Source organism: Arachis stenosperma, chromosome 8, assembly GCF_014773155.1.
Source record: "Arachis stenosperma cultivar V10309 chromosome 8, arast.V10309.gnm1.PFL2, whole genome shotgun sequence".
Taxonomy (NCBI): Eukaryota; Viridiplantae; Streptophyta; class Magnoliopsida; order Fabales; family Fabaceae; genus Arachis; species Arachis stenosperma.
In genome coordinates this window covers 27,561,794-27,697,753 of record NC_080384.1, presented here as the reverse complement: position 1 = coordinate 27,697,753, position 135,960 = coordinate 27,561,794, and the positions used below count along the sequence as shown (strand labels likewise).

At 36.8% G+C, this 135,960-nt stretch overlaps 8 protein-coding genes and 2 non-coding genes across 14 annotated transcripts; 5 read left to right on the top strand and 5 right to left on the bottom strand.

Moving 5' to 3' along the window:
* Positions 1-14,262: 14,262 nt before the first annotated feature.
* Positions 14,263-14,370, top strand: LOC130947110 (small nucleolar RNA R71). The gene has a single exon (XR_009072520.1). It is a non-coding gene; the product is annotated as a small nucleolar RNA R71 (small nucleolar RNA).
* A 7,239-nt stretch (positions 14,371-21,609) lies between these two features.
* LOC130947109 (small nucleolar RNA R71) lies at positions 21,610-21,717 on the top strand. The gene has a single exon (XR_009072519.1). It is a non-coding gene; the product is annotated as a small nucleolar RNA R71 (small nucleolar RNA).
* A 7,376-nt stretch (positions 21,718-29,093) lies between these two features.
* On the bottom strand, positions 29,094-30,503 carry LOC130945705 (uncharacterized). The gene has a single exon (XM_057874413.1). The coding sequence runs from the start codon at positions 30,501-30,503 to the stop codon at positions 29,094-29,096; it is 1,410 nt and encodes a 469-aa protein (XP_057730396.1).
* A 6,002-nt stretch (positions 30,504-36,505) lies between these two features.
* On the top strand, positions 36,506-39,934 carry LOC130946897 (uncharacterized protein YKR070W). Its single transcript, XM_057875791.1, has 12 exons — positions 36,506-36,743; positions 36,841-36,944; positions 37,062-37,097; positions 37,244-37,317; positions 37,530-37,570; positions 37,706-37,777; positions 37,899-38,085; positions 38,682-38,777; positions 38,888-38,955; positions 39,088-39,289; positions 39,378-39,461; positions 39,678-39,934. The coding sequence occupies exons 1-12, from the start codon at positions 36,625-36,627 to the stop codon at positions 39,738-39,740; spliced, it is 1,146 nt and encodes a 381-aa protein (XP_057731774.1). The 5' UTR covers positions 36,506-36,624; the 3' UTR covers positions 39,741-39,934.
* A 226-nt stretch (positions 39,935-40,160) lies between these two features.
* On the bottom strand, positions 40,161-42,789 carry LOC130946898 (enoyl-[acyl-carrier-protein] reductase, mitochondrial). The gene is made up of 8 exons (XM_057875792.1): positions 42,300-42,789; positions 41,787-41,930; positions 41,575-41,677; positions 41,296-41,395; positions 41,027-41,103; positions 40,865-40,943; positions 40,552-40,670; positions 40,161-40,456 (listed from the first exon to the last, which is right to left on the bottom strand). The coding sequence occupies exons 1-8, from the start codon at positions 42,724-42,726 to the stop codon at positions 40,363-40,365; spliced, it is 1,143 nt and encodes a 380-aa protein (XP_057731775.1). The 5' UTR covers positions 42,727-42,789; the 3' UTR covers positions 40,161-40,362.
* Positions 42,790-45,542: 2,753 nt separating this feature from the next.
* LOC130945704 (uncharacterized) lies at positions 45,543-46,392 on the bottom strand. Its single transcript, XM_057874412.1, has 2 exons — positions 46,045-46,392; positions 45,543-45,593 (listed from the first exon to the last, which is right to left on the bottom strand). Exons 1-2 carry the CDS (start codon positions 46,390-46,392, stop codon positions 45,543-45,545), a joined length of 399 nt encoding a protein of 132 aa, XP_057730395.1.
* An 18,746-nt stretch (positions 46,393-65,138) lies between these two features.
* LOC130946696 (probable serine/threonine-protein kinase PBL7) lies at positions 65,139-69,111 on the top strand. Of its 3 annotated transcripts, XR_009072339.1 has the most exons (6): positions 65,139-65,407; positions 65,869-66,134; positions 66,252-66,441; positions 66,524-66,915; positions 67,451-67,956; positions 68,725-69,111. XR_009072339.1 is itself a non-coding variant. In XM_057875534.1 (5 exons), the coding sequence occupies exons 1-5, from the start codon at positions 65,299-65,301 to the stop codon at positions 67,781-67,783; spliced, it is 1,290 nt and encodes a 429-aa protein (XP_057731517.1). In that variant the 5' UTR covers positions 65,139-65,298; the 3' UTR covers positions 67,784-68,443. The 3 variants fall into 3 exon arrangements, 2 of the variants coding, with proteins under 2 accessions (XP_057731517.1, XP_057731518.1); XM_057875534.1 differs by lacking the exon at positions 68,725-69,111 and having other exon boundaries at positions 67,451-68,443; XM_057875535.1 differs by lacking the exons at positions 65,139-65,407; positions 68,725-69,111 and adding an exon at positions 65,443-65,613 and having other exon boundaries at positions 67,451-68,451.
* Positions 69,112-70,208: 1,097 nt separating this feature from the next.
* LOC130945703 (uncharacterized) lies at positions 70,209-74,829 on the bottom strand. Its single transcript, XM_057874411.1, has 6 exons — positions 74,772-74,829; positions 74,643-74,675; positions 72,581-72,625; positions 71,053-72,032; positions 70,434-70,979; positions 70,209-70,313 (listed from the first exon to the last, which is right to left on the bottom strand). The coding sequence occupies exons 1-6, from the start codon at positions 74,827-74,829 to the stop codon at positions 70,209-70,211; spliced, it is 1,767 nt and encodes a 588-aa protein (XP_057730394.1).
* Positions 74,830-78,092: 3,263 nt separating this feature from the next.
* On the bottom strand, positions 78,093-81,082 carry LOC130945702 (protein FAR1-RELATED SEQUENCE 5-like). The gene is made up of 4 exons (XM_057874410.1): positions 78,821-81,082; positions 78,550-78,729; positions 78,375-78,481; positions 78,093-78,291 (listed from the first exon to the last, which is right to left on the bottom strand). The coding sequence occupies exons 1-4, from the start codon at positions 81,080-81,082 to the stop codon at positions 78,093-78,095; spliced, it is 2,748 nt and encodes a 915-aa protein (XP_057730393.1).
* Positions 81,083-95,015: 13,933 nt separating this feature from the next.
* Positions 95,016-104,316, top strand: LOC130944554 (phototropin-1). Of its 3 annotated transcripts, XM_057872914.1 has the most exons (26): positions 95,016-95,342; positions 95,436-95,524; positions 95,674-95,771; positions 96,598-97,274; positions 97,373-97,555; positions 98,248-98,339; positions 98,745-99,054; positions 99,138-99,360; positions 99,493-99,563; positions 100,030-100,136; positions 100,297-100,346; positions 100,455-100,559; positions 100,785-100,844; positions 100,931-101,020; positions 101,109-101,185; positions 101,405-101,489; positions 101,618-101,698; positions 101,799-101,902; positions 101,979-102,028; positions 102,272-102,378; positions 102,486-102,620; positions 102,706-102,757; positions 103,069-103,181; positions 103,304-103,444; positions 103,724-103,817; positions 103,907-104,316. In XM_057872914.1, the coding sequence occupies exons 4-25, from the start codon at positions 96,628-96,630 to the stop codon at positions 103,811-103,813; spliced, it is 2,973 nt and encodes a 990-aa protein (XP_057728897.1). In that variant the 5' UTR covers positions 95,016-95,342; positions 95,436-95,524; positions 95,674-95,771; positions 96,598-96,627; the 3' UTR covers positions 103,814-103,817; positions 103,907-104,316. The 3 variants fall into 3 exon arrangements, with proteins under 3 accessions (XP_057728897.1, XP_057728899.1, XP_057728898.1); XM_057872916.1 differs by having other exon boundaries at positions 95,016-95,524; positions 95,682-95,771; XM_057872915.1 differs by lacking the exons at positions 95,016-95,342; positions 95,436-95,524; positions 95,674-95,771 and having other exon boundaries at positions 96,416-97,274.
* Positions 104,317-135,960: the final 31,644 nt, after the last annotated feature.

Sequence of the window (135,960 nt, the reverse complement as noted above, 5' to 3'; positions counted from 1 at the left end):
CTCTTTTTTATTTCTGTTCACCGTCTTTTAAGATGTATTTTTTTATTAGACATTCCGTTTAATTATAACTTTTTTTGTTATTTTAAATAATTTAAAAAGAAGTATATGATTTGAAGTAAAATTAAACCTATAATCTTTTATACTAGTAAACTTAGAAGAGTTAGTGCTGACATGTCATTTTCTTAGCATTTTGAATTTTTTTAAAATGAATTTTACTTTAAAAATTTAAAAGGTAAGTAATTTGGTGAGAATAGTCAAAAGGAGTTGGTAAAAACTTGCTCTCTACTTTACTCCTTTTTATATTTCTGTTACTTTCTTACCCTTTTTTTCTTCTTTTATTTTTATTGAAAAACTCAAATATCCTTCTTCGGATTTTGAGTTTCTGCAAGAGGAATCAATCCATTCAAATGATGAATATGTTCATCAGCTGAAGAATCTGCACAAGTCAGCTACAGCAGCATATCCTGCTTCTTTAGCATTCTCTTCTGCCTCCATCAAACTCTATCGCAAACAACTCCAATTCACTTCTCTAACTTTGGCAGCGCTAAACAAAAGAGAAAGGAACCCATCTGGGCAGCGTGATAGGAGAGAGGACTCAGAGGAGTCAAACCATCTTGAGCGGGACGCAATTGCAGTGAGGAATTGAACCCACCTTGGCGCGATGCTAAGGTAGAGGAATTGAACCCATCTTGGCTTGCTTATGATACTACCAATTTCGTACGTTATTCAACTTTGATTTGATTTCTTACTTCTATGATCCTTGATTTTTTTCAAAATTTTGTTATTTTGTTTATTTTTTTCATTGTGCCCCTCCAACTATGGCAAAAGTTAACTTTAGTGATTAGATTTTTCAATGATCAATATTTGTTAAAAGTATTGGTGATACTTGTGAGGGGTTTCAATAATTGGGTCAGAATTAAGAGTTTTAACTTATTGTTAAAAGGTACGATATTTTTGCTAATTCATAATTTTCGGTGTGTTTTCTGTGGCAAAATGTGTTGCTTGCATAATTTTACTAGGTGAAAAATGGAGCATGATACAAAAAGTACAATTACAATTTACAAGGTAAAGCAATTTAGATTGTCTAAGTTTGATGGAATTTAATCTTTTTTTTAGTTAGTTTTAGTTAGATACTGAGCTAAGAATTAACATATGTGATGCTCTTTTTCCTTTTATGCTTTTATGTTTCTTCTTCACTATATCATTGTTTTTGTTGTGAAAACTTTTAATCTTCATAATGTACACTTTCAAAGGACTTTTGTATTCTTAGGTTCACTTGACTAGATTAGTTGTATGTCCTAAATCAATAAAATTTATTGCGGGTGAATTTTAAGAAAATAGTGGTAAATTTTGTTATAGTTGGAGTGTGGACATTGATGCTATCCCATGAAAACGGTATAAAATATGTTTACAGTTTTAGAGGGTTGTAAAATAGAAATTTATTTATTGAAACAATCTCTTTTATGTTCTTTTTTCTTTGAGTTAGTTCAGATTTGTGGTATTTTTATGTATTTTTTCATTTCTTTTGGATAGGAAGAATGGAAGTCATGACAAAATTTTTAGCTACTGAGAGTTTTTGTAAATCATTGTAATTTGTAAGTAGAAAAAGATAACCTTTGAATTTTTATAGTTTTTGTGATCGTGCTTTATATCTGGGCATTGTTTGTTGTTGAAATTAATATGCTTTATCAAGAACTTAAAATATTACAAGAAAAAAGAAAAAAAAGATATATATATATATATATATATATATGTATGTATCAATATGATTTAAAAAAATCCTGTGCTGTTTGATTTATAAAATTATTCCCATTTGGTGGGACAATTTTAAAGTAGGTGAGTGTAAATGTATTTTACTCACATTTTTTTATGTAATATGACTTTGGAAGATGACTTTGGCAGGTCAGCAGCTGAGTATTATATTTGTAGATTAGTGAAAAACAATGTCATCTTCTAATAGATCAACCTTTTCTGTCTCACCCAATTATTAATGTTGCTTTAATTTTGTAAGCTTTTCATCACCATCTTATGCTTAACTTGTGGTGGATATTGTGTATCATTGTTATTCTGCCTAAAGCTGACATAGTTAGTTGTTTTTTATAGATGCGACATTGATTCTAATAGAAATTAAGCTTGAAAATTATTAACTTGATGACATTGGTTAGGTATATTGTTTGCTGAATTTTATTGTTGTTTACGTCATTGGTGTGAGAAAATATCAAAAAGTTTTAGTCAAGGAGAGTAAGTGAGTCAATGAGTGCGTATGAGTCAATAAAATAGGTGATGCACTTATTTTACTTATGGCTTACTTGGTTACTCCACTTTCTCTTTCACTTTCTTTTTCACTTTTCTCTATACCAAAAATAATTATCAATAGTTACTAAGTTATTGGCAACCTTAATAAACAAGTATAAGAAAATGAAGTTTGATTTAAACAAGATACATAAAAATCAACTGTCAATAGATAGATGTCAAATAAGTAATTTGTTACTTCTATACATTCAAAACCATAGATTCAGGTCAAAGCTTAAAATACCATGTTTTAAATAGTGACCAAGTCGACAACTATGACATGAACTAAAAAGAAAAAAGGAAAAAAGACTACACTTTATGTAAAACGTGTAATGCAAGTTTTGTTCTTTTATGCTTATGTTATTGTTGATGTCGTCATCTCTTGCTTCATTTCATTTAGTGTGAGAATCATTTTATATAGCAAAAGAATATATACTCTATATTTTTTACTTATACCTTCATATTATGGTTCTATGCTCATGTTTGTTTATAAACTTTTTCACTGTTACACACTTTGGTATTTCTATTCCTGTTTGATGAATATTTAAATTTGCATGATAGCAGTAATAAATCTGCTCTCCTTTGCATGGTTCTATACTCAAATTAATGATTATGGTGATTCAGATTAGTTGTTCATATGACTTATCTTATAGTGTTTATTCTTATTTTCATAATTAATTAAGAATATAGAGCCTTATGTCCTTAATATAATTGAAATTTATCTTTGTTAATCTAATAGTGATAAATATCATTGCTATTATAATATAGTTTTAAATTTTAACATTGAGATTACATGATTAAAAAAATGTGGCAGTAAAAGGCATCAAAGTAAAATTAGTGAATGGTGATGATAGCAATGGTAGAAGAACCATGGTGATATTGATAATGATGGGGCTATGATAGGTTATATGTTTCTATTAAATTAGAAAAGTTTTCTTCTACTTTTGATCTTTTTAATCAATATATCAAGCTGAAGAATAAGAATATTGGGTCTCAATGTATCAAGTATAAACTTTTTGAACTATTGAATGCGCATATTATGTTCATTCACTTTTACCTTCCTTTTGAGGAGTGTTGTTCGTTTGTGTAAAATTGCTCAGCAAAGATGTAAAATCACTAGAATCGCAAGTTCACCTCCAAGAAAGCAGTTTAAGCCAAAACCTAACTGAATATTAAATCATAACCCGTTTTGAGGATTAGAAAATAGGAACCCTAGGTTTTGTTGCAGTGCAGCGGTGATTACAGCATTTTTAGTCAGAAAAAAAAATCTGTTGTTTAAGAGATGACCCAAGATATAAATATGTGAGACACAAGGATAGGGAGATTTTGTTCAATAAGCATATACTTTTAATTACGTATTTATATATATACATCTATGGTTGTAGACTTGTAGTTTTTGATTATGTATATAAAATTTTACAGTTGATTTTATTTGTACAATTATTACTCTTTCTTTGTGATTAAAATGTGTTGTTATCACATTTTTTAGTTACATGCTCTGAATTTCGAGAACGATAATGTTAGAAATCTTATAACGATTGATTGTTCTTTTGAGGCTTGGACCCTATGGGCCACGGAATTGCGGAATTGGGTCATGCCATTATGCCTTAAGCTTATATGGAATCATTTTTATTCATAAAAATTTAGTCTTAATAAATTTATCACGAATAAAAATATAAAATTAATGTTGAACTATTTTATCGTATATAGACCAATTTTTTGCCAGTGAAAATGTTAATTATATTTGTTACATCTTTTTTTTCTCTGTTCCACTTTCTTATGTGTTGTCAGGCAGCCACACAAAAATAGAATGGAATCACTCTTAGAAAAATCTTAGTAAGTTATAATAATAAATATAATAATTAGTTCCTACAGTAAATGAACAATTGTTTCTATAGTCAAAACTGATGTCTGATAGTTTTGTTAAGGATAATTAATAAAAATTTGAAAGAGTACACAAAAATAAAAAATGTTTTGTGAGGTATTTTTTTCAATTTTGTTTATTATGATATCAGAGCTCCTCTTGAATTTTGTTAACATTTATGAATAAACCAACCAAATTAAATTTTAAAACTTTTTTAATTTTTTTTAATAATATTGTATAAAATAAAACACCAAATGATTAATTTACATTGTAGAAAAGGCTAGAAAAATGGGTCGTACGAATCAATTCCATAAAATCTTTTATGATATTGGGATTCACATCCACTTTTAACTAGTAAGTATTTAATAATCGTAGATATGTGATATATAATATGAGTATGTAACAGAAAGAATTTAATTATTAAATTTATCATTAGAAGGTTGTTTAATTAAAATATGCCTATTTCTCTTTACAATGTGATGTATTTTAGAGATTTTTTTTAACCACTAAAAAATATTTTAATATATAAAAATAAAAGATTTAATTTTTCTAAAATTATATTGTCACTTAAAAAAAAGTATATAATTAATTATCTTTGGATTTTTTTTTGTGACTAATTATCTTTCAATTAAAATAGTAGAACTCTCAAATAATAAATATTATAAATTCAAAAATAATTAAAGTATCACTTTACTATTTTACTAGTATTATCACTTTAGAATCCATTAAAAAAACAATTTAAAGACCCTACAATGAAACATGTAAAAATAGAGAAACTTAAATAGCAAGGCCACAGTAACTCTTTGATCCCTTTATAACACAGCTCACTCGACTTCACGCTTCACTCATATTACAATTCACAATTCACAACCAAAATAAAAGATTGGTTTCAATTTTCTCTCTTCATTCTTGTTCTTGTTGTTTTTCTGATATTCCACCTTCTCCAACCACCATTTGTTTACTTTCTTTGTTCAATTTCTCTATTTTTCGCTTCAATGGCCGATGTAGATGCCAAACAAATAACTACCATCGTCAGAGACACACAGATGTTGCCACCAAGAAGGGGCCAAGTTAAAATTAGAATATTCAAGAGTATAGTGGCGGCGCTGTCCTGTTCCGACCGCCACAAGGAGCGAAAACAGGACAGAGAAGGCATCTACTACTACGATTTTTCTGTTCCTGATCGTCCTCTTAGCTCTACATCCACAACTCCGCCGGTTCTGAGTGGCTACTCTTCCGACAAGTAACATCGAAAATTAACGACAACTACGATGACAATGATTATTTTCAAGATGCTCTGTTCTTATTTTTTTCTTTCTTTTTGATATAGAATAGTGCTGTTTGTATATTATTACCTTTTCTGTTTTAATTAATTAACGTATGTATATATATACATCTAAGGTTGTAGACTTGTAGCTGTTGATTATGTATATAAGATTTTACAGTTGATTATGTATATAGTTGATTTTGCTTGTACAATTATTACTCCTTTTTTATGATTAAAATGTGTTGTTATTACTTTTTTTAGTTACATTACTCTGAATTTCGATGAGAACAGTGTTAGAAATCTTATAATGATTGATTGTTATTTCGAGGCTTGGATCTTATGGACTACGTAATTGTCGAACTGGGTCATGCCATTATGCATTAAACTTATATGGAATCATTTTTATTCATAAAAATTTAGTCTTAATAAATTTATTCATGAATAGAAATATAAGATTAATGTTGAACTAACCAATTTTTTATAAGTGAAAACATTAATTCCATTTGTTGCATCTTCCTTTTTCTCTCTTTCACTTTCTTATATATTGTCAGGCAGTCACACAATAAATAAGTAGAATAGCTTTCAAATAAATCACGAGTTTAATAAGTTATAGCAATAAATATAATAATTAGTTCCTACAACAAAAGAATACTTCGATGTTTCAATAATCAAAACTGATGTTGAGAGTTTTATTAAGGATAATTAATAAAAAATTGAAAAAGTATATAAAGAGTATACAAAAATAAAAAATATTTTGTGATGTATTTTTTTAATTTTTTTTATTATGGTATCAGAGCTCTTTTTAAATTTTGCTAACATTTATGAATAAATTAATTTACCTTGTAGAAAAGGCCAAAAAAATGGATACGAATCAATTCCGATCCATGGAACCTTTCATGATATTGGCATTCACATCCACTTTTAACCAGTAAGTATCTAATAACGTAGATATGTAGATATGTGATATATAATATGAGTATGTAACAGAAAAAATTTAAATATTAAATTTATCATTAGAAGGTTGTTTAGTTAAAATCTGCCTATTTCTCTCTACAATATGATGTACTTTAAGGGTTTTTTTTTTTTTTAACCACTAAAAAATATTTTTATATGTAAAAATAAAAAATTTAATTTTTCTAAAATTATATTGTCACTTTAGAAAAAGAAGTATATAATTAATTATCTTTGGATTAAAATAGTGAAACTTACAAATAATAAATATTATAAATTAAAAAATAATTAAAATATCACTTTATTATTTTACTAGTATTATCACTTTAAAAGATTTTTTTTAGAAAACAAAACTCATGTATATATTTATATTTGTGTAAAATTAATAACTAAAAACTATTAAATAATAATTTATTTAAATATATTAAATTATTTAATAATTTTTAATTATTAATTTTATAAAATATGCAAATCTCCACCTTCAATAAAAATTGCAAGAAACATTTAAGGCAGCAGATTATTTATTAAAAAAATTTAGGTAAACGAAGCATTAATATGAAAAAAGAAAATTAAGGTCGTAGAATCATATGTCATTGTTTCAAGATTTCTATAATCTGAATAAGTGATTATATATATAGCGTGAATTTGAATCTTTTAAATTTTAGATTTTATTTTAGAAAGTAAAGTGTAATTTTTTATTATTTATTTTATAAATGAGACAAAAAATTATAAAAATATTTAAAAATAAAAAATTACACTTAACTTTTTTAAATAAAAATTTAAAATTTAGAAGATCTAAATTTATATTATGTTAATCACTTAATCTATAATAAACAACTAGTTATCATGTGTTAGAGTATAATTAGGATCAATTAGATCAATTAGCATTATTTAACATATCTGAATTTTTATTATAGGATATTACGTCTTTATTATTTCGATTCTTTTAGCACCTATAAATTCCCTTTTATATTGTATCATTCTATACAATTTTTTTTTGACAGTGTAAATAAGTAGCTTTCATTCATGAATAGGACTAATAATGTCCAAAAAAGCAAGATTACAAATATTGGTTGGAGCATCTTCCATCCACACTTCATTTGAATTGGTAAGAGCCATTTTAACTAATTCATGAGCTACCCTATTACCACTTCTTTTCACATGAGAGAACTTTACTGATCTTAAATTAGTTACTTAATTAAAACAGTCAACAATAAAAGACCCAAAATAATTATTTTGCCTCTTGTTGAGTCTGAGGCTTTGGATGACTTCTATATTATCATTCTCCACAGTGACATAAAAAAAACAGCATTGTTGAGCTTTTTCTAAACCCACTAAGCAAGCCAATGCTTCAGCCTCTTGGGAATTGAGGATAAGTCCCCTTTCCACGTGCTGGCCATTAAAATGGCACCAAAATTATCTCTTGCCACTATTCCTATGCCAACCAAACCATTCTCTGAAGTAGATGCATCCACATTTATTTTAATGGTATTGGTAGGTGGACAATTCCATCTTTCGGAGCTATTGGAGCCAGGAGGTGGTGATTGAATCTCGGCATCAGTTATTCTCAGAGCAGACAAGAACTCCTCATGCTTTCTTCTTGCCCGATCAACTGCTTCCATGGAAGATTCTTCTATATTCTCAAAGATGAGATGGTTACGGCTTGTCCAAAGAGATAGAAGACAGTTGCAGAGTAAACCTTTATCTTGGGAATTAAGGGATTTCAGCAAAAATTCAATCCATTCTGGTGCTTCCATATATGGGTTTGCAGTTGTTCGAATTGTCAAAGGGGATTCAAACCAAAATCTTCGAGCAAATTCGCAATTCTTGAAGAGGTGAGTTTCAGATTCTTCATTCTTCCAACATCGGGGACAGAGGGCAATACAATTGACATCTCTCTTTTGCAGGTTCAATTTTGTTGGCAATGATTTATTAAGGATTCTCCACGCACAGTAAATTGCGCGGGGTTGGGCTTTTGCTTTCCACAGCTGTTTCCACCGAGGCTCTTCTGGGTTTGGTGATAGCCCACTTCTATTCCGGAGTTGTTCTTGCTTTACAATCCTGTGGTACGCATCCTTGATTCTGTACTCCCCATTTTTTGAGAATTTTCAATAATATTGATCTTGCTGTGCTGTTACTGGTAGTGAAATTCTTATGATTTGTTGGGCTTCAAACTCCATGAACATGTTCCTAATTTTCATAATGTCCCATCTATTTCCTTCATCATTCATTAACTCTCTAACAGTTGCATTTACATCTAAACTGTTAATTGGGCTCCATATTCTGTGATTGTTCTGTTCTGGTAACCATGGTACCCCCCAAATCTTTACAGACCTTCCATTTCCTATCTTCCATAGCCCCCCCAAATCAAGAACTTCTTTTGCATTCAAAATACTTCTCCATGTGTAGCTTGGTGCATAGCCTGTTGATGCTTCTAGGAAACTGGTTCTTGAAAAATGCCTCGCTTTTAGGACTCTTGCTGCTAGGGATTCAGGTCTTGTCATTATTCTCCACCCTTGTTTCGCCAAAAGTGCTGAATTAAAGGCCTCAAATTTTTGGAATCCTAGTCCACCTTCTGGTTTGCTGGAACAAAGTTTATCCCACTTGATCCAATGTATCTTCCTTTCGCCATTCCTACTCCCCCAGTAAAATTTTCTTATCATGGCATCTAAGTGTTGGCAAAGTCCTTTGGGTATTTGAAAGCATCCCATGATGTAAGTAGGGATTGATTGTGCAATCGATTTTATCAGAGTCTCCTTTCCTACTCTTGAGAGATATTTCTCCTTCCATCCCTTGAGCTTCTTCCAAACTCTCTCCTGGATAAAGTCAAAAACTTCCTTCTTGGATTTTCCCACGAAAGTAGGCAAGCTGGTGCACGAAATTGTGATCACTACAACTTCGCACAACTAACCAGCAAGTGCACTGGGTCGTCCAAGTAATACCTTACGCGAGTAAGGGTCGATCCCACGGAGATTGGTGGTATGAAGCAAGCTATGGTCACCTTGTAAATCTCAGTCAGGCAAACTCAATTGTATATGATGATGAATGAAAATAATATAAAGATAAAGATAGTGATACTTATGTATATCATTGGTGTAAGAGCTTCAGACAAGCGTATGAAGATGCCTTCCCTTCCGTCTCTCTGCTTTCCTACTGCCTTCATCCAATCCTTCTTACTCCTTTCCATGGCAAGCTCGTGTAGGGTTTCACTGTTGTCAGCAGCTACCTCCCATCCTCTCATTGAAAACGATTGCATATGCTCTGGTCACAGCATAGCGGAATTCATCTGTCGGTTCTCAATCAGACCGGAATAGAATCCAGTGATTCTTTTGGCGTCTGTCACTAACGCCCCGCCCTCAGGAGTTTGAAGCACGTCACAGTCATTCAGTCATTGAATCCTACTCAGAATACCACAGACAAGGTTAGACCTTTCGGATTCTCTTGAATGCTGCCATCAGGTCCTGCCTATACCACGAAGATTCCGGTTAAAGAACCCAAGAGATATTCACTAAGCCTCAGATGCTTGTAGAACAAGAATGGTTGTCAATCACCTTGTTCATAGGTGAGAATGATGATGAGTGTCAATCATCACCTTCATCAGATTGAAGAACAAGTGATATCTTGGACAAAGAACAAGTGGAATTGAATAGAAAATCAATAGTAATTGCATTAATACTCGAGGTACAGCAGAGCTCCACACCTTAATCTATGGTGTGTAGAAACTCCACCGTTGAAAATACATAAGAACAAGGTCTAGGCATGGCCGTGAGGCCAGCCTCCCAAATGATCTAAGAACTAGATGTCCGAAGATGAAAAATACAATAGTAAAAGGTCCTATATATAGAAAACTAGTAGCCTAAGGTGTACAAAGATGAGTAAATGACATAGAAATCCACTTCCGGGCCCACTTGGTGTGTGCTTGGGCTGAGTAATGAAGCATTTTCGTGTAGAGACGTTTTCTGGAGTTAAACGCCAGCTTTCATGCCAGTTTGGGCGTTTAACTCCAAGTTTTATGCCAGTTCCGGCGTTTAACGCTGGAATTTCTTGAGGTGACTTTGAACGCCGGTTTGGGCCATCAAATCTTGGGTAAAGTATGGACTATTATATATTGCTGGAAAGCCCAGGATGTCTACTTTCCAACGCCGTTGAGAGCGCGCCAATTGGGCTTCTGTAGCTCCAGAAAATCCACTTCGAGTGCAGGGAGGTAAGAATCCAACAGCATCTGCAGTCCTTTTGAGTCTCTGGATCAGATTTTTGCTCAAATCCCTCAATTTCAGCCAGAAAATACCTGAAATCACAGAAAAACACACAAACTCATAGTAAAGTCCAGAAAAGTGAATTTTAACTAAAAACTAATAAAAATATAATAAAAACTCAACTAAAACTACCAAAAACATACTAAAAACAATGCCAAAAAGCGTATAAATTATCCGCTCATCACAACACCAAACTTAAATTGTTGCTTGTCCCCAAGCAACTGAAAATCAAATAAGATAAAAAGAAGAGAATATACTATAGACTCCAAATTATCAATGAAACTAAGCTCCAAATTAGATGAGCGGGACTAGTAGCTTTTTGCCTCCGAACAGTTTTGGCATCTCACTTTATCCTTTGAAATTCAGAATGATTGGCTTCTTTAGGAACTCCGAATCCAGATAGTGTTATTGATTCTCCTAGTTAAGTATGATGATTCTTGAACACAGCTACTTATTGAGTCTTGGCCGTGGCCCAAAGCACTCTGTCTTCCAGTATTACCACCGGATACATACATGCCACAGACACATAATTGGGTGAACCTTTTCAGATTGTGACTCAGCTTTGCTAAAGTCCCCAATTAGAGGTGTCCAGGGTTCTTAAGCACACTCTTATTGCCTTGGATCACAACTTATTTCTTTCTTTTTCTTTCTTTGTCTCTTTCTTTTCTCTTTCTCCCTTTTTTTTTCGTTTTTCTCCTTCTTTTTCTCTTTTTTTTTTGTATTCACTGCTTTTTCTTGCTTCAAGAATCATTTTTATGATTTTTCAGATCCTCAGTAACATGTCTCCTTTTTCATCATTCTTTCAAGAGCCAACAATTTTAACATTCATGAATCACAAATTCAAAAGACATATGCACTGTTTAAGCATACATTCAGAAAACAACAAGTATTGTCACCACATCAAACTAATTAAGCTAGTTTTAAAGATGAATTTGAAATCCTGTACTTCTTGTTCTTTTGTGATAAAAACAGTTTTCATTTAAGAAAGGTGATGGATTCATATTCATAGCTTTAAGGCATAGACACTAAGACACTAATGATCATAAGACACAAACATGGATAAACATAAAGCACTAAAATTCGAAAAACAGAAAAATAAAGAACAAGGAGATTAAAGAACGGGTCCACCTTAGTGATGGCGGCTCTTTCTTTCTCTTGAAGATCCTATGGAGTGCTTGAGCTCCTCAATGTCTCTTCCTTGTCTTTGTTGCTCCTCTCTCATGATCCTTTGATCTTCTCCAATTTCATGGAGGAGGATGGCATGTTCTTGGTGCTCCACCCTTAGTTGTCCCATGTTGGAACTTAATTTTCCTAGGGAGGTGTTAATTTGCTCCCAGTAGTCTTGTGGAGGAAAGTGCATCCCTTGAGGTATCTCAGGGATTTCTTGATGAGAGGGGTCTCTTGTTTGCTCCATCTTCTTCTTAGTGATGGACTTGAGGTCATGCCTTCTCAGTTGAACCGGCTTTGGATGCCATAAATGGTTATGGAAAAACAAAAAGCAATGCTTTTACCACACCAAACTTAAAAGGTTTGCTCGTCCTCGAGCAAAAGAAGAAAGAAGAGAGTAGAAGAAGAAGAAATGGAGGAGAGGGAGATGGCTTTGTGGTTAGGCCAAAAGGGGGAGAAGTGGTGGTTTATGAAGGATGGATGTGAGTGGTGAAGAGAAAGAGATGTTGAGGTGATTGGTGAATGGGTGAAGAAGAAGAGAGGGTGGTGGGATTGGTGGGGATCTTGTGGGGTCCACAGATCCTTAGGTGTCAAGGAAAAGTCATCCCTGCACCAAATGGCATCAAAATCCACGTTTTGAGCCATTTCTGGCGTTAAACGCCGGGCTGGTGCCCATTCCTGGCGTTTAACGCCAGGTTCTAGCCCTTTTCTGGCGTTTAACGCCAGACTAGTGCCCCTTTCTGGCGTTAAACGCCCAGAATGGTGCCAGACTGGGCGTTAAACGCCCAACAGCTAGCATTACTGGCGTTTGAACGCCAGCTTCTTCTCCTCCAGGGTGTGCTGTTTTTCTTCCTGTTTTTCATTCTGTTTTTGCTTTTTTCAATGGATTTTGTGACTTCTCATGATCATCAACCTACAAAATACATAAAACAACAAAAGAAACTATATAAATTATAATCATTGGGTTGCCTCCCAACAAGCGCTTCTTTAATGTCAGTAGCTTGACAGAGGGCTCTCATGGAGCCTCACAGATACTCAGAGCAATGTTGGAACCTCCCAACACCAAACTTAGAGTTTGAATGTGGGGGTTCAACACCAAACTTAGAGTTTGGTTGTGGCCTCCCAACACCAAACTTAGAGTTTGACTGTGGGGGCTCTTCTTGACTCTGATTTGAGAGAAGCTCTTCATGCTTCATCTCTATGGTGACAGAGGGATATCCTTGAGCCTTAAACACAAAGGATTCTTCATTCACTTGAATGATCAGTTCACCTCCATCAACATCAATCACAGCCTTTGCTGTGGCTAGGAAGGGTCTGCCAAGGATGATGGATTCATCCATGCACTTCCCAGGATCTTGTCTCTTTTGAGGTAATTTCTGCCTAGACAAGTCATCCAGTTCTTTGGTGAGCAAGGGAGGTTCATCTTCCCAAGTCTCATTTCCAAATAACTTGACATTTAGCTTCATGATTGCTCCAAGGTATTTAGCAACTTGCTCTTCAGTGACATACTCATCCTCTTCAGAGGAAGAATACTCATCAGAGCTCATGAAAGGCAGAAGTAAGTCCAATGGAATCTCTATGGTCTCATTTTGAGCCTCAGATTCCCATGGTTCCTCATTGGGGAACTCAGAGGAGGGTGGTGCACGCCCATTGAGGTCTTCCTCAGTGGCGTCCACCTCCTCTCTTTCCTCTCCATATTCGGCCATGTTTATGGCTTTGCACTCTCCTTTTGGATTTTCTTCTGTATTACTTGGGAGAGTGCTAGGAGGGAGTTCAGTAATTTTCTTGCTCAGCTGTCCCACTTGTGCTTCCAAATTCCTAATGGAAGACCTTGTTTCAGTCATGAAACTTTGAGTGGTTTTGATTAGATCAGAGACCATGGTTGCTAAGTCAGAGGGGTTCTGCTTAGAATTCTCTATCTGTTGCTGAGAAGATGATGGAAAAGGCTTGCCATTGCTAAACCTGTTTCTTCCACCATTATTGTTATTGAAACCTTGTTGAGGTCTCTCTTGATTCTTCCATGAGAGATTTGGGTGATTTCTCCATGAAGAATTATAGGTGTTTCCATAGGGTTCTCCTAGGTAATTCACCTCTTCCATGGAAGGGTTCTCAGGATCATAAGCTTCTTCCTCAGATGAAGCATCCTTAGTACTGTTTGGTGCATTTTGCATTCCAGACAGACTCTGAGAAATCAAATTGACTTGTTGAGTCAATATCTTGTTCTGAGCCAATATGGCATTCAGAGTGTCAATCTCAAGAACTCCTTTCTTCTGACTAGTCCCATTGTTCACAGGATTCCTTTCAGAAGTGTACATGAATTGGTTATTTGCAACCATTTCAATCAATTCTTGAGCTTCTGCAGGCGTCTTCTTCAGATGAAGAGATCCTCCAGCAGAGCTATCCAAAGACATCTTAGATAGTTCAGAGAGACCATCATAGAAAATACCTATGATGCTCCATTCAGAAAGCATGTCTGAGGGACATCTTCTGATTAATTGTTTGTATCTTTCCCAAGCTTCATAGAGGGATTCTCCATCCTTCTGTCTGAAGGTTTGGACTTCCACTCTAAGCTTACTCCATCTTTGTGGTGGAAAGAACTTTGCCAAGAAGGCATTGACTAGCTTTTCCCAAGAGTCCAGGCTTTCTTTAGGTTGAGAGTCCAACCATATTCTAGCTCTGTCTCTTACAGCAAAAGGGAATAGCATCAGTCTATAGACCTCAGGGTCTACCCCATTAGTCTTGACTGTGTCACAGATTTGCAAGAACTCAGCTAAAAACTGATGAGGATCTTTCATTGGAAGTCCATGGAACTTGCAATTCTGTTGCATTAGAGAAACTAATTGAGGCTTAAGCTCAAAGTTGTTTGCTCCAATGGCAGGGATAGAGATGCTTCTCCCATAAAAATCAGGAGTAGGTGCAGTAAAGTCACCCAGCACCTTTCCTTGCATTGTTTGCATTATTGTTGTTTTCGGCTGCCATGTCTTCTTCTTCTTGGAAGAATTCGGTTAGGTCCTCTAAAGAGAGTTGTGCTTTGGCTTCTCTTAGCTTTCTCTTCAAGGTCCTTTCGGGTTCAGGGTCAGCTTTAACAAGAATGCCTTTGTCTTTGTTCCTGCTCATATGAAAGAGGAGAGAACAAGAAAATATGGAATCCTCTATGTCACAGTATAGAGATTCCTTGAGGTGTCAGAGGAAGAAAAATGGAAGACAGAAGTAGAAAATTCGAACTCATCAAAGAAGATGGAGTTCGAATTTTGCATTAAGGAATAGAGTTAGTCCAAAAATAGAAGGATGTGAGAAGAAGGGAAGTAATTTTCGAAAATTTAAGTAAAAGATTTTGAAAACATTTTGAAAAACACTTAATTGATTTTCGAAAATAAGAGTGGAAAAGAAATCAAGTGATTTTTGAAAAAGATTTTGAAATTAGAAATTAAAAAGATTTGATTGAAAATTATTTTGAAAAATATGTGGTTAAGAAGATATGATTGGTTTTAAAAAGATGTGATTGAAAAGATATGATTTGAAAAACATTTTAAAAAGATTTGATTTGAAAACAATTTTAAAAGATATGATTTGAAAACAATTTGAAAAGATATGATTTTAAAAATTAATGACTTGCCTAACAAGAAAAGATATGATTCAAACATAAAACCTTCCTTAACAGAAAAGGCAAAAAATGTTCAATCAAATCATTAATTGTTAGTAAGTATCTTTGAAAAAGGAAAGAAATTGATTTTGAAAACATTTGATTGAAAAGATATGATTTGAAAAAGATTTGATTTTGAAAAACTTTGAAAACTTGAAAAAAATTGATTTTGAAAACAAAATCTTCCCCTTTGCCATCCTGGCGTTAAACTCCCAGAATGGTGCACATTCTGGCGTTTAACGCCCAAACTACTACCCTTTTGGGCGTTAAACGCCCAGCCAGGCACCCTGGCTGGCGTTTAAACGCCAGTCTGTCTTCTTCACTGGGCATTTTTGAATGCCCAGCTTTTTCTGTGTGATTCCTCTGCAGTATGTTCTGAATCTTCAATTCTCTGTATTATTGACTTGAAAAGACACAAATTAAAAATATTTTTGGATTTTTAATAATGAGGAATAATCAAATAACAATGCATGCAAGACACCAAACTTAGCAGTTTGTATAGTACTGACACTAACAAGATGAGAATGCATATGAGAAACAACAAAATACTCAAGTCAATAGAATTCAAAGATCAAAACAAGAAAATCATCAAGAACAACTTGAAGATTAATTAAGACACAAGCAAAAAATCGAAAAATGCAAGAAGAACAGAAACATGCAATTGACACCAAACTTAAAATGAGACTCTAGACTCAAACAAGAAATATTTTTGGATTTTTTTGATTTTGTAAAATTTTTTTGTGCTTTTTCGAAAATTAAGTGAAAAGGAAAATAAAGGTATCAAAATTCTTAATGAGAATTCCAGGAATCATGCAATGTTAGTCTAAAGCTTTAGTCTAAAGGAATTAGACATGGCCGGCCAAGCTTCAGCAGGACATTGCATTCAAGAGCTAAATTGATGAGAATCAATCAGCCTTGGTGATGATAAGAACATCACCTTGAAACACTAGAATTCATTCTTAAGAACTCTGAAGAAAAATGCCTAATCTAAGCAACAAGATGAACCGTCAGTTGTCCATACACAAGAACAATCCCCAGCAACGGCGCCAAAAACTTGGTGTTGTTGCCGGATCAGAAATTTGGCACTGATGTTACCGGACCAAAAGCTTGCTCAAAACATGAACAATCCCCGGCAACGGCGCCAAAAACTTGGTGCACAAAATTGTGATCACTACAACTTCGCACAACTAACCAACAAGTGCACTGGGTCGTCCAAGTAATACCTTACGCGAGTAAGGGTCGATCCCACGGAGATTGGTGGTATAAAGCAAGCTATGGTCACCTTGTAAATCTCAGTCAGGCAAACTCAATTGTATATGATGATGAATGAAAATAATATAAAGATAAAGATAGTGATACTTATGTATATCATTGGTGTAAGAGCTTCAGACAAGCGTATGAAGATGCCTTCCCTTCCGTCTCTCTGCTTTCCTACTGCCTTCATCCAATCCTTCTTACTCCTTTCCATGGCAAGCTCGTGTAGGGTTTCACTGTTGTCAGCAGCTACCTCCCATCCTCTCATTGAAAACGATTGCATATGCTCTGGTCACAGCATAGCGGAATTCATCTGTCGGTTCTCAATCAGACCGGAATAGAATCCAGTGATTCTTTTGGCGTCTGTCACTAACGTCCCGCCCTCAGGAGTTTGAAGCACGTCACAGTCATTCAGTCATTGAATCCTACTCAGAATACCACAGACAAGGTTAGACCTTCCGGATTCTCTTGAATGCTGCCATCAGGTCCTGCCTATACCACGAAGATTCCGGTTAAAGAACCCAAGAGATATTCACTAAGCCTCAGATGCTTGTAGAACAAGAATGGTTGTCAATCACCTTGTTCATAGGTGAGAATGATGATGAGTGTCAATCATCACCTTCATCAGATTGAAGAACAAGTGATATCTTGGACAAAGAACAAGTGGAATTGAATAGAAAATCAATAGTAATTGCATTAATACTCGAGGTACAGCAGAGCTCCACACCTTAATCTATGGTGTGTAGAAACTCCACCGTTGAAAATACATAAGAACAAGGTCTAGGCATGGCCGTGAGGCCAGCCTCCCAAATGATCTAAGAACTAGATGTCCGAAGATGAAAAATACAATAGTAAAAGGTCCTATATATAGAAAACTAGTAGCCTAAGGTGTACAAAGATGAGTAAATGACATAGAAATCCACTTCCGGGCCCACTTGGTGTGTGCTTGGGCTGAGCAATGAAGCATTTTCGTGTAGAGACGTTTTCTGGAGTTAAACGCCAGCTTTCATGCCAGTTTGGGCGTTTAACTCCAAGTTTTATGCCAGTTCCGGCGTTTAACGCTGGAATTTCTTGAGGTGACTTTGAACGCTGGTTTGGGCCATCAAATCTTGGGCAAAGTATGGACTATTATATATTGCTGGAAAGCCCAGGATGTCTACTTTCCAACGCCGTTGAGAGCGCGCCAATTGGGCTTCTGTAGCTCCAGAAAATCCACTTCGAGTGCAGGGAGGTCAGAATCCAACAGCATCTGCAGTCCTTTTGAGTCTCTGGATCAGATTTTTGCTCAAATCCCTCAATTTCAGCCAGAAAATACCTGAAATCACAGAAAAACACACAAACTCATAGTAAAGTCCAGAAAAGTGAATTTTAACTAAAAACTAATAAAAATATAATAAAAACTCAACTAAAACTACCAAAAACATACTAAAAACAATGCCAAAAAGCGTATAAATTATCCGCTCATCACAACACCAAACTTAAATTGTTGCTTGTCCCCAAGCAACTGAAAATCAAATAAGATAAAAAGAAGAGAATATACTATAGACTCCAAATTATCAATGAAACTAAGCTCCAAATTAGATGAGCGGGACTAGTAGCTTTTTGCCTCCGAACAGTTTTGGCATCTCACTTTATCCTTTGAAATTCAGAATGATTGGCTTCTTTAGGAACTCCGAATCCAGATAGTGTTATTGATTCTCCTAGTTAAGTATGATGATTCTTGAACACAGCTACTTATTGAGTCTTGGCCGTGGCCCAAAGCACTCTGTCTTCCAGTATTACCACCGGATACATACATGCCACAGACACATAATTGGGTGAACCTTTTCAGATTGTGACTCAGCTTTGCTAAAGTCCCCAATTAGAGGTGTCCAGGGTTCTTAAGCACACTCTTATTGCCTTGGATCACAACTTTATTTCTTTCTTTTTCTTTCTTTGTCTCTTTCTTTTTCTCTTTCTCCCTTTTTTTTCGTTTTTCTCCTTCTTTTTCTCTTTTTTTTTTTGTATTCACTGCTTTTTCTTGCTTCAAGAATCATTTTTATGATTTTTCAGATCCTCAGTAACATGTCTCCTTTTTCATCATTCTTTCAAGAGCCAACAATTTTAACATTCATGAATCACAAATTCAAAAGACATATGCACTGTTTAAGCATACATTCAGAAAACAACAAGTATTGTCACCACATCAAACTAATTAAGCTAGTTTTAAAGATGAATTTGAAATCCTGTACTTCTTGTTCTTTTGTGATAAAAACAGTTTTCATTTAAGAAAGGTGATGGATTCATATTCATAGCTTTAAGGCATAGACACTAAGACACTAATGATCATAAGACACAAACATGGATAAACATAAAGCACTAAAATTCGAAAAATAGAAAAATAAAGAACAAGGAGATTAAAGAACGGGTCCACCTTAGTGATGGCGGCTCTTTCTTTCTCTTGAAGATCCTATGGAGTGCTTGAGCTCCTCAATGTCTCTTCCTTGTCTTTGTTGCTCCTCTCTCATGATCCTTTGATCTTCTCCAATTTCATGGAGGAGGATGGCATGTTCTTGGTGCTCCACCCTTAGTTGTCCCATGTTGGAACTTAATTTTCCTAGGGAGGTGTTAATTTGCTCCCAGTAGTCTTGTGGAGGAAAGTGCATCCCTTGAGGTATCTCAGGGATTTCTTGATGAGAGGGGTCTCTTGTTGCTCCATCTTCTTCTTAGTGATGGACTTGAGGTCATGCCTTCTCAGTTGAACCGGCTTTGGATGCCATAAATGGTTATGGAAAAACAAAAAGCAATGCTTTTACCACACCAAACTTAAAAGGTTTGCTCGTCCTCGAGCAAAAGAAGAAAGAAGAGAGTAGAAGAAGAAGAAATGGAGGAGAGGGAGATGGCTTTGTGGTTAGGCCAAAAGGGGGAGAAGTGGTGGTTTATGAAGGATGGATGTGAGTGGTGAAGAGAAAGAGATGTTGAGGTGATTGGTGAATGGGTGAAGAAGAAGAGAGGGTGGTGGGATTGGTGGGGATCTTGTGGGGTCCACAGATCCTTAGGTGTCAAGGAAAAGTCATCCCTGCACCAAATGGCATCAAAATCCACGTTTTGAGCCATTTCTGGCGTTAAACGCCGGGCTGGTGCCCATTCCTGGCGTTTAACGCCAGGTTCTAGCCCTTTTCTGGCGTTTAACGCCAGACTGGTGCCCCTTTCTGGCGTTAAACGCCCAGAATGGTGCCAGACTGGGCGTTAAACGCCCAACAGCTAGCATTACTGGCGTTTGAACGCCAGCTTCTTCTCCTCCAGGGTGTGCTGTTTTTCTTCCTGTTTTTCATTCTGTTTTTGCTTTTTTCAATGGATTTTGTGACTTCTCATGATCATCAACCTACAAAATACATAAAACAACAAAAGAAACTATATAATTATAATCATTGGGTTGCCTCCCAACAAGCGCTTCTTTAATGTCAGTAGCTTGACAGAGGGCTCTCATGGAGCCTCACAGATACTCAGAGCAATGTTGGAACCTCCCAACACCAAACTTAGAGTTTGAATGTGGGGGTTCAACACCAAACTTAGAGTTTGGTTGTGGCCTCCCAACACCAAACTTAGAGTTTGACTGTGGGGGCTCTTCTTGACTCTGATTTGAGAGAAGCTCTTCATGCTTCATCTCTATGGTGACAGAGGGATATCCTTGAGCCTTAAACACAAAGGATTCTTCATTCACTTGAATGATCAGTTCACCTCCATCAACATCAATCACAGCCTTTGCTGTGGCTAGGAAGGGTCTGCCAAGGATGATGGATTCATCCATGCACTTCCCAGGATCTTGTCTCTTTTGAGGTAATTTCTGCCTAGACAAGTCATCCAGTTCTTTGGTGAGCAAGGGAGGTTCATCTTCCCAAGTCTCATTTCCAAATAACTTGACATTTAGCTTCATGATTGCTCCAAGGTATTTAGCAACTTGCTCTTCAGTGACATACTCATCCTCTTCAGAGGAAGAATACTCATCAGAGCTCATGAAAGGCAGAAGTAAGTCCAATGGAATCTCTATGGTCTCATTTTGAGCCTCAGATTCCCATGGTTCCTCATTGGGGAACTCAGAGGAGGGTGGTGCACGCCCATTGAGGTCTTCCTCAGTGGCGTCCACCTCCTCTCTTTCCTCTCCATATTCGGCCATGTTTATGGCTTTGCACTCTCCTTTTGGATTTTCTTCTGTATTACTTGGGAGAGTGCTAGGAGGGAGTTCAGTAATTTTCTTGCTCAGCTGTCCCACTTGTGCTTCCAAATTCCTAATGGAAGACCTTGTTTCAGTCATGAAACTTTGAGTGGTTTTGATTAGATCAGAGACCATGGTTGCTAAGTCAGAGGGGTTCTGCTTAGAATTCTCTATCTGTTGCTGAGAAGATGATGGAAAAGGCTTGCCATTGCTAAACCTGTTTCTTCCACCATTATTGTTATTGAAACCTTGTTGAGGTCTCTCTTGATTCTTCCATGAGAGATTTGGGTGATTTCTCCATGAAGAATTATAGGTGTTTCCATAGGGTTCTCCTAGGTAATTCACCTCTTCCATGGAAGGGTTCTCAGGATCATAAGCTTCTTCCTCAGATGAAGCATCCTTAGTACTGTTTGGTGCATTTTGCATTCCAGACAGACTCTGAGAAATCAAATTGACTTGTTGAGTCAATATCTTGTTCTGAGCCAATATGGCATTCAGAGTGTCAATCTCAAGAACTCCTTTCTTCTGACTAGTCCCATTGTTCACAGGATTCCTTTCAGAAGTGTACATGAATTGGTTATTTGCAACCATTTCAATCAATTCTTGAGCTTCTGCAGGCGTCTTCTTCAGATGAAGAGATCCTCCAGCAGAGCTATCCAAAGACATCTTAGATAGTTCAGAGAGACCATCATAGAAAATACCTATGATGCTCCATTCAGAAAGCATGTCTGAGGGACATCTTCTGATTAATTGTTTGTATCTTTCCCAAGCTTCATAGAGGGATTCTCCATCCTTCTGTCTGAAGGTTTGGACTTCCACTCTAAGCTTACTCCATCTTTGTGGTGGAAAGAACTTTGCCAAGAAGGCATTGACTAGCTTTTCCCAAGAGTCCAGGCTTTCTTTAGGTTGAGAGTCCAACCATATTCTAGCTCTGTCTCTTACAGCAAAAGGGAATAGCATCAGTCTATAGACCTCAGGGTCTACCCCATTAGTCTTGACTGTGTCACAGATTTGCAAGAACTCAGCTAAAAACTGATGAGGATCTTTCATTGGAAGTCCATGGAACTTGCAATTCTGTTGCATTAGAGAAACTAATTGAGGCTTAAGCTCAAAGTTGTTTGCTCCAATGGCAGGGATAGAGATGCTTCTCCCATAAAAATCAGGAGTAGGTGCAGTAAAGTCACCCAGCACCTTTCCTTGCATTGTTTGCATTATTGTTGTTTTCGGCTGCCATGTCTTCTTCTTCTTGGAAGAATTCGGTTAGGTCCTCTAAAGAGAGTTGTGCTTTGGCTTCTCTTAGCTTTCTCTTCAAGGTCCTTTCGGGTTCAGGGTCAGCTTTAACAAGAATGCCTTTGTCTTTGTTCCTGCTCATATGAAAGAGGAGAGAACAAGAAAATATGGAATCCTCTATGTCACAGTATAGAGATTCCTTGAGGTGTCAGAGGAAGAAAAATGGAAGACAGAAGTAGAAAATTCGAACTCATCAAAGAAGATGGAGTTCGAATTTTGCATTAAGGAATAGAGTTAGTCCAAAAATAGAAGGATGTGAGAAGAAGGGAAGTAATTTTCGAAAATTTAAGTAAAAGATTTTGAAAACATTTTGAAAAACACTTAATTGATTTTCGAAAATAAGAGTGGAAAAGAAATCAAGTGATTTTTGAAAAAGATTTTGAAATTAGAAATTAAAAAGATTTGATTGAAAATTATTTTGAAAAATATGTGGTTAAGAAGATATGATTGGTTTTAAAAAGATGTGATTGAAAAGATATGATTTGAAAAACATTTTAAAAAGATTTGATTTGAAAACAATTTTAAAAGATATGATTTGAAAACAATTTGAAAAGATATGATTTTAAAAATTAATGACTTGCCTAACAAGAAAAGATATGATTCAAACATAAAACCTTCCTTAACAGAAAAGGCAAAAAATGTTCAATCAAATCATTAATTGTTAGTAAGTATCTTTGAAAAAGGAAAGAAATTGATTTTGAAAACATTTGATTGAAAAGATATGATTTGAAAAAGATTTGATTTTGAAAAACTTTGAAAACTTGAAAAAAATTGATTTTGAAAACAAAATCTTCCCCCTTTGCCATCCTGGCGTTAAACTCCCAGAATGGTGCACATTCTGGCGTTTAACGCCCAAACTACTACCCTTTTGGGCGTTAAACGCCCAGCCAGGCACCCTGGCTGGCGTTTAAACGCCAGTCTGTCTTCTTCACTGGGCATTTTTGAATGCCCAGCTTTTTCTGTGTGATTCCTCTGCAGTATGTTCTGAATCTTCAATTCTCTGTATTATTGACTTGAAAAGACACAAATTAAAAATATTTTTGGATTTTTAATAATGAGGAATAATCAAATAACAATGCATGCAAGACACCAAACTTAGCAGTTTGTATAGTACTGACACTAACAAGATGAGAATGCATATGAGAAACAACAAAAATACTCAAGTCAATAGAATTCAAAGATCAAAACAAGAAAATCATCAAGAACAACTTGAAGATTAATTAAGACACAAGCAAAAAATCGAAAAATGCAAGAAGAACAGAAACATGCAATTGACACCAAACTTAAAATGAGACTCTAGACTCAAACAAGAAATATTTTTGGATTTTTTTGATTTTGTAAAATTTTTTTGTGCTTTTTCGAAAATTAAGTGAAAAGGAAAATAAAGGTATCAAAATTCTTAATGAGAATTCCAGGAATCATGCAATGTTAGTCTAAAGCTTTAGTCTAAAGGAATTAGACATGGCCGGCCAAGCTTCAGCAGGACATTGCATTCAAGAGCTAAATTGATGAGAATCAATCAGCCTTGGTGATGATAAGAACATCACCTTGAAACACTAGAATTCATTCTTAAGAACTCTGAAGAAAAATGCCTAATCTAAGCAACAAGATGAACCGTCAGTTGTCCATACACAAGAACAATCCCCGGCAACGGCGCCAAAAACTTGGTGTTGTTGCCGGATCAGAAATTTGGCACTGATGTTACCGGACCAAAAGCTTGCTCAAAACATGAACAATCCCCGGCAACGGCGCCAAAAACTTGGTGCACGAAATTGTGATCACTACAACTTCGCACAACTAACCAACAAGTGCACTGGGTCGTCCAAGTAATACCTTACGCGAGTAAGGGTCGATCCCACGGAGATTGGTGGTATGAAGCAAGCTATGGTCACCTTGTAAATCTCAGTCAGGCAAACTCAATTGTATATGATGATGAATGAAAATAATATAAAGATAAAGATAGTGATACTTATGTATATCATTGGTGTAAGAGCTTCAGACAAGCGTATGAAGATGCCTTCCCTTCCGTCTCTCTGCTTTCCTACTGCCTTCATCCAATCCTTCTTACTCCTTTCCATGGCAAGCTCGTGTAGGGTTTCACTGTTGTCAGCAGCTACCTCCCATCCTCTCATTGAAAATGATTGCATATGCTCTGGTCACAGCATAGCGGAATTCATCTGTCGGTTCTCAATCAGACCGGAATAGAATCCAGTGATTCTTTTGGCGTCTGTCACTAACGCCCCGCCCTCAGGAGTTTGAAGCACGTCACAGTCATTCAGTCATTGAATCCTACTCAGAATACCACAGACAAGGTTAGACCTTCCGGATTCTCTTGAATGCTGCCATCAGGTCCTGCCTATACCACGAAGATTCCGGTTAAAGAACCCAAGAGATATTCACTAAGCCTCAGATGCTTGTAGAACAAGAATGGTTGTCAATCACCTTGTTCATAGGTGAGAATGATGATGAGTGTCAATCATCACCTTCATCAGATTGAAGAACAAGTGATATCTTGGACAAAGAACAAGTGGAATTGAATAGAAAATCAATAGTAATTGCATTAATACTCGAGGTACAGCAGAGCTCCACACCTTAATCTATGGTGTGTAGAAACTCCACCATTGAAAATACATAAGAACAAGGTCTAGGCATGGCCGTGAGGCCAGCCTCCCAAATGATCTAAGAACTAGATGTCCGAAGATGAAAAATACAATAGTAAAAGGTCCTATATATAGAAAACTAGTAGCCTAAGGTGTACAAAGATGAGTAAATGACATAGAAATCCACTTCCGGGCCCACTTGGTGTGTGCTTGGGCTGAGTAATGAAGCATTTTTGTGTAGAGACGTTTTCTGGAGTTAAACGCCAGCTTTCATGCCAGTTTGGGCGTTTAACTCCAAGTTTTATGCCAGTTCCGGCGTTTAACGCTGGAATTTCTTGAGGTGACTTTGAACGCCGGTTTGGGCCATCAAATCTTGGGCAAAGTATGGACTATTATATATTGCTGGAAAGCCCAGGATGTCTACTTTCCAACGCCGTTGAGAGCGCGCCAATTGGGCTTCTGTAGCTCCAGAAAATCCACTTCGAGTGCAGGGAGGTCAGAATCCAACAGCATCTGCAGTCCTTTTGAGTCTCTGGATCAGATTTTTGCTCAGATCCCTCAATTTCAGCCAGAAAATACCTGAAATCACAGAAAAATACACAAACTCATAGTAAAGTCCAGAAAAGTGAATTTTAAATAAAAACTCAACTAAAACTACCAAAAACATACTAAAAACAATGCCAAAAAGCGTATAAATTATCCGCTCATCACAACACCAAACTTAAATTGTTGCTTGTCCCCAAGCAACTGAAAATCAAATAAGATAAAAAGAAGAGAATATACTATAGACTCCAAATTATCAATGAAACTAAGCTCCAAATTAGATGAGCGGGACTAGTAGCTTTTTGCCTCCGAACAGTTTTGGCATCTCACTTTATCCTTTGAAATTCAGAATGATTGGCTTCTTTAGGAACTCCGAATCCAGATAGTGTTATTGATTCTCCTAGTTAAGTATGATGATTCTTGAACACAGCTACTTATTGAGTCTTGGCCGTGGCCCAAAGCACTCTGTCTTCCAGTATTACCACCGGATACATACATGCCACAGACACATAATTGGGTGAACCTTTTCAGATTGTGACTCAGCTTTGCTAAAGTCCCCAATTAGAGGTGTCCAGGGTTCTTAAGCACACTCTTATTGCCTTGGATCACAACTTTATTTCTTTCTTTTTCTTTCTTTGTCTCTTTCTTTTTCTCTTTCTCCCTTTTTTTTTCGTTTTTCTCCTTCTTTTTCTCTTTTTTTTTTTTTGTATTCACTGCTTTTTCTTGCTTCAAGAATCATTTTTATGATTTTTCAGATCCTCAGTAACATGTCTCCTTTTTCATCATTCTTTCAAGAGCCAACAATTTTAACATTCATGAATCACAAATTCAAAAGACATATGCACTGTTTAAGCATACATTCAGAAAACAACAAGTATTGTCACCACATCAAACTAATTAAGCTAGTTTTAAAGATGAATTTGAAATCCTGTACTTCTTGTTCTTTTGTGATAAAAACAGTTTTCATTTAAGAAAGGTGATGGATTCATATTCATAGCTTTAAGGCATAGACACTAAGACACTAATGATCATAAGACACAAACATGGATAAACATAAAGCACTAAAATTCGAAAAACAGAAAAATAAAGAACAAGGAGATTAAAGAACGGGTCCACCTTAGTGATGGCGGCTCTTTCTTTCTCTTGAAGATCCTATGGAGTGCTTGAGCTCCTCAATGTCTCTTCCTTGTCTTTGTTGCTCCTCTCTCATGATCCTTTGATCTTCTCCAATTTCATGGAGGAGGATGGCATGTTCTTGGTGCTCCACCCTTAGTTGTCCCATGTTGGAACTTAATTTTCCTAGGGAGGTGTTAATTTGCTCCCAGTAGTCTTGTGGAGGAAAGTGCATCCCTTGAGGTATCTCAGGGATTTCTTGATGAGAGGGGTCTCTTGTTTGCTCCATCTTCTTCTTAGTGATGGGCTTGAGGTCATGCCTTCTCAGTTGAACCGGCTTTGGATGCCATAAATGGTTATGGAAAAACAAAAAGCAATGCTTTTACCAAGTACTTCGAATGTTGTTCCACCGCCTTTATCCCTAACCAGTCTTGGATAAGATTTTGTCTAATAGTAGGCACATTTCGGCTGAATGAAATTTCTGACTTGTCCAAATTGATTCTTTGGCCTGAAGCTGTCTGGTATTGGATGAGAACTTCCTTAATACCCTGTATGTCTTGATCTGATGCTCTGGAGAACAAGATGCTATCATCCGCAAAAAATAGGTGGTTTATTTGGGGAGCTTGTCGGGCAACTCTAATGCCTCTGATGATCTCGCTGTTTTGGGCCTTGATTAGGAGTCCTGAGAGAACTTCCGCACACAAAATAAATAGATAGCGAGATAGTGGATCTCCCTGCCTCAAACCCCGTGTTGGTAGAAACGGCTTACTTGGGATTCCATTAACCAGGATTGAAAAAGTCACTGTCGAGACACATCTTTGGATTAAATTCACCCATCTTTGTGAGAAACCCATTGATATCATGACCTCTTTCAAGAAGCACCACTCTATTCTATCATATGCCTTGGCCATATCTAATTTGATTCTGATGTACCCCTTTTGGCCTGTCACCTTCTTCTTCATGTAATGAAAAATTTCGAACGCCACCAATCCATTGTCAGTGATTAGCCTATCCTGCACAAAGGCACTTTGAAACTCTCCAACAATATCCGGAAGGATTTGTTTGAGTCTATTTGCAATAGTTTTGGTAACTAATTTAAAAATAACATTACATAAAGAGATGGGCCTAAAATCTTTGGCATATCTGGGAGTTTTTATTTTTGGAATCATACAAATATGTGTCGAATTAATAGGGGAGGGATCAGCTTCATGATTCAGAATATTAAGCACATAATCACTAATATCATTACCGACAATTCTCCACATTTTTTGGTAAAAGAGTGCCGGCATACCATCGGGTCCTGGTGCTTTGGTTGGGTGCATCTGTTTGAGGGCTTGGGTTACTTCTTCAACAGTGAAAGGCTGATCTAGGAATTCTCTTTTCTCTGCATCAATCCTATTCTTCACTATATTAGCCGCTTGTCTTGCTTCTTCCACACCCTCTGACCTGAAAATGTTATCATAATACTCCACCATCACCTCTTCAATTTTCTTCTCCTCCTCATGTGTTACTCCGGCTTCATCTTTGATGGCTTCCACCCAATTCCTATTCTTTCTTTGTGAAGCTTTTTGGTGAAAGAATCTAGAGTTTTGGTCTCCATGCCTAAGCCAATTGGTTCGGGATCTTTGAGCCCACCAAGTTTCTTCCTCCTTAAGTGCTTCGTCCAAATCCGCTTTCACCTCTTTGATTTGCAAGATGACTCCTTCTTCATGTTTTATGGTGTTTAGGTGTTGGAGTTTGTTTTGTAGCTTTCTTATCTTCTTTGGTATGTCTCCAAAGAGCCTATCGCCCCATCTATCTAACTCCTTCCCGCAATAAGCTATTCTTCCTTGTATGGGTCCTTGCTCCCCTTTCGACGCTTCTTCCACGGTTCTTTCACACTCTTCGTTGCTTAGCCAACATTCTTCAAATCTGAACCTGTGAGGAATCTTCCTTCTTTGCCTTTTCTCACCCATCATATCAATTAAAATGGGGCTATGGTCTGATTTGTATCTGCTGAGGTGTTGGACAATTGTTTTTGGAAAAGTTTGTTGCCATTCTATAGTTGCTAGAGCCCTATCCAGCCTTTCTTGGATATTATCTTCTCCTGATTGGCCATTTGTCCATGTAAATGAATGGCCTACAAAGCCAAGATCAAGCAATTCATTGATTTGGACAGCATCTCTGAAGCCCTGAACCTGCAAATAAGTAACCGGGTTCCCCCTTGCTTCTCCTCTTGTCCCATGATTTGGTTGAAATCTCCGAACACTATCCATGCCAAATTAGAGTCTCTCCCTAGCGACTTTAAGAGATCCCAGCTAATGTGTTTATTTTCATTCTCCGGCTTCCCATAAAATCCCGTTGCTCTCCACCTTTGCTCATTTTCTACCACTTCCACCTCCATATCTATGTGGTTGGTAGATAAAGACTTGACTTCTACCTTGATGGTGCTGTCCCACAAAATTGCTAGGCCCCCACCTCTTTGTTTACCATCACCCTTACAGTCCACAGCCACTATATTAGCCATCCCTCCTTTATATCTCATTCTCATCATTTCTATTTCCTTTCTCCTTGTCTCCATAAGGAAAACAAGGTTGGGTCCTTGTTGTTTAATGAGCTTTGTCAAGGCTCGGACTGCCCATGGGTTCCCAAGCCCACGACAGTTCCAACTAATCATCTTCATGGCCTTCGACAGGGCTGCTGAGCAGCCTCTGCCGTTAGAAGTATGGGTTCTGCGTTAATTTTTATCATCTTCACCTCAGTACTATCAATTTCTATCTTCTCAGCCTCTAGTGCCTTCCTCTTTTGCTGTCCAAAGTCTGCATTCTCTTTTTCATTTTTTGTTGTTGCTGCCATTTGTCTTGCTTGCCTCTTCCAAGTTTTGTTTCCTTGTTTTGTTGTCTCCTTTGCTGTCTTTGTACTGGTGACCTCTTCCAAAACTGTTGGAGTAAACTCTCTTTTTTGCTCCTTGATCTCTTTCTTCTTTGTTTCTTTCCTCTTTGCTTCTTCTTCTATGTTCTCTGTGCTATTTTTTTGTTCTGCTTTTTCTGGTACAGATTCAATGGCCATCGTCTGTGGTGTGTTGCTTACTTGTTTCACTAGTGTTAAAGGGATTTCTTCTGTTTCTTCTTGTTCTATCCCTACTCTCTGTTCTTGGTTGTATTGTAATTGTTCTGCCTCCTTTCCCTTACTGTTAGATGGCTCTGGTATATCTGTCATTGTTAATTTCTCCAACTTTTCTAGCATTCTTGCGGTAAGCCTTTGCTGGGACATTGTGTTTTTTTTCTTTCTTTCCTCTGAGTCTCTGTTTTGTTGATTTTTCACTACTTTCACTATGCTTCCTATCAAATCGGCTTTCAACCAGGACCCCAGCTCTTTAGATTTGTTCTCTCCCTTTTCCTCGTCATCTATTGCTTGTTGGCAATTACTTTTCTCATGCCCTATCAGCCCGCAGTAGTAACAGAAGTTTGGCAACTTTTCATATTTGAAATCTGTCCAGATCAACCCATCTTCCTTGCTGCCAATATTCGCCCCTTTTAGGATGGGTTTGTTTGTGTTAAGAGTTACTATGGCTTTTATGAAGCGCACTTGGTCTCTTGTGTTTTCAAAAACATCACGCTCTTTAACAACACCCAAAGCAGAGGCTATCTTCCACCCTAACCTTGTAGTCTTGCAGTGCTCAGGTAAGTTCCATATTTGCACCTTGATGTCAGCTTTATCTAGTCCTTTCTCTACTGGATCCTCACTTCTATCCCACTTCTTTAAGAGAAACCATGAGTTTCTAAAATTCCATGGGCTCCCCTTCAGCACTCTATCTAAGTCTGTCTCTTTCTGGAAAAAAATTTGGTAGATCTTTGGCTTTAACTCTACTATTCTCAGACCTTCTGGTTTCTTCCAAATGTTCTGCATTGCAGATTGTATCCATGCGCTGTTGATGTTTTTTTCAGTCAGTAATCTTCCTATTAAGCTATTTTTGCATCCTTGTAAGCCTTCCTTCACATCTTCATTGTTGAACACTACCAATAGTTCTTCATCTTCTTGGTCTTGAGTTGTGTTTTGTGTATCTGAAATGGTGTTTGTGTTTGACATGTTGGTTGTGTTTGGTGGTACAGGATTTCACCGACTTTTGCTGCACAATGGCAGAAAAGCACGATGTGTACGGATGTTTTGCACTACACTCCTTCAAACCCTAGGAGAGGATTGAGTTAGGAGGAGAGAGGATTTACTTTTTCAACTGTGTTTGAAATGTCCACGGTATAAAAAATATTTTTAAAACTCCATTCTATACAATTTGAATACTCACAAATCTTTTTCCTATTACTCTCTCTCCCCTTTCTAACATGGTATTTCTAACATGGTATCCTCTTTGAGGAGGATAAGTTGATTTTCTTCTCGTGAAATCACCATACTTTTCATACTTTTTTCTGTGTCATTTTTTTCCTTCTCTTTTGTCAATGCTTTGATACTTTTCTGACCTCACTGATTAGCTCATCCACTACTTATTCCCATGAAGAAACCATATATTTTTCATCACATTCCGTTAGTTTGTCATCTTTTTGTACTTTTTCGCTTTTCAACAGTTTTCCCACAGTTCGCCATCTTTTCAGCAGTTTTTCGGTAGTTGACCACTCTTGTGGCAGTTCCGTCTGTATTCTCTTTCGGCAGTTCCGTTTGCGTTCCCTTCCAGCAGTTTTGTCTGCGCTTCTTTCCGACAGTCCCATATGCGTTTCCTTGTGAGAGTTCCGTCTGCATTTCCTTGTGGCAATTCTGTCTTCGCTTCCTTCTGGCAGTTCCGTCTGCGCTTCCTTGTGGCAATTCCATCTGCGCTTTCTTCTTGCAGTTTTGTTTGCGCTTCTTTCCGACAGTTTTGTCTGCGCTTTCTTCAGGCAGTTCTGTCTGCACCCATTCTATTAGTTTATGCATTTTTTATTTAGTTGTTTCAAATAAGTTTCAAACTCAAGTTGTCACTTGAAGTTGAGGAGGGATGTTTGAGTATAATTAGGATCAATTAGCATTATTTAACATATCTGAATATTTATTATAGGATATTACATCTTTATTATTTTGATTCTCTTAGCACCTATAAATTCCCTTTTATATTGTATCATTCTTTACAATTTGAATACTCACAAACTTTTTTCCTATTTCTCTCTCTCTCCTTTCTAACATTATGTACAACCATTTCAATTTTTCAACAGTCTTATGCCTCACGTAGAGTTAATACTCAAAATGACCCCTGAAATTTGACCTCCGACTTAATTTAGCCATCGAATTACCAATTGACTCAAATTATACCGTGAAATTTGAAGACGTGGCTCAAGTTGGCCCTTCTGTCTATTTCTGTCATTGGAATGCTGACGTGGCACATGTAATTGACACTTGGCAGCCTCAATGATTGTCTGACATGGCGAAATTCTTGTATGCATCAATTTAACCCCCGATAATTTGAAAAAAAAACACTGCATAAGTCTTCTCGTCAGACTTCACCTCTTCCTTCATCATTTATAGAAACAAACTTAAAATATGACAATTAAATTTCTCCACAATAAATCTATGAATAATCTTATTCCAACAAGACATCATATCTTCAAAAACCTTGATTGCACCTTTCAAATCACCAAATTTTATATACAAATCGATCAGTGATGCGTGAGCATCTTTTCTATCTTTTCCTAATGAATTTGCATCTAATTTGTTGAGTTTATTAAAGAATTAATTATCTTTTAGCCAATATGGATGCTACTTTGAGTCTTTTACAATTTTATTTATTTTAGGTAGCATTCGACGAAATTTGATGGAGTTTCTGCAGTACAAGAATCAAAGGAGATGGCAGCGAGGAGCGACGCGTACGCATGACTGATGCGTACGCGTGATTTGGAGCTTTTCATTGCGACGCGTGCGCGTGACTGACGCGTACGCGTGATTTGAAGGATTGCACAGCGACGCGTGCGCGTGACTGACGTGTCCGCGTGACTCGCGGAAAAGACCATCGACGCGTACGCGTGACATACGCCACGTGCAGAAAATGCAGAGAAACGCTGGGGGAGATTTCTAGGCTATTTTGACCCAGTTTTCAGCCCAAAAAATACAAATTAAAAGCTGCAGAATGGATAAAACATGTGGTCCCCACCCATCAACTGAAGACTTATCAATTAAATTTTGATTTAAATTCAAATTTGATTTTTAAATAGGAAAAGATATTATTTTTAATTTTAAATAATTAGATTTTAAATTTATTAGGATTAGTTATAAAAAGGGATTCCATTAGTTAACTTAAGAGGCCATCATATTGGAACTCTATACATTTGAGGAGAATCCTATTTTTCTCTGAACCATGAGCAACTAATCCTCCATTATTAAGGTTAGGAGCTCTGTCTATTTGTTTGGATTGAATTTATTGCTTTTTCTATTTTAATTCATGTGTGGATTTATAATTTAAGAATTATTTTCGCTCTTTATCTTATGAATTTGGGTGGAACGGAAGTATGACCCTCTTTCTATTTGAGTTCTTGTAAAACTTGAAAAAGCTCTTTACTTGAACAACAGCTTGAAAACATATTCTCCTAAATTTTAATTATTTAGATTTAATAGGATACGTGACATATAATCCTCTTATTTTTGGGCAATTAGAACTTTTGTGGCATATAAACTGGAATTTGAACAAAACCCTCTAATTGGAATTAATTGACCAAGGCATTGGCAGTCGATGAATTTTAGAGGAGGCTAGAAAGGTCTAAGGAATTAGGATCTAGTCACATATAGTTTGTCATAAATTAAATCCTACATGATTAAAATAGTTAGTAAGAAAAGTTAATCCAGAAAAATAGATAACTCTGAAGCCTTAACTATTTCTCCAACATTTTATCTTCAACTTATTTACTTGCATGCCTGCCTTCTGATATTTTCAAATTTAAACCTTTTGAATATCTCAAAACCATTTTATGCTTGCCTAACTAAATAAATCATTTAACCATTGTTGCTTGGTCCATCAATCCTCGTGGGATCGATCCTCACTCACCTGAGGTATTACTTGCTACGATCCGGTGCACTTATCGGTTAGTTTGTGGTAATAAATTCTGCACCAATCAGCCGATCACACAACTTCTGCTCTGAATAAAAACCCATCTTTAGAATCTTTCCGTGAAGCTTCAAACCATCAGAAAATGATCCATAATTAATACATCCTTTTAACAACCATAGAAAGGTGTGAGAATTTGCACGAAGGCTACGTTCTTCCATGAGATGCAAGAAGTCAAATCCCTCTGAACCCGCTTCTTCACCTTTCCTCTCAGGAAGTTCATTATAGCCATTCACATAGCTCACTGTAGTATTGTTGAAGGCAGCTAAACTCACTGTTCCGGTTAGTAGCTAGAAACTTAAAAGACATCAACTTTTCAACATAAAAGAGCATGATTATATCCAAGTGCAAAACTTTTTGGTTGAAATAGCATTACCTTACAGTTCTTTGAAATGGGGTTGGGACGAAATTGATGCATCCATTTTCTCAGAAAAGAATAGGATTTGGGGCATGTAAAGAAGAATCCACGGAGAGAGAGAGAGGGGAAAGATGAGAAGAACCCTATCTTTAATTATTCTGTGGCCCAAATTTGCTTCTTCTTTTTTAAATGAAAATTTTGGTAATTGACAACTCCTTTTGGTAATTGTTGACGCTATGCGCACATGGTGTTGCTATAGACCAAATTGAAAATTTTTCACACTTATTTACCTAGCACTACGTAGATCAGGGTCACTCAAAGCATCCTAGCACGAGCAGCGAAAGATTCAGAAGAGGAGTGGAGGTAGACGGCCAACCCGAGCACCGCGACTGCGACAGCGAAGAAGAACCAGAATACATAGAGCCAGAGCAAAGGCAGATGCTGGCCCACAACCGTGACAGCGACGATGACTCAGAGGCCAAACCAGAGGATAGCGAAGAAAAATAGGATAAGGAAGCACAAGAAGAGGTAGAAGACGACGGCACACAAACAAGGGGCGGGCAGATCCAGATGACACGATAGGAGGCCGAAAACAGGGGCCAAAAGCCACGATGAGACGCCGGCAACAAAATTATTGGCTTGTGTGTGGCAATCAGTGTGTGAGTGTGTTGGCTGTTGTGACCAGGTTGTGTGAGTGCAAGACGAGAGAGTTAGGAGACTGAGGTGAGATTGTGGAGAGTTTGAGGCTTAGCTGCTGGAGCTACCTGAGGCTTGGTTGCCGCTCCCTAACTCATCAGAAACGACTATGATTTGGGAGAAATGGAGTGTTGCTAGGGTTTTTTTTTTCAAATTATTGGGGTTAAATTGATGCATACAAGAATTTCGCCATGTCAGACAACTGTTGATGCTGCAGGTGTCAACTACATGTGCCACGTCAAATTTCTGGTGACAGAAATAGACGGAAGGACCAACTTGAGCCACATCTTAATATTTTAGGGTACAATTTGAGTCAATTGGTAATTTGAGGACTAAATTAAACCGGAGATCAAATTTCAGGGATCATTTTGAGGGATTTGGATCCTCTAAAGTTTAAATTTCATTTTAGAGAATAAAGTGTGATTTTTTACTCTTGAATATTTTCTCTTTCATATTTATTCTTGGTCCCACCTATGAAATCAATGATGAGAGATCACACTTTACTCTTTAAAGTAAAATTAAAACTTTAGAGGATCCAAATCCCATTTTAAATATTAACTCGCCTCACATGAGAAAGTTTTGAAATAGAAATTATGTATGTAGTGTATGTTGACTATGCTCTAGAATCTAGATTATATTCATCGCAAATAATAAATATATATTATTATTTTCTTAAGAGTGCTTTCAAATTATAGTTATTATTATGTTGACAAATAATTTCACGGTTCCTTCCTCCGGAAGCATTTCAGCTTTGTACGTCAGTGATACCATCACTCGAATGATGAAGTCAGTGAAGTAAGAAGTTCTGCATATCAAATTCATCAGCTTGACTTTGCAATAATTAAAATAACTTTTTGTTCTGGTGTATGGTGGCTAGTATAATTTAGTATTAATTGAGGAGGGTCGGCCGGCTAAACCATACCCTTTCATATATGATATTTATTTATTATAGTTGTAAAAGTTTGGATCGTCGTATCAATCATATAGTTTAGTATTTTATTAGGGTATAGGAAATTAAGAAAACAATTGTTATAACTTACAAAGCTGTGTAATATCGCAATAACGATGAAATAGAAAAATACAAGCATGAAATAGAAAAAAGAAAAAAGAAAAAAGAAATGGATTCTGGATTTAGCAGAGATCATTATTAGCAAGAAAGAATGTCCTTTTGGTTTAGGAAATTGTTGTCACGATTTCAATGTGCATGTTCACATTAATATAAAATAATAAAAAGCTCACGCCCAAGCTAAGCCAAAAAGTAAGAGGAGTAATTGAAACATACACCGAATCTAGCCGTGGACCAAGGAAAAAACCTAATGCAGCCGCAAGATGGAAAAAATGAGGTTTAAAACATTGTTGTTTTGTATATTGCTTCCTTACTTGTTTCTCTTTCACGATGAGTAGAAACTAGTTCTACTCGGAACCGTGCTAATAATAATTGAAAAGTTTGGTAACATCGATGTGATCAGGTAATATCTATCCCAGATGTGATTAGGCTAAGTAAATGTATAAATTGGAGGTTCCGAATATTTTTATGTTATACTCAATGTTCAATAATAGAAGAAAATAACTTCAATATTATTATGAGATATTTATTTTCGTTTAAAATTTGAACATGCAAGTGAAATAAAATCCCTAAATTATGATAATTTTTTCAATTTTTTACATATTTCCATGGTTTTTTATTTTGGTTTTCACAGTATCTCCTAGTCCGACAGATTAAGAACTAATCCACCGCAGTACTGAGTTCCATTTAAGGGTTTGTTGCTGTCCAATAAGTTGCTGTATGCACAAGATGTGATTCCCAAGCTTAAATTTTTTTTTTTTATCAATGGATTGGACAACCCCAATCCTAAATACACCGCTTAAATATTTTTTGAACTATAGTGAGATGAATTTGAAAGCTTTTTAGCCCAAAGAAGGAAGGTGTTGTGGGCTAAATATGAGATTTTCATATTGGGCTCCTTTATGGGCTAAGCTCAATTGGGGAACCCGTTATGATTCGGTGGTTTTCTGGTAACTAACTTGAGCTCAGGTGGTTCACTCTGGTGATCGGAAAACACAGAAACGAATCAACGATGGCGAGGTTCCATCTCTTCAGGAAAGCATTGCAGAGCGAAGTGAGGAAGCGAACTACGTTCTCGTCTCTAGCACCTTCTCGCTCATTTTCTCAGCTCTCTTCGCCATCGCAACAACGGTTCGTCAAAACTGAAACCTTCTGTTTCTCATTTATATCTTTTTGAATTCTTTAGTTTTCGGATTCGAGTTCGGTAACGATGTTGTTGCTGTATTAGCCCTTCCTTTGGCATTGCGTTCGACATCGATGGAGTCATTCTCCTCGGAAACTCCCCGGTCGGCGGTTCTCCGGCAGCGCTAAGAAGATTATACGATTCCACTGGTAACTATAATAACAAATAGTTAATAATTAGAGTAATTAAATTTCTGTATTTATTTCTTATCCGGCATTTAAGCCTTTAAGGAGTGATGAATTTGTTGATCTGATTTTTGTTTTCAGGTAGACTCAGAATCCCTTATGTCTTCCTTACCAATGGTGAGTTCTCTTTCTGATTTTATGCCATATGTTTGAAGTTGTGTCATAGTGCGTTCGTGCTGTGTGTTGTTAGTTTCTGCATTTCAGGTACGTGGGAATTTTGATATGCTACTTTTATTGTGATCTTAGTTTTATGTTTCATGCAGGTGGTGGTTTTCCTGAAGCTAAAAGGGCCTCTGAGCTGAGTCAAATATTGGGTATAAACATCTCACCTGCACAGGTATTTTAGGAAATCTGCAGTGTTTTTATTAACCATAACCAACCATTCTTCCTCATGCCCTGTATTGTGCTATTTTCTGGTCTGTTTTTTCTGTATGTAGATGTCTCTCTGAAAATACCAGCGAATGCCTTTTTGTGCTTTAGCATTGAGTTCTCTTTCAAATGTGTGAAGGGTTTGTGGCCTGAACAGATATAAATGTGATCAATGTGCAGGTTTTACAGGGCCATTCACCATTTAGGCAATTGGCTAGCAGGTATGTATATTACATCATCTGTTGGCAGAAATGAATAAACTACGGTGGAACCAGTAAGGTGGTTAACATACAGTTTGGGGCCATTAGTCCTACTCTTATTGTTAGATTTATCATCATAGAAATTTCAATTTACAGATTTGAGAATGAGCTCGTTGTTGCTGCGGGAAAAGGGGAACCTGCTGCAGTGATGTCTGAATATGGCTTTAAGTAAGTTTCTTAGATGATTGGTTTGCTTTGTCTCAGTCTGATATTTCATGGAACTGTTAAGCAATTTGCATCTATAATGCCTGATTATTTTTTTTCTCCTAATTTACTTTTTCTCCTTCAGAAATGTTCTTACAATTGATGAATATGCATCATGCTTTGAACATATTGATCCATTGGCCCCATACAAGAAATGGACTACCAAGAATGTAAAGGTTAATGAGAGCACTCCAAGGAATGATGTCTTCTCTGAAAGGGTTCAAGCAGCATTCATAGTTAGTGACCCTGTTGATTGGAGCAGGGACATACAGGTTACAATGATTTTGTGTCTGATCCATGTGAATGTGAATTATTTGTATAAAATTTGAATCACAATTTATGAAGAATAATAATTTAATTAAATAGCTTTTACTATAAACGTAAAAAGTTAATGGAAAGTTTAACCATCGTGCAACCATTTCATTTTCACAAAGCAGTGTGATTTGCAAATGACATGAAACAACATAATTGGTTTATAAATATAAAGTGATTTTGGTATCTTATGGGGTTTGTTGTTACCTACTAGGTGGTTCTGGGCTCATGGCCATTATGTGTGAGTAAATGAAGGTGGTCTTTGTGTTTGGGCAACCCATAGGCCATCACTTTGTTTGCACTTCATAGCTAAACAGGAAATGCTAAAGATCGTAAATGAGTACATTCAACTCGGTTTAACATTGATACTCTTAAGCTGTTGTCAGCGTTAATAGTTTTAGAAATCATATACTTGAATAATTGCTTAGTTTGTCTTTCCTCGAAATGAAAACAAATAAACAATCTCTACTTTAGGATTTTTGAAGTTCTTTGATTTGATATTTTAATGGGATTGGTAGATCGGTGAGACGGTTACTGACCAAGACTTCTCATCTAGGTTCTATGCGACATATTAAAAACAGGAGGCCTGCCCGGAAGAAATACTGGACCACAACCAAGTCTATATTTTGCAAATGATGACCTTGAATACCAGGTTGGTTGATGTTTGCTACAGATAATTTTGCAGATAGATAGAGATTATGTGGAATCCTGTTGAAGTATTATATAGTACTATGATCACTGACAAGGTCCCGCAAAAGGTAGACTGCATTTCCTTCTGAACGTTTGGGAATGGGAGCTTTCAGGATTGCATTAGAATCCATCTTCAATAGGTAAGACTGCCAATTATCTTGCTGTTGAATGTTGATGAAGAAGCTTTTAAGCAGACAACCAAGACTATGGTCAATTTTATCTAGTTCCATGATAATGTCTCCAATTCTAACCATGGAAAGCTTTGTATGCAGTATTCACTCTCAACCTCTGGATTACACAAGTTTTGGCAAACCTAATCCATCTGTATTCCAGAATGCAGAGATTGTGTTACGACAACTTGTTCCGCTGGTTTACAATGATGTCCCTGCTAAAAATCACAACAATGCTCAACATTTTAAAACACTTTACATGATTGGAGATAATCCTGCAGTTGACATTAGGGGTGCACGACAGGTATGTCTGTCGAAGTTAGACTTCACTAGTATAATACATAAAGCTATATGCAAACAAATGATGCTATGAATGAAACTATGCATTTCAGACTGGCCATCCTTGGTTTTCTATTCTCACGAGAACTGGAGTATTCAAGGGGAAGGAAAATCATCACAAATTCCCAGCAGATCTGGTAACTCCTTCATGCTCTTCTTAGATATGGGCTTATGTTTTGTATTTTACTTTTTTTTGGAGAAACACGTTTTCTCTTCTATACTAGATGCATAGATGGTAACAAGAAGTAGGCAGCCTGCTTAAAACTAAATGGATAAGCAATAATTTATTTCATGGCCATGGCTGCCACTACTTTGGGGTGAGTATTATTTATAATAGAATTTCACTTCTGCAGGTTGTTGACAGTGTAGAAGAGGCAGTGGACTACATTCTGACCAAAGAATGCAAAGATTCGTAGGGTTCATCAACTTTTAAGGTCCTGAATTTTTTCGAGCTCAAAGATAATATTTTAGAATTCATTGGTGATTCTATGATCAATCATAGCTTAATAATATTTGTCAGCAAAAAATACAATAATTTTTATGGCTTGCTCTGCCATTTATTTGAAGCATTAGTTACTTCATATTTCATTGGAAAAAAAATTTAATTATTTTTTACCTGCCCTGCCCCGTGTTTGAATTATTTGTTTAAACGGTCACATATGCTTCGAGAGGAAAAAAACATTTCCTTTCAATTTGTTTGCTTTTAGGTTTTTCAGTTTTATACGTAATTTCATAACGACATTAGTTTAGTGCATCAATAGAAGAAGTTACATACGAGAATAAAATCATTTAGGGGCCAAACAGTAGTTCGCGAATAAAAAAATAGCACACATCAGTTTTACGTAATCGGCCTTGAATTAGAATTTCTATATTGGTTGCATCAAGCATGAAAAACAGACACGATACACTGACGAAAGACAACGTATTATTTAGACAACTCTATATCCACGTACTATACAAATGAGGTTCTACAAAGATTTGGGTTGATACTTGACAGATAAGAGACAAATGCAAACTCCCTCTCCAAAAATCCGACGTTTAGAATTTGATCACTTGTTTAGGTTGGCTCCCAAGTTTTCCAAGAGCCTTATCCAATGATGTATTAAAATCACTAAAAGGAGCCAGCTCCATGCTGCAAAGTAAACAAGGTGACCAGCGAATGAAATTGGTCAATCAACTGAGTGAGAAGTATAAATGTGTTTTCCCCATTAAAGATAGAAGGCTTACTTGTATTTTAACTTGCCCTCATGTACAAGACCCAAAAGCTTGTCTATCATTCTTCTGCTCTCTACAGCTTTCTCTGTGCTCAACCATTTCTGCAGCCAGAACCCCCTCAAGGAAAGTTCCTGCAAATATGATTTGTTTTTCAGATTCCAGATCATTGTTAAAGTTAATAAACGATCAGTGTGCTATGCTACTAAGTAGATAGGCACATGGCATTTGAAAGAATACGCCACAAATAAGTCATGATACATGGGATTCCTTGGCTCATGGTCATTATTTAGGGCACGCAGGCAATGATCAAAAGTTCCTGCCATACCTTAAATATGAAGGCTGAGGTAGGCACAGTAACAGGCCTTTTAGACATTCCACCATAAGTCACCATAGTTCCTCCTTGTCTGCATAAAATTATTGGAATAAAATGAAAAATGTACAGAGTTTCTAGGCCAACCCAGTCTTTATCCAACATCTCACATCATACCTCAAAAATTTGAGAACCAGAGAAGCAGCATTGCCACCAACACAGTTGAATCCTAGTGCAGGTTCAGGTATATCATTCTAGCATGTCAATTTGACACAATAAGTTGATTTGAAATCAATACATATAACAATTCTTCAAAAATCAATTTTTTTTTTTTTTTTTGCAACAGAAAAGAAAAATAAGTTTTGTCAGCTTCCCTAGCATCCCCATGAAGGCTAATCATAAAAAATAAAGATAAAAATCAAATCCACAGGAGTAATGATATATACCAGGAGACCCTTTACATTCTTCACTTCCAATTCATTCTCAGTGAAAACGTGATCAGCACCCAAATTCTTAAGAGTTTCTTTCACTTCATCAACCCCAGCCCTGTAGTAGAAAGATTTGAAATGTAAGAATATCTTCACAAGGGAGCAACAAAGTGTTCAGTGTTATCTACTATTTATTATGGATAAAAAGAGGGACAAGCTTTCACTATAAAAGCAAAGTATCATCTATAATAACAATTCAGAAGCTCAGAAAGTTGCAATGAACCTTCAAATGAGCACCTGTCCCTTATAATATTTATGCTGCGAATACCGCGAGATTTTGCAAGCTGAATGACGCACTGCCCAACCATGCTGGTAGCTCCATTTTGCACAATTGCATCCCCTGTTCATATCCAGAATCACAAAGTTTAAACAGGTACAAATAAATATCAATTAACGAAAAACACAGAATAAAATTATATATAATATAGGAATTGCAAAAAGGGCAGTGCCTGAGCTCAAAGTAACACCGTCTTCAAGCATGAGGAGAGCAGTCAAGGGATTAACAGTGATGGTAGCAGAATATTCCATAGGCACGCCCTTGTCTATCTTGTGCCATACACTCTGATCTTTCACAATGTATGTCTGCCATGTCCCTGTCAAACCCAAAATAACATACAATCAAAAGTTTTCTTAAAAACAATATGATAACTGATAAGTAATGAAGGAAGCATAAAAGCGAATTTCACCAATTACTCCATTCCCATTGAAATACCACCAAAACTTTCTTCATAAAATTAAACGTTCCAGTAAAAATATTCAGATAAATAAATTAGGTACTCGAATTCAAGAGTTTACATAAGAATAACCAGTGTCAAGTCACTTGAATCAAAATACGCAAGACAGCATAAAATTGAAAATGAACCAAAACTAAAAACTCATAAATTTCCAAAACAGAAAAAATGCAACAGAATTTATTCATCAAGTGAATTAAAATTGAGGAAAGGAGAAAGAAAAGACCGCACCGAAGGACGGTGGAGAAGGAATGACCCAGTCACCAGGAGAGAGAGAAGTGACAGCGGAGCCGACGGAGTAAACCTCTCCAACGCCTTCGTAGCCACCAACTGCGGGTAGCTCTGGCCTGACGGGATACACGCCTTGTATTCTGTTAATGTCGGAAGGGTTTATGGGAGCACACAGCATCTTCACGCACACATCATTCTCCTTCACTTCCACACCTGGAAACTCCACCAGCTTCGTCACCGCGTCGGGTTGCCCGTGCTCCTCGTACACGATCGCCTTCGACGGCGGCGACACCCCGGCAACTGAACGCGGCGTGAATGCGCGCGTTGCTCGGAATTGAGCTGCGCCGTTTCCGTGAAGTAACTTCTGCGAGAGGTTGAAGATAAAGCATTGGGAACTGTGAGGTTTTGCAACCAACGATCGCAACATTTCTTGTATTCGTTTTATTTGTGTCTCGAACCTTCCTTTTTTTTTTTTTTGGTTATGGTAGCTCTTGGCGATTCTGCTTGTAGCTTCCAGGTTCCAGCTGAGTTAAAAATAACTAACACCACAGTCGTAACAACTTGTTCGAAACGACGTCGTTGCTTGGATGCAGGCGTTGTGTTGCTTTCGGTAATGTTGGGCTGGACCTATATTTAGGCCTGAATCCATTCACAAGCTATAAGCCCACTAGTTATTTCGAGAAATATCGATTGTGGCACTGAAGAAGAAATTAATTTCATGACCAAAAAACACGAAGAAAACAAATATGGTCTATTTCATTGGACTTGAAAAAAAATCCAATGGCTTACCCAAAAATAGAGAAAAGATAAATAATTGGTTATACATATCTTCATATTGATGCATTGGGGCACAAAATAGAGTAATTCTCCACTTCCAATCAATTTTACATCCAAATTAATCAAGTTATGTGTTTCTTTTTTTTTTATTTTCTTTTCCTTCTTCATATTATTCCTCTTCTTATTGGAATTTTGTATCTTCTTTCCTTTTTATCATTCTCCTCCATCATTATTATTGTTACGATAGGTAACCGGAGATTAACGGGCTGGACTTGTTAGGTTGGTCCAATCACCTGAAGAAGGAGGTCTTTGACTGGGTTAGCATTAGGGAACCGCCGTCCGACTTGTGGGTATGAAGGAATGGGGGGTGGTACCTGCAAAGACACTCTAATGCCTAATTCAGTAAGGGGCTAAGCAAGTTTTGAGAGTATTGGAACTTAGAGATACCTGAGGGGTGTCAGTGTATTTATAGTGGTGAACCAATAACCACCGTTGGAGTAGTTTCACCTTTTAAGGAGGATAATTGTCCATTTATCTTAGAGAAGTGGAGAAATGACTCCTAGAAGTGGGTTGAGAGATTTTAGGGGCAGTTATTTATTTGAATGAGGGTTATCTGCCAGCTAATCTTCGATCTCGACTTCCTTGAAGTGGAGTGTGTGTCGAACCCGACCTCGTTTGAGGAGGTCGGTAAGTAGCGAAGGCCAATCTTTAGATTGGGCCTTTTTTGGCTCATTTGGACCTGTGCCTTAATGTTGGGCCAGGGTATGAACAGTGTCCCTACTCAAGTCCGATCTCTTTTAATTATGAGTTGGACTCGAGTATTTGAACTCGGACTTGTAGCCAACATGAAGTAGGAACCGACGTGATTTAAAAATTTTCAACAGTCGCATCTAATCAAACGTCGCGTCAATTAGGGATTTCGTATTTACACGTGGGGAGTAGTTACATTGGTAACGGCGCATATCTTTAATAATAGCCTCGTTTTACTATTTTGCCCCTGATGTGTTTATAAATACCTTTCCCTCTCTTTCTTCTGCCTCTTCTCTTCCTCCTCCTCCGCCCCGATCTTCCCCTGAACCCGAAAAGAAGAAGTGCAAGACTTCGAAGTCTGGCTCTTCTTTTTCTGGGGATGCTAATTTTTATGGTCCCAAATTTGTTCGGAATCACATCTATCCCTATACTCGAATTAATATGGATGATATTTACATTCGAAACCATCTTAATTTCTTAGTTCAGGGGAGTGTTCAGACGGCTGGAGTATGCACAAAATTTCTTGATATTTTGGAGAAGACTCCCCTTAACTCTTTGGGTTCTACCCAAAATGTTGAGGATCTAGATGGGAGGATCTTCCTTTATCAGGAGGAGGAGAAAAGGCTAAAGGAGGAGGTCGCCGAGTTGAGGGAGGAGAAGACTCAGCTCCAGGAAAGGGAGAAGAAGCTGATGGGCCAGTGTGCCATGGCGGAGGGCCTTAAGGAGAAGGCGGAGTAGAATTATGTCAGGCTCTTTGGGGAGAACCTTGACTTGAAGAAGGAGCTGGCAGGATGTCGGGAGGCTTTCCAGGACTTGGAGGATTCGGTGGCTGAAGGTTCGGAGGAGACTTGGAGGGTCTTTAAGGAGCAGGTCGGAGTTATCACCCCCGACTTTGACCTTTCTTCTCTTGACCCTGACAAGATTGTAGTGGATGGGGCCATCGTTTCTCCTTCCCGATCTGAGATTGACTCTGACCTGAAGACTCGGGGGCAGAGGATAGTAGAGTCTCCTCCTCGTGAGGGGCGACAAGATGAGGACCTCCCGAGTTCTTCTGGGGTTCCCGCTCAAGATCCTGAACATTCTGCTCCGTCCTCCCCTGTTGCTACTCCGACTTCTCTCCCTGCCACTGATCCGACTTCTGGCGACTCTTAACTTTTTTTAATTGATTTGAGCTATTTGGGGCCCAGCTTGTGGGCCCCCTTTGAACAACTTATCTTTTTCTTGTTTCTGTGGTGGTTGCTCCTGACATTTCCTTGGCCTTTTATGGCCGCTAACAAAAAATGCTTTTAATTGTTGTCCCCCTTTTTTGGATAAGGGGTTTTAAGACTAATTGGTGCGCGCATGCTTTCTGCAATTTTTCCTTCGCTAGGTTTTTCATAAAAACCCTTTTGATCTTTTTGCTTTCGGAAGAAAAACTGTTTATCTGGGCAGGCTTTGTTTTGTCTAAGTTATTTTTGGATTTTCCAAAGACAACTTCTGCCTTTGTTGATAGTTTTTCTTTTTATATCTTTTTGGCATTCCTTGTGAATTCAAATTTTCCTATTTGGATTGTTCATAACTTAGGCTATTTTTGCGATGCATTTCGATTCTTCTCGGTTTTTCTGACTTGTTAGTCGTTACATTTCCGAGTTACATGATCTACTTTTATAGCCTCTTTACAACGACTTATACCTCGTCGTTTTATCTTGCCTACCACGTAGGTCGGGCATGGGATTTTTACGTTTTGTCGAGCTTAAGTCGGTACGTTTCGTAGATAAACGATAATAACTTAAAAGTAATTTATAAAGAGATGTAGAAAAAGATCTTTATTTATTCACAAATGTACTTTTTGCTACTAAGAGGTTGAAAATTGTTGCCCTTTAGCCTCCACTTTAATGCCTCGTTAAAATCCCCTTCCGAAAAATCCTTCTTTTTGGGAAAAAACCATGAAGTCGGGAAAAAGAGTACATCAGAGAGTGGAGTTAACTATAGTACCTTTTCATGTTACAAGCATGCCACGACCTAGGTAGTTCGGTGCCGTTCAAGTCGATCATCTTGTAGTAGCCTTTTCCTAGGACCTCATTAATTTGTATGACCCTTTCCAGCTCGTAGCAAACTTTCCATTCCCAGACTTGTTAACTCCAATGTCATTTCTGATCAAGACCAAGTCGTCCGGGGCGAAGCTTCTTCGAATGACTTTTTTGTTGTATCTGTTTGTCATCCTTTGCTTCAGTGCTACTTCTCTTATCTGGGCTTGTTCTCGAACTTCAGGGAGTAGTTCAAGTTCTTCTTTGTGCCCCTGTACATTGCCAACCTCGTCGTAGAAGCTTACCCTCAGACTTTGCTCATTGATTTCAACTGGTATTATAGCTTCTACGCCATAAGCAAGTCGGAAAGGTGTTTCTCCTGTGGCGAACTGAGGTGTGGTCCGATAAGCCCATAGTACTTGAGGAAGCTCTTCAGCCCATGCTCCCTTTGCATCTTGCAACCTTTTCTTCAACCCTGCCAGTATAACTTTATTGGCTACCTCGGCTTGTCCATTCGCTTGTGGGTGTTCTACCGAGGTGAACTGATGCTTGATCTTCATACTGGCTACCAGGTTTCTGAAGGTAGAGTCGGTGAACTGAGTGCCATTATCAGTGGTGATGGAGTGGGGTACCCCATACCTTGTGATGATGTTCTTGTATAGAAATTTTTGACTTCTCTGGGCGGTGATGGTGGCCAATGATTCTGCTTCAATCCACTTCGTGAAGTAGTCTACTTCTACTATTAGATATTTTACTTGTCCAAGCGCTTGGGAAAAGGGTCCCAACAGTTCCAATCCCCCATTTTGTAAAAGGCCATGGAGAAGTTATGCTGATGAGCTCCTCGGGAGGAGTGACGTGGAAGTTTGCATGCATTTGGCATGACTGACACTTCTTCACGAACTCGGTGGCATCTTTCTGCAAAGTCGGCCAGTAGAACCCAGCTCGGATGACTTTCCTAGCCAGGGAGCTTGCTCCGAGATGATTCCCGCAGATACCATTGTGGATCTCCTCGAGCACATCCGTTGTCTTTAAAGTCGGGACACACTTCAATAATGGTGTTGATATCCCCTTTTTGTAGAGGATATTTTTCACCAAAGTGTAGTTTTATGCTTTCCTCCGAATTTTCTTGGCCTTTTTTTCCTCTTTGGGTAGGATATTGAATTTTATATATCCGATTAGTTGGTTCATCCACCCGAGGTCCAATCCGGAGACTTCAAGGACATCTTGCTTAGCCTCTTCTTTTGCAACAGAGGGTTTTTGGAGAGTTTCTTGGATCAGGCTTCTATTATTTCCCCTATTTTGGTACTTGCTAGCTTGGAAAGGGTGTCTGCTCTGCTGTTGAGATCCCGAGTTATGTGTTTGACTTCGATTTCTGTAAAACACCTGAGATACTCCAAGGTTTTGTCCAAGTACCTCTTCATATTGGGATCTTTAGCCTGATACTCTCCATTTATTTGTGAGGTCCCACCTGAGAGTCGCTGAACACGACTACTTTCGTTGTGCCGACTTCTTTGGCCAGTTTTAATCCTGCAATCAAGGCTTCATATTCTGCCTGATTGTTAGAAGCTGGGAATTCAAACTTGGGGGAGACTTCTATTTGTGTTCCCTCTTGGTTGACTAGTATTATGCCTACACCGCTTTTGATTTTATTTGAGGACTCATCTACATATAGTTCCCATGCCGTAGAAGCTTCCTCTTGATCTCTTGTGTATTCTGCCACGAAATCGGTGAGGAATTGGGCTTTGATTGCCATCCGAGTTTCATACTTAAGGTCGAACTCTAATAGCTCTACGGCCTATTGAACCATTTTACCCGCAATATTCATTTTCTGGAGAATTTGCTTCATGGCTGGTTTGTTCGAACTTTTATTGTGTGAGCTTGAAAGTAAGGCCGTAGTCTTCGAGAGGATACTATTAAGGCATATGCAAATTTCTCCAGTTTTTGATACCTTAATTCAGGGCCTTGTAAAACTTTACTGGTGAAGTATATGGGATGCTGCCCGACCTCGTTTTTCCGTATTAGAGCTGATGCTACAACTTTGTCTGTTACGGACAAATACAGGACGAGTTCTTCCCAACTGCAGGTCGGGTCAGAATGGGAAGTTGGGTTAAAAACATTTTAAACTCCCGGAATGCTTCTTTGCACTCAGGAGTTCATTCGAACTGGCATCCTTTTCTTAGTAGGGAGAAGAGTGGTAGGGATCTTAATGCTGATCCTGCCAAGAACCTGGAGAGGGCGACAAGTCAGCCATTCAGCTGCTAGACCTCCCTTAAGCAAGTCGGACTTTTCATTTCTAGGACTACTTTACATTTGTCGGGATTGGCTTCAATCCCCTTTTGTGTTAGCATAAATCCCAAAAACTTTCCGGCCTCAACCGCGAAGGTGCACTTTGCGGGATTCAATCTCATCTCATGCGTCCTTATGGTGGCGAAAGCTTGCGAGAGGTCAGCCAAGAGGTCGGTCTCCTCCTTGGTTTTTACTAGCATGTCGTCCACGCAGACTTCCATTAGATTCCCAAGGTGAGGAGCAAACACTTTGTTCATCAGCCTTTGATATGTGGTCCCAGTATTTTTCAGCCAAAAGGGCATGACCACATAGCAATAGTTTGTCTTAGGCGTGATGAATGATGTTTTTTTTTTTCTGATTCGGCTTGTACATCAGGATTTGGTTATATCCCGAGTATGCATCCATAAACGACAAGTATTGATACCCCAAGCTAGAGTCTACTAAGGAATCAATGTTTGGTAGGGGATATGGGTCTTTGGGACATGCCTTATTCAGACGGTGTAATCGACGCACATCCTTCACTTGCCATTTTGCTTTTTGACTAGTACCACGTTTGCTAGCCATGCCGGATACTTGACCTCTTTGATGAAACCGGCTTCTTGGAGGACTTGCACTTGTTCTTCCACCACTTGGGCTCTTTCAAGTCCGAGCTTCCGTCTTCTTTGCTGAACAGGTCGCGATCCGGGATACTGACGAATGGGTTTTTGACGGTATAGAATTTCACTATTGAAGTCTCGTTGCAAGTATAGTTTCTAAACCAATCAAAAATCCTTTCATACAAAAGATTGTTTGTCACAAGTAACAAACCCCTAATTTTATAAACCGAAGTATTCAAACCTCGGGTCGTTCTCCCTAGGAATTGTAATGAAGTGTCTTGTTATTGGTTGTGAGTTATATTTGGGGTTTTTAAGCTTTTGGACAAGAAATGTAAATGACAAAGAAAGTAAACTAACAACTAACAAAGCTCTTGGCAAGATATGAGAACTAGAAGTCCTATCCTAATTATCCTCCTCAATTGTGATGACAAATTATCCATTACTCCCACTTAGTTAACCTCTAACTATGGAGGAAAGTCAAGTGGATGAATCAATTTGATTCCTCAAGTCCTAATCAACTCCTAAAGGAAAGACTAGCTTTAGAGGCATTCAAATCAATTAGCAACTTCTAATTATCAATCAACAAGGGAATTAGATAACTCAAGAGTCACTAATTACTCTACCTAGGCCAAGAGGAACAAAATCTAACTAATAGCTATAAGAGACATTTCATCAAACACATGGAGTGCGATAGAAGTAATCATTATTAAATGCAAGAATTAAAGAGAGATCTAACTACAAAGACAAGAGATCAACAATGGAAAAGCAAAGAAGAACAATTATTATGAATTACCTCTTATTGAATTGAAAGAATGTAGAAGGAACAATACTAGATCTACAACAAAATGTAAGAACAACATAAAGGAAATTACAACAAAAGAGTAGAAGAAGAATGAATCTAACAACAAAGAATTGAAAGGTAGAAGTAGAAGAAAGCAAAGATTAAAACCTAGATCTAAGAACTAATCCTAATTCTAATCCTAATTCTAGAGAGAAGTGAGAACTTCTCTCTCTAGAAACTAACTTCTAGAACTAAACTAAACTAATGGTTAATAACATGTAAAGTATGAAAAGTATATTGATTCCCCTTCAATCCTTGGCTTAAATAGCATCAGAAATGAGTTGGATTGGGCCCACAAGGCTTCTAAAATTGCTGGCCACATGTTGCTTTAAGTGAACTAGGTGGCAGCAACGGCGCGTGCGCGTACTTTGCGCGTGCGCGCCACCATACGTGTAGCAACTATGGAAAATCTTATATCGTTTCGAAGCCCCGGATGTTAGCTTTCTAACCCAACTAGAACCGCATCATTTGGACCTCTGTAGCTCAAGTTATGGTCATTTAAGTGCGAAGAGGTCGGCTTGACAGCTTTCCGGTTCTTTCATTTCTTCATGAGTTCTCCAACTTTTCATGCTTCTTTCTTCATTCCCTTGATCCAATCTTTGCCTCCTAAACCTTAAATCACTTAAAAAACATATCAAGGCATCTAATGGAATCAAGGAGAATTAAATTTAGCTATTTTAAGACCTAAAAAGCATGTTTTCACTCTTAAACACAATTAAGGGAGAATATACAAAACCATGCTATTTCATTGAATAAATGTGGGTAAAAGGTGATAAAATCCCCTAAATTCAATACAAGATAAACCGTCAAATTGGGGTTTGTCAACCTCCCCACACTTAAACCAAGCATGTCCTCATGCTTAAGCCAAGAGAAAGCAAAGGGATCAACATTTATTCAATGAAAATTACTAAATGCAATCTACCTATATGCAACTATCTACATGAATGTAATTGCTTGGTCAAAATAAATTAATTCCCAAGAAGCATATATGCACAGGGGCTAAGGACTAGCAAGTCTAATCCACAATTGAATTGAGTTATTAAATATTTTTACAAACTTGCATGAAGAGATGATCATAGGTGAAAACATGTAATTGAGCATCGAACCCTCACCGGAAGTGTTTGCACTCTATTCGCTCAAGTGTTTAGGGTCGATTCTCCCAATTCTCCCCTAATCATGCTTTCCAAGATTTGTTCTTCTTCTAACAATCAACATATATTTCATGCATGCATACATCTATCATGAGGTCTTTTCTTTAGGTTGTAATGGGGCTAGGGTCAAGGTAGGATGCATATTTGGTTAAGTGAGTTTGAAATTTGAATCTTTGATAAGCTTAAACTTCCCACCTAACATATGACATCCTATACAATTAAATTCCAACCTAACTAACCATTTTTCACTCTTTCACATACTCATGTAGTCCTTTTTAATTTCACAACACCTATGCATTGATTTTATTGGACTATACTTTGATTTGGGGCATTTTGTCCCCTTTTTATTCCTTTCTTTTTTTTCTTCTTTTTTTCTTTCTTTTTTTTTCTATTTTTTTATATTGTTTTTTTTCTTTTTCTTTTCTTTTTCTTTTGTTTTTTTTCTCTCTTTTTTTTTCTTTCTATATACACAAGAACATCAATGCATAAGGTCTATACATTTAATCAATACATGAGCATGTACCCCAATTCCCAATAATTTCAATAACAATACAAAATTACCCTTTTATTCACCCAATGTCCCAAGGTTCCCACACTTGAATGATACTCACACACTCTAGCCTAAGCTAATCAAAGATCCAAATAAGGACATTTATTATTTTTCGCTTTAAGGCTTGTAATGTGCTAAAATAAGAACAAGTGGGTTAAGCGTAGGCTCAAATTGGCTAACAAAGGAATATAAAAGGGTTGGCTATTTGGATAAGTGAGCTAATGAAGTGATGGCCTCAATCATATAAATACATGTATACACAAAATAATGGACATAAAGAATCAAACAAATCAAAGATTACATTCATAGAAAGAGAATAATGCACACAAGAAGGAAAATAAGTGGTTATAGGATGTAACCACACCATTAGGCTCAAATCTCACTTGCTTGTGTTCTTAGCTCATAAATTCATGTTCCACAATATATATGATTCAAGCAAGTTCTATGAAAAGTTTTCCACTCAAATCAATTAAGGTGCCCTATAGATAGAAATCTTGAAAATTCATTATTTTGACTAAGCCTATTGTGTATATATATGCAATAAGAATCCTAAAAACCTAAAATGAAATGCAAAAGTGTTGGGATTAGAAGTTTGTCACCCAAAATCGTCGAATGGTCGGACGACCTCCCCACACTTAAAAGTTTGCACCGTCCTCGGTGCACTCAAAGATGAGTAAGGGGGACGGGTTGCTACAATTGATGAGCTCCTTCAAAAGGTTGTGCGGATGACTTGTTTGTTGCCCCATTTAAAGCTATTCATTTCTCCCTTCTTGGTGGCCAACCTAAAAGGGAAGGAAAGAAGAACAACAATTAGGCCTACAACAAAGATATCAAAACAAGTAGAACGTAGGCCGGGGCTAATGCCAAATAAGAGTAAGGTTCTCACGACATGTTAGCTACGCATGTAAGTGAGAAAACAATATAAGTAAATGGCATATTAACTCATACTTGATGCAAGAGTAAAATCGAAGCATGAAGAGCATATGGCACATCAAGTTCACATAAGAAGAAGTGGGTCATGAAAGACAATATGAGGTCATATCAATGCACAAAGACATAAGAGTCATACAAGATGAAGCATTGATTTAAAAGTTTCATCACCCAAGAATATCAAACAAGTCAAGAGGCACCAAAATAATGCAAGAATTTCTCAACAATTGAGTGTAAGGATCCAACACCATTATTGAAATGATACTTAGAAAAAAAACTGAAAACATGCTATAAAAACAAAATGAAAATGGAAAGAGTAGAAGTATGCGAATGCAGTGAACAAAAGAAAATGGAAGATGAGAAAAAAAAACTCTTTTTTTTTTTTTTTTTTTTTACCGACGCGTGCGCGTCATGCGTGCTTACGCGTCGATGTGCATATTGGTCGAAGGACGCGTACGCGCCAGGTGCGCGCACGCGTGCATCGAGTTAGGCCGGAGGCATAATGTCGGCCCAAGTCTGGCACAACTCTCGGGTAAAAGTACCAGGAGTGTGGATCGTGCAATCGACGCGCGCGCGCACAGTGTGCGTGCGCGTGCATTGCCAATTTAAGATCATGTGCGCGTACGCGCCAAGTGCGCGCACGCGTGCATAGACTTGTGCCTTAGGCCCAATGTTCGCACGGCGCAGGCCTAACTCTCGGGTTTTTGGCTGGGGTAGAATTTTTGCATCCACGCGTACGCGTACAGTGCGCGTGCGCGTGGGTGGTCGAAAAATGCTTGGGTGCGCGTACGCGTCAGGTGCGTGCACGCGTGGATGGTGTTCTGTTTTTCAAAAATATTTTTTCTAAGTTCTTACACCAATCCAAGCCTTTCAATCCTCCAAACAGCTACCAAAACGCCCTAGAACCTTATTCAACATACTATACTACTAACTAAACTTGATAAAACAATAAAAACAAGAAATTAAACTAATTCTACCAATATTTACAAAAGATAAAAATGGAAATGAGAATCTACCTATAATGGCAACTCAATTCACTTATTAACAAACTAAAAGAGTATGGAAAGAGTTTACCATGGTGGGGTGTCTCCCACCAAGCACTTTTATTTATTGTCCTTAAGTTGGACTTATGGGGAGCTCCTCATCAAGGTGGCTTGTGCTTGTATTCATCTTGGAACTCCCACCAATGCTTGGTTCTCCATTGTGCCCCAAGATTTCCTATGGGTTGAGCCAAGTGTTGATGAAGTTCTTCACAAGCTTGGGGCTCCCAAAGTTGATCCTCTTCTTGTGATCCGGGGTCCCACACTTTGTTTTCACACCCGTCTTGAGGTTGATCATCATTATTAGTCCAACCGGGTGGTGAGTAAGGTGAATTCTCTATGAAGTGCCCAACAATCCTTCTAGACCCATCTATTTGAGCACTATTCCTACCTTTGTATTTAACTTTTGAAGTATCAACCAAAATGAGCCTTGATTTGCAACGCCAACCACGAAACATCTTTCGCTTACGCTTCATTCCACAAAGCATCCTAAGTTGACCATCCGTTTCAAGCAAGCCATACTCAAGTGGGACAATAAAGCTAATAGAAATGAATTTTACCCACTCAAGTGAAGGAGTAGATGATAACCTAGAAAAAGATGCTTCCAACGATCTTGACAAAGCGTATTCCACTCCCATTCTTCTATTTCTAAGGATTTCCACCTCTTCACAAGATTTCTCTAATTCAATCCTTTGTTCATTAATACTATCTAAGCATTTTCCCTTAATCAAACTATAATTGGGAGGGTGAAAGAAGTTTACCTCCACAACATTTTCAAATGCACCGGGAGAAGGCTCTTCAAGTTCAAAGGATTCTCCACCACTAGGACTTGATACTTGCTCTTCATTGCCATGGGAATTCAATTCTTGCTCTATCCCATCCAAGTCTTCATATGGAATATGCCTTGGAAGGTGTGCACTTTCCTCCCTAGCATCAATTTCAATCATCTTGGAAGGGTTTTCTTCAACTTTATGTTCCCATGGAGGCTCCGCATCTCCTAAGTCTTCTACCACTTCTTCCTTGTCTTCAACAATTAAAGCTTCCTCCAATTGTTCCAATACAAGGCAACTTCCTTCATTTCCCACCGGAGTTTCCAATCTCTCCTTCATGCTATGTTCTTCATTCGATTCTCCACATGTAGCCATGGGAGTTCCTTGAGTGTTCAAGCATTGGGAGGCTAATTGATTTGTTACCGCATCCAAGGCGGTCATGAAATTTTGCACATCCCTTTTCATCTCTTCTTGCCCTTGAACAAGAACACCAAGGGTTTCATCCATTAGAGATTGGGGTGGTTGAAAAGGTTCATCATTTTGGGGGAAGGGTTCATAGTAGGAAGGTGGTTCTTCTTGGTAGAGTTGTGGTGGTTCAATATTTTCCATTCTTTCCACTTGTTGTACAACACACTCCATGGTTGCTTGAAATTGATCCAATGCTTCCTTGAGGTGATCCCTTGACTCTTGTTCCTCTTGGATAATATGATTAGGATCATGTGGCTCTTGGATCAATGGATATGAGTATTCTTCCATGGGAGGTTGTGGTGGAAAGTAGTATTCATCTTGTGGTTGAAAATTTTTGTATATTGGAGGTGGTTCATCTTGGTAATAATATGGAGGGGGTGGCTCTTGAAAATGTTGATGTTGGGGTGGTGGTAGCTCTATGTGTGGTTCATATGGCTCATATGGTTGTTGGAATGGTGGATATGGATTAGGGTCATATGAAGGTGGTTGGTGAAAAGAGGCTTGTGAGTATGGTTGAGAGTTATGTTGAGGATATGGTTCATAGGCATATGGTGGTGGTTCTTGAAAGTCACAAGGTGATTCACCATAGCCGTTGGATTGATATGCATCATAGAATGACTCTTCTTCATAGTGCATGGGTGGAGGTTGTTGCCATGAAGATTGATCATATGCATATGGCTCCTCCCACCTTTGAGTGTCCCATCCTTGATACACATTTTCATTATAGTCCTCATTTCCTACAACATTTTGATAACCAAACTCATAGCCAAGGTGAGAATTCATGATAGCAAGAGCAAATAAGAAACAAAAACTAATAAGAAATAATGAAACAAAATACTAAGACTAGCGAAAACTAACAAGCAATCAAAAAAATCAAGCTATTCACAATATTCACATATATACAATAACCAATAACACAACACCATTGCAATCCCCGGCAACGGCGCCATTTTGACGAATGGGTTTTTGACGGTATAGAATTTCACTATTGAAGTCTCGTTGCAAGTATAGTTTCTAAACCAATCAAAAATCCTTTCATACAAAAGATTGTTTGTCACAAGTAACAAACCCCTAATTTTATAAACCGAAGTATTCAAACCTCGGGTCGTTCTCCCTAGAAATTGTAATGAAGTGTCTTGTTATTGGTTGTGAGTTATATTTGGGGTTTTTAAGCTTTTGGACAAGAAATGTAAATGACAAAGAAAGTAAACTAACAACTAACAAAGCTCTTGGCAAGATATGAGAACTAGAAGTCCTATCCTAATTATTCTCCTCAATTGTGATGACAAATTGTCCATTACTCCCACTTAGTTAACCTCTAACTATGGAGGAAAGTCAAGTGGATGAATCAATTTGATTCCTCAAGTCCTAATCAACTCCTAAAGGAAAGACTAGCTTTAGAGGCATTCAAATCAATTAGCAACTTCTAATTATCAATCAACAAGGGAATTAGATAACTCAAGAGTCACTAATTACTCTACCTAGGCCAAGAGGAACAAAATCTAACTAATAGCTATAAGAGACATTTCATCAAACACATGGAGTGCGATAGAAGTAATCATTATTAAATGCAAGAATTAAAGAGAGATCTAACTACAAAGACAAGAGATCAACAATGAAAAAGCAAAGAAGAACAATTATTATGAATTACCTCTTATTGAATTGAAAGAATGTAGAAGGAACAATACTAGATCTACAACAAAATGTAAGAACAACATAAAGGAAATTACAACAAAAGAGTAGAAGAAGAATGAATCTAACAACAAAGAATTGAAAGGTAGAAGTAGAAGAAAGCAAAGATTAAAACCTAGATCTAAGAACTAATCCTAATTCTAATCCTAATTCTAGAGAGAAGTGAGAGCTTCTCTCTCTAGAAACTAACTTCTAGAACTAAACTAAACTAATGGTTAATAACATGTAAAGTATGAAAAGTATATTGATTCCCCTTCAATCCTTGGCTTAAATAGCATCAGAAATGAGTTGGATTGGGCCCACAAGGCTTCTAAAATCGCTGGCCACATGTTGCTTTAAGTGAACTAGGTGGCAGCAACGGCGCGTGCGCGTACTTTGCGCGTGCGCGCCACCATACGTGTAGCAACTATGGCAAATCTTATATCGTTTCGAAGCCCCGGATATTAGCTTTCTAACCCAACTGGAACTGCATCATTTGGACCTCTGTAGCTCAAGTTATGGTCATTTAAGTGCGAAGAGGTCGGCTTGACAGCTTTCCGGTTTTTTCATTTCTTCATGAGTTCTCCAACTTTTCATGCTTCTTTCTTCATTCCCTTGATCCAATCTTTGCCTCCTAAACCTTAAATCACTTAAAAAATATATCAAGGCATCTAATGGAATCAAGGAGAATTAAATTTAGCTATTTTAAGACCTAAAAAGCATGTTTTCACTCTTAAACACAATTAAGGGAGAATATACAAAACCATGCTATTTCATTGAATAAATGTGGGTAAAAGGTGATAAAATCCCCTAAATTCAATACAAGATAAACCGTCAAATTGGAGTTTGTCAGATACACCGACAATTTATGTGACATGAGCTCGGGATCTGTCCCGGGCATGTCAAAGGCTTTCCAGGCGAAGAGGTCGGAATTCTCTTGTACGAGCCTTATAAGCTTCTACTTCAATCCTTCGTTCAGGTTAGCTCCTATGTTAGTATTTTTTCCATCCTCTTTCCCGACCTGCACCTCTTCAGTCTTTTCCTTGGGTTGTAGTCGCAATTCTTCCTTAGGTCGGACTCCTCCTAGCTCGATGGTGTGCACCTCCTTGCCCTTTCCCCTTAGGTTTAGGCTTTTATTGTAGTATTTTCTTACTAACTTCTGGTCTCCCCTAATGGTTGCTATTCCCTCTGGTGTTGGGAATTTTATGCAAAGGTGGGGGTGGACACCACTGCTCCGAACCAATTTAGGGTAGTTCTGCCTATTAGGACATTGTAGGCTGAACCCACATCGACGACTATGAAGTCGATACTCAGAGTTTTGGATTTTGCCTCTTTTTAAAAAAGTTGTATGTAGGGGTATGAAGCCTAGTGATTTTATTGGTGTATCCCCCAACCCATATAGGGTGTCAGAGTGAGCTCTTAACTCCTTTTCATCCAATCCCGACTTATTGAACGCCTGTTTGAATAAAATGTCGGCTGAGCTTCCCTGATCTACCAGGGTTCTGTGAAGGTGGACATTGGCAAGGATTATTGTTATCATGACTGGATCATCATGTCTAAGGATGATGCCTTGCACATCTTCTTTAGTAAAGGAGATGGTTGGGAGGTCGGGAGCTTTGCTCCCGACCTGGTAGACTTCTTTCAAGTGTCTCTTGCGATATGACTTTGTGAGGCTGCCTCCCCCAAATCATCCCGAGATCATGTGTATATGTCTTTCCGGGGTCTATGGCGGTGGATCTCTTCGGTCCACGTCATCTCGCTTTCTTTTGCCATGATGGTCCGACCTTTTCATGAGATATCTATCCAGCCAACCTTCCCTAGCAAGCTTTTCTATCACTTTTTTAAGATCATAACAATCATTTGTTGAGTGACCATATAGCTTATGGTACTTACAGTAGTCGCCACGACTCCCTCCCTTTTTATTTTTGGTGGGCCTAGGGGAGGTAGTCTTTCAATATGACAAATTTTCCCGTAGACATCAACTAGGAAAACTCGTAGAGGAGTATAGGAGTGATATCTCCTAGGCCTCTCAAGGCCGACCTCCTCTTTTTTCCTGGGATCTCTTTCTTTCTCTTTTGATGAGTGAGAGTGTCCAGGTCGCCAATTTGGTTCTCAAAGTCTGACATTTTCCTCCATACTGATGTACTTCTCAGCTCTCTCCTGTACATCACTTAGGAAGGTCGGGTGTCTTTTCAAGATGGACTGGGAGAAGGGACCTTCTCGAAGTCTATTTACCAGGCTCATAATCACTGTCGTGGGCAGGTCTTGAATCTCCAAGCACGCTTTATTGAACCTCTCCATGTAGTCCCTCAAAGGTTCTCCGACCTCTTGTTTTACTCCCAGGAGGCTCGGTGCGTGCTTTACTTTGTCCTTCTGGATGGAGAATCGCATCAGGAACTTTCGCGAGAGGTCGACGAAGCTGGTGACCGACCTCGGGAGAAGACTATCGAACCACTTCATTGCTGCTTTCGTCAAGGTTGTCGGAAAAGCCTTGTAGCGAGTGGCATAAAAGGCGTCGGCCATATACATCCGACTTTTAAAGTTGCTTAAATGATGCTTTGGATCAGTGGTTCCATCGTAGAGGTCCATATCAGGGCTTTTAAAGTTTTTTGAAACTTTTGCCCTCATTATGTCCTCACTGAACGGGCCTTCTCCTCCCAAGGGAGAATCTTCTCGGTCGCTGCGGGAGCTTCGACTTTTAAGAGCAGATTCCAGTCTTAAGAGCTTTTCTTCTAACTCTTTTCGTCACTCAATCTCGTTCCTCAAGTTTCTCTCTGCATCTCGTTGTCGTTCTGACTCTTGTTCCAACTGTTCCAGGCGCCCTTGGTGGCCGTGGAGCAATCCCATAAAATCAGCTGTGTGAGGTTGTCCCTCCTTTCCTGATTCGTGCCCTTCAGAGGAATTTGCCTTCGGGTCTCTCAACCCAGAAGTGCCTTCCCTGTGCTGGTTGGTCACCCCTTGGTGGGTGACGATATCCCTGTCGTTATTTTCAATGTCTTGATTTTCTTGTTCAGAATCGGACGCTGTGTGGCTGTCTTCGTGCGATTCGTCAGCCATTACTGGTTGATCTCTCGGGTCCCCGACAACAGCGCCAATGTTACGATGGGTAACCGGAGATTAACGGGATGGACTTGTTAGGTTGGCCCAGTCGCCTGAAGGAGGAGGTCTCCGACTGGGTTAGTATTAGGGAACCGCCATCCGACTTGTGGGTGTGAAGGAATGGGGGGTGGTACCTGCAAAGATACTCCGATGCCTAAGTCAGTAAGGGGCTAAGCAGGTTTTGAGAGTATTGGAACTTAGAGATACCTGAGGGGTGTCAGTGTATTTATAGTGGTGAACCAATAACCACTGTTGGAGTAGTTCCATCTTTTAAGGAGAATAACCGTCCCTTTATCTTAGGGAAGTGGAGATATGACTCCTGGAAGTGGGTTGAGAGATTTTAGGGGCAGTTATTTATTTGAATAAGGGTTATCTGCCAGCTAATCTTCGATCCCGACTTCCTTGAAGTGGAGTGTGTGTCGAACCCGACCTCTTTTGAGGAGGTCGGTAAGTAGCGAAAGCCAATCTTTAGATTGGGCCTTTTTGGGCTCATTTGGACCTGGGTCTTAATTTTGGGCAAGGGTATGAACAATTATCATCATCATAATCATCATCTTTATCGTTATTGTCTTCTTCTAATATGTATAATCGTTATCGTTATCTTAAAATTCGAATTTATATAATGGACAATTTTCGGTTCATTTAGTAGTATACAATGGTTTTGTTTTGAGTTAATTTTCGGTTCATTCGAGACGCAAGTGTTTCTGAATTTGAATTTATATAATGGACAATTTTCACTTCATATGATATTATACAATGGTTTTGTTTTGATAACATTTTCGATTTATTCGAGACGTTGATGTTTCTGAATTTGAATTTATATAATGAACCATTTTCGGTTCATTTGGTATTATACAATGGTTTTGTTTTGATAATATTTTCGGTTCATTTGATCACCATAAAGGATCAGAATCAATAAAAATGTTAGTAAAATGTTGGTGTTGTTGGTGAGGACGATAATGATAATAGAAGAGGAAGAAAAAAAGAAAGGAGGAGATCAAAGAAATTTAACTAAAAAAGAAACAGAAAGAGGAGATGAATGTAGTGGTATAGTGGTGGTGACCATGACAATAATAAAAAAAAAATAAAAAAAAATAAAAAATAGGAGAAGAACAAAAAAAAGAAGACAATAAATTTCGCAGCGTGAACTAAATGACTCGAATGAATTTGAATGTAAAATTGAGAAACTTCACTAATTTGTATAGCATGTTTTGGTTCATAGTAAATTAATTATTAATATATACGTGAACTTTATACGAGTATACAAAAATGTTAGGTCTATGATGACATGGGAGTTCAATGAAGTTATGGTTATTATTTGAGTGGGTTCATTAGACTAGTATTAGTAGTATATCAGTGCCTCTGGCTGCTTGTGTTTTGGATTATCGGACAATTAAACCACGTAACGTAAACGTGCCTTCTAGAAGAAGCTCCCAGGTGTCTTGATTATACTAGACATACAAGGCTTTTACTTGGTGGAATTAAAAATGTAATTGAAACTTTAAGGCGATGAAGGGATCTAGATAAATGGTAGGCAGTTATGGCTGTGAATTATTAAAGTGTGAACTTAAATGGATCCGTGAAGGTGTTACTCTTTCACGTCTCCTTCATTGCATGCGTGCATGCCTAGCAGTAGATAGAGTAGAGTTATTACCGTCATGTTGTTGTCCCTCTTTATGACGTGGTCACTACTACTACTGTACATGTGGAATCACTTGTTCAAAGTTCAAACCTCCCTTATATTTATGTACTTTACTATACTATTTTGTGTTTATCCCTCAAAAAATTATTTATTTCTACATAAAAATAGTGCATACCAGATACTATGGAATATTTTTGTCCATGATTATGCTTTCAAACCGTTAGGTAATTAATGGTGTCTAGTCATAAATATTTTTAAATTATATTTTATATTAAGTAATTATGATTAATTAGTGATTATTCATATTTTATTTTTTTTAAAATATAAAATTATTAATTATTAATTACAATGATTAGTTAAGAATTAAGAGTTATTTACTTATATTTTTTTTATGCTCTATGTTTCCATACTTTAATTAGGAATTTAGGCTACTAATAATAGTGACAACAACCATGACAGTTAGTATTTTTTATTCTTTGATATATACACAATCCTAAGTTCCTAACACACTAACAAAAAGCCATGTCGTATCCACTAATATAAGTGGTTGCATGCCAACAAATTGCGATGGAACAACGTAGGAAACATCAATCGAAACACTATAATTATTTTTAATTGGTTGTTGAATATTGTTCTCCTACAGATTAATTATTAGCTGGGATTGTGTTTCGGCCGTGAACATGCTGCGAACTCCTGGTTGCAACAATAATAATAAATAATAATTAATGATCTAGACACCGCAATTGAAACTAATTATTGGCGCTGCTGGTTGGAAGCAAGTAATCAACATCCATCAACACTAAAAATATTTGATAATAAAAAATAATTAAAATTTATTTTATTTAATATTTATTAATTATTATAATAATTAATAAATATTAAATAAAATAAATTATTTTTTTATTTTTCTAATATTATCGTATTTATACATTTTCTTTAGTTAGATCTACCTTAAGAAATAAAATAACACAAGATATATAATTAATTTCTGGTTACTTAAGATATCTTTCAGTTTAATAGGTAGTTAAAGATTAATTTATAACAGATTTAAGTTTTATTTAAAGATTTATTATTAACTAATAAATTATTATATATACACAAAATAAAATTTAAATTCTTAAACACTTATTTAAGCATACTAGTGAAATGAACTAACCCAAATTGGACAGAGCTACTTGTAGTTGTTGTATGGGCACCAATTAGCTAGCTAGCTTGGTTGAAAGCAAGCAAGAAGCTAAGCTTGCATGGTGGGGGACCTACTTTAAAGACAATGCGGCGAGCGCATCCATATTACTTGATTTCATGTACCAACCTTCCTCGCTACTCATCATCCTAATTTTAGTTCCTTACAGCTTAGTGGCAGATGTCATACATTAATTAATTAATTAATTAATAATACATTCTCCTACCTGCCACCATCTGTATGCTTGTTTCCGCGTAATTGTTCCACTTTCTCCTTCCAAAGATACATGCATGTCACTTTTGGAGGCAAAATTCACATATATTAAAAATCATTAAAAACTTTAAAAATATTTTAAGTGTTTGAATAATAGATTTATCTTATATTTTCTTGTCTTAAATTAAATATTTGATGCATATATTAGATGTATGATAAATATATAAGTGGAATGAAACTGTCAAAAAAAATTTTAATTTGAACTAATCAAAAGGACTTATTATTTATTAGATGAAGAAAAAGTAAAAAGTAATTTTTTTTTTGCAAAAGAAGCTCTGTTGAAACTCCGCTTGATGTAATAAAGATTTTGAGAATATTTAGTGAAAAAAATTAATTAAAAATAGTTAAAATTTGTCTTATTTAATATTCATTAATTTTAACAATAATTAATGAATAATAAATATATAAGACAATTTTGACGTTTTTTATTTCTAATATTACCGTAAAGATTTTATCGTTTTTTATAGAGTACAAACTTCTTATTTCATATTTAATTATAATTATTTATTTATTCACTTTTTTTTTAAGTATTTTGTAGTGACCAATTGATGATGAGAAGGAAGATATACTTTTTCTCTATGTTCTAAGAACTTTTCTTAAGGTAAATATATTAGGAAAACAGAAGGAGAAAAAAAATGAAGAGCGTGAATTGTTGGAATCTATGAATAATGCGAGTAGGAGGATCGGAGCTCCAACATGAACATAAATATAATTTAGTGTAAAGTTGAATAGTATATGATGGGTCGTATCCAATATGACATAATAGTTCCACTTTGGGACCCTATAGAATTAGGTCATCAAATACTCCACACCGTTCATGGTGGTGCACATGCACATATTATTATTCTTTTTACCTACTAACCCTCCTTCTCAAAATTCCTTCTCAATACTGTATGGCTCTACCTTTCAAATGATAGTGGAGAATCTGCTCATTCAACAAGAAAATGAGCAATGTTGCTCCCATCCAACAAATTAACTAGTAAGCAATAAAAAAATAAAAAAAGTAAGCAGCAAGCACTAGTGTCAGTATATATATCATTTAACTTAAAATTAAAACAATATTATTTTCTTAAAATAATAATGAATAAATAAACCAACTAGGTTGAAGAGTAGGTGCAGATAAAATCATAAAACTATCCATACTCATTACTCAGGAATATTTCTTCTTATATATAGTGGATAGGCATGTGCCATGTCAATGACGTGTTTATAATCTTTACATTAACGTCCAAATATTCAATTGATGTGTCTTTTTCGAAAAGAAAACTTTTATGCTCTCTTCAAAGCGATGACATCATTTACCTTTTTTTTTCCCTTTGGATTTGTTTGCTAAACTTAACATGTAATATCAATCAATCTAATCTTATTAAGACATATACTTTAAGTTTTAGTTTAGTGACATGCACGTATATCAATATGTATGAGTATGGTTGTAATTAACTAATTATCACCTTAAATGCCTTCTATCATTAAATCATATTCTGATATCAAACAAGATGGTCGCCACATTATTCATCCAACCACCAACTATATTCCTAATATATCTTTTTTCTGTAGAAAAAAATAAACACCACTACATTATATTATTAAATTCTTTACCTTATATTAGTGTGTTGTAATAAATAGACACTAACATATATAGTAATAATATATCATTTTAATGATTAAATTTGTATATTAATGAATATAAGATTGGTCTAAATGATAGACACTTACTTTTTTTTTTATGAACCAGATCTCTTTTCATCTCCAGCCATTATATATAATAGAACAAAAATAATGTGATATTATATTATATTATATTATTGTAGGTTTCTGTTAATATACAATTATGGGTATTACTATCTGAATAATTATCTGCAAAAAAAAAAAAAGAAAAGGAACCTGTATATAATAACTTTTGAATAGTAACACTACAATAAAATAGAGCATTTGTAATAAAAATTTTGTTTCAAATTTTAAACAGGAGCAGTAATATATATATCCAGCATAGTAGTAACCCTAGCTGGGATCAAATTAAAGCTATCTTGAAAATGAAATTATTAGCCGTAACGTGTAGATAACCATTAGTTGGAATGCACAGTGATAAAAGAACAAAACCATAAGTGCAATACGCGTAGGTTTGCTCTTCACACTTCATAGTTCATACCTCATAACTCAGGTGGATTATTTTTCCTTTCACAAGTTGACCAGATTATTCTTTGTCTAACAAATTTCAGTATGTTGTAATAATATTTTTATATAAAATACACATCGAAATAAATAGAACAATACATACTGACTGAATTCTGGGATATATATAATATTTTTATTTTTTATACAAATATATAATTGTTCACTATATTGTATACAATATACTGTTAAAGGAAGCTTTGCTTTCCAGCACCTAAAAAGAAACAAAAAAAATGTTTGACTATCACAATTCACATTCATTGTTGCCAATTTTATTTCGTTACATTATATATTATAATATCATGGCTTTTAAATAAAAGCAAATTACAGTTCTTTTGCATATTTCTAAATTATAAAAATTATTAAATAATAATTTTATAAAATTTAATTATTAATTTTATATAAAAATAACGACATACAAGATTCATAGTAAAAGATTAGTTTAATTCATTCACATTGAGGTGTAAAAGATATGAAATCCCATGATGAAAAGGACCTCTCTCCTTCCACGTGGCTTCCTCTAATTGGCTCCACACAACATATCTTTTGCAATTCACGTACACCGCGTATAAACCCAGAAATATATATTGAAATTAAACCCCAGCTAAAAAAAACACCATATCTCTCTCTCTCTCTCTCTCTCTCTTTCTCTCTCTTTCTCTCTCTCTTACACACACAGCCTGTGACACTTTTTCCGGAGTCATCTAAACTCTCGATTCTGTTTGTGTTTGTGCTTGTGTTTGGGGTCTCTTGCGACTCACAGAAAAAGGGAACCAAAAAAAAAAAAAAAAAGAATGGGTTGCTTGCGTTGCATAGGAAAACCACGAAAAAGATTAGTCAGCAATGTATATAGCAATAATAGCCCCAAACACAGCAACAATAATAAAAATAATGCCTTTGAGGGTAAATATTTTTACTATTTCATTGTTTCTAATCAAATCACATGCATTTTGCTAAAATAAAATATACTTTCAGGTTTCATATGATCCTGTTCAATCTCACCTCCCATTTGTGTCCTAATTCATAAAGTCATGTTTTTGTTCCTCTCTCAGACATGTTTCCAGGAAAATTTTTCCAATTTTGTGGCAGTGGCATATCCGAAGAAGATGGTACTTGTGAATTTGATTGTGTTGTCTTTGTTTGTGTCTGGAAATTGTGTAGGATGGTGAATTTTGAACATGGATGCGTTAGATATTTCTAAAGGCTTAAACTTTTTTCATATTCCTTCTCTTTTTGTCTGTTTCTTCTTTTGTTTGCATGGATGGAAATGGAATGGTCCAATCTATAATCCGAATAGGGGCTTTGTCCTTTTGTGCTTTTTTGTGTCCCTTATTATGTTTTGCTTTGGTTTGATTGTTGTGCAGAGAGGAATAAGGGCAGAGTTGGTTTGAATGTGAAAGCGAATGTTAAAAGAGAAGGCAATTCCAATGATGATGAAAATCAACTTTCTTTGGACGTGAAGAAGTTGAATTTGAGAGATAACAATGGAAACCCCAGCAACGTCAACAAAGCGATGACCTTTACTTTTGATGAGCTTGCAGCTGCAACAGGGAATTTCAGGCCTGATTGTTTTCTTGGTGAAGGAGGTTTTGGCAAGGTTTACAAGGGCCACTTGGAGAGCATAAACCAGGTTTGTCAAGAAACAAAAACGTACCTCAAATAAATTAAAAAGAAATTAATGTTGCTGCATCATTCTAATTCAGTATTATCATGTCTCGAGGTTGAGGTTTGTTTGTTATTGATGTAGGTTGTAGCTATAAAGCAACTTGACCCTCATGGCCTTCAAGGAATTAGGGAATTTGTTATAGAAGTTTTGACTTTGAGTTTGGTAGATCATCCTAATCTTGTCAAGTCGATTGGGTTTTGCGCCGAGGGAGATCAGAGGCTATTGGTTTATGAGTACATGCCATTGGGATCTTTGGAGCACCATTTACATGGTACATACTCACATCCTAATTCATTTGGAGTAGAATAATGTGATGCTTGTCTTAATTTTTTTTGTGTTGCTTGCTCCCTTAGATCTTCCACCGGGAAAAAGACCGATAAGTTGGAATACAAGGATGAAAATCGCGGCCGGTGCAGCGAAGGGGTTGGAGTATTTGCATGATAAAATGAAGCCTCCTGTCATTTACCGTGATCTGAAATGCTCTAACATTTTGCTAGATGAGAAATATCATGCCAAATTGTCTGATTTCGGCTTAGCGAAAGTAGGCCCAAGTGGTGATAAGTCTCATGTTTCGACGAGGGTTATGGGCACATATGGTTATTGTGCTCCAGATTATGCAATGACGGGTCAGTTGACATTCAAGTCTGATATTTACAGCTTTGGTGTTGTTCTTTTGGAGCTCATCACAGGAAGGAAAGTCATCGACCATAGAAGACCTGAAAAGGAAGAAAATCTAGTTGCATGGGTATGTCAATGCTCTTTTACCTATTAACCTTACTATTTTAAGCTGCATCTGTTTGTTGATTTTATATCCCATCTTTTATAGTGATTGTCCTTGTTAAAAATTTGTCTAGCTGAGTTTCATGCCAAAATTCCCTTCAACAAACACAAAGGAAACTCCAATTAGAAACTAATGAAAAATCTTATATCTCATTAATGCTCAAAATTGTAATGTTGTTTCACAAAGTTGCTTCAGATGTTATGCTCATAGTCTTGATTAACTCAAGCTTTCAGTCTCATTATGCCTGTTTAATATTGAGTGGTAAGTGTTCTGGTACAGAATCCTGCAAGGACTAAATAGCACATTTTCTTTTGAGCTCCTTTGTCAGCATTGATCTTTATGTGTTGTTTCAATCAGTGAATTGATGATAATGAAGAGAAAAAATTCTACTTTGAAAAGTTGCTGGTTTATTGCCAAATTAATGAGTTAACTAAGTTGTCAAAAAACATTTTTTTCCATCCTAAAACATTACCTTACAAGCCATATATTTGTTCTGCAGGCAAGGCCTTTATTCAAAGACCGGAAAAGATTCGCAGAGATGGTTGATCCATTGCTTGAAGGTAAATATCCAGTGAGAGGCCTGTACCAAGCTCTTGCCATTGCCGCGATGTGTCTACAAGAGCAGCCTAATATGCGGCCTAACACGGCCGATGTGGTTACAGCTCTAGACTTCCTTGCTTCGCAGAAATACGATCCTCACACTTATCCAGTCTCAAAAAGTCCATCTCCAAATCAGAAAATGGATGACCAATGGTGTGTCGCAAGCACCGGTTCTGAGACAGAAAGGAGTGATGACCCCGAATGTTCTGTTAGAAATGGTTCTGAGATATGAAGTTCTGGAGGTTAGCAAAATGGAGCTCATTTTTCTGAACACAAAACCATGCTGTGACGTGCCTGGTTATCAATTTTGTTTTATAGGAAAGATAACGGGTGGTGCATCTTCAAAACTCTCAAGCCTTTGTTTCTTCCTTTTAGTCCCTCCTCCTTCACCATCTCGGTGTAAATGTGAGCTCTGTTTCTCTTAATGCAAATGCAAATGGTTGCTTTATCCTCTGCAACAATAAGTGACTTTATGATCTTCATCTTTGTTAAACATCTGCTACCACCTTCAGACTCCAGTGCATGTGTTTGCAGTTTGAACAGAATGTTTTCTGTGTTCTTCCAAACTCAAATTTCCATGCCGATGTTCTGCTCCAGAGTGCCAAGATGGAAACTAAATTCACTATTCAAGTGGAAAACTGAATATGAATAATTGAATATGTTATATGAATAATGAGTTCCCATCTTTTTATAGTGCATATTTATTTTCCAATCTATAAATTAATATATTATGTTAAAGATCAATGTATATAATATGATCACCAAAACAAAGGAAAGTTTATTTCAGTTATTGCATACGAGTTGGTTTCTTTTGTTAGAAAAATAATAATCCTTGAATTTATGACTCTGTCTGTACAACGTGATTTTACCATAAATAATTTGACAAAATAACGTTTATTTTAGGAGTGTGAAAAGTCTTCAAACATTAGTTACATTTCCATAACTATGTGAAATAAAATTCAAAGGAGAAACTTGAATAGCAAAGTAACTTTTTGATCCCTTTATAACACAGCTCTCACTCGTTACAATTTACAACCAAAACAAAAGGCTTGTTTTTCTCTTTGCTCTTCATTCTTATTCTTTTTGTCTTTTTGAGATTCCACCTTCTTCAACCACCATTTGTTCACTTTTCCTGTTCAATTCTTCTGTTTTTTGCTTCAATGACCGATGCAGATGCCAAACGAATAACCACCACCGTCAGAAATACACAGATGTTGCCACCGAGAAGGAGCCGAGTCAAGATTAGAATATTCAAGAGCATAGTTGCGGCGCTGCTCTGGCCGCCACAAAGAGCGAAAAGACGGTGGAGAACGCAGCTACTATTACTACGATTTTTCTGCTCCTGATCGTCCTCTTAGCTCTATACTCACAACCCCGCTAGTTCTGAGTGGCTACCCTTCCGACAAGTAATACCGGAAATTGACGACAACCAAGATGACTGATGATTTTCCAGATGCTCTGTTCTTGTTTTTTTTTCTTTCTTTTTGGTATAAAATAGTGCTGTTTGTATATTATTACTTTTTTCTGTTTTAATTAATTAACGTATATATGTATATACATCTATGATTGTGACTTGTAACTGTTGATTATGTATATAAAATTTTATAATTGATTTTGTTTGTACACTTATTACTCTTTCTTTGTGATTAAAATGTGTTGTTATCACCTTTTTTAGTTACATTGCTCTGAATTTCGACAACGACAATGTTAGAAATTTTATAATGATTGATTGTTCTTTCGAGACTTAGACCCTATGGACTATGTGAAATAAAATTCAAAATACGACGAATATGGTTGGAAGTGAGTCAAGCTGAGTTAAGTTTAAGTTTAAGTCCAACTCATAAAAATTGAATTTGATTCACAGCTTGACTCATTAATAATTGAGTATATTTTTGTAAAGTTTAAGCTCATGTTTAAGCTCATCTAGTGAGCTCAAATATCATGAACATAATTTATAATTTTATATAAATAAAAAAAAACTTATATCTCTATCAGTTATAATTTATATCCTTTGTCATAATTATATATAAAAATAATATATGTCTATGTGTGTGTAAAATACAAGATATGATGAGTTTAAATTTATGGTCAAGCTTAGCTCACAAACTAAAAAACTTAAATCATTGAACAATTAAAAAATTGAGGTCGAGCTGGTTTATGAGTTGAGTTAACTTGCTTCCATCCCTAAAAACGAATAATATCTGAAATTGCTAAAGATTTGATACAATTTGGTGGCAGCAAAAAATAACTACTTTTATATATATAAAAAAAATGAACTATGGATTGATGGCAAGTGAAAACTGTAATATTCAGTGTCCTCCGATCACTTTGAGGAAGAAAACTCTAATATTCACTTGAAGACAAACTACATTACATTTCAAGACAAACTACACAACTGATGATATCCTTGGATAGTTTACATAGACGAAAAAGATGAAAAGAACAAAAAAGAAGCATCTCAAATTTCTCTCCTGTGTGGCTTTTCTGGTGCAAAAACTACTAGAGGCTGGAAATTGTTAATATCATTGGAAGCTCAATTTCCACCTTTAGGAGGACTCATTTAATTTATTCATCATTCCTTGTGTGTCTTGAAACATATTTAGGATCAAAAATGGTAAAAACATATGATTGGAACAATATATGTACCCTGTTACATTCTACTGCATCTCAATAACTTCACCTTCCCGGCAATTTGCCACCCATATGTACAGAGTTGAGGGCTTACGCGATGGTAGAACTTTACAACAATCTCTCCTTGGTGACTGCAAATCATAACAAGTATGTGTGGTTTATCAACAAAAATAATAAAAATAAAATCCATTTCAAAGATTTATGCATGTGAATGAACACATAAGATGTCTCCAAAAAAAAAGTATGAATACCTTTTTCCATCTTAGAGGATCAGGAGATTTTGTAACTACAATGGAAGTGATTATTTCTGGGGAAGGCATTCTCCATCGGCAGTAAGGAGGTTTAGCAGCGGTATCAAGATTATAAACACCAATAACTCGTTTCCTTGATGAATCAAAGTAAGTTCTAGACATATAGTAAACAAATGGCTTTTGACATGGATGTTTGAAAACAGGCCTTGTGTTGAATGCATATGCAGTGTAGTCAGCTCTCTTATACCAATTTAGAAAGGTTCTTGAAGGCATTTCAAGCTCTCTAGGTGGCAACATTCCCCTTATTATCTGAACCACATAGCCCCAAGAAACTGAGATTGACCAATATCTGGTCTTGTCATAGCAGATTGATTGTTGCATTATGCTGGCTGAATCCTCACGCACAGATTCCATTAGGTGTCTCATTGCTTCTGCTCTGCTCATCCTTGGGAATATTGGTTCCACCACATCAAGGTGGTGAATTGAAATTAGTGGCGCCACTGGGTGAGCCCCTAATAGACCTAATAGGTTTCCATACACATCATACTGCACAACCAACACATCACAATCATGATTAAATATAATCAATTAGTTATTAGGTAATCAAACTTTTACAAACCTGGTGGAAGCCAAATTCCTTAGTGAGAGGGACACCAAGCTCAGCCATGCAAGCATGAATCCGATCATCGCTTCCATACAAAGCAGGGTAGCGTTGAATGCAACGATCTTGAATCTTAGCGAGCTCCACCGCCAAAGGGTAGCTTATAGCAAAGCCACCACCGCCATAAGCCATGGCATATGAGAAATGCATGTTCTGAATATGGCTCTCGGAAGTGCTGCCAACGTAATAGAAGTGTCGATGATCATACTTCTGAAGCATCCTAACAACGTTGTCAACTATGAAAACCGTGTCATCGTCACCCATCACGAACCACCTCACGTCCTTCATCCCAAGCTTCAGTGTCTCCGTAACCACCCTGGATATCCTCAACGCAGATCTCTGTCCCTGGTTGTTCGTGTACTTGAAATTCGACGTGTCCGAAGATATTCTAATCTCCGGTAACCCTTCGTTTTTTGTTGTTGTTACTTTCTGATCCAACCAAACAACACCTCTGGTTTCTTTTGGTCTCCACCATACCTTGATGTATTCTTTTCTTTGTTCCCACAAGTTTGATGATGCGGCAATCCCGAAAACAATGTGCTTCAATTCTGTTTCGGTTGTTTGCGCCGTTTGTTCCGGGGTTAACCGAACCACCACGGGATAGTTATTTTCCACTTCTTCTTCTTCTGACGATATAATCGCTTCTTCTTCGTCTTCTTCATCTTCCGTTTTATCGTCGTTCGAAATTTTTTGTTGTGTTGTTGTTTCTTTATTCTCATTGTCTATGCTTGCTACTTCTTCTTCGGTTGATGTGGTCATGGATGTGTTGTTATCCGTACTAATTTGGAGAATTTGTTGTGCTGCAGTGTCGTCAAATCTGGTGGTGGTGGCGGTGGTGGTGGTGATGGGAGAGCAATCCTGTTGGTCATTATTGTTAAAGAGAAGAAGGTTGGAAGAATATAGAATGTAGAGTAAGATGGTAGTTAGGATCAACCAAGGAGTGATGCTGCTTTTTGATCCATTATTACGTTGATTGGAATAAGGGTGCATTTGATTTGTTTTATTAATTATTACTTTATTTTCAAGGTTTGATTTTCCTTTCTTTGAGATTGTTTCTTGCTTACAAAGATGATGTATGTGTGGAAAAAAACTTGAGAATAGTTCGGATCACACAAAAATGAAAATTAGGAAATTGTTTTAATATTTTTATTTTCCTTTAATTTGTCTTCTTCTTTCTTTTTGTGTTTTATTGCTTGTGATTCTCATGAGTGAAGTTTGTTATGGCTAGAAGGCGAAGTTGAATGCGGTTATAATGGGAAGTTAGGTTGAAATTTTGCACTATAGTGATGAGTGACCATATTCCAATTTTCTTTATTTGGATTATTTTGACCTTATTCGTTTAATTGTTTGGAAGACTAATTTCAAACTTTAAACTTTCCATCTTAATTAGAGTTTATTTCATAATATTTTGTCCCCACCTTTTGTCAAAAGAATTACTATAAAAAATAGGGTCAATCTATGATATAGATTCAAATTAATACAGATTTACAGATTTTCTGCCTGAATGAATATAAAGTTGACACGTGACAATCTTATTGCAGGGCTTGTCTCCTTCATCATGTTAGGGGTGGCTGAGCCGTTAGCCAAGGATGTTTGGCTGGGGTATCTGGTGGTGGACTTGTTGAAGTGGGCTTTGGCATGGACAAAAATTTGGGTATCCAAGAAGACGGTTTTTTGTTCTTTTTTTACTTTGCGAATGGGACAAAAAAAAGAGAAACGCAGCCCCGCTGCATCCATGGAGGGTGAAGTATTGAGGAAGAGGGATACAGTGGGCGGAGGTTGACGCCCGAAAACTGACTACAATCGAAGTTGCCGTTCGTCTCGTATCCCGCATTGACTGCGTCTGGCCGTAGATGCTTCTGCTGCCGGCGCGATGGGAAGTTGCTGGTGTTCGAGTTCGGTCGTCATCAGAGCTATGAAATGGGTTGTTTTTGCTCTGTTGGATTATACTGTATTCACAAGATTCTTTTATTACACACACACAAACACAGTCTCTCACACTACAACACTTTTTTTCAGTTGGATTTGGGGTCTGTGTCACTCAACCAGAGGGTGTATTTTCTCTGGTTCAACCCTGTAGCATTAGCCGTTTTATCACTGTTCTCTGGTGAGTAGTGAAGTTTTCACAATGTGCCCATCATATATTTCATTCTGAAGTTAAACTTTTATGTGATTGGGGGAGAAAATGAATCATGTACATTTAAGTGTTAATTCAATTCTATAGGCTTATTTTATTTTCTAGCTTTTTCAAAACACTGTTCAAGGACAAATGTAGGAGGTAATGGCTGTTAGCATGTGGGGGGTAAAAAGAAAAATGATCCCTTTGTAAAATAGTTTCTATTTTTTCACGTGAGTCATGCTTCAAATATGTCACAAATGAACCTGGGTAGAGAATTTACTTAGTCTTCATGATGAATAAGGAAGTCAACTCTTTTAGGCCTCATATTTTTTCCTTATTTATCTGCATACTATAAAACAATTAACATTTCCATCTAATCAACACTTTATTCATGAAAATCTGAATAATGGCTAGATTTTGGTTCTTTTCCGGAACCATTAGTTTTAATAAGGATGTTGTAAGAATATTGTAAGAGAAAATGCTTGATTAATTATTAAACCGTAGGTTCCTACACCATAAAGAACCGTTGTAAGAATATTTATGTTATCTCTTTTTGGAAGAAAAGATTTCCTATACTAATAATGTGATAGAGTATGGCTCCCATTCCTTTTTGTTTTGGTTCTTATTATAGTGTCAGTTAAGTCAGTTATTGTTGTCGTTCTTTACTGTTTTGACCGTTTGGAATTTTGCTGAATTGCTCACCTGAACCATTCATTCAGGTAAAGAATATACAATATAGAAAGAGAGCAAGTACTGAGGGTTTCATTCAAACATAAAAAGCTTATTCATGGTAGCCACACACTGTTCCAAGATTGCATATGACTATATGTAAGTTTTTTGTTCTTGTGGCTTTCTTGATGAGTTCACCGGTTATATAATGTGCGTTAAATCTGGAGTAGTATTTAGTAATGGTGACTTAATGTGTGTTTAATTATTTAAATATTTGCTGGTTGTTACTCTGTATTCGAGTTGAGGTTATTACAGCGTCTCTCCCGTTTGATGAAACGGTTGCGGAACAAAACTTAAGATTGTAAGTGAAAGAATTGAAAAGAATTACTTGTTCATAAAGTTTGTCCAGTACATTCACAGTAAACTACACCCCTAAGTAATAAAACATAGGCAAAGTCTTTGGTATAGATACCAAGGTAGTATCTACATGTGTAGATAATGGGTGGCAAGCTGTGGCAATGACATGTGGCATATGGAGGAGACAAAGTGATCAGGCATTAACAGGAGTTGCAGGAAAAGCTGATGGGAGCACGTGAGGGAAGGGGTTTGGTTAGATGGGGTAATTAGGTGTTAAAACTGGTAATCACTTTTTGCTGATTAGGGCCCAAGCCTTGTGGCTCGTTTGGTGTTGTTGGACCAAAAATTTTGATCTATTATGAATCTGCAAAAAAAATAAAAAGGATCCAGGTAAACCTCAAACCTCCCTCGTGACCCAACCCCCTAACCTTGTTCCCTGAAACAATAATTCATACACATACAGGAGACAGCCGATTGAAGGAAACCCCCACGGTGACGACCTCCGCCCAGCCCTGCAAGGTAGCCGACTGACAGAGATCGTCGGCGCCGACGCCGTCCAACCTCGCAACCACTGCAGCTTCTTCCTCCATCCTCGCCGCCTAACCCAGATCCTCCATCGTCACCGCGTGACCCAGTAGGTCGGGAGGTCCTCGCCCGGTAATCATCTTTGCTGGCTTCTCGGCACGGACCCAGGTTAGTGGCTTATCGTCCTCATCTTCACTGAGGGTGTGGTCTTCTTCTTCGCTTTTGCCTTGCGTTTTTGTTCTGAAGTTGGGTTCTTGGATTCTTCTGCTTGGACCTTGGGTTGGGTCTTGGTTTGAAGATTGATTCCGTCTGTTATTTGCAATATTAGTACTGTGGAACTTTATATGTATGGTTGCTATGGGTGAAAACTCACTGTGTTAGGCGGAGTTTACACTGTGAGGTTGCTGATGGCAGAACCTTAGTCTTATGCTAATGGTGGAAATTTGTATATTGTTGAATGCTATAAGCAGAATTTGAATGTCTCTGAAGTGGCCGGATCATTGAAAATTTGTATATTGTGTTAGGTGCTTTATATGTGGGTAGAAATGGCGATAATTTCCGTTGGTGAGATGTATTTGTAGAATTAATTACAAGCCTTAGGGTTTGATTTTGGTAACGTGTGATTGAAGAGGATTCTTACTGTGCTAGTCAATGCCGGACTTGGATAGATTAGTGAAAAGAAAGTGTTTGACCTTTTCTATCAGCAAGCATCTCAAGAGTCAAAGATGCAGTGGTGGATTGGATTTTGATGTAGTGAAATTTATATTGATATGTTATCAAATTTGAGTACTACTACTTTTGATTTGTTTGGATTGCTTGTTCGGTGTGTTTTCAGTTTGGTGATATGTTATATGTCTTTGAGAGTTTGAGGTGTAGTGATCAGGATTGCATTATGATCCATGCCTGTTTGGGTATGCTTGAAATGATAAAATTGGTGGAAGGAGTTGTTGGCTGAATTTTTTTTTTTGGGAAGTTTTGTTGTGATAATAAGTGGAAGTTCTCACCTTGGATGGTATCTAATCAGATCAGTCACTTTCCAATAAGAACAGTTAATTTATTAGTTTTAAAAGATGTGCTATATATCTTTCGTCATTTTTCCTCTATAATTTATAATATATAATGGAATTGTATATAGAAAAAATTCTTGGATCCACAATGTTTAATATTTTTTTATGTAAATTATTATTGACTAAATACTGACAAAAAAAATATTTATGTAGTATTGTTTTTAATTTAATTTAATCTAGTGCTTGATTTGGTCAAATTCCCTAAAGTAACTTTAAAAGAATTGTTTAAATAAACGGTTTGCTTAAATGGCCGAAACAAAAAAACAAAAGTAAAAGGTAGTAGTAGTTAAGATTTGTTGTGTTAATGAGTAATGATATCTTCTTCCTTCTTGTTGATAACTTAACCAAAAAACCTCTATGCTTTCATGAACTAAACCAATCAAAACAATTATGGATAGTTCAATTCAATGGTGAATGTTCTAGCTAGTGAAGTAGAGATAGATCCCTCACAAGAAAATTGCTTTCAATCACCACCTTCTCAATTACAACTTCAACCTTATTCCCATTCTATGGCACCACCATTTTCGTCTATAGATATACCATACCAATAAGTGTTATTCGCTTTCTTGCATCACGTGTTGTACTCATACTCACCACTCTCCACCTACACACATTAATATTATGGCGGATATTCTCTCTTGCCTCTGTTTAGTAATGTTTATTGAAATTATGTACATGTTCAATGCATAGAGGTTAAGGCTGTTGTGGTTCTCTGTTTGTTAAAATGTTGTTGTGTAGAGGCTAAGGCTGTGCATGAATATAGCAACTTAAAAGTTTTCTTCTCAAATAATTCGAATGTTGTGTTTTGAATTTTCGAATGAATGATGATTTGGTTATGGCCAATTATATGGTACGGAATTATGGATGCAGATTGAATAACTTGATGACAAGTGGCAAGAAGGTTGGTTGGAGGTAACAGGGTCCGCAGAGCTCTGTAAGCATGACTCCCTTGGTTGCGGAGGTTGTAGCCGGCTAATGAAAACAAGGTAGAATGACAAGAAAGTTAATGGAACCCGAATTGGATTATGAAAATGGGCTGGGCCGTGGTACTTTGGTTTTTGGTTTGGGGTCATCGTTGGTGCCAGCAACAATGGAAAGTAGTGGCTTTGTGAGACGTCTATAGTATCCGCGGACTATGAGGCTGGATTTGGATTGGGCTGGAAGGGTATTGGTAATTAAATTGAAAAGTGCTATTGTCATTCCAAATATTCCTTCTATCATTGCATGCAACCTTTTGTTTTTGTTATGTTGCATGCAGTTTAGGGGTATTTTATTTTGGGCTACCAAAATTGGTAATGAAATTGAAAAGTGCTATTGTGATTCCAAATATTCCTTCTATGATTGCATTTAACCTTTTGTTTTTGTTATATTGCATGCAGTTTAGGGGTATTTTATTTTGGCCTACCAAAATAGGTAATTAAATTGAAAAGATGTGCCACACTGATGGCCTCAACCCATTAGAAGGGTACATAATTTGTGATGGATTTTAAATCATCAGCTTTGACTAATATCAATGAAACCTTTCACACAACACACCTTCTAGTCATGCCGGGATATCTAATTTAGTTAAGCGTTAATTTTCTTAGACTTTATAAATATATCAAAGTTTCGGATTATCCTTGAACTCTTAATTGTATATGTTACATGTTAGAAATAATAAGCTTAACTAATTCTCTTTGAAGAAAATGTGCAACTAAAGTTTTTAAAATTTTTAGTTCTCCTTCTTTGTAACTTAGGAAAAAACCTTTCAATTATTCCATAACATTTTTTACCTATAGAAGATATTGGTATCCAATTAGGAATATGTTGTAAACCAAAGTAAGAAAGCACATGCCATGTCAATAATTGAAATAACTTATAGTCGAGAATTGGAATTAACGTACACTCGAGAAATGTTTACTAGTACAATAAGAAAAGATTTTTCATTGAAGGTGAAATTGTAATACTCCAACTGGGCAAACTTAACTTCCCTGCATGCATGTTCATGGTTGAGACAAATGTATGAAAACTTTTATAACTCTCCATGGGTTACATTGCGCTGGCAATGCCCGAAGAAACAAATTCCTGTACCCGTTGTCATTGTAAATCATCTGATATTTCTTTAGCCTTAAAATCCAATGAAAAGTGGGAGCAAGAAAATTGAAAAAAATTTATAAATTGCGTGCCTAACAAACAGAGATGCTGCTGTCTTTCAACATGCCCTCAACTGCAATAGTATTTCATCCAATATGTTGAGCTATAACAACACCATAATTTACTTTTCATTCTAACTTGGAAGCAGCTGCACAATTCCGAGCATCAGCCACATTAACGGAATACAAACAAAGGAAAGTCAGAACCCTTAAAAGGTTTGTCACGTATAAAACATTTGTCCATCCATACAAAGAACACCATGTGCTCGATACCTTCAACAGCGATCTTGTAACAAGCGCAATATTTCCAACACCTAAAACAAAGAACCTGACATTAATCCAAACTCACCCAAGATCAATGAATCACAGTAATTACTTCCACTGCACGATGACTATAACAAAATCAAGTACATCCAGCTATTTTGCAAGTTCCATACCAGTAAACTCATAATACAAACAGCACCATCAAATAAAAGATCAAGGAATTCCCAAACACAATATCCGCCACAAAGCATGTTCTGCGGATGGAGAAATCAGAACACCAGGAACAATCAAAAGGGAGATTAACAAGCCACAAGTCGATTACCTCAATGTTCCAGTCGACGGTGTTACCCACTCCGCGCATGTTCCTGGTTTGGCTTTGCGCCGTGCCTATTACATGCTCCCATTTCTCGTTAGCTCCGCCATCTTGCTCACTACGACAATGATCTCCCTCTTCTAACCGTTTGCCTTGATCAGCGTGCACGTCAAAGTGCGGAGAACCAACCTACATGACAACAAAATTGATATAAAATTGCTTACTTAAAGAGGTAAAACTAATTAAGTAGTGACTATAGGGCTTGCAACCAAGTGTTTACCTCGAGTTTGCTAACTGTCGTTTCCTTCTTCGGACATTGTTTATATCGTGTCGAGGTTGACATTTTTTGTGGTTCCGTGCACCTCCGCTTTGTGTGCCCGGTTTTCCTGCATCTCGTGCACTTTCTTTTTTTACCTTTGTGTCCCCGTGTGCTGGGTGCCCCTTTGGTGCGCACAACGCTTGGATCCCGAACAGCGCCGGCAGCATTCTGACTCCTATCCATCGTGTCATTGCCGCTGCGGGCTTCTAGATCATAGCAGATCTGCCTGATCCCGCTCATGCATTTCTTATACAAATCGTCGTTTTTTGATCCGACGAACAGCATCCACTGCGAAGCGGCATGCAGGGCTCCATGTCTCAACAAGAAACCCCGCTCATCCTCTAGTCCCGTCTTCTCAGTGTATTCGTTGACTGTCTTCACATCCTTCCTCCATCGTCTCAAAATCAAGCTTTCGGGAATTCTTTTTACGTGCTCGTGCTTCATGACAAAAAACATATGCCTGCAAGGAAAACCTTCTTTCTCCCAAAATCCACATCGACATACCAACCTACCTCTTTTTGGATCATACATTGCCACCACATTCTGCCCGGGAAATCCATACTCCTCAACCGTGTACACCATGGTTGTTGAGACCCTTCGTTTGCTTACGAAGTTAACGATCGAGATAGACTCAATCTCCTTCTTCACTTCCGTGAATATGACCTTCGTGTACACCGATGCAGCAAAATGTTCGATCGGATCAAGACGGGTCGTCAAAACGGGAACACCGTAAATTGAACTGAACTGTGCAACCAGCTCATTGTTCCGGTACTCCCGTACTAGTAGCTCCAGGTTTTGCACAAGCTCTAGAATAGTGTGCCTAGACGACAGAAATTTTTTTAGATGGGAATTTATTCCCTCACACCGAGACGTCGTGCGAAACCCAGCACAAAACTTGCGACGCAAGTACGCATTTGCCCACATCTTCCTCTTTTCATACAGCTGTAACGCCCAATACTTATTAAGTAACCCAAACTGTTCAGCAACCTGTGCCCATTCACACTCAAACTCTTCAACCTCCATGTCAGCATACAACCACTTCGCAAAGACATCACGGAACATCTGCTCGTTACTGTTCGAGGTCACATTCTTCTGCAGATGCCATGCACACAACCTATGGGTTGCCTGGGGCAACACCTCCCTAACTGCAGCAATCATTGATTCATCTCCATCGGTAACGACTACAGAGGGCAGCTTCCCACACATGACTTCTAACAAGTTCTCCAACATCCACTTGTATGAACCGATTGTCTCATCTAAAACCAAACCGAAACCAAAAATTGTTGTTTGCTTGTGATTGTTTGAACCTAAGAATATGACAAGGGGTCTATTGTACTTGTTCTTCTTATACGTCGAATCGAATGCAACTACGTCTCCAAAGTGTTGAAAATCAACCCTGCTAGGACCATCTGCCCAGAACATGTTTCCCAACATACCTTCCTCATTCAAATTGTACCGGGCCATAGACATGGGATCGGCAGCTGCCTTGCCTTCCAGGTATACTATAGCAGCGTTCATGTCTCCATCAACCACCTTTGCACGCTTCGACCGATCCATATAGTTGTATGCGTCTTTCTTGGTAAAACCCAAAGAAGAATAACCACCCGCAATCCCAGCCATGTACCCCAATATCTTAGATGTCGGAAACCCATACGTATGCATTCCATCCATGTGGGCCTTTGCAGAATCTGATATCACTCGAAAACTTCGGATCATATGAACCATTCCCGTCGGTATCAACTCGTGGTTATGCTCGAGGATTACTTTCCGAACCTTCCAAACCGAGCTGCCCTTATCAAGGTATACAGACATCAGGGCCTGGCAATTCGTGCGTGTCTCAGGCCTATGGCATCTCTTCCTGTCTAGCCTGTTGTAGTGTTTTCCATCCCTTAGGCCAGCCCGATTACAGAAGAACCTCCTTCTCACTACACTCCCATCTTCATCCTTTGCATAATCTCCCTTACGGACCCCAAATCCGTTGCATTTCCCTAACCTACCATAAAACTCATATGCATGCTCTTCACTTCGAAACACCTTTTTCATTATGTCCTCTGCACTCAACCCAGTCATGTAACCATATTCACGACCATCTTCATCCGACAACAACTCAGCCTTTCTTAAGTCATTCTCGTCAACAACGTTGTTGTTTGAAACGCATATCTCGTTTTCACTTTCATCTGCAGACAAACCGTTTGCCTTGCCCATCCCACCATAGCACTCCATCTATTAAGTTGTAATATTTGGTTTTTTAAATAAAAACTTTTAACTTGCTATATTCATACACAGCCTTAGCCTGTACACAACAACAATTTAACAAACAGAGAACCACAACAGCCTTAACCTCTATGCATTCAACATGTACATAATTTCAATAAACATTACTAAACAGAGGCAAGAGAGAACAACCATCATTCGGCAACAAAGGGAAGTCACACTATTACCAACTTCAAAGACAATGAAAACCAGATAAACCCAATCATAAACAATGTTACCAAATTAAACCAAAAGTCAACCAAAAATCACCTCCCAAATCCAATTAAAAATACCTCTTCGGTTCCTGCCCTAAACCCCAATTAAATCACATTAACCAAATTAAACTAGAGGTAAAACACAAATTTCATAATCACGAGAAGTCAGTTATCTTTTATCCCAAATTTCATATCAAAAACACAACTCAATACTCAATGAATCAGAGACATTCAAATCCAATAATCCAGGCACTTCAGATACATTCAAATTCTGCTTATAGCATTCAACAATACACAAATTTCCACCATTGGCATAAGACTAAGGTTCTGCCATCAGCAACCTCACAGTGTAAACTCCGCCTAACACAGTGAGTTTTCACCCATAGCAACCATACATATAAAGTTCCACACTACTAACATTGCAAATAACAGCCGGAATCAATCTTCAAACCAAGACCCAACCCAAGGTCCAAGCAGAAGAATCCAAGAACCCAACTTCAGAACAAAAACGCAAGGCAAAAGCGAAGAAGAAGACCACACCCTCAGTGAAGATGAGGACGATAAGCCACTAACCTGGGTCCGTGCCGAGAAGCCAGCAAAGATGATTACCGGGCGAGGACCTCCCGACCTACTGGGTCACGCGGTGACGATGGAGGATCTGGGTTAGGCGGCGAGGACGGAGAAAGAAGCTGCAGTGGTTGCGAGGTTGGACGGCGTCGGCGCCGACGATCTCTGTCATTCGGCGACCATGCAGGGCTGGGCGGAGGTCATCACCGTCGGGGTTTCCTTGAATCGGCTGTCTCCTGTACGTGTATCAACTATTGTTTCATGGAACAAGGTTAGGGGGTTGGGTCACGAGGGAGGCTTGAGGTTTGCCTGGATCCCTTTTTTTTTTTCAGATTCAGAATAGATCAAAATTTTTTGTCCAACAACACCAAACGGGCCACAAGGCTTGGGCCCCTAATCAGCAAAAAGTGATTACCAGTTTTAACACCTAATTACCCCATCTAACCAAACCCCTTCCCTCACGTGCTCCCATCAGCTTTTCCTGCAACTCCTGTTCAAGCCTGATCACTTTGTCTCCTCCATATGCCACATGTCATCGCCACAGCTTGCCACCCATTATCTACACATGTAGATACTACCTTGGTATCTATACCAAAGACTTTGCCTAAAACATAAATGTTGGACATACTTCAACATGCTCCTTCCTTTCAATGTGTTGAAAGAAACAAGACGGGACCAAAAAAAGCCTGTCTCTTTCCTTTCCGAGTGGTAATTACTTGAAGCTGACGAGTTTGTCATTGTATTAGTCTTCTGAATTTGAGAACTAGAAATTAAACTGTTTTGGAATGAGTGTATTATCACGCTTTCCTTTCTTGGAGTTGGCAGAACCCTCTAGGAAAAGAAGGAAGGATAATCAGTTAACCAAAAAACAAGTTGGAGAATTAAATCATACACGCGTAAAACTCAATAGAGCAAAAACCATCATATGATCATTATAGAATTGCAAGCATCACTTAGCCAAATCGGTCACCCATGTCTCATCGGAATGATCTATATTCCGAAAAGGTCTATTCCGCCAGGTATTGAACCTCCATACTCCGCAGCATCGAATCCCTGTATACAACATAAAAATAAAAAACCATAAACTATCATACTACACAAAAAAGGGAAAAAAAAGTGTGATGAATTTAACAGCACCTGACTGCTGAAGGACCGTCTCTACTTCTCATTGTGTTGAGTTGGAGTAGAACATTGAAACCCTCGGTAGCAGGTTTGGCAGCAGGTTCGGCAGGAAGGTGGAGGCAGTCTTTCTTGGCTTGGTTAACGTAGTCTCTGCAATTTGTGCCGCTTCCTAGACCCGATCCAGACGAAGAAGACCAGATCACGGTGAACCCGATCCGGTTCGACTCATCAGAGAAAGACACCGAAACGTCGTCGTTTAGGTTTGTGGTGGTGTTTCTCTCACTAGATGGACCCAAACCGAGGGAGCAGTCGCTTGGTTGCTGATGATCAGGCCATATCTTGAACCCTCTGTTGGTGTTGGTGTTGGTGTTGGTGTTGGTGGCAGTGGATGTAGATCTCTTCGTTTCTCAATAGCAATTGGATGTTGTTGTTGTTGTTTTCTTCTTGATCTTCTTCTTCTTTGTTATGATGTGGATCTAGAGAAACGAAGAAGATAATATCCATAGTAGAATGAAGAAGCTTACAAGATGTATAAGCCCAATTATATTAAATAAGTCCACCACTGATGACTAAAAACAAAAAACGAAAACAAAGGTCCAGTCCACCACCCTAACATTAGCTCTTTATTGGCTTATTCCATTAGCCGGCTCCCCTTTCAACTACCAAAGGAGACAAGTTATCAAAGTTCTGTCAAGTCTGTTTCCTGCATCCAATATCTTGCACACTTGTCAACAAATCCTTGCATCTGTATGTATAAATCTGTACCATATAACTGGCCTAAAAAATATATGGTTTTTTTCTTACATTACGTTTTTTTAGTCAAATTTTAAATTTATATGTTAACTTAATTTAGTTTTTAAATTTTGTAAACATAATTTGCATGGATTTTTAAGATAATTTTGGGTCTCCAAATATTAATGGAATATAAATATAAATAGTCAAATTTTATGCTCAAATCTATAAAATAATATAATTTTAGTTTTAACACTTAAATAGTCCAAAAATAATATCGGATCACTTGTTTTAAAAGAAAAAAATTTAATAAATACTACTTATGATGTTTTTAGATTATTTGAGTGCTAAAACAAAAACTTTTTTGGATTATTTGAGTGTTAAAACAAAAAGTGTCGTCGTTTTATAAAATCTAATGTTGCATTCGATTGTTCACATCAACATTCCGTTAATATTCGTTTAATTGTTTGAAAGACTAATTTCAAACTTTAAGCTTTCAATCTTAATTAGAGTTCATTTCATAATATTTGTCCCCATGTTTCATCAAAAGAATTACTACAAAAAAGATATAGTTTTTTCCTATATTACATTTTTAGTTAGGTCCTAAATTTATAGGTTAACTTTAATTTAGTTTTTAAATTTTGTAATCGCATGAGTTTTCAAGACAATTTTGGGCCTTCAAATTTTAATAGAATGTAAATATAGATAGTCAAATTTTACATTGAAATTTGTACAATAATATAGTTTTAATTTTACACTCAAATAGCCCAAAAATAATATCGGATCACTTGCTTTAAAAGAAAAAAAATTAATAAATACTACTTATGATGTTGTTTTTAGATTATTTGAGTGCTAAAACAAAAACATTTTTGGACTATTTATTCGAGTGTTAAAACCAAAAAAGCCGTTGTTTTATAAAATCTAATGTTACATCCGATTATTCACATTAGCATTCCGTTAATATTCGTTTAATTGTTTGGAAGACTAATTTCAAACTTTAAGCTTTCGATCTTAATTAGAGTTCATTTCATAATATTTGTCCCCCCACCCCCTTCATGAAAAGATTCAAAAGAATTACTACCCCGCTCCTAATATATATTCTAGAAGAATAAGTGTAAAAAAAAAAAGATTTTGTTAGGTAGTCAATGATTTTTGTAAACAATGTGAACAATTAGCTCTAGAATTGATCCAATAAAATAAAAAAAAAAACTCAACTTCCAAATTACCTTCTAAAACTTAACATTATGCTAACCATCTGCACACCTAGTGAATTAAATATCCAACCATTGTTAACTGTGCATGAGTAAATCGAATCAAAAGAATAATCATCCAATTAAAAAAAATGAACATAATCATCTACATACCTGTTCATACCCTGACCCAATACTATGGTCCAGGCCTAAGTAAGACAAAAAGGCCAACCAAAGACTGGCCTTCACAACTTACCCGACCTCTTTAAAAGAGGTCAGGCTCGACATAGGCTCCTCCCCAAAGAGGTCAGGCTCAACATGAGCTGGCAGATAACACTTATTCAAATAAGTAACTGCCCCTAAAATCTCTCATCCACTTCCAGAAGCAATATCCAAACAACCCTAAGATAAAGGGACGGTTATCCACCTTCAGAAGTGAAACTACTCCAAAAGTGGTTATTGAATCGCCATTATAAATACACTGACATACTCAGGTAAAACTAAGTTCCAATACATTCTAAACTTGCTTACCCCCTTGCTAACTTAGGCATTGGAGTGTCTTTGCAGGTACCACCTCCCATTCTTTTGCGTACACAAATTTGGACGGCGGCTCCTAGACGCGCAGCAAGTTGAAAGCCACCTTCTATTGGCGTTTGGGCCAATCCTTTAAACCCAATCCACCTATCTCAAGTTACCCATGTAACATTGGCGTCGTTGTCGGGGACCTGGGAGATCAACGCGTGATGGTGGACGACCTGAACGAGGACGAAAACACCGCATCTGAATCTGAGCAAGAACACCAAGACACAGGTAAAAATGACAGAGCTATAATCACTCTGTAAGGAGCGGCTAATCAGCACAGAGAAGGCTCCTCAGGGGTGAAAGACCCAAAGGGAATCCCTTCTGAAATGCACGAACCAGAAAAAGGGGGGCAACCTCACGCCACCGACCTCATGGGGCTGCTTCACGGCCACCAAGGACAGCTAGAACAGCTCGAACAAAAACTAGAACTACAGCGAGAAGCGGAGAAAAACCTGAGGAGAGAGGTTGAGCGACGAAAAGAGCTTGAAGAAAAGCTCTTGAGATTAGAATCCGATCTCCGAGGTAAGAGCTCTCGAAGCGACCGAGAAGATTCCTCTTTGAGGGGGAGAAGACCCATTCAATGAAGACATCATGAGGCCGAAAGTTCTAAGGAACTTCAAAAGCTATGACATGGATCTGTATGACGCGGGACCACTAACCCAAAGCATCATTTGAGCAACATCAAAAGTCGGATGTACTTAGTCGACGCCTCTGATGCTATCTGCTGCAAAGCATTTCTGACAACTCTGACAAAGACAGCGATGAAGTGGTTCGATAGCCTCCCCCCAAGGTTGGTCACCAGCTTCGACAACCTCTCACGTAAGTTTCTTATGCGATTTTCAATCCAAAAGGACAAAGTCGCAGTTTTGTCTGTAACACCCTAATTACCCTAAGCCGTACCTCATGTCGTAAGGCAAAGGTTAATCAAGGGTTACGACAATTCTAAGGTTCATACATAAATATATATATAGAAAGAATAATAATTCTAGAGACCCGATAAAGAAAATAAGCTCAAATACGGAATTACAAAGCACAAACGTTCACACGAAGCTACAAACTTAAGGCACAAGATAAAGGTACAAGATAACAAAATATAAGAGTATAATAATCATAATTTACTAGCCATAGCCTGCGAAGTTTAGGCCGACTAGTGGAATACTGACATACAGAGTTTTGAAAGTAAACATCTAATACAGAATATCACTCTCAAAGTAAGCCTCTAAGGCAAAAGTAAATACAAAAGTGAGAGTACTAATCAAAATAACCAAAATGACAACAAAATAGAATATGGTCCTCTGCTCTACTACCATCAAGCAACTCATTGAGATGGGTTACAACCTGCATCTGAAAAATAACAACAACGTATGGAATGAGAACCGGAAGTTCTCAGTATGGTAACAGTACCTAATAATGTAAGATGTAAGACCCCGGGATGCCAGAGGCAATCCTAGAGCTTCATACCAAATAGATATTCAAGCTTAACGAACATAAATAACTTAAACCGTAAATAATAAACAAGGGTATCTAAACCTAGGGAGTGTCTAACTAAAACTAGTCATCGCTGTCCCACAGCCTTCACCAGCCTAGCCTCCGTGCAATTCCATCGCCACCGCCTACCTAACCTCCTCATCACCAAACAAACACAGATAATGCAAGCAAGGAAAATACAGGTAGTATTCATGTATATACAAGTAATTCAAGAAGAAAGTAGGCATATTATACAATTAGGCAAACTCAAGTAATCAAGGCAAGCAAACATATAGAAGATGCACATGATGAATCTCTGTCCTATTGACTATGATATCACATGTCGGTTATTGTGCCAAACCCGACAGAAAATCCGGACAGCAACTCCCGGATTAGTCTCTCTGTTGTGCATACTCAGGAGGAATAATTCCGAGGGATAAGTGTCCTACTACCTTATCCTTTCAGAGGGAAACGTTCCGAGGGAGAGTGCCCTATCACCATCCTCTGGATGGCGCATGATTCCGTGGGTTAGTGCCCTACCACCTTGCAACCAGAGAGAAACTCATGCTCAGGAGGAAAAATTCCGAGGAATGAGTGCCCTACCACCTTCTCCTTTCAGAGGGAAAACATTCTGAGGGAGAGTGCCCTACCACATTCCTCTTGAGCGATAAACATGAGTGAGAATCCCAGCTTCAAGCCTCACATCCGAACGTAGGCGGGAGACTGCCACAGCCCATACGACGGATAACAATGCATCTCATAATCATGTATTCAATCTCAGAGGCCACTCTTCATAGCACACTTCCACTCATACTCATTTCATCAACTATAATCATTCATTTCCAAGTTTTCAACTCATCACAACCATCATGAATTCATAACTTTCCATTCCGAACTCACTAGTTCGTCAATTTCTCAATTCATATACCATTCTTCTTTCGTACTCCACCAAACCCATCTTCAGTACACCAGAAACCTAGGCCTCCGTTCTCTAACGTTTCAAAATAACACCAAACTAAACCTCCTAGGACATTTCTCATGTTTTAATGCCCGAAAGTAAGTCCAAGAATCTTAATTAGGTGTCACAGAAGTATACAAACTTGTTGGGAAGGTGAAATAGTTTAAAACAAAGTTTTAGTTGAGAAACAGGGTGCGTGCGCAAGCCCAAGAAATTTTCAAAAAGTGTGCGTACGCACAAGTGTAAAATTTTCTAACTCTATTCACTCGCACAAGGCGTGCGAACGCCCTCAACAGAGTGCACCTTCCAACGTGTGCGTGCACACAGGTTGTAAAACTTCATTGGGTATGTGCGCGCACAGGTCGTGCTAGCGCTCTCAACAACAAGCCTTTCCCTGTGCGTACGTACGCACAAGGCTGTGCATACGTACGCACAAGGCTATGCGTGCGCACATACCAGAAATCATAAAATTCTGCAACTTTGCAGAATTTCAGATTTTGACACCAAACTTTGAATGATCATAACTTCCTCTACAAAAATTTAAATTTTACAAACTTTATATCAATTTAAAGATTTTTCAATGAAATTTAATTATAAACAATTTTCAACAACTTTTAAAAACTGAGGCACAAGTTATGACCTATCAAAGTTAACTAAAAACCAATTTTTACCAAAACCTTAAAAGTCCAAATTTTTAACCAACTCTCATTCCAAAACCAACTCAATAACATTTCAACCCTACCAAAACAGCCCAAATTCCTACCAAAAACTCCTTTAACCATTTTATCAATCACACAACCTTTTAGTCATTAAACCATTTAATGCTCACCTCATTCCAACTCTAAATTCAATAATCAACAATATTACTCATCCAAATTCATCATACATCATACAACCAACAACATTATTTAACAACACTAACAACATCAATAATTTCTTCATACATAAATACTTCACTTACCACCTATCATTATCATAAAAGTCACCAAACTTCAATCCCACACTCCATCAATAACCCACCAACCTTAACATAACATCAACCACAAGATTCAAAATTCAAGATATTCATCAACATATATCATCACACATCACAATCCTTATTCAACATCATCCAAAAATCATCACAAGGACTCACAATTCTCCTCATTCACCAATAACATTTCCACAACTCATCATCAATCATCAACAATACCACTAACTCTAAACAATTATAATAATTCTCAACATTCATCCTCAACCACAATCACTAACAATCAATATCATTATCAACATCCATCAACACAACTCATCAATAATCATCATCTAACAATATATGTATCATCACATTCTAACTCATTCATCTTACATCCAATCCATCATCAAGCATACATTTATATACAATTATTCATACAATCACATCTTTCAACCTATCTTAAGGTCAACTAGCTTAACTGTCTATGGATATTACATATTACATAGAGGAGACTGAAACCATACCTTGGCTGCTCCCCAAAAAGCACACCACAACAAGATTGGAAACCAACAAGCTTTTAACTCACCAACAAGCCACCAAAGCTCACACTAACATTGTATATATACCAAAATCAAAACCTAAGATACACAAAATAACTAAACACAAGGATTTAGTAAAATTTTACCTTAACCAACGAGATTAGGGATAAAATTCAATAATTATCCGCTACTAGAGATCACCTAAACAAGCAAAATCACAAAATCTACTCAAAACCATAACCCCAAAAACACAGAATTCTAGGGCTGGAAACTGGGGATTGAGACGCAATTTCTTACCAGGTTTGCTTAGATAGAATAAAAGAGCTCGACAAGAACTTTTCGTGGTCACAAACGGCTCTTCAATTGGAGCTCCGTAGCTCAAGTTATGGCTCCCGCAAAGTGGATGTGAATAGTAACACCACCCATTCTCCTCTCTTCTCTCAAACCGCGCCCCTCTCTCTCTTTTTGCATCAAATGAGATGAAATGCTCATTAATGGGTTTATATAAGTTGGGCCTTGGGCCCGATCTAACCCGTTAGCATTTTTGGTCCGTTTGGCCCACTTTGGGTCAAAACCTTTAAGATTAGTGCCCGGTTTTCAATCTAAATTATTTTTATCCTTTTAAAACAATAAATCAACTTTCAAAACCTTATTTTCCAAAATACGCGGTACTGGACAGACTAGAGCCGGTACTGCCAACTTAAGTGCCAGTACGCATTTTTACAAAAAATTCTCGAAAAATATATATTTTCCAACTCAGAAAAATTTATTGAAACCAAATTTCACCTTTATATTTGCAAATTAAAACTTCTGAATTTTGAATCTATTCTAGGCACTAAAATTATTTTATTAAAACGGTTTTACGTGAAAAACTCCAGTTCTTACATTGTCCAATATATCAAGAAGAGCAGTGCAAACTCCAGCAGTCCGAACACTCCCCTGAACCAAAATTTGAAGATGATTTCGAAGGGAAGTATCATCCACAGCGATCTGGCTATGAGGAAAGATGTGCTTCCGAACGAACTTTGGACCATCGAAGTTGGCCTCCCCAGAAGAACAAGAACCAGTCTCCGAGGTCTTACGTTTCTTTTTCTCGGGTTCGGAAGGAGGTCGAACTGTGGGGACAGGAGGAGGAAGAGGAGAAGCAGAGGCAAAAGTTACCAAGATTGGGCGAGGCAGGTTCCTAAGTCATGAGGAGGAGGAGGAGGAGGAGGAAGAGGAGGAGGAACGTCAGTAGCTCGGACCTTAGCTGCATCAGCTCGGGCCCAAGCCTTCCTCTTGGCCTCCTGAACTTTCTGATAGGCAGCACTGGATCCACTCTTCACCATTTCTGAAAGGAAGAAATAAAAAAAGCAATCAGTTTACAAATCGGAAAACATCACAAGTAGGAATTCTTCAGTAACAACTACCAAAGAAATCAAAACTACCTAGATCAGAATGAACAAAACTCGGAGGACCAAGGAAAAATTTCTTAGTATCCAGATTGGGAGCTCTCTTCCAAGCCTCTCAGAAAAACCCCACAATGGCCTCCTCAACCTCGTCCAAATCATACAGGCCATACTTTTCAACAGGGAAGACCTTCGACCAGTATAGAGGAAATCAAGGATAATTGTTCTTATCTAGGAAAAAGGGATGGCGGCCTCTACAACTCGTACTTTGAAGGAAAAAATTTTGAAGTCGTGGAAGGATTCGTCAAAGATAGAAAAAACTTTCCGACCTTGGATGGCCCGGAAAGACACCAACTGTTGCTTATTATTCAGAGCACTAAATGGCTTTGTCAGGTGAAAAAGATAAAAAAAGATCTTTAAAGAAGTTGGGAAGTCCAGCTCTTGGCTGACGAGTTGGTAGATTTTCATGAAACCCCAAGAGTTGGGGTGGAGCTAGGTAGGAGCAACTCGGTAGTGTGATAATACCTCCATTTCAAAAATCAGAAAAGGGGAAGGAAACCCCCAGGAGGGTAAAAAGGCAATCATACATAAAGAAAAAGTGAAGGTCAGAGTCAGCAACCCTCCCATAACAAACCTGGTCTTCCGGATCCGGGGCCACCAACTCGTATTTAGCCTCGTCAGCCTCAAAACTACAAATCCTATGATGGGTGCAAAGTTCGGTAAGAAAATCGGTGTCTACTAAAGACTTCTCATCAAGCATAGAATTATCTACCCATCTCGAAAGGGTCTCAGGGATACGGGAAGGCATTTTTTCCAACAAAAAGGAAGTAGGTATAAAGGCGATAAGACCTACAAAAAAATAAATCATAAAAAATAGGGGTCCCAAAGACAAAACAGTTTTTCTCCAAAAGCAAAATAAGAAAAAGAACTACCAGACCGACAACAGCGACATCTAACAAACTTGCGAAAATACTAACGCCTCACGTTGCAAACAAAGAAATAGTAAAAGCATGAAAATCTCCTAAAACGTAAAAGCACATCGAATAGAGACAAAGCACTACACAAATGACTGAAGAAGGTAAAAGAAAGACTAACCTTTCTCTGTAGAACCAAGGAGAAGTAGTCGCAGCAGTGGACAGCAACGAAGCACCCCAAGACGGAAGGCTAAAGAGATTCTTTGAATAAGAAAAAATGAGAATGCAGGCAAGAAACTTCGAAGACGAAAGAATAGGGAAAAGTATTTATAACATACCAGGGGCACAATGGTAAAATGACGCGATCATTAAAGAAACGCGTCGTTACCAATGTAACTGCCCCACGTGTAAATGCAAAACACCAAACGGACGCGACGTTTGATTAGACGCGACGGTTGAAAAGTTCAAAATCACGTCGATTTCAAGCTAAAATCACGTCGATTACCCGACTTTGACGAACCTGAATTCAATTAATACTCGAATCCAACTCATAGCAAAGAGAATGGACTCGAGTATGGACACTGTTCATACCCTGGCCCATTACTATGGTCTAGGTCCAAGTAAGACAAAAAGGCCAACCAAAGACTGGCCTTCACAACTTACCCGACCTCCGCAAAAGAGGTCGGGCTCGACATAAGCTCCTTCCCAAAGAGGTCGGGCTCAACATGAGCTAGCAGATAACACTTATTCAAGTAAGTAACTTCCCCTAAAATCTCTCATCCACTTCCAAAAGCAATATCCCAACAACCCTAAGATAAAGGGATGGTTATCCACCTTCAGAAGTGGAACTACTCCAACAGTGGTTATTGGATCACCACTATAAATACACTGACATACTCAGGTAAAACTAAGTTCCAATACATTCTAAACATGCTTACCCCCTTGCTGACTTAGGCATCGGAGTGTCTTTGCAAGTACCACCTCCCATTCTTTCGCGTACACAAACTTGGACGGCGGCTCCTAGACGCGCAGCAAGTCAGAAGCCACCTTCTACTGGCGTTTGGGCCAATCCCTTAAGCCCAATCCACCTATCTCAGGTTACCCACATGACAATACCTATTGAATTAAACATGTGACACATTCATTGTTCACATTATTTAGTATTCTCATTGTCTATCTATATTTTTCCAAAAAAAATATTTCGACACTCAAACTTTTTATTTTAGGACAATACGATTCTTCTGTTAAAAAATTAAGATTAAAAAATCTATTAAATAATAACAAAAAATTAATTTTATAGAAATTTTATTTATAATTTGTAAGTATTTTACACTTCCACAAACTATTAATAAATTTATTTTTAAAAAATTGTTTACTAATTAAGTGGAGAAAAACTTTGACAAAATATAAATAAAATCTCTTACAAAAATAATTACACTATTTAATGAATTTTTAATAAATAAATCATATTGTCGTAAAATAAAAAAAAGGTCAAAGTATTTTTTTAGACAAAAATCGTCCTATCCTTCCTTTTAAGACACAGACTGGATTGGGTTTATATGGTTTTTCCCTTACATTGATTTCTTTTCTGGTCGTGCCTACATCGGTGGTTTTTGGTGTACTACATTGGGTTTTTGAAAAGGGAGTTGTTTTACTTTAAACCCACTTTATAATTGGGCCATTTTGGTAGCACAGCTTTTGCCCACAAATATAGAGGCCTATAGAAGAACGACAATCAGAGTACTTGTTTGATCATAATCCATGAGCCCTACATTCCTACACCCAGTCTCCTTCAAATCCTAGTAGACTCCAAATTTTAAATGATAATTACGGATTAGTGGTTGATTTCCCATCATATAAGAAACAAAATGTAATCAGTGTTGTAGATATCCCACTAGCATTTGCCCAACATGGATGGTCTCTTGTATTTTTGTTTTTTATGGTTGGTCACATTATGGATGGAATTGATCATGGGTGATGGGCCACTACCTAAATATGGATAAGAATAACGATAATATATTAATAATAACGTGAATATCTATATTGTTCCCTGAAGATCGATAATTTGCAAGAGTACATAGAGGATGAGATGATATATGTAGTGAATGATAAGGATGTAACATAGCAACATACACAATTAACCCATGAGAACCCATGATTCCCATGCAAATTTGAGAGAAGAAGCTGGTAAAAGGTTTCGGAGTTATCTTTGTATCTAGGTATAGTCTTTGTCTACGACTCTAGGTAGCATTAGGAATAGCAACAAGTAGCGGCACACTGGCTGAGTTGAATTCTTGGTGCAAATGAAAGTGATTAACATGATATATGATCTATGATATGATTTTTGTCCAAAAAGCACTTCACATGGTTATGGGCCCTTGTGGCTTGGCTTCTATCTATGGTCATCCTCTCACAATACATCGCCATCTCTTTGAACTTCTTTCCAATATGCTTCTCATGATAATGCTTCTATGATCTATTTTGATCTCTCTATGATGAGGTTTAGTTTCATCTTCATTCACATATAATATACCTTAGTATTCCCTATATATATGGTCTTGAGATATTTTCATTGTTATAGCTTTTGCCTATTTATAGTAGTGATTGCTATAATGTCTTACAAATGGTGTCTAATTTTTTAAAATAGGTAACTAATTAATATTTAATAAATTTTAAATATTTGATTTTTTATCTTAAAAATAATTTAGACAATTTAAACACTAAAGTAAAAAGCATTATAAAATCTATTATTTTAATATAAAAAATAAATATACCGTAAAATTTATTGTTTTAAGCCAATATAAAAAAAGACAGCACAATAAATAAAATAAAAGAAGACAGCATTGAGAATGTAGAATTATTCGGCCCCATTTGCAAATAATAATCTGAAACAAGGAATTAAAGATGCAATTAGGGGAACGTCAAACTCAAGAATTGCATATCTCTTAATGAAAATAAAATTAAAATTAAATTGTAGGCCTAATCCCTACAACATTGACGACAATATGTGGCTGTGGTCATTATTCATGCATCAATCAAACATGGTTGTCACGTGCACACTTTCCGTGCTTGTCTTTGTGGCCATGCTTTATTTTTCTCTTTCTGTTATCTATCTCCAATCTCCATTTGCTTTTAGGTGTGGATGCAATAGTAGTGGGGGTTAATTTTCCAACCTCAAATAGTTCAATTCTTTGGTAGATAAGTAGATATATATATTAATGCGAAATATATAATATCTGTTCCCAAAAACCATAGTATATAGTAGATACTAATACTAGTACTACTATATGTGTGTATATTGGACACTCAATCTAAGGTTATTGTCTCTTTCTACTTCTGTCCTTGCGCCATATATATATATGAATAATTCTAGTAATCCAGACACAAAAGTCATTACCCTCATAACCACCGGTCGGTAGAGAATGCAACAAGATCAACGTGCCCATTGAAGAAGATTATAACAACACTACCTCTCTATGTATGTATTCTCTGAGCTTTTCATACTTAACCAAAGTGCCAACCCTACTCCAGACTGTCATTGACAAGAAATGATTTGAAGGTGAAAAAAAAAGGATATTATAGAAGATATAGTAGTGCTCAACAGGTAGGGAGAAAGGAGGTTTATTAGGCTACTTTAGGGATATATATCATTGAAAAAGTTTATGAAATGAAGATCTTAGTGTCCTAATCATTCCAGGACATGAGAGTGAGGAATGTTTATGGGGACAATTGAAGGATCCATGTAATGAGATGAGAAGCCAGCCTTCTTTTTTGATAATGATAATTGTAATTATTCTTCCCCTTCTTTTGTATTTTGCTTCCTTCTTCCTCTTTATTTCTTCTCTTGTCGTTAAAATTAAACCCCACTTCTATAATAGTATAATACCAACTTTTATAACATTTCATCATGTGTCTTTGCTTCTTATGAATACTAGTGACGCAGAACTATCTAATTGATCAGCACAGTAACCACCACCTATCACTTTCATAATTCTTCCTGATCCATCAGAACATCACAACTCAGAGTATTCAGGTATTGTTTTTTCTTGTATTGTCGTCTTGCATTGCTTTAAACTACTGTGATCACATTTTCAATTACATATATGAAATCCTGTCATTTAGAACTTAACTATATAGGAGATTTTAAGAACTTGGAGGTTAACTACTTGCAATTATCTGACCATTCTTGTCCATGCTTAGCTTTGTGTGTCAGGAACATTCTTGATCACATATTAATTTCTTGTTGCTATTTCATTTGGATTAATTTCTTGACAGCTTGCAGATATGTGTTGCTTTTTGCCATAATTAACACACAGTTAAATATTAAAGCCATGTCTCCCTAAGGTCCCCAACTAGAACTCTTGTCCACCCCCATCCAATAATTTGAACTCATCTCAAAATCTGATGACAAAACTATCCCTGAAAAATGTGAGGCAGTCAGAGAAGCTCCTTTGCATTGATCCAACCACATAGACATAGGACTTGAACACAAATATTGAAATGACGAAACAAACCCTAGACAGATCAGTGTGGCATTCGCTGTACAAGTCCCAATCTTCATTTGTTTCACGTAACACCATCACTCTCGAAAGTCCCCATTACAATTACTAACTAAAATCTAATATACCCCACTAGCTGTGCCCCCCCCCCCCCCCCCCCCCCCCTTCTTCCCCCTTCTTCTCTCTCTCTCTCTTTCTCTTCTCCCCTAATATCAGTATTCAATTCACATATATGATGATACGTATATATTCGGGTAAACTTATGTTAATATTTATTCATTGAACTTGTTTAAAAAAGCTTAGCATAAAGTTGTGACTTACTATTACTAAAAAAGCTTGTACTGTAAATACTCTACAAAGTGCAATTGAGAGAGAGAGAAGGAGGTGGCGATGGAGCAGTCAGCAGGGAAATCACCGAAGAAATCACCACTCAAACCGTTTCCCAGAGATCCACGTGGCTCCCTCGAAGTCTTTAACCCTGCCTCCTCCTACTCCACCGCATCCGCAGCGGGCAATCCTACCGGCTCGCCGGCGGCGGCGCGTCCTCAGCCTATATGGAAAACCTGGGCGGCAGAGCAGCAGCTGCCACGCAGTAACTCCTTGGAGGAGCTGACCACCACTGCCGCCACGTCCACAACAACCACTGCCACCTCCTGGATGGCACTTAAGGAACCCATTCCGCTGGCGAGTTCGGAGTCTGGTGCGGCAGCGCAGAGAGCTGCAGAGTGGGGATTAGTACTGAAAACGGACACGGAGACCGGGAAGCCTCAGGGAGTGGCGGTTCGAAACTCCGACGGCGGCGGTTCGTCCCGGAGGAACTCGAAAAACTCAGCTCGCACCTCCGGCGACTCCTCGGAGGAAGCGGAATCGCGCGGGATCCCGAGAGTCTCGGAGGACCTGAAGAACGCCCTTTCGGCGTTTCAACAAACTTTCGTGGTTTCTGATGCTACCAAAGCCGATTACCCGATCCTTTACGCCAGTGCCGGGTTCTTCAAGATGACTGGTTACACCTCCAAGGAGGTGATAGGTAGAAACTGGTATGTATCTAGTAACAACCATAACTGTAAAATGATAACAGAATTAGTAGAAAACGGTTATAACGATTTTTTATGTTAAATGGCGGGGTGGGGTCCAGTCGGTTTTTACAGGGTGCGGAAACGGATCCGGATGACGTGTCAAGGATAAGGGAAGCATTGGAAGCTGGGAAGAGTTACTGTGGAAGGTTGCTGAATTACAAGAAGGATGGGACGCCCTTCTGGAACCTTCTTACTATTTCACCCATCAAGGACGAGGATGGCAAAGTCATCAAATTCATCGGGTAAAGATAGTTTCCTTTTTTACCTCTTTTTGAGTTTTGTCTTTAAAGTTAGTTTTTTATTCATTTTATTCTTGACTTTTTTGTCATTGTTTTAATTAGAGGGCTGGGTGGGGACCAAATTGTGGCTGCATGGATTTTGATAATAATTTGATAATGACCATACTATGTATCATTTTCTTCCCATTTAGAAACTGCCAAGTGCCACGAGGGCTATGTTTACTTGTTTAGCTGTTTTTGTTAAATTATAGATTATAGATTCCTTTTGACATTTATAACATTTATTGATTCCTTTTGTAATTAAATGTGGAATGTTTGAAAATTTTGAGAAATAAAAATAAGAACTGACTTCGTCCAGGGGGGGGGGATCATTATTAATTATAAAACAAAGCAGTGGTTTAAACTTAAAAACCCGTTAACAAAAAACATCATTGAGGATCTATGTTTTTAAGATGAATGTGATTTGTGAGTTATTTTCATGTGTTGGGCCAAACGGACCACATTTTTTATTTGTGAGACTTGTTAATTGTTATCATACACAAGTGCCTAAAGATTCGAACCTTAACATTGATTGCCTGTGGGGCTTGATGGAATACAAGGGAGCCAGTAGCAGCCAGCCACGGGTCCTTATACAACATCATAGCTTTAAAATATTCTTAAAATTTCTCTTAATGATAATCAGTTGTTTTTATTAGAATGCAAGTGGAGGTTAGCAAGCACACGGAGGGGGCCAAGGAGAAGGCGTTACGTCCCAATGGCTTGCCTGAATCATTGATTCGATATGATGGTACTGAGAACAGCTCTCTGCATTTCAGATTCAGATCAATATATCACTTATCCACTTTATATTCTTTGATCAGAATGAATAATCAACAATAAGTCTCTCATTGCTTGAAACTTAGTCAAATGTGTATGTGATCACAATAAAGTTGGTTAAATAACAAAAAAAGTTAACACTGCTAACGGGAGGGAGAAGAAGGTAATATCAATATATCACTCAGCATGCGAAATATATACAGAATTTGATGAGATCATCTTGTTTAGTTAATGCTTGTGCTGTTGTGCATGAAATATATAATGCAGCGGTAATGTTAGAAAAAAAAATCGAAACTTACCTTATTTAATATTTATTAATAGTTAAACTTCAGTTGTTTTTCGTTAACTCCTTTTTGTTATTAAACATTTGATGCAGCACGGCAAAAAGAGAATGCTACAACTTCAGTATCGGAGTTGGTGAGTGCCATAAAGCGTCCTCGAGCACTCAGTGAATCAACAAACCGCCGTCCCTTCATCAGAAATTCATCCGTAGGCGCTGACCGTCATCAACAAGAAGAGGCAGAGAACAAAACAGAGAAAACATCAAGGAGAAAATCTGAGAGCGTAGCTTCATCTGCTAGACGCAAATCACAAGGAGAAGGAGGACATGGATTAACTTCATTGCAGCAAATCAGTGAGCTCCCTGAAAAGAAGCAGAAAAACTCCCGTCGCCGTTCTTTCATGGGGTAGTTTATCTGTATTATGCTTATTTCATAGTTAGTTATCTTATCGTAATGCTGTTATGCATGTTTCTATACTATTTCATCAGGTTCATGAAGAAAAATCAGGCAAATGAAGAAAGCATAGATAACGAAGGTGTTGAGGAAGTGAGCTCAGAGAGTGAGGATGATGATGACAGGCCTGATAGTTTTGAATTTGAGGGCAAAGAGATCCAAAGGGAGAAGAGGAAGGGTCTTGATCTTGCCACCACACTTGAACGTATTGAGAAAAACTTTGTCATCACTGATCCTAGGCTCCCTGACAATCCCATTGTAATATTCAATTTATGTACTAATTACTGTTGTTAATTACACTACTGATGAGAATATTAACCTCCTGTTCAATTCATATGAACATATAAGAACAAGATAAGCTTTGTAATTTTGTATTTTTTTTTGTTACAGATATTTGCTTCTGACAGCTTCTTAGAGCTTACTGAATATAGTCGTGAAGAAATCTTGGGCAAAAATTGCAGGTATGTTCTAATTTTTTTATTTTGCCTTTTTCGTTATTAATTAATATTTAATGATAGGATATTGCTAGGGTAGACAATGGTTTTTGTGAACAACGATCTCTAAAATTGGCCTAATAAAGTAAAAATACACTACACCCTCAAATTACCCATCTAAATTTTAATATTAGGATAACCATCCGCACACCTAATAAATTGAACATCCGATATATCTATTATTCATATTATTTAGTATTTTTATTGTCTACCTATACTTTTCTTTAATGATATGCTCCAAGTTAAATGTCCATACACGCAGATGAATATTATATTGACACTTTGTTGGTTCACACCTCATATATATGCCATACTTCCACAAAACTCTGCATTTTATCTTAGAATATTATAAAATTTCATTCTACAGGTTGATTTAACTGGAAATTATCTATGTCAAATTTATCTTTAACTTGGATACTCCTTGGTCATTCAGATTTCTTCAAGGACCTGAAACAGATCCAGCAACTGTGAAAAAAATTAGACAAGCGATTGACAACCAAACTGAAGTTACTGTACAACTCATTAATTATACAAAGACAGGTAAGCTAGTCTAATGTTTCTGCACAGAAAACTACTAAAATGATAGGAAATGTTAGCAGTTTTTTCCCTTAGCACTATTTAGTTCATTAAAAGGAAACAATAGTGCTGCAGTTATTATTCCTATTATTGCTATTGAAGCTTTTTCTGCTCAACTCATCAGGTAAAAAGTTCTGGAACTTGTTCCATCTGCAACCTATGCGTGACCAGAAGGTATAACACATCATAATTGAGTGAAGAAGTTAGCTCTTCTAATATCTTACCGCAGAAATTTTGTTTTGGATGGATAAACACTTTTTTTTTTTTTACTCGTTTGAACAGGGAGAAGTACAGTATTTTATTGGTGTTCAACTCGACGGTAGCCAACATGTGGAGCCTCTTCACAACTGCATCGCAGAAAATACTGCAAAAGAAGGAGAACAACTGGTTTGGACTCTATTCAAGTTCTTCATTAATTTACCATATACTGCGTCTCAAATCATTAAACTCTGTTAACATCATTACATATTCAACTTGTGCCAAATATTGAAGTCTTCAAAGCATAAGAATTGTGACTTCCATTTTCTCGTATAATATTGATATCTATTCATTTTCGTTATAAGTATTTCCTGAATGCTGAGTATAACAAGTTCTTTTGACATCCACTTTCAGGTCAAACAAACTGCAGAAAATGTTGATGAGGCAGTAAGAGAACTTCCGGATGCTAATATGGTAATATCTACTGGCTACCGAGTTCCAATGTCTTTTAAAGAGCTTTTGGCTTCAATCTGTGACATGGTCTTATTGACAATCTCCAGAAACCGGACGATTTATGGATGAATCATTCAAAAGTGGTTCAGCCAAAACCTCATAGGAAGGAAGATGCTGCTTGGAGAGCTATCAAGAAGGTATTACTTTTTTATTATATTCATTGCTTCGTTTGAAAGTTGTTGAATAAACCATTTTCCTCTTGTTCATGTAACCTTGGTTTTGCAGATCCTGGACAGTGGAGAACAGATAGGCTTAAAGCACTTTAGGCCAGTTAAACCTTTGGGATCAGGAGATACTGGCAGGTTTTAATTTGTTCTTCCCTATTTCTCTTTCACATTTCCAACATAGATGAGAACCTTATAGGTGAATTTTCCTCTACCCATAGCGAACAATTCAAGAGAGCTTGATATTTTAAAAACTAATTAGAACTTCTATATATTCTTTTAAAACTAGGCTTTTATTTTTTTTCATATCAAGCTTATGTGGTAGTAACATTATGGTATATTACTACTGGTTTGCAGTGTGCATCTAGTGGAGCTATGTGGAACTGGTCACCATTTTGCCATGAAGGCTATGGATAAGGGTGTTATGCTCAATCGTAACAAGGTTCTCAATATGATTATGAAGCACACAATTGTTTCTTTCTTTTTTGTTATGTTTTGGGTCTATTCTGTCATATCCCACATATCTGGTTCCAGTTATCAAGATCTTTCATGTTTCTACACTTTCTGCAGGTGCATAGAGCTTGCACAGAGAGAGAAATCCTTGACATGTTGGACCATCCTTTTCTACCTGCACTATATGCTTCCTTTCAGGTTTGATGCTCACATATCATTTTCAAATTAGAAAAACATAGTAGTCCTCAACTATATATAATGAATTTGTCAAAATCATTGGAACTTGATTGATTTGCAGACCAAATCACATGTTTGTTTGATAACTGATTACTGCCCTGGTGGAGAACTGTTCCTGCTTCTTGATCGACAGCCAACAAAAGTTCTTAAGGAAGAGGCTGCCAGGTATAATAATATTATGCTACTGCATGCACATGGCTCCTACTTTCTCTAACTGACATTAAGTTCTCAATATTCATAGATTTTATGCTGCTGAGGTAGTGGTTGCATTGGAGTATCTTCATTGTCAAGGTAGGTTATTAGTCATTCGTATGGCCTAACAATTTTAATTATTAACCCATGAAATACAACTTAGGAAGTATAAGACTGACAAAATGTTTCTCTAAATCCGGTATGAAGTTTACAAGCTGCAATAACTGATCAAAGGATGCTGCTTTGTTATCACAACATTTTGTACTTGGGAAGAAGTATTGCCTACAAAATTTTCTGATGTATGTCTTAAGTGAATTTGACATCCTTTATGAAAATTTGCAGGAATAATATATCGGGATTTGAAGCCAGAAAATGTGTTAATCCAGAGCAATGGACATGTGGCTCTAACAGATTTTGATTTGTCATGTTTAACATCTTGCAAGCCACAGGTATCTCTGAGATGAAACTTCATATAATGTAGTAGTTTTTAATTATTATAAGCAATACTTATAACTCAACCACTGATAACAATTTTGTTTATTTATACTTGTTGCAGCTGCTTCTACCAGCCACGGATGACAAGAAGAAAAAGAAGAAAAAACAACAAAGAGGTCAACAGGTTCCGGTGTTTATGGCTGAACCCATGAGGGCATCAAATTCTTTTGTTGGCACAGAAGAGTACATAGCTCCGGTTTGTTATTTCTTGACATATTCTAATGAGAATAAAATATTTTTCTCTTTTTCTATTCTGGATATTGACAGTTACACTTGTGCAGGAAATTATATCTGGTTCAGGCCACACTAGTGCTGTGGATTGGTGGGCTCTTGGTAATTTTTAATTTTCATACCTAAGATTTTAAGCACAAGTTAGCATCCATAATTGGCTTTGTTATTATTGTGTTTAATCCTGTTCCTATGTCACCTTTTGTTTTGGCCTTTATTTATTTTCAATTTATCTATACACATCCCGTTTTATGCTTTGGACATTATTATAGATTAAAAAAAGTTATCAATAGGCAATTCAAATGCTAAATAAATAAATAAAATCTTGAACTTATATATTGCATGTAAGATAATGTTAACACTACTTAACACGTTGTGTTTAATTGACATTAACTAAGTTGCGTTATTCTTTTCAGGTGTTCTTCTATATGAAATGCTTTATGGGTATACACCATTCAGGGGAAAGACAAGGCAAAAAACATTTGCAAATATTCTACACAAGGATCTTAAATTTCCCAAAAGCAAACCAGTGAGTTTTTTCTTCTAATTACATTTGATGAAATCCTCCAAGCCGATCCTTGCTAGTTTATGTCAAATTCAATAAGTAATTGATAATGATGTTTTAATATGCTAAAACTACTCTTAATGCAGGTAAGTCTCCAGGGAAAGCAGCTAATTTATTGGTTGTTGCAAAGAGATCCAAAAGATAGATTGGGTTCACAAGAAGGAGCAAATGAAATTAAGCGTCATCCATTCTTTAAATCTGTTAATTGGGCATTAGTCCGCTGCATGGTAACACATACACTAAACCTAATTAATTAATTACTATTTTGATTAGTAAAATATTTATTATTATTATTATTATTATTATTATTATTATTATTATTATTATTATTATTATGGTAATGCTATCATGTTAAAAAATAATCAGTCTAAACAATATTTTATATAATATTTATTTATTATAAAGTACATTAAATAAAACAAAAAATAATAAATTTTGACTGTTTTTTTTTTACATTATTATTATTATTATTATTATTATTATTATTATTATTATTATTATTACAGACACCTCCTGAGCTTGATGCTCCTCTCTCGCTGGAAAATGAAGTCAAAGTGGACCCTGAATTGGAGGATCTGCAGCTAACTGTTTTCTGAAAAGGTGCCTCACTCTCTCCCTCCCACTTGTTATCCTAATGACTACCCAATTATTAATTAATATTTTTTTTATTATTATATTTTCGCATGCAGGTTAGAGGAGGTAGTTAACAGTTAACTAGTTATGTCGCTTTCGAGGGACACATGGTGAAACTATTTACCCGTTTTATGAGTAATTGAAGGAATTTCGGTCCCTTTTCTTAGTGGTGCATGCAGTGTCTGATGCTTTTCATCGTAATTTAAGAATGGAGATCCCGCAAACATTTTTGAAAGTTACACTCTAGTCTAGAGCAGAAACTCTTGTATGCTTTTGTTGTTATTTATCTTTTTTAGTAATACTCTAAATTGGTCCCTTTGGATAAATTAGTTTTTAGCAAAAATTTAACAAATTGATCTCTGCTTAATGATTGATTTGTTAAATATTTTTATTAGAGATTAATTTATTCGATACAAATATTGTTAAGGATCAATTTGGTGTTTTTTTTTTTTTTTGAGGAGGGAAAGAAATTTTGTGTGCTTATTATATTACAAGACTCTTGTATAATTTTAGAATAATATTTTCATTGATGTAAATAGGTTATGTATGCATAATAGAAAAATGTTTTTCTATTTTCCAAAAGCATTTGTTTTTAATTTCAACCATTTTTGTTTTTTATTTTTTGGTTTGATATTAAACTAGTATTGTTATGAGTTTAAATTTGATGTATTGATAATACTTAAGTTTTATATGATTATTTAATAAGATTTATGTATTTAAATAATATATTTTAAAATTAATTATTTTTTTTAATTTGACAATATACATAATTGACTGTATGTATAAAAATTAGAAAAAGTTTAAGAGACAGCAATTTTTGTGTTTTGTGGTCAGTACTTAACCACTAAAAAAAGTGAGTGATCTTCCACCATTAGATATAATCTCACAGCATTAAAAATACTATTGATAGCCAATTAATGGTTACAAAACACAAAAATTACTTACCCCTAACACTCCTCTAAAAATTATATACACCGACACAAAAATTAAATTTTATTATTTTTATATGGAAAAGTATAGGGTACCAACATATTATCTGCCAACTTATTGCCAACAATGATTAGTTATTATATTTTAAACACATATATAAAGAGACACATCCAAAAATATATTTATAAAGACACTTCTATTAAAACACAGCTATAAAAAAGACATTTTTATTAGACACATCCACAAAGACACTTTCATTAAATACAATTATAAATAAGAGTTGGCAGATGTTGACAGAAATAATGTTGGTAACGTAGCGGGCTTGTTTTTATATTAAGCAATAGTAAACAGATAAAAATGTCTACACATGTTTAAATCCATATCATAACATCATTTTTCTAGGAGCTAATAGGAAAATGTTATTATTCTAAATATTTGTACTAAAAAATTATAGAGATCAAAATTAGAATTCACAATATTTATTACAAACAAGTTCAATAAAAGAAAAAATAATATCACTAAAGATATATACTTGAGACAAGGAAGACCATTGACTTAATATTTAATAACTTTCGCGGTACATAAAATACAAAAAAAATATCTAAAATAAAGAAGAAAAACTTATTCTTACTATATATTTTTATATTTTGATGGGTAGATAGAATAATATATTTTAAAAATTTAAATTCTGAAAATGTCTTTAGATTTATCTTTTTTTTTTAAATGATTTTTATTTTCCAAATTTGTGTGTGTGTTTTTTTTGTGTGTGTTAAAGCATGTTCGTCTTACCATCGAAATTTGGAGTTAGGATGGGCTTAATCACTTGCTCAATTTGAAAAAAAAAGGAAGAAGTACAGGTCATTAAATAAATAAAAAAACGAATTGATAATAATAAAATATAACAATATATGTAACATTTTATATAACGTTATTTAAGTAAGAATGGTACATAAGTAAAATATATTATATACTAGTGTGATAACCGTGCAATGCACGGGATTGATGTAATTTAAAGGTTTTTAAAACAAAAATACTAAGAATATAAATAAAATATATTTTATAAAGATAAATATATTATATTGAATTTAGATAATAACAAAATTATTACTACATTAAAATAAAATAATAGAATATAATAATTATCTAATATGTCAATGAATGGTATAACATATTTTCTAAGATAATAAAATATAATAAAAATTATTAGACACTAAAAAAACAAAAATAAAAACAAAAAAATCCAATAGAGATGTAGTTTATTATTATAGATAATCTTAAAAACATAGATTATCAAGATACCTATTGATAGCAAAACAAAATATTTACAACATATATAAATTTATTCATTAATCAAAACTCAAAATATGTCCAAAACAATTTAACATATAGTTCAAAATATCTATCAAACAGAATTATACATAGGAAGGCTAACATCGTTGAATCGACAACTCTATCTGACGGTTAGGTAGCGAGTCGAGTTTCAAGGTAATATTGTCTCCCTCCTTTAAATTGTATACTCTACAACATTCATTCCACCCGATCCCAAATTTCTATTCTCCATCTCTTCCTCCACTTTTCAATAATTGGAAAAAAAAAAAACATTATTCTCTACATTGGAACGTGGACCAGTGATCGTCCAAATCGAACCATCTCCAGATAGTTTAAGATATACAGCAAATTTCGAACCTAGATACTGCAATGAATAATTCATAGTTAAGATAAACATAGTATTTTCATACACAATGAATAACAAATTTAGGAAGAATATTTAATAAGCTTGCAAGACAAAAAAAATAAAAAAAATCACTCTTTTGGGATCAACTTACCAGTCTAGATTGACCCAGATCCGAAGCTGTGATGGTCTTTTGATAATAAACCTCTAGAGTGTATCTGGTTCAGGATATTTTAAACATGTTAGTCACCACATTAAAAAATACCGATCTATACCATGATATTCAAATCCAAAACACAAGAAAAAAAAAGTTACATTTAGCATTACCCATGGTCAGACAATTCGTTTGTCTCATTACTTTGTTCGTTGACCTCTATTGATAAAGTGCTTCCACCACACAAATCTATGGGATTGTGCGGATTATCCCCTTCAAGTGTCTCATCTTCATCATTGTTTTCATCACCGTCTGATGAAAACTCATCATCAGACCCAAATAGAACCATCACATCAGGTGATGAGTCCTCATCAATCCTGGTATACTTTATGTGGAACACTCTTGATACATTATCAAGTGTCTCTGGGTCCATTAGCTCAGGCATATATGAGTCAGGATCAAGGTGAATTTGGATGGGCTGGTTGTCGTGATTCCACAATGAAATAAAAAAAAATTTCGAAACCGACATACCTAAATTGAACAGATGCCCCTCTATTGATAAAATAGAAAGATCTAATCTGTTCAAATGAGGTGTCAGTTATAAGCAACTGATCATTGTTTTTCCTCAGTTTCAGCACTAAAAAATTATCTAGCTCATCAATGACATAGAACATTGTCCCTAATTCTTGGCCATGAGTTGAAACAAAAGTTGGGGGAAGAGCTCTCTCACCTTATATTCAAATTTCTTCCTAAAGTTAATTCATGTCTAACAAAACATGCTAAAAATGCATCACATAATATTACATAATCATTTAGCAAAGAGAGGTATATATACATTTAAATCTACCATTATTATCAACTGAGCAACACAAGAGAACAATAATCACGTAAATAAACTAGCATTATAATAAGCATCACAAAAATAGGTAACTAAGTAAGAAACACATATCAGGTCTTTTTGAATGTCCAGAAAAAAATATTGAAGTTTTGAAAGAAACAATGAAAAAGAAATTGTTATTATCTTGATAGATTCTGAAACCAAAACATCTACATAAACATCGAATCATGTTTTCAGTTATTAATAAATGCTAAATTTTCAAAGTCATTATCATTATATGTATGATTAGTAAACATTATATTATTTATTTTGAATGGACATTGATAATTTATCAAAATCAATATTTTTAGAGTTATTGTAGTCTACACCCATTTCAGATTAGAAAGATTAGGAACTCCGAGTTAATTAGCTAATCAAACTTACCTAACAGGCAAAAGAAACTATCAAGAGGAGGAAAGTAGAAAAGACCACTAACTGAATATAAATTAAAAACAAACCATTCAAAGTTAAAGATTTAACCAACCTCTTTAATCGGTTAACATCCATGATATAATATTCCATAATATATTTGGTTACCTGGTTATTGAAAAGGCAAAATCTAAAAATCCGTTCTTTTCCGTTGGGCCAATATTCTTGGGTTGCTAAAAACCTCCTATTAGCACATAAGGGTATCATTAGAGGTTAAGACTGAGACTTTTAACCAAGAAACTAACTAACTAAGTATACCAAAAAAAAAGTAACAAATTAAAAGCATATTTATGAAAAATACCCAAGAAACCACTTTGGAAAACTATTATACAACATATTTTAGAGATTACGAAAAGTTATGAAATGTGGCCTACATATAAATGAAAAGTAGATGAGACTTCAATGAAATTGAAAATGCAGCAAAGAAAATATCTTCTCTAATACTCAACACCATACCTGTTTCGATCTTTTCTATCGGCATCCATCGCCATTCAACCTTATGAGATAGATAGACTTCGTATAAAGATTCGAGAACAAACAAAAGATCTTGTCTCTTACTGCAAAAGAGAGTATTATAATAAAGTAAACCCTAATAGGATATTTCAACAAATTCAAGAAAAACAAGTGATAAAATTGAATCCAAAAACATAAAGAAGAAACATAAAAAAGGAACAGCAACCGTTGGTAAACAAAAGAAGAAATGGATGAACAAAAATATCATTATCTATTCTAGTAAATTGAATTTCTACTAATCCTAATTATAATGTTCAGAAATTTCAGAAAGCTAACCACTACTACTAATAATTATTTAAACAAACAATCATAAATTATAAATTTGTTAATTAGAATATGCATAATAAATGATATGAAAAAAAGAAAATATACAAAAATTAAATCAATAATAAAATATAAAAGACCAAAATGAATATTCAAAAATTATAAATATGATAAAAGTGATTTCAAAAAAACCCTTTTTATATTTCAAAATAATCGATAAAATAATGTAAACAATGACGATATTTTTTAAGTTGAGGAAGAGATTACAAAACTTAAAAGAATAAAGCCATACCTGATAACATGAAATTGGGATTAATAGTTGGAGTACTTTGCAAAATAATTGATCCTTGTAAAAAAGAAAAAAAAAATTTAAATGTAAAATTAAAATTATGGTAACAGAAAGCGTAAACAAAAACAACTTAATAAGAATGAGATGTTGCGCTCAAGGAAGTATGAGACATGTCTTGTTCTGAAAATCAATTGTTTCTTTCTTTTGCTTTAAATTGGCAGCTAAGCTTTCATTGAATGATACATGCATGTCCAAAAAAAAAGTTTAAAGGCAAAGAAAGCTAGCAAAACTGAAAACAAAAACAAAAGAAAAAAAATACTAAACAAAAAACTGCGTTATCAGTGCAACCATTAGGGCAAAAGCTGAACTTGATTCTTCGATTTTCAGTTTTCAGAGGATTTACCTGATCAGAACATCCCTTGTTACTTGGGTGAAGTATATTGTCTCGATCTGTCAAGAGCTCAAGAAAAAGAACTATCGGCCGAGAAACTGCCGGAGATTGGTCTGTCGGACGAATAGGAAGCGCTGGGAACCACCGCAGATGATGACAATTTCGTATGTTGTAGGATGATATGGGATTTTGAATTTGGAAAAGTTTGGTGGTCGGATTTGCGGGTTGAGCAACGTGAGACCACACAGAGAGAGACGAAGGAGGTTCAGTAAGTTTGCTCTTGTCACATTTCTTTTATTGGTGATTACTTCTGATCTTATTAAAAATAGAAAAAAATTAAAGAAACATAAAAATAAAAGATATTTACATATTTTTTGTAAAAAAAATTACGCTGGGCTGTTATGAAGAATTAATTACTAATGATTAAAAAGACTTTTAATATTCGAATTGTTAAGAAGCACTTATTTTTTTTAGTATTTATGACAATTAAAAAGAAGAACTAAATCATGAAAAAAATATATCGTGAATTATTTTTTTATTTATTTCTGAGTTTTTTATATTAATAAATTTTATCTATCATAAACTTTAAGTAATCTTTACATTTTTTTCAACTTTTTTTTTTCTATTGTTAATGAGCATAAAAATGAAGAAAAATCACAAAAAGTAAAAAAAATAAATAAATAAATAAATAAATGATCAAAATTTTACTGTGACATAAAAATCATTAACATACAAATTATGAAAATTAGATTAAAAAATAATTACAAATATATTTATTTTTTATAAAATATTTGGTCCTTCTTCTTAAATATGATACATGTTAAAAGAAAAATTGATTATTATTAATAATTTTGGTATTAAAAGTCTTTTTAATAGAACTTAATTAATGATCTTGAGTTCAAGTAATAAAAAGCTGACCTTTTCTATTCTCAACTTCTCCTCTCTTTTTAATTAAATATTTTTTTATATAATCTTGTAGTAGAATAAGATTAACACATTTTTATAAAATTTTAATCAACTCAAAGAAAATTAGAACCAACTAATATTCACCATAATTATAGTTTGAAAAAAGTAATACTTACTTTTTAATGATTCGAAAGAAATCTATAGACCACAATAAAAAGTATTTTAGTTAAAAATTATTACTCAAATCACCAACAGTCAGCTTTTTCTTCACTTTTGAACAGATATTCTTGTGTTCATATGAAATTTTCCTTAAAAACTCAAACGTGTTTCAACCTTGAACCGATACCAAACGACTCTGTAAGAATATATAAATCATGCTAAACAACCATCAAGTAAATTACTTGCGAGTCCTGCACAGGCAGAAGAGAACACTATCACAGGTGGTGCCTGAATTGCAGAGAGGTCTATGTCAGTACCATGTTATCAACTTCTAACCAGAGTATGAAAGCAAAGGTACAATCCTAGGATTCTTTCTCCACCACATAAGTAAAAGCAGAATGACACTTCAATACCTATGAAAAGTGATTTTTATATAATCCAATGTGCAAATGATCACAGATAAAAACAATAAGAACCACACTGCAAAATATATCATGCTGCAAACCGAATGAACACTTACAAATTGCCAAATCACACTAAGAAGAAATGGATCCAGCAAGAGCATAAGTTTTGCATGGTCAGAGTTTGCTGTTAATTAAAATGCATGAAGATCTTCCTGGGAAAGCAATCAACGTTATCTACATTCAAACAGGACCGTTCCAAATTAGAAATAATAATAATGTACAAGATTGTGTAGACAGTACGCAGCATCGTTAGAGACTCTGAAAACTAAAATAAAAATGCCTCAACAAAAATGTTTCAGAGGTGGTGAGTTAGGAAGCAACTTTTAGAAAGGCTAACTATAGAAAATAACAAAAGCTTAACCCTCCCAACACAATCCTGTCCCCTCTGGTCTGTGAATATCAAACACCTACCTAATACAAAGACTTACTAACTGACAAAAGCATTATGTATGCAGTAGTCATGAAAATAATGAACTGAAACTGAGAATAAGTTCTTCTATTTGAAGTTTGATTTATGATTCTCTTGCTAATTAAAAAGAATGATCAAAGTCAACTTACTTGCACTTAAAGTGGCAACGTGATTCTATAGCTCAAGGGGAGGAAGCAAGAGCAGCTAGGTCACCTATTGTTCCATTGATGCCACAGGAAAGTTTGTAGGGCACCTCTTAAACCGTACAGAGGCACAACAATCATGCAAGAAAAAAAAAGAAATAGAAAATTGACAAATTACAGAATTGAAATTCACCTAAAAGTCGCAATCAGAAAACGAAGAAAAGAAGTTCCATGATTGGAGATTAAATCAAGCCTTGTATATTCAATAGCACAGTAAGCACGACAAAAATACCATAGGCACTCCCTCGTGAATGCAACATATCATTTTGCAACGATTCAAAACTCAATCAGAGTTACTTGGTAAATTTCAACTTGTAACATTGAAAAGGTGAAAAATATATGATGAGCGGATAATTTATACGCTTTTTGGCATTGTTTTTAGGTAGTTTTTAGTAGGTTCAAGCTACTTTTAGGGATGTTTTCATTAGTTTTTATGTTAAATTCACATTTCTGGACTTTACTATGAGTTTGTGTGTTTTTCTGTGATTTCAGGTAATTTCTGGCTGAAATTGAGGGACTTGAGCAAAACTCTGAAAAAGGCTGACAAAAGGACTGCTGATGCTGTTGGAATCTGACCTCTCTGCACTCGAAATAGATTTTCTGGAGCTACAGAACTCCAATTGGCGTGCTCTCAACGGCGTTGGAAAGTAGACATCCAGAGCTTTCCAGAAATATATAATAGTTCATACTTTATTCGGAAATTGACGACGTAACTTGGCGTTGAACGCCAAGTTCATGCTGCTGTCTGGAGTTAAACGCCAGAAAAACGTCATGATCCGGAGTTGAACGCCCAAAACACGTCATAACTCGGAGTTCAACTCCAAGAGAAGCCTCAGCTCGTGGATTAATCAAGCTCAGCCCAAGCATACACCAAGTGGGCCCCGAAAGTGGATTTATGCATCAATTACTTACTCATGTAAATCCTAGGAGCTAGTTTATTATAAATAGGATGATTTACTAATGTATTAGACATCTTTGGTCTCAGTTTTGTTTTATTCTTCATCCTAAGAGGCTATTGATCACGTTTTAGGGGGCTGGCCATTCGGCCATGCCTGAACCTTTTACTTATGTATTTTCAACGGTGGAGTTTCTGCACACCATAGATTAAGGGTGTGGAGCTCTACTGTACCTCAAATATTAATGCAATTCTATTTTCTTTTATTCAAATCTCTCTTATTCTTATTCCAAGATATTCATTCGCACCCAAGAACATGATGAATGTGATGATTATGTGACGCTCATTATCATTCTCACTTATGAACGCACGTGATTGACAACCACTTCCGTTCTACATGCAACAGAGCTTGAATGTGTATCTCTTAGATTCCCCAACAGAATCTTCGTGGTATAAGCTAGATAGATGGTGGCATTTATGAGGATCCGGAAAGTCTCACCTTGTCTGTGGTATTCCGAGTAGGATCCTGGGAATCCGGAAAGTCTAACCTTGTCTGTGGTATTCCGAGTAGGATTCTGGTAATGAATGATTGTGACGTGCTTCAGACTCGCAAGTGCTGGGCGTTAGTGACAGACGCAAAAGAATCAAGGGATTCTATTCCAGCAAGAGCGGGAACCAACCAGTGATTAGCCGTGCTGTGACAGAGCGCGTGAGCGTAGTTTTCACTGCGAGGATGGGATGTAGCCTTCGGCCAAGTGATGCCTCCAGACGATTAGCCATGCGAGTGACAGCCGCAGAGGACTATTTTCCCGAGAGGATTCCAAGTAGCCATCGTCGAACGGTGAACCCCTATACACAGCTTGCCATGGAAAGGAGTAAGAAGGATTGAGTTGAAGCAATAGGAAAGTAGGCATCCTTGAGCCATACAGTATCTCCATTCGCTTATCTGAAATTCCCACCAATGAATCTGCATAAGTATTCTATCCCTTTTATTATCTCTATTTTCTTATTTCTATTTTCGAAACCATAAACAAATTTAATCTGCCTAACTGAGATTTACAAGGTGACAATAGCTTGCTTCATACCAACAATCTCTGTGGGATCGACCCTTACTCACGTAAGGTTTATTACTTGGACGACCCAGTACACTTGCTGGTTAGTTGAACGGAGTTGTGATCACTCGTGCCAATTTCAAATTCCATAATTTTACAAGGAGTACAACTTAAAGAATATGGATCACAATTTCGTCCACCAAGTTTTTGGCGCCGTTGCCGGGGATTGTTCGAGTATGGACAACTGACGGTTCATCTTGTTGCTCAGATTATGTAATTTTCTTTTCAAAAATCTTTTTCAAAATTTTTCTTTTATTTTTCGTTTTTCCAAACTCTATTTTCGAAAAAAAATTAATAAAAATCTAAAAAAATTATAAAATCATAAAAAACTAAAAATATTTTGTGTTCTTGTTTGAGTCTTGAGTCAATTTTTAAGTTTGGTGTCAATTGTATGCTTTTAAAAATTTTTCTTGCATTTTTCGAAAATTCCATGCATTCATAGTGTTCTTCATGATCTTCAAGTTGTTCTTGATAAGTCCTCTTGTTTGATCTTGATGTTTTCTTGTTTTGTGTTGTTTGTTGTTTTTCATATGCATTTTTTGTTTGTTAGAGTCCATGCATTAAAGATTTCTAAGTTTGGTGTCTTGCATGTTTTCTTTGCATCAAAAATTTTTCGAAATTATGTTCTTGATGTTCATCATGATCTTCAAAGTGTTCTTGGTGTTCATCTTGACATTCATAGCATTCTTGCATGCATTCATTGTTTTGATCTAAAAATTTCATGCATTGAGTATTTTTGTTGTTTTTCTCTCTCATAATTAAAAATTCAAAAATCAAAAATTATCTTTTCCTTATTTCCCTCCAAATTTTCGAAATTTTAGGTTGACTTGGTCAAAAATTTTTAAAATTAGTTATTTCTTACAAAGTCAAGTCAAAATTTCAAATTTTAAAAATCTTATCTTTTCAAAATCTTTTTCAAAAATCATATCTTTTTCATTTTTTTTCTATTTTTCGAAAATTTCAAAAATATTTTTCAAATTATTTTCAAAATATTTTTCTTATCTTTTATATCCAATTTTTTTAAAAATAGCTAACAATTAATGTGATTGGTTCAAAAATTTGAAGTTTGTTACTTTCTTGTTAAGAAAGGTTCAATCTTTAAATTCTAGAATCTTATCTTGTAGTTTCTTGTTAGTTAAGTCTTTTTAAAAAAAAATTAAATTTTTTTTCTTATCTTTTTCAAAATTTGATTTCAAAATATCTTATCTAACTCCTTTTCTTCTTATCTTTTTGAAATTTAATTTCAATATCTTTTTCAATCAACTAACTAACTTTTTGTTTGTTTCTTATCTTTTTCAAAACCACCTAACTACTTCTCCCTCTTCTATTTTCGAAAAATATCTCTCTCTTTTAAAAAAAAATTCTTTTTAATGAATTAATTGTTTCAAATTTTAATTTCAATTACATTTATCTCTAATTTTCGAAAATCACTAACCCCTTTTTAAAATTATTTTCGAAATTCTCTTTCTCTTTTCTTCTTCTATTTAATTATTTGTTTACTAACACTTCTCTTCACCTCTCTTCATCTAAAAATCCGAATCATCTTCTTCATTCTTCTACCCCTTTCTTCTTCTACTAACATAAAGGAATCTCTATACTGTGACATAGAGGATTCCTCTTTCTTTTCTTGTTCTCTTCTCTTTCATATGAGCAGGAACAGGGATAAAGGCACTCTTGTTGAAATTGATCCAGAACCTGAAAGGACTCTGAAGAGAAAATTAAGAGAAGTTAAACTACAACAATCCAGAAACAACCTTTCAGAAATTTTCGAACAAGAGAAGGAGATGGCATCCGAAAATAATAATAATGCAAGGAGAATGCTTGGTGACTTCACAAAGCCAACGTCCAAGTTTGATGGAAGAAGCATCTCCATTCCTGCCATTGGAGCCAACAACTTTGAGCTGAAACCTCAGCTAGTTGCTTTAATGCAACAAAACTGCAAGTTTTATGGACTTCCATCTGAAGATCCTTATCAGTTTTTAACTGAGTTCTTGCAGATCTGTGAGACTGTAAAGACGAATGGAGTTGATCCTGAAGTCTACAGACTCATGCTTTTCCCTTTTGCTGTAAGAGACAGAGCTAGAATATGGTTGGATTCACAACCCAAGGATAGCCTGGACTCCTGGGATAAGCTGGTTACAGCCTTCTTGGATAAATTCTTTCCTCCTCAAAAGCTGAGCAAGCTGAGAGTGGATGTTCAAACCTTCAAACAAAAAGATGGTGAATCCCTCTATGAAGCTTGGGAAAGATACAAGCAGCTGACCAAAAGATGTCCATCTGACATGTTCTCAGAATGGACCATATTAGATATATTCTATTATGGTCTCTCTGAATTTTCGAAAATGTCATTGGACCACTCTGCAGGTGGATCTATTCACCTAAAGAAAATGCCTGAAGAGGCTCAAGAACTCATTGACATGGTTGCAAACAACCAGTTCATGTACACTTCTGAGAGGAATTCCGTGAATAATGGGATACCTCAGAAGAAAGGAGTTCTTGAAATTGATGCTCTGAATGCCATACTGGCACAGAACAAAGTGTTAACTCAACAGGTCAACATGATCTCTCAAAATCTGAATGGATGGCAACATGCATCCAACAGTACTAGAGAGGCAGCTTCTGAAGAAGCCTATGATCCTGAGAACCCTGCCATGGCAGAGGTTAATTACATGGGTGAACCTTATGGAAACACCTATAACCCATCATGGAGAAATCATCCAAATTTCTCATGGAAGGATCAACAAAAGCCTCAACAAGGCTTTAACAATGGTGGACGTAATAGGCTGGGCAATAGCAAGCCATATCCATCATCTTCTCAGCAACAGACAGAGAATTCTGAACAAAACACTTCTAATTTAGCCAATGTAGTCTCTGATCTGTCAAAAGCCACTTTCAGTTTCATGAGTGAAACAAGATCCTCCATTAGAAATCTAGAGGCACAAGTGGACCAGCTGAGTAAGAAAGTCATTGAAACTCCTCCCAGTACTCTCCCAAGCAATACAGAAGAGAATCTAAAAGGGGAGTGCAAAGCCATTGACATAGTCAATATGGCCGAATGCACAAGGGAGGAGGAGGACGAAAATCCTAGTGAGGAAGACCTCCTGGGACGTTCCTCAAGCAAGAAGGAGTTTCCTATTAAGGATCCAAAGGAATCTAAGGCTCATACAGAGACCATAGAGATTCCATTGAATCTCCTTCTGCCATTCATAAGCTCTGAAGACTATTCTTCCTCTGAAGAGGATGAAGATGTGACTGGAGAGCAAGTTGCTCAATATTTAGGAGCTATCATGAAGCTGAATGCCAAGTTATTTGGTAATGGGACTTGGGAAAGTGAACCTCCCTTGCTCATTAATGAACTGGATACTTGGATTCAGAAAATTCTACCTCAAAAGAAACAAGATCCTGGCAAGTTCTTAATACCTTGTACCATAGGCACCATGATCTTTGAAAAAGCTCTGTGTGACTTGGGGTCAGGGATAAATCTAATGCCACTCTCTGTAATGGAGAAGCTGGGGATCATTGAGGTACAACCTACCTTGTTCTCATTACAACTGGCAGACAAGTCATTGAGACAAGCTTATGGAATAGTAGAGGACGTGTTAGTAAAGGTTGAAGGCCTTTACATCCCTGCTGATTTCATAATCTTAGACACTAAGAAGGAAGAGGATGATTGCATCATCCTTGGAAGACCTTTCCTAGCCACAGCAGGAGCTGTGATAGATGTCAACAGAGGTAAATTAGTCCTTCAATTGAATGGGGACTACCTTGTGTTTAAGGCACATGGCCATCCATCTGTGACAGAAGAGAGTAAGCATGAAGAGCTTCTCTCAGTTCAGAGTCAAGAAGAGCCCACACAGTCAAACTCTAAGTTTGGTGTTGTGAGGCCACAACCAAACTCTAAGTTTGGTGTTAAGATCCCATATCCAAACTCTAAGTTTGGTGTGGACAACTATACAACATTGACCTGATCACCTTGTGGCTCCATGAGAGCCACTGTCAAGCTATTGACATTAAAGAAGCGCTTGTTGGGAGGCAACCCAATTTTATTTATCTAATTTCTATTTTATACTATTTTATTGTTATTTTGTGTTTTATTAGGTACATGATCATGAGGAGTCACGAAAAAAATCATAAAAATTAAAAAAAGAATCAAAAACAGCAGAAGAAAAAATTTTCACCCTGGAGGACGCACAGGCTGGCGTTCAACGCCAGTAAGGTGCATCTGGCTGGCGTTCAACGCCAGAACAGAGCACCATTCTGGCGCTGAACGCCAGAAACAAGCAACATTCTGGCGCTGAACGCCAGGAATGTGCCCAGAGAGGAAAAACTGGCGCTGAACGCTAGTAACAAGCATGAAACTGGCGTTCAACGCCAGAAACATGCTTTACATGGGCGTTGAATGCCCAGAATGTGCACCAATGGGCGTTTAAACGCCAGAATGATGCACAAAGGCATTTTACATGCCTATTTGGTGCAGGGATGGAATTCCTTGACACCTCAGGATCTGTGGACCCCACAGGATCACCTCAGGATCTGTGGACCCCACAGGATCCCCACCTACCATATTCCCACCTTACCTTTTAATCCTAATCACACTCTCCTAATCCTATTTCACTCTTCCCCATGTCACACTTCCCAACACCTTTCACCAATCACCTCAATTCCTCTTCCCAATTACCCCATTCACCAATCACATCCATCCACTCTTCCCCATAAACCCCACCTACCTTTAAAATTCAAAACCAATTTCCCACCCATTCCCACCCAAAATGGCCGAACACACCTCCTCCCTCTCCCTATAAATACCCTTCCTTTCTACTTCATTTTCACACAACACAAACCCCTTCTTCTTCACCTAAGCCGAACCTACCACTCCCCCTTCTCTACCATATTTTCTTCTTCTTCTTCTTCTCTTCTTTCTTCTCTTGCTCGAGGGTGAGCAATATTTTAAGTTTGGTGTGGTAAAAGCATAAGCTTTTTTTTTGTTTTTCCATTACCAATGGCACCTAAGGCCGGAGTATCCTCTAGAAAAGGAAAAGGGAAGACAAAAGCTTCCACCTCCGAGTCATGGGAGATGGAAAGATTCATCTCCAAGAGCCATCAAGACCACTTCTATGATGTTGTGGCAAAGAAGAAGGTGATCCCTGATGTCCCTTTCAAGCTCAAGAAAAATGAGTATCCGGAGATCCGACATGAAGTCCGAAGAAGAGGTTGGGAAGTCTTAACCAACCCCATGCAACAAGTCGGAATCTTAATGGTTCAAGAGTTCTATGCCAATGCATGGATCACTAGGAACCATGATCAAGGTATGAACCCGAGTTCAAAGAATTATCTCACAATGGTTCGGGGGAAATACTTGCCCATGATGCAAGGAGATGAACGCCCCTACACTAGAAGGGTCAACTTTGATCAAAGGTTGGACCAAGTCCTTATGGACATTTGTGTGGAAGGAGCTCAATGGAAGAGAGACTCCAAAGGCAAGCCAGTCCAACTAAGAAGACTGGACCTCAAGCCTATAGCTAGAGGATGGTTGGAGTTCATTCAACGCTCCATCATTCCTACTAGCAACCGATCTGAAGTTACTGTGGATCGGGCCATCATGATTCATGGCATCATGATTGGAGAGGAAGTAGAAGTTCATGAGGTCATCTCCAATGAAATCTACAAAATAGCCGACAAGCCTTCACCCATGGCACGGTTAGCTTTTCCTCACCTTATTTGCCATCTATGTTACTCAGCTGGAGTTATCATAGAAGGAGACATCTCTATTGAAGAGGATAAGCCCATCACCAAGAAGAGGATGGAGCAAGCAAGAGAAGCCCCTCACGGTTCTCAAGAGGTGCATGAGGAAGCTCATCATCAAGAAATCCCTGAGATGCCTCAAGGGATGCACTTTCCTCCAAACAACTATTGGGAGCAACTCAACACTTCTTTAGAAGGTTTGAGCCACAATGTGGAACAATTAAGGGTGGAACATCATGAGCACTCCATCATTCTCCAAGAAATAAGAGAAGATCAAAGAGCAATGAGGGAGGAGCAACAAAGGCAAGGAAGGGACATAGAAGAGCTAAAGAACATCATTGGTCCTTCAAGAAGAAGACGCCACTAAAGGTGGATTCATTCCTTGTTCTTTATTTCTTTCTATTTTCGGTTTTTAATATTGTGTTTATCTATGTTTTGTGTCTTTATTTCATGATCATTAGTATGTAACCATGCCTTAAAGCTATGAATAAAATCCATTAATCCTTCACTTCTCTTAAATGAAAAATGTTTTAATTCAAAAGAACAAGAAGTACATAAATTTCGAAAATAGCTCTTGAATTTAGTTTAATTATATTGATGTGGTGACAATACTTTTTGTTTTCTGAATGAATGCTTGAACAGTGCATATGTCTTTTGATCTTGTTGTTTATGAATGTTAAAATTGTTGGCTCTTGAAAGAATGATGAACAAAGAGAAATGTTATTGATGATCTGAAAAATCATGAAATTGATTCTTGAAGCAAGAAAAAGCAGTGAATGGCGAAAAAAAAAAGGAGCAATAGAAAAAGCCAAGAGCCCTTAAAACCAAAAGGCAAGGGTAAAAAGGATCCAAGGCTTTGAGCATCAATGGATAGGAGGGCCCAAGGAAATTAAATCCAGGCCTAAGCGGCTAAATCAAGCTGTCCCTAACCATGTGCTTGTGTCATGAAGGTCCAAGTGAAAAGCTTGAGACTGAGTGGTTAAAGTCGTGATCCAAAGCAAAAGAGTGTGCTTAAAAGCTCTGGACACCACTAACTGGAGACTCTAGCAAAGCTGAGTCACAATGTGAAAAGGTTCACCCAGTTATGTGTCTGTGGCATTTATGTATCCGGTGGTAATACTGGAAAACAAAGTGCTTAGGGCCACGGCCAAGACTCATAAAAGTAGCTGTGTTCAAGAATCAACATACTTAACTAGGAAAGTCAATAACAATATCCGAAATTCTACGTTCCTAGAGAAGCCAATCATTCTAAACTTCAAAGGAAAAAGTGAGATGCCAAAACTGTTCAGAAGCAAAAAGCTACAAGTCCCGCTCATTTAATTATAATTAATATTCATTGATATTTTGGAATTTATAGTATATTCTCTTCTTTTTATCCTATTTGATTTTCAGTTGCTTGGGGACAAGCAACAATTTAAGTTTGGTGTTGTGATGAGCGGATAATTTATACGCTTTTTGACATTGTTTTTAGGTAGTTTTTAGTAGGTTCAAGCTACTTTTAGGGATGTTTTCATTAGTTTTTATGTTAAATTCACATTTCTGGACTTTACTATGAGTTTGTGTGTTTTTCTGTGATTTCAGGTAATTTCTGGCTGAAATTGAGGGACTTGAGCAAAACTCTGAAAAAGGCTGACAAAAGGACTGCTGATGTTGTTGGAATCTGACCTCCCTGCACTCGAAATGGATTTTATGGAGCTACAGAACTCCAATTGGCGCGCTCTCAACGGCGTTGGAAAGTAGACATCCAGAGCTTTCCAGCAATATATAATAGTCCATACTTTATTCGGAAATTGACGACGTAACTTGGCGTTGAACGCCAAGTTCATGCTGCTGTCTGGAGTTAAACGCCAGAAAAACGTCATGATCTGGAGTTGAACGCCCAAAACACGTCATAACTCGGAGTTCAACTCCAAGAGAAGCCTCAGCTCGTGGATTAATCAAGCTCAGCCCAAGCATACACCAAGTGGGCCCCGGAAGTGGATTTATGCATCAATTACTTACTCATGTAAATCCTAGGAGCTAGTTTATTATAAATAGGATGATTTACTAATGTATTAGACATCTTTGGTCTCAGTTTTGTTTTATTCTTCATCCTAAGAGGCTATTGATCACGTTTTAGGGGGCTGGCCATTCGGCCATGTCTGAACCTTTTACTTATGTATTTTCAACGGTGAAGTTTCTGCACACCATAGATTAAGGGTGTGGAGCTCTACTGTACCTCAAATATTAATGGAATTCTATTTTCTTTTATTCAAATCTCTCTTATTCTTATTCCAAGATATTCATTCGCACCCAAGAACATGATGAATGTGATGATTATGTGACGCTCATTATCATTCTCACTTATGAACGCACGTGATTGACAACCACTTCCGTTCTACATGCAACAGAGCTTGAATGTGTATCTCTTAGATTCCCCAACAGAATCTTCGTGGTATAAGCTAGATAGATGGCGGCATTTATGAGGATCCGGAAAGTCTCACCTTGTCTGTGGTATTCCGAGTAGGATCCTGGGAATCTGGAAAGTCTAACCTTGTCTGTGGTATTCCGAGTAGGATTCTGGTAATGAATGACTGTGACGTGCTTCAGACTCGCAAGTGCTGGGCGTTAGTGACAGACGCAAAAGAATCAAGGGATTCTATTCCAGCAGGAGCGAGAACCAACCAGTGATTAGCCGTGCTGTGACAGAGCGCGTGAGCGTAGTTTTCACTGCGAGGATGGGATGTAGCCTTCGGCCAGGTGATGCCTCCAGACGATTAGCCATGCGAGTGACAGCCGCAGAGGACCATTTTCCCGAGAGGATTCCAAGTAGCCATCGTCGAACGGTGAACCCCTATACACAGCTTGCCATGGAAAGGAGTAAGAAGGATTGAGTTGAAGCAATAGGAAAGTAGGCATCCTTGAGCCATACAGTATCTCCATTCGCTTATCTGAAATTCCCACCAATGAATCTGCATAAGTATTCTATCCCTTTTATTATCTCTATTTTCTTATTTCTATTTTCGAAACCATAAACAAATTTAATCTGCCTAACTGAGATTTACAAGGTGACCATAGCTTGCTTCATACCAACAATCTCTGTGGGATCGACTCTTACTCATGTAAGGTTTATTACTTGGACGACCCAGTACACTTGCTGGTTAGTTGAACGGAGTTGTGATCACTCGTGCCAATTTCAAATTCCATAATTTTACAAGGAGTACAACTTAAAGAATATGGATCACAATTTCGTCCACCAATATACTTCTTTACTCTATGTCCAAAACATATGAATAACCAAGCATATGTAAAGCTAAATCGTTTAATCAAGCAGACCCTTCTATTCTTCCCTAATTTGAAATTCCAGCGCATACTTGGTAACAATTTTTGCTTTGGGGGAAAAAAATGCTCACATAAGTTCATCAAGGTAGCCTAGAATATCCTGAAAATCACTTATTTCCCCACTGGCACCAAGAAGTGAATGTTTTCCAATAGGCTTCAAACGTTCAATGCTCTTGTACCATAGAATAGATCCATATGAGCCTATCATTGGCGTCCAACGTGAGAGAAATGAATACTTTACAGACAATCAGAAGAAAAATACTATATTGAAAAGCAAATATGTCCAGAATTTATTATCAAAGCAGTTTCTAATTTCCTTAAGATTGTACCACTGGATGCTAAAGACCCCGTAAATCAAGAGTACTCACACATATTCTTATGGTATCAAATTATCCATCCATGTTAGAGCAATGATTCCAGAATACCTAATCCCTAATATAATTAGGATAAACAATCTCACTTCGTAAACTCAATTATACTTCCTTATTATCATGATAAGTTGATAACAAATAACAAATTACAGATTGAACAACGACAATTCATAATGATACCTAATTACTTAAGAAAGATCTAATCATAATAGGAAATGTTAACAACGCTTTTCACTTCCTCCACTAAGTAAATAGATATGTTTCTAGTTAAATTTGGAATTATACAAAGAGAGGGACTGGCCGAGATCGCCAGCGTGCTTGGCAGAGCTACAATCGGAAAAGCGAAAGGCCATGTCCTCAAACTTGGCTTTGCCAGAAACAATGTCGTCACGGAAGGCCTTTAGCTGAGAGACGGCGCTATCTCTGGTGGTCTTTTTAATGACCTGGCCTTCTGGATCCTTCCACGACGCCTTGCGTCTCGAACCTTCGTGCTTCACCAGTATGTCCGATGCCCTAACCTCACTTCCATCACCACTGTGCGTGTTGCTAGACGACCATATCTTCTTCGTCTTTTTCAAATGCTCCTTATGCTTCTCCTTCTGCTCCGCCAGCACCACCGAAGACTTCTTCCTCTTCCGATTGGACTCTATCTTCGCCGAAATTCCAGAGAGAGTGAAAAGAAATGTCTGAGTGAGAGGGCTCCGAATCAGAATCGGCTTCACGAAAAGGAAAGTAGTGAAGAAGAGATAATGTGTTCTCAATGGAACATGCCTGTTCCCAATCAGAATCGTTCCAACACCATCGTGAAGTCCACATCTATTGATCTAATGGATCAAGTATGCTAGAAATTTTTAACTTTTCTTCACCAAAAGATGTCTACCTCTAGACTCTTAAAGTATTAAGATAGAAAATTAATAATGTTAAATACATCGATAAACTAATAAAAGCAACTAAGTATTTGTTTAGGCATGATTAAATCGATAAAAAAAATTATTAAAAAAAATATTTTTTTATTTTTTAGTGTATTTAGTAAATTTCTAATAATAAAAGTAAAAGTACTAAAAAAATAAAAATATCTTTTTTGAGAAGTTACAATTTATATTTTTGAATTTTTTTAAAAGAAGATATTTTTCATATGGTAAATAAATAAAAAAGTACTTTTAACTTATTTGACTTAAAAATATCCTTTTACATGATATATTTAAATATAAAATTATAATATGGTTGAAAAAAATACATTTTTTAATGATATTGGGGTTCATTATTTAAATTATTTGATATATTTTAATAAGTTTAAGAAAAAAAATATACCAAACAAAGCACATTTCTATATATAATAACCATGCTTTATTCAAAAATACAGAGAAACATACTCACACATAGAAATTTAAGTATACGAAAGAGAACAATAAATTTCATAAACATCACAACTCCGGAAATGAGTTCATATTACATACCAAAATAGATATGTTGACAACATACTTTACCAAATTTCCAACTACTTAACACAACTAAGCAAACTTCTGACAATTCTTTACAGACTTGGAATTATATTATAGATATCTATATATATATTGTAATGTAACAAATGATTAGCCATTACACTCATGCATCCTTTCAATAGCTTCGACAGTATTTTCACATTGTCCAAAGGCACTCCGAAGCTCTTCCCTAATAGTGAGAGGCTGATGATTCCCAAATAAATTGGAACTTTGTGAGGACGAAATTCTTGCATGAAAATCATGGTTAACAGTCTACAGATAACACAACAAAATATAAGAACAAGGAATGCAGAAGCAAAAAAAATGAGATGAGAAAAAAATCAGGTATGATCAAACTTTGAAGACTAATAAAACAAATATTAAACAAATAAAGAAAAAAAATTTAAGCGATATACATGTATGCATATATGTAATACTGTTTACATAGTTTACTAAGAGATAAAGAATCAAAGTCCATTAGGTCAAGAAATACCCAACAATTCTAGTTGAGAACAGAAATCGGTGAAGACTGACCCACTGGAGGACTTGAGCTCGACGAACATTGAATGCTTGCATTGGACTGAAACTGAACTGGATTCTTAAATTCGAAACGAAAATGAGGAACAAAAGGATCCAGAACTGAAATCGAACAACAGAGGAATAAAATCAGTAACCCTTAACACATGACACATGGAAAACACAAAACAATATAGCCAATTCAGGTTGACCTGATTAGAAATAAAGTGGACTAACTCAACATCAGATTCACATAATAATCTTATCACTTGCTGTTGATTAACATGGGTGGAGTCCTCCAAAAAATTTACGATATCAATATCATCACATATTGCACGAACAATGTGAAGAGATGTATTCAATTCATATCCAACGGTTCTAGGATCCACTATGAAGACAATCTTCTTGTTCATCAACTGAGAAATGATGCTATTCGGAACAGTGTAATCATCGGTCGACTAAGGAAAAAAGAAAGAAAAGGTCCATTTGCGAAATCCACATACCTGAACCGTAGATACTAAACAGAAAAGAAGGACAATTAAATGAAATTTAGACCAAAATGATTACTGGGGAGAAATTTCTTTCGTCTATCAAAAAGTCTGAACAACTCTTTTTGAGTATTTGCATTACCTCATCATCCTGAACTATGAAAATATTGCTGCCATTTGAATGGAAACATTAATTTTGATGCGATACCTAAATAATGTAAACAAAAGAATGATATACACTGAGAAACATATGAAGAAAATGCAATAAAGGAAATAGAATACTGACACCAACAACTCCGGGAGATAAAATAGGTACCTTCGTATGGCATCAACACACTCAACTCTACAGATAACAATAAAACACATTCCCAACATGACAAACAGGTGCATCACACAAACAGCAGTAGTACCACCATTTCTGATGTTTCAACACATCAATAATCTCACCGATCAAAAAACAAATCTGATCCTGTAGGCAAACAGTAATTTGTAAATTATCATACATGTTTTTATCATACTACACATGCTGAAACACAGTTGACATGGTTGAAAACATAAACATAAATACTAACATTTTTTTATGCGGAAGCATATATTTTAGCACAAAGAATGTCAGCAAGCATCTCTTTAATGGTATGCAATTGTATTGGAACACCAGAGATGACTTGGTTGTCATCATTTCCAAGCTATCCATACTGAGAGAAGTCTTCAAATATTGGGCTAAAGGCCGAATCAGAACTAACATCCTTAAAATTTGAAAGGAAAACATGAATTATAAAATGCAACCAACTTTTTAAAGTATGAGACAAAATCATATTGGCATGTAAAGGATACCATTTAAAACAACAGCCAAAGAATTAAAAATTGGGAATCAACAAAGTATATCTAAAAATGATTCCTCCAATTCATATCTAACATAAAGAAAGAGTACTAACCTTGATGCACTAATCAGGCTGAAGTTTGTTGAAAAAAGGTGCATCACTAATGACATTGATGAGTTCAAAGGTACCGCAATAACCCTGAGTACTAATCCTCTTTGCTTGAACTTTGAAAACAATTTCTTTCTTTTCCAATGAGTTGATGAAAAAACTGTGGACAGTATTGGTGCTCAATTCTCTGTCATAGATATTGAAAAGTGATCACTAATTAGCAGACAAAATTGAAGTATAAGAAATAGTTATTCATAGAGTATATAGCAATAAAATTTAAGTGGATAAACCATACATCCATTTCATCTTCTAACAATAAGAAGACATCAGAACAGGTTCTCCTTAATAGCTTAGTGGCTGCACTGTCTAACAAGACATATTCCATAAGAAGTCCTGTCTTCAACAAGTATCTTAATCCTGTAACTATAACAAAGAAACTAAATATGAGATTAACCTATTTGTGAGTCTAAGAAGAGGCTGATACATGAAGGCTACTTATATTATTGAATTAGAACACATGAAAAGAAAATTTGTAAATCATAACCTGGATTTACCTTATCATAAAATGCTAGACCTCTCTGCTGCACAGCTGACAATGGAACACATTATCATCACCTACAATAGGATGACCGCAAATACAAGAAAAGACCCACCACTCTGGATCTTCAACAATCTCCTTAATCTTTCCAACTACAAAGAATTGTCCATCCTATTAAAAAAAGAATTAATGAATTGAATGGGTAAGTCATGTCTACGATATTCAAAAATCAATTAACATGAGTACTTCTTACATAGCACTAAAAGATGTTAAAAAACTAATAGTGCGCACCTCATTGTTTCCTTTAAGATTATCAATAGTCCGTATTAGCTTCCAATCAAAAGATTCATCATCAATTACAGATACTAAATCCCCACCCTCATTACTACGGAGTCTACTGAAATGGTGGCTTGCTATACCGTATCTATGTAAAAAAATACTATTAGGATAAAAGAATTTCAGCAATACAATTATAGAGGGACAGAGGGAGAGAGAGAGAGAGAGAGAGAGAGAGAGAGAGAGAGAAAGAGAGAGAGTGAGAGTGATAGAGAGGGAGGCACAAATTTTGAGTTCAAAAAGACAAAATTTAAGGAGAATTGAATATAACTAACTGATTCAGAAAATTCACAGTTTCCTGCATATCAGGGTTGATCGAAACTCGAGAAATATTGATCACATTTTGGAGACTGACTTTATCTACAAATCACAGAAGACAATAAGAAAAAATTAATTCATAAAGAAACTATTCATTTGTAAAAAAAATATTTAAACAAATCAAACTGAGACATTTGTGCAACATGGACAACTCTTCACCTCCATTGACTTTGATCTTGAAAGATTGCAGAATTACAACAGGTGGTCTCTGATACTTTTTCAAACTATTGATGTCTATAAGAGCAGAACAATCACCAACAAGATTGCAGGAGATTTTCTTCCTGGGTAATGATTATGAGAAAGGGTGGACAACAATAGAATAATTCAAGAGCAGTAAAAAAACAAGAAAAACAGGCATAACGTAATTTAAAAAAAGGATCAGAAACAGAAAGATAATGGATACCCATCAGCAAAAACTTCAAGGATCATAACTTTCAATATCTTTCCATTACACTCAACATCCCTTTTCCTTTTCAATCCGCAAAGGACCCCAACAAAATCTGTTTAGTAAAATTATAGCAGACAAGATTAAACCCTCACATAGAATACCATGAGACATTTCATTGAATTCTTATTAATTTCAATTTAAAACACCTTTATAATGGTTCATATTTGAAAAAGTGAAACTTACCTATTAAATACTCATAATCAATGCGCTTTTGAAGAATCTGGTCCATAGAAGTTAGACTTAAACCAGGATTAGGTATGACTGTACTTGCAGCTGCAACAACAGAGGTACTACACTTGAAAAGGATGCAAAACCGATGTCTTGTAACCCTGACCAATCCACCATTAGGTATCACTTTGAAGTCGGAAATAATGAATCCATCTCCTTTTTTTAACTGATGAATAAAAGTTGTGATCAAACCATCCTCAACAGTTGCTTGGATCTTGTGGTGCTGAAAAATAAAAAAGAGAAAAAAAATCATCTCAGCTTTTATAAATATTATACCATGACATATTACATGGTAAAAAATATCACATACATGATTTTAAAAAACAGAATTTAGTTAACTAAAAAGTAATTTTTTCATAGAACATACAGACACACAGACACACACACATATTCACCTGCTGATCCATCAAGACCATATGTAAGAGTTTCTGCATATTTTCATTAACAATCCTAGCATCTTTCCAAATGGTCAAGATCTTAGCCTCAATACTCCAAGCTTCCTTCCATGGAGAGATTTTCCCAAGAGCATCAATAGTAAGACTCATCTTATAAATAGTAGAGATGAAAGAATGTATATGAAAAAAACAAAAAGCAAAATCTTGGCAAGAGAAAACTGTGTCGGATCTGAGTCTTATCTCAATGGAAGGGAATGCAAAAGAAGAAAGGCAAGTAAGGAACAACTGATAGCTTTTGAGAGATCAGCACAATACTCCATCACCTCATCACTACTTATAGCAGAGAAATGAGCAAGTTTGTAAGGCAAAGCTTGTAGAATACGTTTCTCTTGAAGTCCTTGGATAGATTGATTGATTGATTGACATATGACATTCAATGTGTCCATAGCTAATTAAATTACATATACTCATACTTCTATATATAGCTATGTCATATCAACCTATCTATGAATCTATATACATCTATCTATCTATCTATAAACAAACCATACCTACTGATTCATGCTATCTTTGACTATATAATTATATTGTTCCCGATCAGTATGAGTGGTGAAATAGAACACATGATCAACATTGACCCAAATAAAAATAAAATAAAAGCTACAAACTTTTATCAATCATGCAGAAGAACTCAGCTGAAACTCCAACAGAGCTGAAAAACAAAGTTAAAACTACACCCAAAAAAAGATAAATTTGAGACTAACCTACACTAATTCAAAATCAACTAATCACTTTTTTTCTCATTGATAATTTTGTTTTTAACCTAACACAGAAATGAACATAAAAAGCGGTATCCCTTTTTCAAATAATTCACTTTTAAAGATAGTAGAGCTCCCAATAACAACAGACTTTGGAGATATTTCAATTGAAGAAATCTTGACATCCTAGTTTAATTCTTATCAGCATAGATTTTAATGACACCATTTTCTTGAGACCAAACAGGAAAAGAAAATCTACAAAGGAGAAATAAGTATGCTGTCCCAAGAGCCCCTGTGTAAAGGGTATAATCCCTTGCATGCTTTCCACTTGATTCTCTTGTCTCCTTCACTACCTGAACACACTCACAAAAAACCAAATCACCCAAACAGTTGGTGAGGAAAATGAAAAAACCGATCACAATTGAACATAGTTTATACACAAATAAGTCAGAAGAAAAATTATTTAACTTAACTTTCTTGCAAATTTTCTAACCCTATTTCCATTTTCAGTAGAATTGGGTTGCAATTTCAGATCCAAAACCAGTTGCATTCTCAAATGATCTCTTATACATCTTCATCTACCAACAGACTACAGTATAAAATTTAGTAAATTAGAATTCTATTTCAAACAAAAGCAAACAAATCATAGAAAACACGATGATGATACCAATACTGTTTTGAGGAGTCGTTTGAGACAGAAAACGTCGTTTGAAGTCGGCAACCTTGATGCACAATTTTCTGAGAGAGAGAAAACTGGGATAATTGATGAGCGGATAATTTATACGCTTTTTGGCATTGTTTTTAGTATGTTTTTAGTATGATTTAGTTAGTTTTTAGTATATTTTTATTAGTTTTTAATTAAAATTCACTTTTCTGGACTTTACTATGAGTTTGTGTGTTTTTCTATGATTTCAGGTATTTTCTGGCTGAAATTGAGGGTCCTGAGCAAAAATCTGATCCAGAGACCAAAAAGGACTGCAGATGCTGTTGGATTCTGACCTCCCTGCACTCGAAGTGGATTTTCTGGAGCTACAGAAGCCCAATTGGCGCGCTCTCAACGGCATTGGAAAGTAGACATCCGGGGCTTTCCAGCAATATATGATAGTCCATACTTTGCCCAAGATTTGATGGCCCAAACCGGCGTAGCAATCCGGCCTCAGAAATTCCAGCGTTAAACGCCGGAACTGGCATAAAACTTGGAGTTAAACGCCCAAACTGGCATGAAAGCTGGCGTTTAACTCCAGAAAAGGTCTCTACACGAAATTGCTTCATTGCTCAGCCCAAGCACACACCAAGTGGGCCCGGAAGTGGATTTTTCTGTCATTTACTCATTTCTGTAAAACCTTAGGTGACTAGTTTACTATTAATAGGATCTTTTGACATTGTATCCGTACCTTATGACCTCATGACATTTTTACACGTTTCTTTGTGTACATTCCACGGCATGAGTCTCTAAACCCCATGGTTAGGGGTGAGGAGCTCTGCTGTGTCTTGATGGATTAATGCAATTACTACTGTTTCTTATTCAATCATGCTTGCTTCTATTCTAAGATATCACTTGTTCTTAACCCGGATGAATGTGATGACCCGTGACACTCATCATCATTCTCAACTATGAACATGTGCCTGACAACCACCTCTGTTCTATCTTAGATTGAGTAGATATCTCTTGGATTCCTAACCAGAATCTTCGTGGTATAAGCTAGAATTGATGGCGGCATTCAAGAGAATCCGAAAGGTCTAAACCTTGTCTGTGGTATTCTGAGTAGGATTCAATGACTGAATGACTGTGACGCGCTTCAAACTCCTGAAGGCTGGGCGTTAGTGACAGACGCAAAAGAATCACTGGATTCTATTCCGGCCTGATTGAGAACCGACAGATGGATAGCCGTGCTGTGACAGGGTGCGTTGAACATTTCCAATGAGAGGATGGGAGGTAGCCATTGACAACGGTGAAACCCTACATACAGCTTGCCATGGAAGGAGCCTTGCGTGTTTGATGAAGAAGACAGTAGGAAAGTAGAGATTCAGAAGATGGAGCATCTCCGAACCTCAACCTATTCTCCATTACTGCAAAACAAGTAACAATTTCATGTTCTTTTGCTTTTCACAATCAATCCTGATAATTTCTGATATCCTGACTAAGATTTACAAGATAACCATAGCTTGCTTCAAGCCGACAATCTCCGTGGGATCGACCCTTGCTCACGCAAGGTATTACTTGGACGACCCAGTGCACTTGCTGGTTAGTTGTGCGGAGTTGCAAAAGTGTGATTGCAATTTCGTGCACCAAGTTTTTGGCGCCGTTGCCGGGGATTGTTCGAGTTTGGACAACTGACGGCTTATCTTGTTGCTTAGATTAGGACTGTTTATTTTTGTTGGTTTAGAGTCTTTTAGTTGAGTCTAGTTTCATATTTTAAGTTTGGTGTCAATTGCATGCTTTTGTTTTTTCTTTTAAAATTTTCGATTTTGCATGTTCGTAGTCCCTTTTTGATTCATAAAAATTCTAAGTTTGGTGTCCTCTTTGTGTTTTTCCTTTCAAAATTTTCGAAAAAATTAGTATTTGATTTTCTAAAATTTTAAGTTTGGTGTCTTTTTGTGTTTTTCTCTTTCCTCTTTTTAAAAAATCAAATCTTTTTCATAAAAATTTTTCAATCATATCTTTTTAATTGCTGTTTTCAAAATCTTTTTTACTAATTGATTCAGTTCTCAATTTGCTTTGATCTCATTTTCCTTTTGATTTTCGAATTCTCTATTTTATTTTCCTTTTGTTTTATTTTATTTTATTTTAATTTTTTCGGTTATTTCAAAAAAAAAGAAAAAAACGAAGAAAACAAACAAAATTTATCTCTTTGCAATCATTATCATTTCCCTTTTGTCCATTATGGACTTAAGTGGAATTAATCAGTCCAAAAAGACTCTGGGGTCATATGCTAACCCCATTACAGCTGCATATGGGAGTAGCATCTGTACACCTCCCATCAAAGCAAGCAGCTTTGAGCTAAATTCTCAACTCATTATCATAGTGCAGCAAAATTGCCAGTATTCCGGTCTTCCACAGGAAGAACCTACTGAGTTTCTGGCACAGTTCTTACAAATTGCTGACACAGTACATGATAAAGAGGTGGATCAGGATGTCTACAGACTATTACTGTTTCCATTTGCTGTAAAAGATCAAGCTAAAAGGTGGTTGAATAACCAACCTACAGCAAGCATAAAGACATGGAAACAGTTGTCAGACAAATTCCTGAATCATTTTTACCCTCCAAAGAGGATGACACAGCTAAGGCTGGACATCCAAGGCTTTAAACAAGAGGACAATGAATCCCTTTATAATGCCTGGGAGAGGTATAGAGGTATGCTAAGAAAATGTCCCTCTGAAATATTTTCAGAGTGGGTACAGTTAGACATTTTCTACTATGGGCTTACAGAAAAAGCTCATATGTCTTTAGACCACTCAGCTGGTGGATCTATACACATGAGGAAGACAATTGAAGAAGCTCAAGAGCTTATAGACACTGTTGCTAGAAACCAATACCTATATTCTAGCAATGAGTTCGTTCCAAAGAAGGAAGTCATGGCATTAGTCACTGATCCTAACCCTCAAGAACAAATGAATGAGCTCAGTCAACAGCTGCTCCGGATGACAGAGCAGTTAGCAGAATTTAAAGAGATGCTCCATGAAACTAAAGTTGCTAATAAGAGCATAGAACTATAGTTGAATCAAGCAAAACAGCAGATATCTAAACAGATAACAGAGGAGTGTCAAGCAGTTCAATTGAGGAGTGGGAAGACCTTGAATAACACTGCTAAAAAGAGTAAAATACCAAACAAAGAACAATTGACAGAGGACAAACAAACTACTGTTCAAAATCCCTCTGAGGACAGTAAGAGCCCAGAGAGGAATTTTATTGGCGTCCAAACGCCAGAAAGGGAAGGAAAGCTGGCGTTAAACGCCCATTCCTTGCCCAGTTCTGGCGTTCAAACGCCAGAAAAGGGGGAAAAGCTGGCGTTAAACGCCCATTTTCCATCCAATCCTGGCGTTCAAACGCCAAGGGAAAATCAGACACCTAAGAGTGCTGACAGTGATCCCTCTAACAAGGCTTCTTCAACCACTTCTGTAAGGAATAAACCTACAGCATCTAAGGTTGAAGAATATCAAGCCAAGATGCCTTATCCTCAGAAACTCCGCAAAGCGGAACAGGATAAGCAATTTGCCCGCTTTGCAGACTATTTAAGGACTCTTGAAATAAAGATTCCGTTTGCAGAGGCACTTGAGCAAATACCTTCTTATGCTAAGTTCATGAAGGAAATCTTAAGTCATAAGAAGGATTGGAGAGAAACTGAAAAAGTATTTCTCATTGAAGAATGCAGTGCAGTCATTCTAAAAAGCTTACCAGAAAAGCTTCAAGATCCTGGAAGCTTTCTGATACCATGCACATTAGAAGGCACTTGCACCAAGACAGCCCTATGTGATCTTGGAGCAAGCATCAATTTAATACCTGCATCCACTATCAAAAAGCTTGGGTTGATTGGAGAAGTCAAACCAACCAGGATATGCCTCCAACTCGCTGATGGCTCCATTAAACACCCATCAGGCATAATAGAGGACATGATTGTCAAGGTTGGGCCATTTGCCTTTCCAACTGACTTTGTGGTGCTGGAAATGGAGGAGCACAAGAGTGCAACTCTCATTCTAGGAAGACCTTTCCTAGCAACTGGACGAACTCTCATTGATGTACAAAAGGGGGAAGTAACCTTGAGAGTCAATGAGGATGAGTTCAAGTTGAATGCTGTAAAAGCTATGCAGCATCCAGACACACCAAATGACTGCATGGGCGCTGACATTATTGACTCTCTGGTAGAGGAGGTCAATATGGCTGAAAGCCTAGAATCAGAGCTTGAGGACATCTTCAAAGATGCTCAAACTGATCAGGAAGAACTAGAGGAGGCAAGGGAATTTTCGAAAATTCCTCAGGAAGAGGATAAGCCTCCTAAGCCTGAACTCAAACCACTGCCACCATCCCTGAAATATGCATTTCTAGGAGAGGGTGACACTTTTCCAGTGATTATAAGCTCTGCTTTAAATTCACAGGAAGAGGAAGCACTGATTCAAGTGCTGAGGACACACAAGACAGCTCTTGGGTGGTCCATAAGTGATCTTAAGGGTATTAGCCCAGCTAGATGCATGCACAAGATCCTGTTGGAGGATAATGCCAAACCAGTGGTCCAACCACAGAGGAGGCTAAATCCTGCCATGAAGGAGGTGGTGCAGAAAGAGGTCACTAAATTACTAGAGGCTGGAATCATTTATCCTATTTCTGATAGCCCCTGGGTGAGCCCTGTCCAAGTTGTTCCCAAAAAGGGAGGCATGACAGTAGTTCATAATGAAAAAAAATGAACTGGTTCCTACAAGAACAGTCACTGGGTGGCGCATGTGTATTGATTACAGAAGGCTCAATACAGCCACCAGAAAGGATCATTTTCCTTTACCATTCATAGACCAAATGCTAGAAAGACTAGCTGGTCATGATTATTACTGCTTTTTGGATGACTATTCAGGCTACAACCAAATTGCAGTAGATCCTCAGGACCAAGAGAAAACAGCATTTACTTGCCCTTCTGGCGTGTTTGCCTATAGGAGGATGCCTTTTGGTCTGTGCAATGCACCTGCAACCTTTCAGAGGTGCATGCTCTCTATCTTCTCAGATATGGTAGAGAAATTTCTGGAAGTCTTCATGGATGACTTTTCAGTATATGGAGACTCATTTAGCTCCTGTCTTAATCACCTAGCACTTGTCCTGAAAAGATGCCAAGAGACTAACCTAGTTTTAAACTGGGAGAAATGTCACTTTATGGTGACTGAAGGAATTGTCCTTGGGCACAAAATTTCAAGCAGGGGAATAGAGGTGGATAAGGCAAAGGTAGAAGTAATTGAAAAATTACCACCACCTGCCAATGTTAAGGCAATCAGAAGCTTTCTGAGGCATGCAGGATTTTATAGAAGGTTTATAAAGGATTTTTCGAAAATTGCAAAACCTTTGAGTAACCTGCTAGCTGCTGACACACCATTTGTATTTGACACACAGTGTCTGCAGGCATTTGAGACCCTGAAAGCTAAACTGGTCACAGCACCAGTCATCTCTGCACCAGATTGGGCATTACCATTTGAATTAATGTGTGATGCCAGTGATCATGCCATTGGTGCAGTGTTGGGACAGAGGCATAACAAACTTCTGCATGTCATTTACTATGCTAGCCGTGTTCTAAATGATGCACAGAAGAATTACACAACCACAGAAAAAGAATTACTTGCAGTGGTTTATGCCATTGACAAGTTTAGATCCTACCTAGTGGGATCAAAGGTGATTGTGTACACTGACCATGCTGCTCTTAAATACTTACTCACAAAGCAGGATTCAAAACCCAGGCTTATAAGATGGGTGTTGCTTCTGCAAGAGTTTGATATAGAAATAAGAGACAGAAAAGGGACAGAGAACCAAGTAGCTGATCATCTGTCCCGAATAGAACCAGTAGCTGGGGCGTCCCTCCCTTCTACTGAGATCTCTGAGAC

Bases quoted from the DNA above. Each gene is read 5' to 3' on its own strand.
- LOC130944554 (XM_057872914.1), top strand. From the start codon at position 96,628: ATGGAGCAGTCAGCAGGGAAATCACCGAAGAAATCACCACTCAAACCG. The intron at 100,560-100,784 runs GTTTGGACTCTA...ATCCACTTTCAG, and splicing joins CAAAAGAAGGAGAACAACTG to GTCAAACAAACTGCAGAAAA. The intron at 103,182-103,303 runs GTGAGTTTTTTC...CTCTTAATGCAG, and splicing joins AATTTCCCAAAAGCAAACCA to GTAAGTCTCCAGGGAAAGCA.
- LOC130946897 (XM_057875791.1), top strand. From the start codon at position 36,625: ATGGCGAGGTTCCATCTCTTCAGGAAAGCATTGCAGAGCGAAGTGAGG. The intron at 36,744-36,840 runs GTTCGTCAAAAC...TTGCTGTATTAG, and splicing joins TCTTCGCCATCGCAACAACG to CCCTTCCTTTGGCATTGCGT. The intron at 37,571-37,705 runs GTATGTATATTA...TTCAATTTACAG, and splicing joins TTTAGGCAATTGGCTAGCAG to ATTTGAGAATGAGCTCGTTG.
- LOC130945702 (XM_057874410.1), bottom strand. From the start codon at position 81,082: ATGGAGTGCTATGGTGGGATGGGCAAGGCAAACGGTTTGTCTGCAGAT. The intron at 78,730-78,820 runs GTAAACACTTGG...GTTGTCATGTAG, and splicing joins CGACAGTTAGCAAACTCGAG to GTTGGTTCTCCGCACTTTGA. The intron at 78,482-78,549 runs GTAATCGACTTG...CTCCATCCGCAG, and splicing joins CCGTCGACTGGAACATTGAG to AACATGCTTTGTGGCGGATA.
- LOC130945703 (XM_057874411.1), bottom strand. From the start codon at position 74,829: ATGGAGGAAGAAGCTGCAGTGGTTGCGAGGTTGGACGGCGTCGGCGCC. The intron at 72,626-74,642 runs GTTTGAGGTTTA...CCCTGCAATAAG, and splicing joins GGGGTTGGGTCACGAGGGAG to ATTGTCACGTGTCAACTTTA. The intron at 70,314-70,433 runs GTATTCATACTT...TATGATTTGCAG, and splicing joins ATCCTCTAAGATGGAAAAAG to TCACCAAGGAGAGATTGTTG.
- LOC130945705 (XM_057874413.1), bottom strand. From the start codon at position 30,503: ATGTCAAACACAAACACCATTTCAGATACACAAAACACAACTCAAGAC.
- LOC130945704 (XM_057874412.1), bottom strand. From the start codon at position 46,392: ATGAAGATCAAGCATCAGTTCACCTCGGTAGAACACCCACAAGCGAAT. The intron at 45,594-46,044 runs GTAGCACTGAAG...ATTACTTTTAAG, and splicing joins AACAAGCCCAGATAAGAGAA to TTATTATCGTTTATCTACGA.
- LOC130946696 (XM_057875534.1), top strand. From the start codon at position 65,299: ATGGGTTGCTTGCGTTGCATAGGAAAACCACGAAAAAGATTAGTCAGC. The intron at 66,135-66,251 runs GTTTGTCAAGAA...TTATTGATGTAG, and splicing joins ACTTGGAGAGCATAAACCAG to GTTGTAGCTATAAAGCAACT. The intron at 66,442-66,523 runs GTACATACTCAC...TTGCTCCCTTAG, and splicing joins TTTGGAGCACCATTTACATG to ATCTTCCACCGGGAAAAAGA.
- LOC130946898 (XM_057875792.1), bottom strand. From the start codon at position 42,726: ATGTTGCGATCGTTGGTTGCAAAACCTCACAGTTCCCAATGCTTTATC. The intron at 40,944-41,026 runs GTATGATGTGAG...AATTTTATGCAG, and splicing joins CTGGTTCTCAAATTTTTGAG to ACAAGGAGGAACTATGGTGA. The intron at 40,671-40,864 runs GTATGGCAGGAA...TCATATTTGCAG, and splicing joins CCTCAGCCTTCATATTTAAG to GAACTTTCCTTGAGGGGGTT.